This window comes from Coloeus monedula, assembly GCF_965178545.1.
Source record: "Coloeus monedula genome assembly, chromosome: 21".
In the NCBI taxonomy this organism is placed as follows: domain Eukaryota; kingdom Metazoa; phylum Chordata; class Aves; order Passeriformes; family Corvidae; genus Coloeus; species Coloeus monedula.
The window spans coordinates 3,321,697-3,463,284 of NC_138801.1; the positions used below are offsets into that span (position 1 = coordinate 3,321,697).

Consider the following 141,588-nt stretch of genomic DNA (forward strand, 5'->3'; position numbering starts at 1 on the left):
TTGCTCCCTCCGGCCCGTGACAAGGGGCACAGCCGTGTCACACCGCTGGGACTCTCCCCTGTGCCCAGCTCCGGGCTCCAAAGCCCTTGTGCTGTTTTCTGCTCACACAGGGAGCTGAAAACTCCTCTCTCTGCCCCATTCCCCCTCAGACCCTTGGTCCCAGCTCTCTGCTCAGCCCCTCCACCAGTCCTCGCCTTCGGGCGGCTGCCCAGGTGTCCTGGCTGGCCCCAGGGTCCCCAGGCTGAGCAGGGATGGAGAACTGCTCCAGTGGGACAGACACAGCAGGGCCTGCCCTGCCCAGGCTCAGGGACTCCCAGCCCTCTGAGCCAGGGCTTGCTGTGCTGATGCTCAGGCAGAAGGAGTCCCCAGCCTCTCGGTTCTCTCCTTAGGACCCAGATTTTGGCTCCTCAAAAACCACTTTTCTAAAACTCTATAAATAAATCCCATTCTGCGTGCTTGAGTTAACATTAGCCTGAAAAGCACCCTCCTTATAGCTCATGTCAGGCAAACAAGACAGGCTTGATAAGTGGAGAGAGTGATTTATAAAGGCACCATATGGGAGCTTGTCTAAGAATCATAATTGATTAGTGAGCTGCAGAAATACTGCCGTGGTGCAGACACCGAATCCCTCTGAGGTTGGGCTCCTCCGAGGGGCCTGGCACCCATTCCAACATGAAAAACACCCTCCATCCTCACCCTGGTGGTAGCAAAATTCCCTGAGGGGTTTCTCAGCCCTGTCACACCTTTCAGTGACTCTGGGAGCATCCTGAGAGCTCGAGGATGCACCCGAGGATAGCAGGGGTGGGTGTGAGTGCAGCCGTCCATCTGCCAAGTCCTTGGATTTTCCCGGTGCTCCAGGAGGAACTCCTGGCCTGGGATCTGTCTGGACACTGCAGGCAGGTCGCAAGCCATGGGGATTCTCATGGCAAGAGCTCCCAGCGCTGACAGACAGTCCCAGGCATGCAAGGAGGGGAGGAAAGCACCCTGGATTTCCTCTTCACTGGGGATTTGGGGCTCAGCGAGAGGCAAGAGGATCCCTCAGCACACGGAGTGCTCAGGACACGTTGGATTTGTTCCCCACCACGTTGCAGCTTGCCCAGGGCTGTTCTGAGTCCCAGCATGAAGCTTTGGGTGCTGTCTGTGCATAGAAAGGGTCCTTACAGGCTTGTGGCCTCACTGTGTCGCTGGGCAAGAAGGGAGACATAAAATACTCACATAAAATACTCAATTTAGAGCGCGTGCCAAAAATCCCTGTTTCTAGCAGCAGGCAGCACCCAGTGCCCATTAGCCGAGAGTTGTTGAGTTAATTAGAAATGTATATTTGATACCGGGGCCCCGCACGCCGCTAAGGTTTAATAATTGATTTGTAATTTATTTGCCCATTAATTCTTCCTGTTTCAGAGCCAAGCCAGCAGCTCGTGCAGGCTCGTCCATCATCCCGGGCAGTGGCAGCAGCACAGCAGCTCCTGCTCCCCCTGAGCTGTCGGGGGTGACAGACTGGAGCCTCGTGCAGGCTGTAATTAGTTACTGCCTGCAGAAGCTTTTTATAGGAGCTGCGTGTGCCTCCCGAGGAAGATTAACAAAGGGTTCCTTTCCCGGGGACTCGGGCCGCGTGTCAGCACGAGCAGGGCTCCAGGAGTTATTGATTCCCTTTCCATAAGGTTTGCATTTCCAAGGTAAGTGATTTGGCTCGTACAGGCGGCGGGTCCCAGGGCTCCATCCATCACGGCGCAGCAACGGGGCTGACCCAAGCACCGGCAGCAGGTTCAGCTTTAAACACAGCCTGCAACACTTTCCCTCATTGCCACCATTTATTATGACAGGGAGAAGGGTTTCCAAGGTGCCCGTTCCCTGTTAATCAGAGGGAAAACATAATTACAGCCCCCGAGACCCCCACTCGTTTCTGCTGTCACGGGATCCGGGGTTCATTCCTGTCTGCTCACTCCTTTTATTTGCTGTCTGTTTTCTGACATTTCAGGGCTGTGTCTGAGGTGGAGTTTTCAGAGCCCCCGTTACCTTCCAGAGGGAAACAGAGTTCCCCAGATGCCTGGGAGATCCCAAGGTCCTGGAAAGCAGGGACAGCCTGGATGGACCAGAGGACACCGAGACACCCACGGGCAGCAGGCCAAGCAGGCAAATCCCAGCAGGGTGGGAAAGGCCCTGACAATGATAGTTGGCAAGCAGGAAAACGCTGTGAATAGTCAAAAAGGACATTTCACAGAGGTGGAAATCCCGTTTTTAATGAGGAAAACACGGCCCACACTCTCACTAGGAAGGAGAGCCCTGGGCCTGCCCAGTGCTGACTCCCCTCTCATCCCAGCAATCCTCATCCTCTTCCACCTCAGGAAACCTCTGGCTGTCAGAATATGCCCTGATAGAGGAATAAGGATGGGGAAAGTGGGTTGGAATGGGGCAGGAATGGCAGTTCTCCACATGGGCATGGCAGAGACAAGACAAAGGCCTCCAGGAAGGTTGGGAGGCCCAGGGACAACTTTGGCAGGAGGGAGGCCACAGAACAAGCCAATCTTCATGTGTGAAATCCCACATGGAGCCGCTGCTATAAATAAGGTTGATGGATTGATGGTCATAAATCATAACCCCGCTGACACCCCAGAGCTCTCAGAGGCAGCAGGGATGCTCATGGGGCTGGTTCTGGTCCCTTGGCAGCAGCAGGAGAGAGATTAGTCATTCCCTGTGTTTCCCGAAACCACCTCCTCCCTCCCCCATGGGATGAGGGCTCGAAGAGAAGGATGGATTGAATCTCCTTGGGAAGGAGAGTTTTTAATCATGAGGGTCCCCAGATTTGCAGAATCAAGCCCTTGTAACCCCAGGAAAATGGTGCTTTCAGCTTGTTTTGGGTAGAAAAAAACAAGAATCCAAATCCTCTTCCTTTAAACCTCTTATTGACATGGAGCTGAGCTCTGGAGCAGATCAGAGGGGACAGAGCTCCCACCGCAGCCAGGATCGCCCTCAGCCTCAGTGAGAAACACTCCAGAATAAAAGCCAGGGAGCAGGATCAGCCCAGGATCAGCTCCCATCTTCCTGGGGATGATCCTCTGGGAGCACAGACCCCACCCAGGGCTCTCCGTACAACCTGGTTTAGGGGTGACAACCTGGGGCAGCACAAAAGCACCTGGTTCCTTTGTCTGATCTCTCTGTAACTTCCTTGACTCCAGAATTGCTCCTGATTTGCATCCCTGGGAAGATAGAAGAGTTTTCCCTAGATAAAGCCCCTCAGCAAAATCCAACACCCCCAGCACCACCCCCAGCCAGCACCAGTCTGGAGCTTGCCCCCGCTCCTTCAACCCCTTCAAAACCTTTTCCATAAACACACTTTCCTTAAAATTCCCACTCTTCTGGGCATAAATCCTTCCCCTCCCTTCCATGCTGCTGGAAGTTCGCTACCGGCCATATATTTTTAGATTTTAAAAATGTCACCCTCAAGTGCTCCGAGCGCACGTAAGGAACAAACCCACAGAGAGTTGCTGTCAATAACCAGCCTCAGATGGGCTCCCTGCAGCCCTGGCACGGTAAATTACAGCCTTTCCCCCCCCACAAATGATGGCTGGCTGCTTATTATGGGCTTTCATCTTTATTGCCTCGTCAGGTGGAATGGTTGGAGTGACAACAGCAAATAGCCAGCCACAAATTGTGTCTGCTGCCAGCCTTGCTGCTCGTCTGCAGGCTGAGGGGCTCAGAGAGCCTCCAGAATCCTGCAGGGACGCTGGGATGGGCTGTCCACAGTCCAGGCAGTCCAGGGGAAATTCCTAAATCCCAGTGTGAGGATGCCCTGGGCAGCTGGCCCTAATTCACCCTCTCACTTAACCCACTACAAATTGTTCTTCGCTGGGAGCGTCCCATATCAGATCCCAGTGAATCCACAGCTGGCTGGATGTACAGATGGCTCTGGAATTGGGGAATGTTTCCTGGGGATCCTTTCACTACCACAAATTGTCCCCCAAGCGTCTCTGCTGCCACCAGGACAGTCTGATCTGTGCCTGGACACGTGGGGCTGCGCCAGGTCAGAGTCAAAAACTGGCTGCACTGAGCTGTTGTGGCTTTGAAACTCGTGGTGAGCACTTCCATAGGGCTGGGAGGAACCTCCTGTCAACGATCCTGTTCCAAGGGGACCAGGCAGAGAGCTTGGGAAGGCAGAGGAGAGGTGGGAATTTCCAGCAGAGGAAGGTGGCACGGGCAGGTGGTGCCCTGGAAAGAAACAAGAAAATCGATCAGCACATAAAGACCAGAGCCTTCCAGGCAGGGGTTAATCCCGGGGGGATTTGGGGACCCACCCCACCCTGCAGCCAGCAGGAAATCGAGCCATAAGGAGGGAAACAATCCCGGAGCAGGAACAGACAGGCCGGAGCAAGCTTTTCTCATCCGACCGGAGTCCGACGGGAGGATCCGGTTTCAGGATTAGGAAACGTCCCGGGAGCGCCCAGGAGCCCACGGGCCGAGGTGGCTGCTCGGGCAGGAGCTGGGAGGGGTCACGGAGGGTGATGGACACACGGGAGCAGCCCTGGCACCCTGGCCCTGGCACCTCCCTCTCACCTGGAGAGCGTGGGACGGGGATGGGACAGGGATGGGGCAGGGATGGAGCAGAGTCGGGACAAGGACAAAGCAGGGTTGGGACAGGGCTGGGGCAGGAATGGGGCAGGGTTGGGACAGGGATGGGGCAACTTTGGGGCAAGGATCACGCAGGGGTGTGACAAGGATGGGACAGGGATGGAGCAGGGATCAGGCAGTGCTGGAGCAGGAGTGGGACACGGGTGAAGCAGGGCTGGGGCAGGGATGGAACGAGGACGGGACAGGGCTGGAATAGGTGGCGGGTGGCTGCACCTGGGGCAGCAGGACAGTGCTGTTCTCCTCCGCTCATCCTGTGGCATTTCGGGATCAGAATTCATTTCCCTGGCAGCCCGGGGCTGAGGAGAGGCTTTTCCCTCGCTCTGGGCTGGTGGTGCATTGCAGGGACAAGGTTTCCTCAGTGTGCACTGTGGTATCACCCCTTCCCAGGCTCTCCCAGGACACTGGAACCCCTTCCGTGCTACAGAGATGAAGCTGCAGCTCCTGCAGCCCCTCCTGGTGACACAGAGTCCTGAGGGCCACGCCACTGTCCAGGGATGTGCTCTATCCCTTCCCCTCTCCCTGGCAAGCAGGAAAATGTTTTGGATAGTCAAAAAGGACATTTCACAGAAGTGGAAATCCCGTTTTTAATAAAGAAATTATGGCCCAATATATTAGGAAGGAGAGCCCTGGGCCTGCCCAGTGCTGACTCCCCTCTCATCCCAGCAATCCTCATCCTCTTCCACCTCAGGAAACCTCTGGCTGTCAGAACATGCCCTGATAGAGGAATAAGGATGGGGAAAGTGGGTTGGAATGGGGCAGGAATGCCAATCACTCTCCGTCCACAACCAGGACGAGTGGGAAGCAGCCCCCTGAGTGGGCAGGAAGGAGCTGGGAGCCCCAGGAAGAGACTCCAGCCTGCAAAGTTCACCCAGCAGCACTCTCAGAGAGTCACAGAAGAACCCTCCAGGCTGGGGAAGAACTTTGAGATCCAACCAGGAAAGGTTTAACCTTTCCTTGCTCCAATCCTGACTTGCTGGCCAGCCTTGAGCCAGAAAATTCCCCGTCCATCCTTCGGCTCTCTCCAGCTCTCCAGTGAACTCCCACAAGAACGGGGCTGCTCTTCTTACAAGGCAGGAGGCTTTTATGTTATAAATTAAAAGGCCCAGACAAAATGAACCCTGAGAGCTGAGTCCTCAGGAACCACAATGACTCAAACTCCAGCTTTTCACAAGGAAACAAATCCAATGCCCTGGCTGCTTTAATCATCAGGCTCTCCTACCTTTACCATCATCCCAGCAAACACTTGTGTCTCCATTCAGTGCTCTCCAGCCTGATAACCCCCACAAAAGAAACCCAGCAGAAAGCCTGGCTGACAGCTCCAGCGAATTTCCATCTGACCCTCCCCTTGGGTTTTGGGGTGAGTGTTGAGTGAATGAGCTTTAAAAGCATCTTTTCATTTCGCAGAGACTCACCGAGCCAAGAATCATACCTCACTCTGTCGGAGGAAAAACAAGATGTGGGCTTAGAGCAGTTGGGCTGCGCTGGAGCCCGGTGTGGAAAATCTTCCCTCCAAAGCCAAACAAGGTTTCACTGCCAGTGTTGTAAGGCAGAGATGCAAAATTTTTGTGGCCGATATTTCTCACCCGCGCTTTGGGATCTGGGGCTCTTTGGAAATGAAAAACCCTCGGCTGAGGCGATGCTTTAAATGAGGATTTGTTAACCCTTGGTCAGGCTGCGAGGGAAGAGCAGGCACGGGTATCCAGTGAGGGGGAAATGAGTGAGTTAAAATGAGTTAAAATGAGTAAGGTACAAGGTTTGGGCTGTTGGTCTGCACAACTCGCCTCAGCAGGAAATTTCAGAGTCAGGACAGGAATTTTAGGGTCAGGACAGGAATTCCAGAGCCAAGGCAAGGAGGAAGGAAGGAGATGGAAGCGACTGAGAGCAAAGCATCTTTCAGGGCCAGAAAACCGCTCAGATTTTGGGCACTGTGGAGTGAGAGAGGCAGAGCTTCGCTTCCTCGTCTTCACAGCCTTGCAGGGTGAAGGCAAAAGAGAATAAACAAAAAACAAAACCCCTCAAAAGTCAAAAACAAACCCAATTTTTTTTTTTCTACAGATTTTTTTCATTCCAACCCCTGTTCTGGGCAGGCGAACGGGACCTGGGTAGAGGGAGAAGGAACTGGGCAGGGGAGTGGGCATCCCGGGAGGGGGACGGGAATCCCAGGAAGGGGAGAGGGATCCCGGGAAAAGGAGTGGGATCCCGGGCAGGGGAGCGGGATGCGGGGCCGGGGAAGGGCATCCCGGGCCGGGGAAGGGCATCCCGGGCCGGGGAAGGGCATCCCGGGCAGGGCTCGCTGCGGTCGGGAGATGGCAGCAGCACTTTGCTCTTCGCTCGGACGGGCCAGGCCGGCCCCCGGGGGCTCCCGAGGCGCTGCCCCCAGTCCCGGTGGGATCAGCCCCGCTCCGGGAGCCCTGGAGCTGCTCGGCCGCGCTCACCCACGCTGGCTTCCAGAACAAGAACCGCCCAGCACTTCCCAGCCCAAAATCCCACCTGGAAACGCCTGGAGCGCAATTCCCACCCCGCCCTGGGGAGCTGGGGATGGAGGGGGAAGCGCTGGGGCATGGGAGAGGATCAGCTGAACTCCCAAATTTTATTTGGAACAGAGTCTGAACCTGAAATCCAGGTCCTCTGAGCTCTCCCGGTGCTCCCGTCCGCTCCCATTTCCACCCACACAGGGCGAGCCCGGGACGTGCCTGGGGCTGGGTGTCTCTCGGGCTCGGTGGTGCCGTGGGGACATCCATGGAAACGTCACTCGGAAAATGCTGCAGGAGGCCAAGGTGCCCTCCGTGGCCCCGGGGCGGGGGGAGGCGGCCCCGAGGGGGCACGGCGGGACCCCGAGCCCGGCCCCGGGGCCAGCTGGGGTGAAAAGGCTGCTTGAGAGAGGTCAGGAGGAGAAAACCGACCTGCTTTTCTTTGGCAATTATGAAGTGACAAATTACCAGCGAAAGAGCTCATCTGCCTGTATTTGTTTGGAGAGTCCCCTGCTCGCCGCGGACCTGAGGCACGGAGAGGGCCGGGATCACAGCCCTTCTCTTAAGGGTTTCCAAACACTCTGCTGACACCCCACTCCATCTCTGTCAGCGCCGGGAATGCTCAGGAATTAAGCGGTGCCCTTCCAAAAGCAAACCCTGCACCCCCAACTCAGCATCTCCTACTCGCCATCCCCTCCAGCGGCCGGAGCCCCAGGAATGGCGTTTTGCAGGGGAAGCTGGAGTCCCCCTCCTGATCCCACGTCTCCAAGAGCTCAGGATTTAAGGAATTGTGGTGTTCCTGATAAAGCAGAGAGCCCCGGAGCCCTTTGTGTGCCGATGTCTACACGCTGCTCCCAGGGCAAGGGTGAATCCCGCGCACGCCCAGCCCGGAGACACAACAAAAGCCCGGAGCCATGGCATGGGTGAGAGGTTTAATTGCATTACAATCATCGGCTGGTATCAAGGAATCAGGAGGAGAGTCAAAACAGGCACTTTGATCCCTGCAGAAGCTGGAAAAACAGCAACGGCTTGGCCAAGGTGCAAAATTCCTCCTCCTCCCTCGCCGGCAGCAGAGGAGGGAGAGCAGAGCCCTTCCCCAGGTTTTGGGGTCTGGGGGTGCCCCCCAAGTAGAAAACACAGCAGGAACCAAACACAAGATAAAAAAACCCCACCAAAAATCAGCGGCCAGCCCGGCTTTGTTTTCCTTTCTGTTATTGGCACCGGTAAAAATAGAAGCAAACCCGATTTTCAAAGCGAAATGCGGTTTTGCAGCCAGCGGGCAGCAGTGACCCGGGCAGCCCACGGAGCATCCCGGCGCTGCCCCACAGCTCCCAGCCCGCTCCGCCCGGGAGAAGGGGGACAAAAACGCTCGGGAAGGAGGTAAATATTTACTCTCCAAACACCAAGTGCCGCCTGGAGGTTAACGAGACACACAAGCGCCCTGCGCAGCTGGAGATGGGAGCGTGGCCGGGCCGGTGCTCCCGGCTCCCTGCGGGCTCCCGAAGTGGGGCAGGAAGTGGGAATGGGCAGATTTGGGAAGCAGCAGGTAGATAACCCCTTCCCCTGCCCTCCACAAGCCTCCTGCCGGCACTTCCCGAATGAAAAAAAGATTTCATCTTTCCCGAATGAGCAAACCTGGAAGCGCGCACGGATCGGCGCTGCCCGAATGGAGCCTCTGATCTTCCATCTCCATCCGCCCGGCCCCGCAGCCGCCGGGGGAGGATTTATCCCGGCTGTAAACCCAGCAGCGAGTTCAGTCGCGTTTGTACCTGGCACCAAACCCAGGTTAAGCGCAGGCCAGAGCTAAAGGCTCCCGTTCTCCCACCCCTGCTCCCAGCGCCGCTCCTGCTCCAGGAGGGCTTGGGGCTGGAAAACATCGCCCTCATCTCAAGCTGGGATGGCTGCCCAGCCCCCAAACCCCTCTGTCCCCCCAAAACTGAGCCCCCACGCTGCTCTGGTACGGGGAGAGTCCCCACCCGCAGCCCGGTGCCACCCAGGCAGGGACAGGCGGGCACTGGAGCGGCATCGCCGGGCATCCCTGCGCCACACCGGGACCTTGTCTGCTGCAAGGGGGACCCCAGCAGGTGCGAAGGGATGGGGAAATCTCTCATGGAAAGCACCTGAGGCAAAGGGGGAAGTCCTGGGGAGAGTTGGGGTTCGGCCGCTGCTCCTTCCTCCCAGCCAGGCTGGATTTCCTTGGATTTGCAGTGCCCTGGAATGGGGACCCTGATGGGGACAGCTCCCCAAGTGAATAACTCAAGACACACCAATAAGAACAAACGAGGACTTGGACTGGGTTATATTTTAAAATGCTCATATATTTTCTTTTTTTTTTTTCTCCTTTTTTTCTTTTTCTCTTTTTTTTTTTTCTTCTCATTTTTTTCCCACAATTCTAATACAATTGTTCTCAAAATACTGGCGTTTCCAGCAGCAGTTCTTTCTTTTTTTTTTTTTCCTTTTATTTTCTTTTTTTTTTTTTTTTTAACCTTTTTCGTTGTTTTCGAAGTGAATAATAATATACGGTAGTGATTTCACAGTAAAACAGACCTGCGGGAACGCCAGAGATACGTGACAAAAGACACCCCCAGACCAGCCCTCCCCCTCCCTCCCCCTCCCCCTCCCATCCCCAAAAAAGATTTTGGAAGTGGGGGGAAAGAAAAAAAAATAAAAAGTTCATTCAAAAAAATTATTTCAAAAGAGATTTCATATAAAGCCTTTAAAACACGGTCAGAAGTTTCTCCCTCTTCTCCAGATCCCTGTGGCTGAACACTTACAGAGAGAAAGAGAGAAAAAATAGAGAGAGTTTATAACAATCTCTGTAGAAGCAACAAAACAATCCAGGAAAGAAAATATCCAAGGATACGGTAAGGGATAAAATTACATTTGTACAAAAATAGATTTTAACTTTATTGATGCTTTAGATATTTTTTTCCTTATCTTTTCTCTTTTTTTTTTTTTTTTTTGTCATTCTAAATGTTAACGTCCTTTTTTTTTTTTTTTATCTGTGTATCCCATAGCCAAGGCATCCATCACTAAGTATTGGGAATTGCTAAAGCTATTCTTTACTCCAAACCGCCTGCTTCAAAGAAAAAAAAACAAAACAAAACAAGAAAACAAACAAACAAAAAAGAAGAAAAACCAAACAAAAGAAGAAAAACAAAACAAAAAGGCATCTTAAAATAGATGCAGTTCCTTTGTCTCGAGGAATAAAAATCCAGATTTGGCATCTGCCAATTTGGAAAGGGATTCGGATACAATAGAAGCAAAACAAGGGGAAAATAAACCAAAACAAAAAACGAGGGGGGAAAAAAAAACCAACCAAAACCAAACAAACAAACCAGGAAAAAGAATTGACTTAAAACACAAAAAGCCAGGAAAAGTCTGTAATTGCTACAGTTCTCTATGTGTATAGGTGAGTGGGTATTATACAGTGTAGATATCTACAGTACATACATGGATACACACACTCATCGGCACTCATGGGGCAGCACCAGCTCCTGAGCCACGCTCCAGCCTTTTTTTTTTTGGGATCAGGAGCCCAAGCCTGTTTTTTTTGGGATCAGCAGCCCAGCCCAGGGCTCTCCCCGCTGCAGTGGAGGGGTCGGCAAGGCCAGTGGTCAGCGTTTCCCACATCCACCCGCCCCTAACACCGCTCCTGGTCAGCATTCCAGTGCCAAGGGAAGCTTGGCATTCCCATGGAGGGGTTTGGGATGTGCTGGATTGGCTCAGGGTGGGATGGAACACGCACAGGCAGCGAGGGACGCCGCGGTGGCTGAAAAGCTGATGTTTGTGCTATCTTTAGAAAATTAAAGATTGTCCCACCAACAAAAAGGAATTCAAATAATAATTACAAACAGATCACCGCGAATCAAAGCAGATTTTTGCAGGAGTACTGGGAGCTGGTTCAATCCAAGTCCAAGCTCCCTAGGGAATAATGTGCCTTCTGTTTTCCTTCAGCTACGGCTCACCTCTCCACACTCAGCGTTATCACGATGAGAACAACAACGACAAAAGAAGCCCGAAGTGAAAAGAATAAAATAAAGACTCAAACTCATGCAAAGCTCGTTGCTTTAAGGCTGCTCTGGCGGATGTTCCCGGCGCACAAAAGCTTCTCCTTCCCAAGGGAAGGGCTGGGGTGAGGATGGAGGGGCTGGGCCGGGCTTTGGGGCTCAGGGAATCCCGACTCCCTTTCACCAGCTGCAAACTGAAATCCCAGGGCAAGGCGCAGCCTTTCCCAAAATCCCCTCCACCACGGGCATGGATTGGGGGCTGTGCTGCTCCAGCAGGGAAACTGAGGCACAGGGATGCACGTCCTGATTGGGAGCTTGGGGCCTGTGGAGCCTCTCCCTTGGTGTTGTAAGGTCAAACACTAACGGGGATGGGATGGGATGAAATTGGACAGGATGGAATGAAATGGGATGGGGACAGATGGGAAGAAATGGGATGGAACGTGACAGGATGAGATGATGGGATGGGATGGGACGAAATGAGACAGGATAAGATTGGGATGGGATGGGATGGGATGGGATGGGATGGGATGGGATGGGATGGGATGGGATGGGATGGGATGGGATCTCCCACTGTGCCACCTTCCAGCCACAGCACCCAAGAGCCCTTTCTGACCCATCCGCCAGGGACAAAGTTGTCACCCACCAGTGACCAGCAGGTTGATCCCAGGGCAATATCCACCTACTTTCCCGAAGTTTTTCCTCTCTGGCAAGCAAATGCCAGGCTCCTTTCTGCTAGGAGAGCCGGGCTGGGGGCCGGGGGCTGCCTGGGGGCTGGGTGGGCTCGGGGCTCTGGGAACTGACACCTCCCCTGGGGCTGCGCCAGCCTCCCGCTGGCAGGGAACAGCCTGCTCGTGTTTCCTGGCACCCCTGCCAGATCTCATTCCTCCTGCCTCGTTTTCTTGGCAAATTCTTGCAGGGTGAAGCTGTTTAATAATATTTTCAGCGGCTTGCAGGCTGCTGGGGAAACAGAGCCAAGGCACTGTGCCCGCCTCTGCCGATGCGCCACGTCGGGCCAGCCCCAGGGGAAGGTATCCCCTGAAATCCTGAGGGATTCTTAATTTTGGAGCTGCAGGGGATGGAGCTGGGCACTCCAGCTGCCAGCTGGGATTGACACCAGGCGGGTGGCAACGGTGTCCCCTCCAGAACAGGGGTGTGAAGGAGGTGGTGGGCGCTGCTCCATCCCTCTCCAGGAACAAAGGAGGAGTTTTCAACCAGTTGCAAAAAATGGGGAGCAAGAAGAGGATCCTGGAAGGATCTCAACCTTTGCTCTTTAAAGCACGGGATGTGGAAGCGGTGGGGAAGCCCTCAGCCACAGGCACCTTATTCTGGGTTCCCAGCACGGTGTATTTAGGACCATCCATCCTGCCAAGGGGGGAAAACCCTCCCCAGCATCCCTCTCCACTCCCTCTGCTCTGTTCTTCCTCCCACTCGTGTTTTTGGTGGGGCACTGGAGACACCTGATGAGGGTGAAACAGGGAGGGGAAGGGGAATCGCTCCCTGGCTGGCCTCTGGCCACACGCTCCCTGGGGAATCCCATCCCATCCCATCCCATCCCATCCCATCCCATCCCATCCCATCCCATCCCATCCCATCCCATTCCACAGGGTGTGGACACATTCCTGGGACCCTAATCCCCCAAAAACCTGCCCAGCTCCCCGCTGTCACACCGAGACTCAAGGAAAGGGTTGTGCAAGAGCCAAGGTGCTTTTGGTGCTCCCAGGATCCCGGGCAGGACAGGGATGGTGCTGCCACATCCCCCACCCAGCTGGGCCCTCCCGGGCCAGCATCCAGGGGAGGGGGAGCCCTGTTCTTGCTTCACCACTAATTAACAGCTGCAATTAACCAGCCTGGCCGAGCACTCCCACTAATTGTTGCCTTGCAGTGTTGTGCAGGGCTGAAACAACAGGAGCGGCCTTGTGGGTGAGGCGAAACCCCGGAGTGGGGTCACGCTGGGATACACTGGGATATACTCGGGCAGTGCTGGGATATACTGGGATGCTGTGCTGAGAGCAGAGGTCCCAGCAAGCCCCCAGGAGCTGGGCAAGGGCAATGGGGAGTCCCTGGCAGCCTTAAAGCAAGTGCTGCAGCTGGCTCATGTCCACACGGGCACCTCTGGGGTGGGCAGCGATGCCCGGCCGCCCTCCGGGATGGCCACAAGGGCATTTCCTGTGCCACGGCCACCACGTTGTTCGGAGGGGATTCAGCTCAATCCCAAATCCTCAGCTCTGAAGGGGAAGGAGAAGGCTCTGTGCAGCCACGGGTGACTCACTCACGGGGCACAGCCGGGCCGCCTCTCCCTCCGCAGAGTAACTACCGACACTACTAAGAATAGTTAGAAACCAAAAATAGAATTTTTTTCTTTTTTTTTTTCTTTTTTTTGTTTTTTTGTTTTTTTTTTTCTTCTTCTTCTCTTCTTCAAAAACTCCATCCTCTGAAAATAGCCCAGCTGCAATCCGAGTCCAACCACTCCCCTCGGCTCGGCCAAACCCCACTGCCCCGAGGGCCGGCACCGTCCTTATCCCCAGGGAAGCAGCGGGGACAGAGGGGGTGACGCCGTGGCTCATCCCAAACCTCATGGCACGGCGGGGGCAGGGGTTGGCAAAGCTCTCTCCGCTCCCACTTCTCTACAAGTAGCACAGGGAACCAGCGAGCAGGTCTGGAGATGCAGCAGTGACAGCGAACGGACAGGGGGTCAGGCGACGAGGAGGCCAGGACGGCGGGGTGTCCCCCGGATCAGACGGTGCCTCCGGCGCTGGGGGCAGCAGGGAGGGACGGGCTGGGGCGGAGGAAAGCAGAGGAAGGGCCCCGAGGGAGCCCGGCCGGGCGAGGGACTGACCCAGCAGAGTTCTCTCTAAGTCATTTGGTGCGGCGCTTCCAGCATTTCCATCAAGAAGGTGTCGATGGGCGTGTCGCCTATTAGCTTGAAGAAGAAGAGGTGCTCCAGGCATTTCAGGCCGATGGACCGAAGGGCTGGGAGGCGGAGCAGGAGCTTGGCAAACCTGGGGGATAAGAGAGGCGACAAGGTCAGACAGCCCCGGCTGCAGCCCTGCCTCTGTCCCCAGGGCTGGGGAGGGGTGGGAGGCAGACACAGCCTCTGCTACCAGCGAACCGTGGGGCTGCAGCCGCAGCTGCACAGGGAAATCACTGATGATGGCCCAGCAAGAACGAGCTGGGAACTGAGCTGCAAGAGTGAAACGAGAAACCAAAGGTCAGCCCCGGACTGGGGGACACCCCGAGATGCTGGAGGGGTCCCCACACTGCAGCCATCGAGAGGAGGCACCACGGGATCAGCCTTGGCACTGGCAGTGCTGCAAGCAGCTCCAGCAGCTCAAGCTTTGGTCAGGGAAAAGGGCGAACAGCCGGGAAGGGGCTGGAAGAGATGCTCAGTGGGGTGAGCTGGCACTCGGCTGGGCAATGCCCCTTTCCTGCAGGCTCTGTGCACCTCCTGAGCAGCTCCAGCAGCCCTCACTCGGGGTTCTGACCATCACCAGCTGAGTCCTGGGGCTGCTGGCGAGGCAGGAACCCGGCTGCCAGCCGGGGTGAAGCCGAGGAGTGTGACACAGGAGTTGGAAGGAGCACTCCAAACCACCTGGGACAGCGGGTGCTCCCTTTCCCCGGGCCCAGGGCTCTGAGGAGGGCAAACAAAACCCTTTCTCCACACCCTGCCCTGCCTGGAGTAGATGGTTTCAGGTCCTACAGGCAGGAGGACAGGCAGGAGGGCTGGGGAGAGCTGGCAGCTCTGCAGGAGCCAGCCAGGATGGAGACAAGCCATCCACAGCTGGGTGTTGGGCTCCGAGGCTGGCAAGAGGCTGTGGAGCCAGGAGAAAGCCACCAGCTCCTGCAAGGCTGCTTTGGAGCACCCCAGGTGCCAGTGGATGTCACCTCCTTGTGTGAGTGCTGCCAGCACAGGGAAAGAGCCCTGTAACAGCCACAGCAGGGTTATCTGCTTTTCCTGCTGCAAAATCAGGGCTTGAACATCATGAAAAGGGCCAGGCAGAAGGGGACCCTGCAGAAAACACACACACAGGCAGGCACAAGCACACAGTACTCTCTACATGCACACACAGTTCTCTCTTCCGATTTTTTTTTTTATTTTTTTTTTTTTCTGCTGAGCTGGCGAGAACGGCGGGAGCAGAGCCAGGAAAAACAAATCAGTCCTACCATCCCATTCAGGAAGTTTCACTTTAAACCGAACCAGATGATGGCTCCAGCCCTTGGATATGTTTAACTGTGAGATAACCAGCCTGGAGCACGCCATGCCAGGGCTGGGAGGGGGGGAAAAGAGCCCTGATCCCTGATTCCCTGTGGCTGCTGGGTGTCACGTAGGCACCCAGCCCTCCCTGTGGAGCAGCAGGGGCTGCACGGGGGGAGCAGGGCTGGGTTTTTCCTGGGAATACCTCTCTGTGTGGAGAAATTCCCTTTTGGTGTTTGCAGGGTGCTCCCAAGCTCCTGCTGGATGGGGACTCAGAGGAAGCCCCGCACCCAAGGGCACCTGAAAAGGTGGGAATTCCAGAAATCCCACAGCACGGAGCAGGAAAAGGCACCAGGCTCCAGCAGGGCTTTGCTCAACCACAGGAAGAACTTGTTTGCAGCCCCAGCTGGTGATCACATCGTGCCACGAGGCCAGGGGGATGCAGAGAGTTTGGGAGAAGTTCGGGGAGCTCTTGTGCAACTCCCAGCCCAGGAGTTCACCCTCCCGAGCCACCTGGGGTGGTGCCACCGCTGCCCTGCACCACTGAGGGACGGAGGGAGGGCAGCAGGGCCCAGCCACGGCTCTCAGGACATCCCTGAGATGTCACCGAGTCACTCAGGTCACCAGGGATGGGTGTGAGCATCACACAAGAAGGTCCCCAGCCCACAGTCACTCAAAACCAGTGGGAGATTAAACTCCAGAGCCCCTGGCAGAGCTTTTGGACCTAAAACACTCCCTCAAACACCACTGAGCACTGAGGCAGAGCCCCGGGGAACTGGTGTGGACTGGTGGCTCAGACTGTGCTCAGGCATGGTGGTTTGGAGGGGGCTTGGGGCATGAAGAGAGGGAGGGACTGTCCCTGTGCCACCTCTTGCCCACTCCCAGTGTGTGCCAGGGCTGCAGATCCTGCACAATGTGCTCATCCCACCAAGGGAACAACCCAGGAGAGCTGCTGGTCATGATTCCCAAGGCAGCTCTCCTTGTGCCAGGAACAGCTCTGCTGCAACACCACGGCAGCCCAAATCCAGGCTCTGGCTCTGGATTTGCTCCAGAAATGCAATTTCTTAAAGCTTTCAGGAAGAGGAGGCAGCTTGAGAGCTGGCCTGGGGCGCACACAGACCCCCTGGGAGAGGAGAGGTGACAGGCCTGCTCCTTGCCCCGTGCTCATCCCTCAATTCCCCTGCTCCCCACAAACCAAGCACACCCCACGGCACCTCCACCCTCGCTCTCCCTGCCTCAAGCCAACCAGGAACATCCCGGGAACCCCTTAACAACACATCCTTCTTCATCTGCCAGCACTCTGGGACCCGAAGCGGGGGAAAAAACAAATCCAACATCACTTCTGAGGGCACGCTCTGCGCTCACTGCTGTGAAAGCATCCTTGCCATTTACCATCCGCACACACGAGGCTGGGAACGCAGGTGAGATGCAAATCCCAGTTGCCTGGGCTGTTTTTGCCCAACATTCATGCACCAGTAGCAGCTTCCAGTGCTTTGCCTGGTTTCTCAAGAAGCTGTCAGGAACTGAAGTGGCAGTTGCCAGCTCCAGGCTGTAACTGGGGAAATGCGCCCACTCAGCTCCGCAGCAGTCCAGGAACGCATTCCTAATTCCCCCTCCCATTCCCAGCTGGATTGGGGGAGGCAGGGAGGGGAGAAAAAAGAGTATCAATTGAGGCTTTCACTTCCCAGCAGTGATGCTCCTCTGCCACCGAAAATTAACTCCATGTGAGTCCTGGTTTTGCTGCGGTTTCGCTCGCCGCGGTTTCCAAAAGGGAAATGATACCCCCTTCCCACATGGGCTCATCCCACTGCTGGGGCTGTGGGAGCTGGGCCTCCTCAGGTCTGCCCACCTGGCTGCATTTACTGGCAAGGGAATATCAAGCTCTGTGTGCTTCACAGGGGGGTGTTTTTAGGGATGCTCACAGCTGGGGCGGGTGGAAACGAGGGGTTTATCTGCAGGGAATGTCTGTGGGGACGGAGAGCCCAGAACAGAGGGACCCAAGGACACCCTGGGAGCTGCAGCACCCATTGCAGGGGGCTTGCAGGGGGTGAGGGTACAGGAGGAGGGGCACAGGGAGCTCACCTGCCGGGCTGGTCGGGGTATTTGTGTTTGCAGTAAGCCTCTAGGGACGCGTACACCTTCTCCCTCAGCGCCTCCACCTCCGCCGGGTTCGAGAGGCCCTTCGAGTCTGAAAGGTGACACAAAAGCCATCAGCCAAGCACCTCCAGGCTTTCCAGGCTGGCCAGAACCCCTCTGTGTGCTCCCTGCATCCCTCCCAGCCCCACCAAAGTGGGGATGCAGGCTCTGAGCTCTGGGGATTTGGGGAGCACTCAAAAGTTTGCCCTGTGACTACAGATTTTTCCCCACCTCACACCCCAACCCCAAATGTTTTGGCTCATTCCAGTGGTGCCAAACCCTCATTTAAAGGGTTTAATTCCTCCTCCAGCCCTGGGCTTGTGGGATTTCTCCCTCCAGCACTGTGGTGGGGCTGAGTAAGAAGCCCCTGCTCTGGCACAGCCCCCGGGACACAGCGAGGATCTGTTTTTAGTAGGGTGAAAGGGACAGTGCAGAAATCGATATCCCCAAGCACATGTGCCATGGGAACCTCTCCAGATTCCCCTTCTTTGACCATATACGGCTAATCCCAAATTACAGACAATAAATTACTGCTGATTACAAGGAGGGGGGGACTAAAAAAGAAGAAAAACAAACCCAAGAAAATGTAATAAACCCTGCTGGAACAGCCTGGCCTGGCTTTGGTGGGAAAACCCAGGGAAGGAGCTGTGCTTGGGCACAAACAGTGCTCTCTGAGGGCAGGGAGGGAAGGGGTTGGTGGTGGATGTGGAGGTTTGTTCTTGGCTGCCATCTGGTTTTGCTCTGGGCTGATCCACTTTAAAATAGAGATCCCCTCCAGAGAGCTGTGCAGGTATGAGCAGGCTGCCTCCTGCTGCACAGGGATTTGCTCCCTGGAATGCTGGAGAAAAGCCCTGGCACTGACCCTTCTTCTTCCCTTGAGCAGCTGGGGCCGAGGGGGAAAAGGGAGCAGCGTGAAGCCTCCTGGAGTCTGTGAAACCACGGTCAAAACCTGAAGTTTCTGTGTATTTTATGAGCACATTTCATGTCTTTCAGCCTCTCCAGGTCTGCAAAGGGCTTTTCCAGAAATGCAGGTAATAAAAGCCCTCGGATGATGAGGTTGGGGAGCAGAGACAATCATGTCCATGCTCTGGTGCTGCTCTAATCTGTATTCTTCTCTTTAAGAAAGATCTAGATTCCATTTCGTTCCAATTCAGGGACAACTCCCTCAAGCACCAGAACTTTCTCTTCACAGTCACTCTGAAAGGGGGAGAGCTGACAGGACAAGGGGGAATGGCTGTAAACTGAAAGAGCAGAGCGCAGGGTTAGATGGAATTTTGGGAAGAAATTCTTCCCTGTGAGGGTAGGGAGGCCCTGCACAGGTTGCCCAGAGAAGCTGTGGATGCCTGGCAGTGTCCAAGGCCAGGCTGGACGGGGCTTGGAGCAACCTGGGATAGGGGAAGGTGTCCCTGCCCATGGCAGGAGGTTTGGAACAAGATCAACTTTAAGATCCTTTCCAAACCAAACCATCTTCCACCCCTGACTCTCTTCTTTCCTGCCCTGCCCTCGGCATCTGGGTGCCCTCTGCTACTTCCAATGGGGCTCTTTAGGGAAGAAAAGGAGCCCAAAGGACAGAACAGCAGCCAAGAGGGGCCAGGAGGGCAGAGCCAGGCACGTACCGGGGTTGAAGAGGACAATGGCTCGCAGGCAGCCCAGCTCTGTCTTGTCCATCAGCATGTCCCTCATTTTGGACACCAGTTCTGTCAGTACTCTGCAAAAGGAGACAGAAAGCACAGAGTCAGCATGAAAAAAACCCCAGGAATGAAAAGCCCCAGGTGTCAGAGCTGGAGTGAGAAGCTCCGGTCACGTTTAACGAAGTCGGGGATGGCGCTGGCTTGTACCAGCTGAGGATGTGGCCTCATTTTCCTCCTCCATCGAAAATAGCTCATTAGGAACATCAATAGTTCCTGTGAGATACAACAGGGACCATAAAAACCGCCTCCATCCATTCACTGAGAGGCTCTGGCACCTGAGAAAGCTGCCTAAAAATAAAAAATAACAATAAAAACCCACCCCAACAGGTATCTAAAAGTAATTTCCTCCGCCGGTAATTTTTATTGCTCCCTTTGCTCTTACTGCAGGTGTCGGTCTTGAAATATTTTCCACTGATTGCCCAGTTTTTCATGTTAGATCCTGCAGCAAAGTCATGATCTTGCACTTATGACCTCACAGGAACAAATGATGTCACCCAGGTCCGAAGAACAATTTCCTCACAGAGCAGAGCAGCAAAGGTGATTTGGTTTCGACTCAAGATGAGTCTCGGGGAGAGAAATCAGCATTTCAGCAGCGTCTGGAGTCACGCTGTGGGTCAAACACCCGGCAAGCCTGGCTTTAAAACACTTTCCCAAAGCCTGAGATTAAAGAGCCCCCGGGACACGCCTGTGGAACCCGCTGAGTACTGCTGGGGCCTTTCCATTGTGCAAATAAAATCGCGTCTTGGTCCAATTAAAGATGAAAAGGAGCGAAGGAGTGGCCTCCTCGTAACATTAGAAGGCATCTGGACCCCATGAAAGGGGCTTTGATTTGCACCGGGCAGCCTCCTCCCCGTTTGGGGCTGTTGGGTTTTGCAGGTTTGAGAGGAGGGATTTGACGCTGTGTTTTCAGGGACATCACGGGGTGGGACACCCTCATCCCGGGCTCCTCCAGCAGGAATGGAGGCAGCTTGAGGTGCAGACAGGGATGGGGATGTCCAGGCAAGGCGCTTTAGGATGCAATCCCATCCCTCCATCCCTCCAGCCCAGCCCACCTGTCGAAGATGGCCCCGACGCCGGCGCTGTGGGCGCTGTTCCGGTGCACGTGCAGCCCCGTGGCCAGGAGGATCCCGTCCTTCACGGCTATGGAGCGGTGGGAGAAGGAGGCAATGAGGAGCTCGTTCCAGCCTGGGGAGGAGAAAACGACCGAGGCTGCAGGTTAGAGCCATGGGATCCTCAGGAAGTTTGGGAATCGGCGACGGCACCGGAGGAGGAATCCGCCTCTGCTGAGGGAACGTGGCTGGATATGGGGAAGGAGGGGGGAGGCAGCTTTTCCTTGGCTGTCAGGGAAGGAAAAAACCATCTAGAACCCGATGCACTAAAAACAAAGCTAATAAGGGGAGCAGTTTCCTCTGTAAACCGCGCAGACACCGAGCACACAGCTCTGCCTGAACACCCCGGGGGTGTGGAGCCCTGAGCTCCCCTCTGCCCTCAGCTGCTGCCTCCCAGCACTTCCAGCCCTATCAGCACGGGCTATCAGTTCACCAGGCCCCTCCTCAGGCCACGGAAGTTCCTTCACCATCCCTGAGCCCTGTGAAAGGGCCCGTGGAATCTCTGGCTTTGTGGGTTTGTTGCTTCTGCCATGAAAATACTGGGAGAGGTTGGGTCTGCTCTCTGCACAGTCCCACGTCTGTGACTGCTTCCACAGCTGCTTGGAAAACAGATTTTAGTCTTGTTAGCTGGACTGCTTTGGGATGTAGGAGGGACATCCTCTGAGCCCAGACCTACAGGGAAGGGAAGGGAGAGGCGACCTCCACGTCCTCCAGCTCCCCTTCCCAATCCAGCACCTTTTCAATTCCTAAATCCATCAAGGATTCCTGAAACAAAGCCCCAACGAGAGGAAACGTTGCCAAGTTTGAAGGGTGGAAATTCGGGTCACTTTCAACCAGGAGCAGCATCTTCAGTCAGATAAGAAGGGTCTTCTGCAACACCCCTGTCCTGAACATGTTCTGGAGTTCTGCTCCAGAAACCTCAGGATATTTGGCTTTGGGGTTTTTTTCCCAGGCTGGAAAAGCAACACAACAATATCCTTCACCTCTCCTGCCACAGGAACACGTCTTGTCCCGCTGCCTGCAACAAACACAAGGCCCATGTGTGCTGTATTTACCTCCCGCTGCAGCCGTGGGCTGTGCCATTAGAAATGTTGACAAGGAATAAAGTTCACTCTTTCCTAAGTGGCCACAGGATGTTTCCACCCCAGCCACGGGAACATTTCTTTGGCTATTTACTGGGTGAGGCCTGGCACTTTCACAGGGATTGCAACACCATGAAACCCAAGGAGGATGGAGGAGAAGACGTGGGACTGCAGCAGGAGCCTGCAGAAACCCTGCTCCCAGCAGGAAGAGGAATTCCCAGAGCCAGATCCATGGGAAGCTGTCACACACAGCAGCTCCACCAACAGAAGCCTGAGCTGGCTCCCAACACCCACTCCAAGCTGGGCTTATTCCAGTGAAGGAGCGCTGGATCCATCAGCATCCTTCATCTGGATTATTTCCATGCAGAGCTGGGATGCTTCAGCTGAAATGGGGAAGATTTTCCTACCTTGGCTTTCACCAGAACATCCCCAAAGAGCCTCCAAGACAGAGGCAAGCAGGGAAAATTCAGTATAACCACAGGCAGCAAATGGGAATTAAGAGACCAAACAAGCCTGTCCCGAGAGTTCTGCATTTCAGCCCAAGCTCTGGGGTGGCAAAGCAGAATGCTGTGACTCCTGTGACTCCTTTCTCACCACACAGGGTGGCTCTGGCTCCTCTGGGATAGGGAAGGCACTCTGGCAGCACAGTGGCCCTCGTGTCAATCCAGCTCCCTGCCAACTTTCCCCAGCAGCCCTACAAAAGCAGCTGCAGGGATGTAACGCTCAGCATCCTCTGCCAAGCTGAGAAAACACCAGGTTATTCCTGTCTCAGCTTGGAAACAAGAAAACCCGTGGAAAACAGGCTTAAAAAGTCAGGTTTCCTTCCCTTCCAAACAGCTCAGAGAGGGAATATTTTTAAATGATTCAGGATTTGAGGAAAGCTGCGGCCAGCCCAGCCAGCACTGCTCCTCCAGAGCTGTGTGCTCCACTTGTTTTGCCTCCCAGGATGCCCGACTGAGGCTCTTAGCTGGATTTTAGTACTTCAATATTTCATGGGCAGCTGTTCTCAGCAGGCCACTCAATAATACATAGAGCCACTGGTTAGAGGACTTGGGGAAGGTTATCTGAGGCCCTGGCAGAGATGGTTGGAGCAGGGAGCTCCAGGGAGCTGCTCCAGGTGCTCAGCAGTCTCAGGGTTGGAGCCACCGCGAAATTTGGAGTCTGCAGCCCCCCTCCTGCTGTCCATGGAGTGAGTCACAAGCAGGGAACACAGGTCAGGAAATCTCCAGGCCCAGTTTTAATCAGCTGCCTGCTACATAGAGAGAGGAAAACCTGGAACTGCCGTGGTGGGTTTGGGTTCCACTTCCCGAAAGGAAAAGGCTTTGTCTGAATCCAGCTCTTTGCAGGAAGCCCTCAAAGATCCCTACAGAGAGGCTTCCCTGCTCATCCACTCTCACAAGAGGCTCTAGAAATCCTCTTCAAATCCACACTTTACATGCTCCAAAGGGCCCAGAGCCAGCTCTGGCAAAATCCACGGAAAAGGCAGAGGAGCCTCTTCACCAAAGCGCTGCAGGAAGGGCGCAGGACCTGGACAAAAGCGAATTTTGGGGAAACAAAAGGAACTTTACCAAGCACTTCAAAGTGCCTGGCTTACAAAGAGCTTCATGCCTCAAACACATCCTCCCCGAGCTCAGCTCTGATTTCTTGCCCTCCACGATCTTTGTACAGCAGCAGGAGCTTGAATTCACTCAACAGGGGAAGACCCTTCCTGCAGCCAACTGCTTTCACCTCCCAAACCCTGCTCCTGCAGCCCCCCTGCCGCACAAGAAAATTTAAAATAAGCCTTGAGAGTTCTATTTTCATCTTGGTGGGTGGGAGAAGAAGTGAGATGTGTTTTTCTCCCCTTTCTGCTTTCAATTATGATCAAACATTTCAGTTTGATGAAATTTCACAGGGGCCTGAGCCCGCTTGGTCTTTCACACCTCAGTTTGGGAGGAAGGCAGAGTTTAATTCCTTGGGTTTAAGTCACCCAGCACCCATCTCTGAGTTCCTCATGGATCAGAAACGAAGCTGGGCCATTTTTCAGCTGATTGGCCACATTCTGGATCCCATTCAGCAACACATCCCATGGGGCTTTTAAAATCCTATTTAAAAACTGAATGATCAGAGTCTGCTACTCAGAATCAAACATTTTCAAGCTGCCAGGACCTAAACCTGAGGGTACAACCCATCCCAGGGACTTGCAGATGGGGACAGATGCCACTCACCTGCTCTGAGCAAGATGACCTGGTCATCCAGGGGCAGCTCGGAGAAGTGGGGGATCCTCTTGGCCCACTCCACCAGGGTGAAGAGCTGTTTGTCTGCTGCCTGGCAGATGTTCGTCACCGGGTCATTGGGCTGCCAAAAAAAAGATGGAAAAGCTTGGAAAAGGCAAAGCAAGGGAAAGAGAGGCTGGAGGAGCAGCCTGCCTGCCACCCCCGAGGTGGATGTTATCAGTCAGAGGCAGAGGAAGTGATTTGGCTGCTCCACCACGAGGGTTGTAATAGTTTTTAGCAAGCCCCAAAATGGAAACTGGGAGTTCTGAGACTCCAAATCCATCACCCTGACTGATGAATCCAAGCAGCTCCAGCCTGGGGAAGGGCAGACTCCAGCATCTCCCAGCTCGATAAACCAGCACGAGAGGGGGCATTACAGGAAAAAAAAAAAAAAGAGAAAACCCCTTTCCTTTGAAATATTATCCAGTAACAAAAACCATCTGCTCTCAAGGAGGACAGTCAGCCTAAACACACCAAATCCCTGTTTAAAGGACCTGCTCACAGCTCAAGTGGATTTGTGATTAGGAACTGGAAGAGCCAGTCTAAGCCTGGTCCAAGTGTGTTTGTAGGGTTTACCTCCCTGGACAGGGATGTAGGGGCCCTTCCCATCTCCTGCTGTAATCCCTGCTGATATCCAGCAGCTTGGATTGTACAATCAGCTTCTTTCCATGTCCTTAAAAGAGCAGTTTCCAAACCGGAGCAGGAGTGTTTACTTCACCCCTGGCTGGCAGGAGGAAGGGGGTTGAATTCAGAGGAAGAGCAGACACGAATGTCACTGTAACCTGTGGCAAAGCCCCCTCCCAGGCTGGGCACACCAGGACCACGCTGCCAAGTCACCCTCGTGCCCCTCAGAGCCGTGCCCCACACCCCTGCCCAGTCCCCTGGCAGCAAACCCAAGGCTCTGTGCCTCAGTGGCCAACATCTCCCATTCTCCAGGCTTAAAATAACCGGGATTTGGCAAGCTCAGGGCACCTGCCTCACAAGTATTTCCACCTGTCGCGTGCAGAGATGGATGGACATGGGCTGGCACCGGGCACCGCCACAGGGATGTGCCCCCCTTGCCCAGCCCCTCTCCAGCAGCTCCCCCAGGGGTGCAAGGGCAGCTTGCACCTCACTCCCAGGGAGCTGGGGCTCTTCCCTAAGGAGACGTGAGCAGGGACTGGGCTTTTCTCCTGGGAGAAGCAGAACAGACGGGATTTCCCCCAGACAACGGGAAAGCCCCAAACCGTGTGTGAGGAGGAGCTTTGCAGAGTTCAGTGTTTCACTGGAAGCACAGGGAATGCTGGCACTCAGAGGCAGGAAGGGGGAGAAGGGACACCAGAGGCCCTGAACATCCCCATCCTCGAGTTATCCCAGTCTGCTCGGCCAGGTGGAGAATCCTGCCATCCCAGTGAGGTGGGATAGGGATGGAGCCCTCCAGGCCCCACCATGACTTATGGGAGACCCCCTGCTCCAGCAGAACCCAACCCTTGCAGCAACAAGAGCCTGCAGAGCCCCACAAAAGGGGTATTTTAGGTAAATTAGATGTTTTTGGCAAAGCTTTCCTCAGGGCTGGCTCCTGGGAAGGTTGTCACCACGTGCTGGGCTCCAGGCGCCCCAGCCCTGGCTGTCCCTGCATGGGCAGCACAAGCTGTACCCAGCCTCTAGTTCTCCAAAGCCTCAGCTTCAGTTCCACCTCAGATGGCAATTCCTGGAACCACCACGGCTCTTCCTGGCAGAACCTGATCACCAGAGCGTGAGAAGCAGCTGGAAGTGTCCAGAGGGCCCTGCCTGGCTGCAGGAGGGGGGTGGCAGGGCTGGAAACCCTCCCTGTGCAAGGAAAGCAAATCCCCTCCTGCAGTAAACAGCAAGGGCACGGTGCCGGGGTGTGACAGAGCCAAAGGGCACCTGATCCCCCTGGAAAAGGGGAGCTTGGAGGCATCTTCCAGAAAATGGTGACTTGAAACCAGACGTTCAAAGGCCAATTAAGAGCTACTGGGGAGGACAGCTCTCAGTTACAGGCGCTGCCTTTCAGGGGCCAGGAGCCCATCCCAGGTGGTGCTTACAGGGCAGGAGCCCGAATTCCCAAGGCATGGGGCAGAGGCAAAGCCACCCCACTGCCCAGGGACAGGGACATGGCACAAGGTGACAGCCACAGACACGAGAGAGTGTGACAGGACAAGGAGGAATGGATTTGAGCTAAAAGACAGTGGGGTTAGATCAGGTACTAGGGAGGGTGGGGAGGCCCCGGCACAGGGTGCCCAGAGAAGCTGTGGCTGCTCCTGGGTTTCTGGAAGTGTCCAAGGCCAGGTTGGATGGGGCTTGGAGCAACCTGGGACAGTGGAAAGTGCCCATGGAAGAGAGTTGGAATTCAATAATCTTTGGAGATCCCTTCCAAGCCAAACCATTCTGTGAGTCTCTGAATGTATGACTCTATTTCTCCACCCAGGCTGGGCCTGGAATGCCACCCCTTGGATCTTCTGAGCAACCTGGGCTAGTGGAAGGTGTCCCTGCCTGTGGAAGTAGATGGTTTTAAGGTCCCTCCCAACCCAACCCATTCTATGTGGGAGACAAGGGTGTTTATTCCTGAATCACCCTGCCACCTCCACCCCAGCCTGCCAAGGCCAGCTGGAAATGTCCCTGCAGGTCACCAGCAGTGCTCAGTGCAGCTGGACTGAGGTGCAGAGGCACAAATCAAAGCACACAGCACACGAGGCCAACAGCAAACAGCTCCTGTTATCCCCCCGTGTTTATCAGGGCCTCAATTTGCTGCCTTTCCATCACCTGGGCTCTGAGGGAGGGCCAGGAGGGCCGCAGCTCCTCCGTCTCCCCTCTCCTCATCCGGTGGCCTCGTCACTGGGAGCTGCTGATCTCATCCATCTGCTAAACCTGCTACAAATGTCACCTCATTGGCGGCAGAAACCGCTTGACAATAACAGGGCATTCCAACAAGCCTCCTGCTTCTATTTAGATGCAACACACATCCTTGTTCACAGTAATGCGTGCTGAATTATGCAGGAACCGGCTTTCAATTTGCTACAAGAGGCTGAGGAGACACGGTGCCAGACGAAGCCATTTATTTCAGCTCGCTCTCTGGGGTTTGTTTTCAAGTCAGCACAACGCTGGCTCCAGCTCCCCTGAAGGATTTTTAATCCTGAGAGCAGGCAGAGCCTCTCTGAGCCCCTCACTAACTCCTCCAGAAAAACCCTCACGGTGATGGGATCCTCCTCTCAAATGCAGGTGAGCATCTGTACCTGTTTCTGTACCTGATTCTGGAGAGTTTCACTGAGGGATTGGCTCTGCCCATACCAGGAAGCCTTGAATGCCCCAGACCCACCTAAGGAATCCTAGGAAAAGCTGGTAAAGGCCAAAAAGAGCATCCGAAACCACCACTTAGACTTGTCCTGACACCCAGATCGCTCACAGAACTTTGTTGGAAGTGACCCTAAAGATGATCTATTTCCAACCCCCTGACATGGGAAGGCACTTCTGACTCAAACCCTCCAAGGCTCATATAAAGACAGAGATAAAGCATTGTTGTAACAGGAAATAAATACTGCAGAGCCCTCTCACTTGCTCGGAGCAGCTGCATTTCATCAGCTCAGCCTCATAGCTGCCCAGCAGGAATTGCACAGGGATATTTCAGTGGATGAGCCTGCTCTCCTGGCGCAGCCAGCCCAAACCTGGCAGAGCTCAACCTCAGTGCCCCTCAAAGGACTGTGTGGCCACCAGGAGATGCTCCCCACTCCAGCCTCAGCTGCTGTTTTTCTGAGGAATTCCTCTATTCCCACTGATTTCACAGGAAAAGGGGCTATTGAGGAGTGGGGACAGCACCCTAAATACTGCCTGAACTGCACCCTGAATACTGCCTAGGCTGCAGAGGGCCTGTCCTAGAAATGGAATTGCAGAGGATGGTTTGGCTGTCACATTATCTGCTTTGCAGGGAGATTCCTCCCTGCTGGTAAGGGAATCTCATAGCAAAGGGCCTGAAACACTTTCCCTCACTCTCCACAGAATCCCAGACTGGTTTGGGTTGGAAGGGACCTCAAGACCACCTCAGTCCAACGCCCTGCCACGGGCAGGGACACCTTCCACCAGCCCAGGTTGCTCCAAGCCTCGTCCCATTTCCCTGTCATGCCTCTCTTGTACACACACCATCCTGGCACAGCCCAGATGCTCCAAGCAGGCCCAGTTATAACACAAGTTTCTAAGTGGGAAAAGAACTTGAAAGCCAACTTCTAGGTAAATTTCTCCAGGTCTTCTCTCCTCAGAGGCAAGCAGCTGCATAATTCTCCATCTGAGAAGTCACACCCTCACTGCACAGCTCTTATCCCTCTGCACTTCAGCCACACAGGTCTGTCTACTGCCTCAGCTGGACTCCGAGCTCTTAAGAGCATGGAGTGTCTTCCTTCCTTTCAGCACCCAGGGCTGTTAATTACAATAAAATCTTCTCTGTGAGCCCTTTTCATTATTCCTTACAGCATCCCCTCCTTCCCTGTGGCTGTGGGACAGAAGACACCAAGCGCTGGTGGGCTGCTGGCTCTGCTTTCCTGGTGCTGAGCTGACACACGGAGCCAACAGCAGAGCCAGGAATTGCATTTCTGAACCGGTTTTAATCACATAGAACAACCCCTCTCTGCCCCAGCTGTCCTCATGGTCACTCCTGATGTCTCACAGCCACCCCTTCTGTCCCAAACGCAGGGCTGGGGATGGGACAGAGCTGCCTCACCGAGCTGGGTGTCAGGCCCATGTTTGCCTCGATGTACGTCTCTGTCTTTGGCTCCACAGCGAGTTCAGCTTCCAGGATCTTTTCCACAGGCATGTCCTCGTTGGCGCTGCTTGTGGACTCCACCTCGTTCTCGTTGCGGTCCTTCCCCCGCTGCCTCTCCTCCTGCACGGCTGCGAGTGACACAGAAGGGACAGTGTCAGTGTCAGTGCCACCCCCAGGCTCCACAGGTGGCCACAAAACCCCAAGGCATCCTGCAGGATCAGCCTGCTCCGGTGTCTGCTGTGGTCAGACTGGGATATCCCAGGGAATGGGAGGTCTGGGGAAGGCACCGAGCAGCCCCAGCCTGGGAGATGGGCTCTGTGTGTGCTCCCTCAGGAGCAGGGAGAGGGATGATCCTGCCTGGACAGGGCCTCTGCTGGGAAAGGCCCTTCTCTGCAGAGGCACAGATCCTGGAAACAAAAAGGTTACAGACAAATGATGAAAGGAAGCAACACTTTGGGTCACTGCGGGCGAGGGAAAGCGACGGGTGAAGTAAAAGAAATCAGGGAATCGCAAAGAAAGAGAAACAGCTCAGTTTAAAGCAGAAATCCAGAGTTCAGCCACCTTTGAGGTTGGCAGGGCTGAATTTCCCTGGAGGCCATGTCATGCCCCTCTCCAGCTCCCTGGCCCAGCTCCCGTGGGACAGCAGCTCCATGCAAACCTCCATCCTGCCTCGGGCTCGGGGCAAGCCCCAAACAGACAGGAGAGACCTGTCCCAAATCCTGTGGGGTGGGGATGATCTTGCCAGCAGCCTGTCACATGCTGCTGAGTTATGTCTGAGCAGCTCAGAGATGAAAAACACTTATTAGATGCTAATAACATTACTATTATTATTATTATTATTATTATTATTAACCTCCCTTGGAAACCTGCACACGCTTTTCCTACACCTGGAAAGCAGCTTTGTGCAGCTGCAGTAGGAACTCTCCCCATCACCTTGTCACACACCCTAAATCCCACACTTTTCCACACACCACTGTTTCCCCACAGCACATTTTAGCCCACTCTGCTTGAGAACAGCCCCAAGCATCTCTGGCCATGAGCGACAACGCTCTGAACTCACCCAGCTCTTTGCTGAGGACTGAATGAGGCACTCCAGTACTGTAAAAACCCTGCCACTTATTGCCAATTACCCCAGCGCTCCCTCCCTGCTGCATTTGAAGCTGGTTATGGGATGTTCAGGCAGAGCAGCAGGGGCACAGGTTTGGGAGCTGCCTGTGGCACAAGGAGGCTTTTCAGACCATCAGTGGGACCAGCTCTATGCCAAGTGCAAAACCAAACCCTACAACATGAAACTCCAGGTAAACTCAGATTTGTGTCGTGGCTTTTGTCCATCTGGTGTGGATTCTTCCTCTTTTTCAAGCCATCATAAAAACCCCTGCTTTAATTTCACCCCCTAACCCCACTGCTGCTTTTCCAATCATCAGAAAAGGAGAAGTTTTTGCTTAATGCCAACCCTTCTTCAGCAGCACAGATGCACCAGGATTCCTCTGGGCACACTAGGAGAGATGAAACACCTACTAAATAACACGAAAGCCTGAGAGAAAGGCAAACCCTCAACGAATAGGATCTTATAAAAAGACTTAAATGCCAAAGTGCTGATGCAGAGCTGCAGCAGCTCTCGAGGATGAAGGCGTAAAGTTGGGATCACTGGGGTCACTCCACCAGGGTGTCAGCCCCAAAAACACATCCCCATGCTGGACACTGGGATTCGTGGAAAAGCACTGCAGAGGTCTGGGCAGGCAGGGGCTACTTAAAGCCTTCAATCTGCACATCTCAACCTCATCAGTGCCACACTCCTGGCCTGAAGAATCCGACACACTCCAGAGGTTGTAGGAGAGAGGATCCTACAGGGCACCTCGACAGCCCCTGCCTGTGATCAGGCTGAACCCAGCTGACACAAACCATACAAAAAGAGACAGCTGGCCAGAGATTACACACGTAAGGAGTTATTTCTATTGATCCGAGCCCGGAGCTGCAGCACCAGAAAATCGGTGCTGCAGCTCCCTGCAGAGCTGGTCAGGGGACAGCTGACTCATCCCAGCTCAGCCCCACGCACGCCCGGCCCTCGGCCCGGCCCAGCTGCTGCCGGCAGCAGTGACACCCCGGGCAGAGCAGATGGCACAGTCCCACCCAGCAGCCAAAGATAAACCAGCCCTCTCTGGGGAGTGTTATCTGCTCTGCTACACCCGTGCTCCCAAGCCCAGGCAACCTGCTCCAATGGCAGGACAAGCATGGAATCCCTTTGCCATCCATCCATCCATCCATCCATCCATCCATCCATCCATCCATCCATCCATCCATCCATCCATCCCTCCATCCATCCCTCCCATTCCCTGCAGGAAAGCAGTTTCCCAGTGCTGAGCTGGAGACCCCATTATCCTCCCTTCCCTCTGGGATGATGCCTCATGCACAGGTCTTCCCCCCAAGGAGTGCACCTGCAGGAGCAGGTGAAGCTCAGCTGCTCCTTGCTCTCTCCACACCACCAGGAGTTTGTGAACACAACCCGTCCCTCCCTTGGGATGATGCAGGACACCTGCCCAGCCCTGGTGGATGGATGCAGCTTTTGGGGATGCCTGCCAGGCTGTTGACTCAGTTGCTGATCCTATTTTCTCTCCCTCCAGGCAGCTCCAGGAATGAGGTGGGAACAGCTTCACTCCTCATATGCGCAACAGAACTGCTCCTGCAGCAGCTCTGGGCCTGGCCTGGGGCACACAAGAAATCCCCTCCCAAAATCCTCTCAATGTCACCTCCTTCTTCCAGGTGTGGCACTCCCTAAGCCCCTCTTCAGGATCCAGAGGTTGAGTTCCAACCTTGTCTCTCCACTTTCCTAATTCCAGGTTCACCCTGAGAGCCCCAGGGCTGGAGAGCCCCACACGTTGTCCTGAAAGCTGCAGGGATTTGCAGCCAGCACTCCAGACTCATGGATCCTGTGGGCTCCAAGATTTGGACTTCCCTGCAGGTGCTGCCATCCTGGCTTCAGAAGCTCAGCAGAGCTGAGAGGACATCCAAGGGGCAGCTGAAAGTGTCTCAGAGCTGTGACCCACAGTCACACGTTTTTAGGAGAATCCTCCATGTCCCCAATCTCCACAGGCACAAGCCCAGTGGAAAATGTCTGGATTTCCTGCCACCAGCATATCCTTGGAGCTGCTGAGGACCAGCCAAGCTGCTGCTCCTTCTTAGCAGAGATGCTGAGGGACACATCACCATCCCAGGAAAAGAATGCGCACTGTGTTCCTTGAGATGTAGGAAAAAACAGCACGTGGGATAGAGGGAAGGAAAGAAGGACAAGTGGGTTTTTACCCATGAAATCTGGCCAAGTCTCCAGCAGTGAGCAGACCCCTCACCACACAGACCTAGGACCTCATCTCTGGAGTCCACTCCCCACTCCCACTGGGGATTAGTCAAATAAACCATGGTGGAGATGACAAAAATACATTTTTCAAGTGGATCTGGTCCAGGAACTGGGTTTCCTTTACAGGTTTGGTTTTTATTTATGTTTTTAAGAAGAGGAACACAAAGGTGGCAGCTGCACAGCAGCTCGTCTGGTGACACCAAAATGGGAATAACCTTGTTCTTCTCAGCTTCCCAATGACGCCAGTATTTCTGGTCCTGAGGGTGGCACAGCTTTTGATCAACCACGTGGGTCCATCCACCTCAAACACAGCAGCTGAGCCAGGAATTCAGCTTGCTGCATCCCAGAAAAGCCTCTCCTGCCAGGCAGAGCACTCCCAAGCCGTGGCCACCCCGTGTTTCCAGAGCTGAGCTTCCCAGCCCTCTCCTCCGTGCTGACAGCTGTGCCAATGCTTTTATTTTTCATCAAGGAGCCTTGGACGGCTGAGAGCTCTTCCAGGCTGATTTTTCTAAACGTAAGGGAAGCATTTGAACCTTGCAGTCCACTTGAGGAGAAAAAAAGATGCAGTCAGGGAGCTTGGAGAGGCAGCCCCACCTCCTCCAGCTATGTCTGAGCCGAGCCAAGGACAGAAGCCTGTGTTTTCCATGGCACCTGATGAAGAGCCTCTCCTGTTATTCTGCCTGATTTGGTCTGTGCTTGCCTCAGGCCAGTTGCTGTCATGTTTCATCTTGAGCTTCTCCAGCCCATCTGCACTTCCCCAGGCCATGGTACAGCAAGACATGGAGCCCCATGTGTCCAAACCACTCCTTGGTGACCTCTCGCATCTTTAAAACCCAAAACATCTCGTCCTGTGGGCTGCAGATGAGCCTCAGCTACCCAAGTCCGAGGGCTGATGAGCCAAAATGCCGGATCCGTCCTCTGCAGGTGTCCATGTCACACTGGACACCTTGGCTGTGCTCGTGGGGCAGCATCTGATGGCTAAAAAAGCAGCTTTGAGTCCATTGCAAAGTGCCACCCAAGCCAGTTCAGGTGCCCAAACCAACGCCTGTGGGAGGCCACGCTCACGGGCACTGCACTTCTGTGCCAAAGGAATGCCAGGGAAGGGAGGGAGAGGCCCAAAGGAAAAGATTTTCCACAGGGAAACGGTGCTTCTGAGAGGGCAGGAGCAGCACAGGTTTGTTTATTCGCTGGGAGAGACCTGGAGGCTCCAGGAGCTCCAGTGACACTCACCTGGTGTCAATACAGAGCTTTTTGGGATGAAAATCCATCCCTCCAGGAGCAACAGGGTGGGGTTGTGACTTTTCACGGGGAAAGGATAATTCACTGCCCCCAAAAATGGGGTTTTCTCAGAGGGACAGACCATGTGCCCTGCAAGCACAGGGGGAAGGCACCAAGAGAGCCCCAAACCCGCTCAGTTTTGGTTTTCCCCCAACCTGCAGGTGGGTGGCTCGTTATTTATGAGGTGCTGGGTGGGGGTTATTGGGGATTTCCGTTTCTCTCAGGCTGGAATTTACTGGGCTCTGCTGCCTTTCATGAAGCCAAGTCTTTGCTGTGTATCACCAGCATCTTGAAGCGTTTATGCCCCAGGTACCTGTTTATATCCAAAATGCCAAGACAGCTGAGGAAATGAATTCAGACAGTGTTTCTTCTGCTTTGCTTTCGTGTGTCACCTTTTTATTTCCTCTTTCAGAGGTGCAGCTTTCTGCTACTGTAAACAACCTCAAAAGCTGTGACACATGAAATAAATGGTGGGGTGGTTTTTTTTTCCCTCCAACATTTTCAACCGAACGCCGTAATTTGTTTAAGGAATGCAAAATACCACCGTGGTAATTAAAAAGTGCAACTTCAGAGTGTTAAAAAGTGGATTGAAACCTTGGAACAGCTCCAGAAAACAACAGCAAAAAACCCCTGGCTCACTTCACTCTCTGGACACTGAAGTATAAGCAAACAGCAGCTAAAGGAGAGAAAACCAGAAGCCAAACCTATTTTCTCAACCTAAGAGCATCCTTAAAAACAAAAAAAAACCCCAAACCCAGCATCATTTAACCAGCTGGTTTAAAGAGCAGCACTTTAAAAGGATATAAGAAACAAGCTCATTAAGCTGGGAGACATTTTCCATTCCAAAATCACTCCTAAAAATAACTGTGCTCTTGACCTCTGCCCCTTCACGAGGCTGTGGCCACTTGCCTGCTTTCACATTCACTTGGACGCTGGGTTGGAAACCTGAATTCCTGCTCTTTCTCCCCAAACTCCTCATGCTCCTGAGGGATGGTGTGGGAGCAGGGATGGCTCCAGCTCCAGGGGCATGCACAGCCATGGCAGGGGATCAGGCACAAGTCACTCCATGTGGGAATCTTCAGTCCCTCTGGACTAAGTGATGGAGCAGCTCCCCAGAGCAGCTCCCTGGAGACACAGGAAGGTCTCTGGGCCGTGCAGATGCTGCAAGTCCAACCCTTCCTAGGTTAAACCCCTCAGCTCGGCAAGTGAGAGGGGGAAAACCAACCCACAAATATGGGAGGAGGAAGAATTAACTCAGGCTGTGAAGTTTAACGAAGTTCTGAAATCAGAGACCAGGCATGCAGCTGGACAGATGTCCTGGATGCTCCGAGCAGGGCTCTGGATCTCGGCACAGCAGCTGCAGCCACGCCGTACCTGCACCTGGATTTAGGAACAACTTTGGGATCAGCTCCGCAGCCTGAGCTGCAGGTGCTGCAGGAGAGCAGCTCTCTGCTCTCCAGATGGGCTCTGAGATGCACCAACACCCGTCTCACCCAGCTGGCACCAAACCCCAGCCTGCAGCCCGAAACGTGAAGCGCTGCTCCCAACCTGGGCAGCCCAGCAGGTCCTGCGGAGCCAGCCTGGCTCTCCCCAGGAGCCCCTCACATCCGGGGGAAGGCTCCAGGAGCCGGTTCCCAACGGCTGCTCCCTGTGAGGCGGCCAAGGGAGCATGAGAAAGGGCTCCTCGCTGGTATTTCCTGCTCCCTGTGCGATCCCGAGGCGCTGCCAGCACTGCCGGAGCCGGCACCTCGTCACACGGGACAGCCGGCGCTGCACCGCGCCCCCGCCCGCCCTGTCACCTCTGCTGTCACCCCTCTGGCACACAAGAGCCCCCCATCCCAAGTCCCCTGGTGTTTACTCCCACCTCTTCACAAGACCTCTGCCTCCCTCGAGGCAGTTTCCACTTTTTCCCTTCCAAACACGAGGCTGCTGATGCACAGACACCTCAGACCCTAACGAGGAACAGATCGAGCAGGGAGAGCTCAGCTCCTGCACGCAAAGAGCCACCCCCACAACAATAATCCTTGCATTAGTCAAGATCCCTGATGGTAATCTTAATTTTGTTGACTATCCGGTATTTAGTGGGAGACAGAGTACAAAAAACCAAAGCCTTACACAGCTGGCAGAAATTCACAGAGGGAAAAACATTCCCAGTTGCTTGTTTATTATCCCAGAGAGCGTGAGGCTCATTCACCGTGAACATCGGCATCTCTCGGACGTGTTTTTAACAAGAACAGCCAGAAGAGATGCACACAGCAGGAGGAACCCTCTGCTCCTGCAGGCTTTCCCCACTTTAAGCCAAGGTTTGTGGCCCTGAAGGATCCCTGGCCCCCAGCAGGGCCAGCCTGGGTACGCTGCTGCTTCTGCCCTGGCTGGGCACAAGGTCCATCCCTCCAGGTCTGCTCTTGGCATCTCCATCTCCACCTGGAGACCCCTCAGCTGTGAGGATCAAAGCCTTCCAGACCTCCATCAGCTGCCCTGCTGATTTTCCTTCTCTAATCCAACTTCTCAGCTAAGTAAGAACCCCTTCCCTCTTACCCTCTGGCCCAGGTCTTTGGATACGATGGTGGCTCTCACTCCTCCTCCTCCCAGCAGCACTCCCCACCCCAGCCCTGCCTCTCACCACAGCTCCAGCGCTCACTTTAGAGCTTTTTGCTGTACTTCCACCACATCCCAGTACCTCTGGGCTACAGGAGAGATGCTTCCCAGCAGGAATCTGCTGTGCCTTCACGCAGCTATAAATTAGGTCTCCAGAGCAAGATGTTTTTTAGGGAAATGAGGCTCATTACCCTGGCTCTGTTACTTAAAAGATACAAGAGTTTATGCTAGAGGATAAAAAGGCAGCTAGGTTGTGAGTATTTAGGCAAAAGGAATTAGCAATGCAGGATTTGGCCCAAAACTCTTCCCCAAAATAGAGGTGGGAGCAGGAGTGGTGTAAGGACAACTCCTGGCAGCAGTCAGCTGGGACGGGTGCAGCAGGAAGAGACCTTTTTTTCTGACAAATCAGGTGGATATCCCACGTGAAACTCCAGAGCTGCTCAAAACCAGAGCTCGGCAAGATCCAACTTCTGACTTTCAGCTTTAGGACAACTGAGACATTTCTGTGAGACCCTGAATTTTTAGATTTATAACAAGACAGGGGAGTTATTCCAGCTTTCTGTGCATGGGGATTAGGCCCAAATCATCTCATGATGAGTGTCAAATCACCAGTTCCTGCCCTTCCCCAGCACTGCCCTCACCAGATCCATCAGCACTGCCTGAGCGCACTCCTGAAGTTACCAAGATCCCATCTGTCACACTTTTAAATAATTGTCTGATCATTATGAATTCATTTGCTATTCATTGTGATAATGTTAATCAAGACGAATTAATAGAGTCCTCACACTGTACGTGCTCCCTGGGGACTTCCACCACCATTTAGAAATTAATTAATGGACCTGTAATTTTTAGCGGCGCTGCCCATGCAATCACCACTAATGGCAGGCACGGAGCAGGTACCTGCTCACAGGGTGGCAGGGCAGAGTTCCAGCATTCCTGCTGCTCCTCCCAGCCCTACACACCTTGTTCTGGGGGGCTGAAAGGTAAAGGGGGCTCCAGCTGCGTGGGGAAGGCTCTGGAGGCAGTGCCAGGGGAAGGGGATGCTCTGTACTTCTCCTGCTGGACACATAGGAGAGTTCTTGGCTTCTTTTTAGTCACCCATGGCTCAAGTTTTGGCTCAGATTTTCCCCATCCCGCTGCACATCGCCCATGGGATCCAGTATTCCCCACTGCTCTGCATCCAAGGCAATGCCAGCCCCCACTCCTGCACTGCCCTGAATGCCTCAGTCTCTCCAATTAACGCTACAGCTCTGCTGGGGCAGGAAGATTTGTTTTGAGCACCAAAGGGTTAAGCTCAGCAGGGCTAAGGAGGTCCCCTGGGTGCCCCGGCAGTCTCCCCACACCTCCAGCACAGACAGCTGTGACACTTGGTGACTTTGGTCCTTGGGTAACCCCCTAAACCGAGCGTGGCAGCGTTTGCCCAACACTCAGAGCAGCTCCAGCGCTGCCCCGTTTAATCAACGCTCCAGACAGGGCTGAGTGCTCTTCAAAGGGTCCCAGGCTGGAGCTGCGGGCCAGGGCCAGAGCTGGGGTGGCTTTATCAGCCTGTCAGGGAGGCAAGTGTGGCTCTGAAGATGTAAGGGGAGAAAGCAGCACGGAGCCGGGGTCACTCTCACGTCATGTCTGCTAAAAGCCTGCTCTGCTGGCAGATCAGAGCAGACGCAGTCAGCGTTTAGAAAGATCATTTAAAAGAGGCACAGCCGGGGAAGTTTAGATCCTAAATTTAAATTCCACTAAGGGAAGAGCTATCTTAAGAGCCTGAATTTCTTTCTTCTTCCCAACGAGAAAAAAAATGCAGGATTGGATGAGGTGCTGAAGCCGTGGCACAGGATGCCCAGAGAAGCTGTGGCTGCCTCATCCCTTGAAGTGTCCAAGGCCAGGTTGGAGTGGAAAGTGTCCCTACCCACGGCCCATCCATCATCTGAGCACTGCTCTGGGACTCAGCGCTGCTCCAGAGCCCACGAGAGGCTCTGACTGTGACGCAGAAACAAAATACAAACGAGATTTTTGTCACCGCCACGCAGACACCGCCTCTGGTGCCCACCACGCTTCCTCCTAGGGAAGAAAAGACCCCTGCAGCACCCATGGGTGCTCTGGCCAGGCCGGGCCTTACCTTCTCTCTTCATGCCCATGGCCAGACACTTCTGGTAGCGGCAGTACTGGCAGCGGTTGCGCTGGCGCTTGTCGATCAGGCAGTCCTTGTTGTCCCGGCACGTGTAGGTCAGGTCCTTCCGCACCGTGCGCTTGAAGAAGCCTTTGCAGCCCTCGCAGCTGTAAACCCCGTAATGTTTACCTGGGGGGGGGGGATAAAACTCGGGTTTAAAGCTGGCCCCAGCTCCCCTCTCTGCCACCAGCTCTCCCAGGGCCTCTCCCAGCTGTGTTTGCGGGGAGCAGAGGTTTCCTGGAGCTGGAGCTCCATAGAATCAGGATGCCCTCCGTGGGCCATATCCTGCCTTACATCCAGGGAAAGGCCATTTCTTGGTCACACAGCAAGGCTGGGTTAGTGCAGCAGTGGAACAGGGTGACCCCCTGTACCCCTCTGAGCTCTCTGAACCCCCCACACCAGACACACGACCCCAGCCTGCTCTGTACACTGTTCCCACCCTCCATTTCCAGCCTGGAGCACAGAAGGGGTCCCGAAGGACTCACAAACCAGGCAACCAGAGCTCTGCTGGAGCAGGAAGCTTTTAGAAAAGTAGGAGAATAAAGGGAATTAGCACATCTTTATCTCCCAGGAGTGAAGACACTCCGTGTCAGGAGCATCTTTTTATGTGGCGCTGTGTGACAGCACCAGTGTGCATGAAAGGATGGGGAGAGGGAGGACACCCCCGATGCCTTGTTCGCCAATAGGGTCAGGATGCAACCCCACTGCTAAACAGGGACCTGGGGTCTCCTGGCTCAGCCAGACCAGGACTCTTCATCCCCTGCCACATCCCGTCCCAAAGGAGAGCTCCCACCAGCACTCCCCGTGCTGCCAGGAGCCAGGGAGCCAATGCCAACCCTCTGCCAGGGCACCCACACCCCGAGCCCGCTGCCCTGAGCCCCTCCTGGGGCGGGTGCCAGCCTCACCTGAAGATCTGTCCCCACAGATGGCACATATGTGCTTGGTGAAGGAGGCCATCGTTCCTGAGGGGTGTGCTGGCACTTTGAGGACTCCATTGAGCCCCAGGGGTGGCTTAATGTCTTCTGTGCTGGTGACGGAGTTCATGGGCGAGTTGAGCTGTGGAGGCACAAGCACAGGGCTCAGCTGGGACCAGCAACACGGGGACACGGGGGACAAGCTCCCAGTGGGGACCAGCACTGCTCCAAATACCCACCACAAAGCTGAACCAAGAGGATTTGAGCACAAGGAGCACAAGCACTCATCTGCCCTGGCACAGGAGCCGGGGTGGCTCTGAGCTGGCAGCAGGGTGACAGAAGGACACGGCCGGTCCCCCAAGCACCACCAGCAGCCACGCAGGGCTGACCCTGCCCATCCAAGGAGGATGTTTTTCCACTATTTAAGTGGAAGGCAAGTTGCCCCAGCACAGCCCCCACAGCCAGAGATCAGCAGCCACCCCAGCTCCACCCCACCACAGGACACAGGGACAAAGATCTGCAGTGGTGGCTCGTGGGAGAGCTGCTGGCTGGGAGCGAGCCCCTGCATGGATGACGAAGGCCAGGACACTCTTGTTTAGCTCTGCAACTCACAGAGATCCTTTTAGTATTATCTGTCCAAAGGAAAGCTCCATGGCAAATAAACAGATTCCAGATGCAGCAGGGTCTGGCTTTCCAGAGCTGGTGTGGGTGGGACACGTCTCTGCCACTTCCAAATGCCTCTCCTTCCTTCCCTTGGCCCCCAACAAGCAGAGGATTGGGTGGAAGCTGGTGCTGGCACTGTGGCACTGGTGTGGAGTGAAGCACTCCTGGGCTGAAGCCTCCACTGGGCTGTTACACCCTTGTGTGCAAGGAGAAACTGAGGCCCAGAGCTGTAGGATCTGGGGACAAGCTCACCCCATCCAGGAGGGTCTGGGGGACCTGGATTTGGTCAGCTCTGGATGCAGAGCCAGCTGGGATCACTGTGGGTGTCCCCAAGGGAATCAGCCTGCCAGGGACTGTGACAGAGCCACCATCCCTGCCAACCTCCAAAGCCAGGCTGGACACACAGGACTGTGCCTCAGTTTGTTGCCTTCCTCTGCCCTAACAGAGATCCTCAGCGACTGCACTTGCCACAGATTAACCCAGGGAAGTCCCAGGGCTTGTGATCTGTCAATTAGAGCAGCGCAGCCGCTCCTCTGGCTTTCAAGTCCCCAGGCTGGTGGGGAGTATTTGGCAGGCAGATGACTGACAGCCCCACAACAGAGCTGGGTAAACCCACCCTGGAGAAAAGGGATGGATCTGCCTCCCTCTGCTGCCCTGACTGTGCCAGCTGATGAATCAAAGGCAGCTGGCACCTGGTGATGCACTCCTGGCTTTAGCTGCTATTGGATAGAGCAGAGGAGGGGGGGACGAGCAGGTCCCCAGGCAGGAGCATCTCTTTTTGAGTCCCACATGGTCTCTGCGAGCAGGGGCTGCCAGTCAGGGTGACCTGCCCCAGGAATTCCTCCCTGAGCACTTTCTGGGAAGCAGAGCCAGTTCCAGGTGCAGCTGGTGGCGATGGCTCATGTCACACTGCATCCCTGGCTGTGGGACTGAGGCCAGAGGCCACGGCTGCCTGATGAAGATAAAGCCTTTCACCATCACTTCCCCCAGCCCCAGCAGCCCACAGAGCCCACCCTGAGAGCATCAGGGGGGTGACAGGCAGAGCAAGACCCACCCAGGAGGGTGGGGGTCCCGCCAACCTCCGCAGCCCAGAGCATCAGCTGCTCAGAGCTGGGTCAGCCCAGGCTGGGAAGGGGAAAGTCTTCGGTTCCTCTCCCAGCGCCGGCCCCAAACCTCAGCACAGGCACCCCGGGGTTCCCACACAGCCCTGGCGCCTGCCCCAGCCCTTCCCCTCCAGGAGCACGTGCAGGGAGGGGACAGAGGAGGGGACAGCAGTCCCTGGCCGTGACACAGCACTTCTGCTGTGGGACAGCACGGCTCCAACTCAGCAGTGAGCCCAGGCACGAGGCAGGAAACCAGGGCTCTGCTCCCCCAGTGACGCTGGCACCTCTCGGCTCCTTCCCTTCCCTCTCCAGCTCATCGCACCCCGGACCGAATCCTGGCCCTTCTGGCAAGCAGAACTTTATTCCTCCTCCTCCCACCCCAAAAAACATCCCAGCCCTTCCCCAGTCCCCCAGGCGTCCTTACAAAGAGCACTGTGCCAAGGCAGGCGGCGGCTCTGCAAAAGCCTAATCCCACGTCTGATCTCTCCCCACTCGCCCCCGGGCGCCCCGAGCTGCTGCCAGCGATGCCTGGGGCTCCACACAGCCCTGCAAACTGCATGGAAAGTCCTTCCCTCGCAGCTCTCGCTGAAAATCCTGCACTTTTTTCCCTCTTTTCCCATCATTTTTAGGTAAGAGGGTTTAAGTAATCTGTTAAATCCCGGGGCTGCTGGGTGTAGCCCCCCCAGGCTGGCTGGGACCCTGCTCACCACTGCCTCGTACCCCTCATCCCTGGGCCAGCTCAGCACCAGCATCCCCTTCCCATGGATGCTGGGATGCCATGGCAGGATCCCTGCCACATTCCCTGATTTTGGGGCTGTGTTTGCAAACCACACAAGATCCTGGGAAGCTCCCAGAGCTTCAGACAGAGAGCTGGGAGCACCTCGAGCATCCTCCAGGACTATCACCGAGGGCTGCTGGGGTCCTCCCCTCTGCAGGACCACACGGGGTAGGGCCCCCCGTTTTTTGGGATCCTGGCAGCTCCTTCCCCCCCTGGCGGAGGGGACCCACCCTGGGGACCTCGCACACCGCGTGCTCTTCTGCTCTGCTGCCTCTCCGGAGGCGACGAGGCGTGGCCTGATGGCAAGTGGCATCTGCCATCTGATGCAAACCACCTTCCATCAGTGCCATCCCTGCCCGGCGACGGGGGCCACACGCCTCATTACCCCGGCGCTCTGCCAGCCGGGGCAGGGGGGCTGTGCTCCCCACCAAGCATTGGCCTTGCTGCGCCCCTCCTCCTCCTCCTCATCGTCCTCCTCGTCCTCCCCCCACGCTCTGCTGGCCCAGGTAGGCGCCTCTGCCCGCTGCAGGGATGGGAACAGGGACCTAATGTGGCCAGACAGGGAACAGATGGCAGGAGCCATTAGGCTGAAGCCCTCCCAAGTGTCACCTTGAGGAAAACCACTTAGGACAAGTCCCTGAACAAAGGACGGGCACTCTGAGGGCTGAAGCCACCAGGATGGAGCCATTGAGGGCTGGAACCACCAGGATGGAGCCACCAGGGATGGGGCCATCAGGGCAGGAGCCACCAGGGATGGAGCCACCAGGATGGAGCCACCAGGGATGGAGCCACCAGGGATGGAGCCACCAGGATGGAGCCACCAGGGATGGAGCCACTGAGAGCAGGAGCCACCAGGGCTGAAGCCAGCTCGCTCCCACCACCATGCCACCACACTCTCACTTCCCCTTCTGCCCTGGAGCTCTGCTTCGTTTCGGTTCCCCCGCTGGCCGCTCCCAAACTGCACCTTACAATCGCCCTTTCCCCTCCACCTCCCTGGCTTGTGGCTCCCCTCAAGGTTGCCTCATATCCCCCTTCCCACTCCTTCCCCACCATTTTGGCGCCGGGGCTGCTAATTTTGCTCCTGCTGCCCGTTCCCAGGCGCAGTTTCAGTTCCTCTTCCCTTGGCCCTGGGAGGGGAGGGGACGTGTCCCCCCCGCTGGTGTCCCGCAGAGGGGAGCGGGGTGTGCAGGTCCCTGCACATCTGAGGGGGTCACAGGTTGAATCCTGCACGGGATTCAAGCTCATCCAAAGGCAAATCTTCTTCCTCTCTGCCCAGCACAGGGATGCTGGATCTTGGGGGTCCCCAGGGCTGGCAGTCAGCACAGCCCCATGTAGTAAAAGGACCTGTTATCTCTGGGAATAAATCAGGCCAATATTTAAAAATAAAGGTGCTGGCAGGTGCTTGACTCCCAGAGAGGGCCTGGAATAAATAAACCCACAGCGAGTGGCAGGTGGTGGCCAATTCCTTAATCTGCCCTTTTACTAAACATATCCCGTGCGAGGAGCCAGCAACAGGTGGCAGGGGCTGGCCAGCACTCCGATCTGGCTATTTTTAAAAAGAGCTTATCTCGCCCTGCTTGGAGGGGTTTTTACATAATCTTCAGCCACTGAAGGCCAGGCCTTGCCCTGTGAGGAGAAAGGGGCAGCGGGCAGAGGACCCCTGGGGTTGTACGAGTGACGGGACAAGGGGAAAGGGCCTCGAGTTGAGACTGGCTGTTAGGGGTAATTTCTTCATGGAAAGGGTTGTCAAGCTTTGGAACAAGCTTCAGGGAGGTGGTGGAATCACCACTGGAAGTGTCAAAGGTGCGTGGATGTGGCATTTGGGGACATGGGTTTGTGGCGGGCTTGGACGATCCTAGAGGGCTTTTCCAACCAGAACAACTCCATGATCCTATGGGGACCACGTGCTGGCCCTGCAGGGGATGTGCTGCTTCCCAGGAAGGAGCAGAATCCCAGACAGTCCTAGGGTGGCTCTGGCTCCTGCCACAGCTACAGTAGCCCCCAGGTGACCCCGAGATGGTCACTACTCTCCTTCCACCCCATCCTGGGCACAACAGGCAATGGATGGCCAGGTTCCAGCTGCGCTGGTCCCTCCTAGCCCATCCTTCAGCCCCCAAAGGAGCAGGATGCCTCCAGCTTCGTTTCCCCGCCGAGTTCCTGCTTTGTGCCTCCCCTTGGCGCTTGTCTGGATGAGGAACCCCCCGAGGTGGCTCCTCCCTGCCCAAACAGGCAGCAGTGAGCCCTCACTGCCGTGCCCTTACCTGCGGGCTGCTGGTGCCGAATCCCAGGCTGGGCGTGGAGGGGACAGACATCGAGTGTGGGCCCATGGGGGAGCTGATGACGGAGAACGGGGGGCCCATGCCATTGATGGGCGAGCTCAGGGTGCTGATGGGCGAGTGCAGCTGGCCCGGCGAGCCCAGCGAGGAGCCGATGCCCGGCCCGATGGACGGGTGCAGGGAGGGGGTGGCCATGGGCCCCCGGCTCGTGGGGGAGTTCAGGGATGTGGAATTCACTTGGTTGGAGAAATCTGGAAGAGAAGGAGGAGAGGAAAGGCATTGAGTCACCCACGTGGGACAGAGCCCTGAGCTGCAGCCCCCCCTGCTACTCCCCCAAAATTCCCAGTGCAGCTCCATCTTTCCAAACCACCTTCTCCTGGAGTATCCAGGCAGGCATTAAGACACATGCTGAGAGCATTTCCACCTCGTTAACAGCATTTCCACCTCAAGCCAGGCATCAGTGCCCTCCTCCACCACCTCCCTGACACAGCTCTAAGCTCTGCCAGGGGCTCAGCGTGGCTGCTCCAGCTGATTCCCTCCATGCCACAGGATAATTTGGATTTATCACCAGGCCAGGCCATGCGTGGGGAACAGAGAGCAGCACCCACAGGCTGTGGAGGTGGCTCAGTCTGTGCATCACACATGTGGCGGGAGTGCATGTCCCTCCAAAGGGAATGGAGGTTCAGAGGTTGGATTTGAGGATTTTGGAGGTCTTTTCCAACCTGAATGACTCCGTGATTCTGGAACACTCTGCTCTAGAGCGGGAGCAGCTCTGCAGGCAGCAGGACAGGCTGTGTGTGCCTGTCCCTGGGGAGCAGAGGAGGGGGGTGGGAAGGGGGGCTTATAAATAGCCTCCGATTCTCCCAAGAGGAGACATGGAGCCATTCCTGGCACATTTCCTCCTCATCCTGTCACGCTGCTTGCAAAACAATCCCCAGCGAGGAAGGGGCTGGCTCTGGCCCCCGGGGAGGGGCGGGCGGAAGGCAGCGGGGACGGGGTGGGGGCCCCCCCAAAACCCACCCGGACCCCCCAGCTCACACCAGGGATCCAGAGAGGGGGAAGCACCAGCACGGCCACCTGGGTGCTCATGGTGGGTCTGCCTTTGGCTGCAGACCCCAAAGTGAAGTAAAGTCTGGAAAATTCCATCTTCGGTCGCCTGCATCCGTCAGGATCAGCTGTCTCTCCAGGATTTTGGAGCAATTAGCACACGAATGTCACACGGAGGGAAACGCTGAACCCACAGCAGCCCAGCCCCACAGCAGCCTTCCCTGGAGATCCCCGACCCTGGTGGGGAAACCCCAGCAGGAGGAAGAGAAGGTTCAGCAAGGCAGCGATGCTGCTCTCGCAAAGACGTGGAACCAGCACCCCACTGCTGCTTCCAGAGTCCCATCACTGCTCCCAGCATCCCATCCCTGCCTCCAGAATCCCACTGCTGCATGCAGAATCCCACTGCTGCATGCAGAATCCCACTGCTGCATCCAGAGTCCTACTGCTGCCTCCAGAATCCCACCTCTGCCCCCAGCATCCCCAGAATCCCACCACTGCCCCCAGCATCCCCAGAATCCCACCTCTGCCCCCAGCATCCCCAGAATCCCACCTCTGCCCCCAGCATCCCTCAGGCAGCCCTGGGCTGTGGCAGAGAGGAGCCCCCCTGTCCCTGGGGCCAGGCCTGGCCGGGCTCTCACAGGATGTTGACACAAACCAAGCGCCGGCCACCCCGTTGTCACCCACGGCTGAGTGACGTGAGGGAGGCACAACAGGAACGCCAGGAAATTCCTTGAGGATTCCAGGGCTGCTCCTGGCGTTTGGCACAGAGCTTCCCAAGGCTGGTTTTGGGGTCTTTATAGAGCAGCAGGGCTTTGGAGAGCCCCCAGTGCTGTCCAGGAGCTCGTTCTGGAGCAGGACCCCACAAACACCCAGGAGGTGATGGAGGGACACCTGCAAAGGATGCAGAGGGTCCCTGGCCAGGGGAAACAGGCCCTTGAGCTGTGCAAAGGGAAGGCAGCAGAGCACAGTCCTTCCTTTGAAAAACCCAGAATATTTAAGGCAGGAGAGGTCACAGGCGGGTCACTGGCGACCGGCCCGCACCAGAAAGCAACGCACGTGTGGGGCCGGCACCTCTCCCGAAATAATCCCAATCCCTGAGCACCTCAGGAGCTCCCTGCACATCCCACATCACCACATCAGCTCCCCTCAGCCTATTCCCACACTGATGTGTTCCTCAGCACCCAGCAAGGAGCTGGGAGGGAATAATTCAGGCAATGACAAAAAGGAAAAGAGAGGAGAGGGATAATCACAGAATAGGGAAATATGGGCAGGCATGGCCACATTTGGGTGGGTTTGCACCCAAACCCCTCAGCCACACACTCAGAAATCTGAACCAGATCCGGATTTTTCAGGGCATCACAACTCAAAGCCTGGTTCAAAGCAACTTCTTGGACACTGGGAGGTTTCCACTCCTCATCCAAACACTCCCTGCTCCAAAACCCCGCTGGAAGAGTGGCAGCAATGGGAAACATTTACATCCAGCAAGCAAATGTGGGTTTTTAAACTTAGCAAAATCCAGAGTCCACTTGAGGCAACTCAGCCTGGATGCTGCCAGTCCCTGGCTCGAGGGAAGAGGAGTCTGGGGAAAATATAACTCGAAGTGGAGAGATGGGCATCAAGAGTGGGATGTGAGGAGTCTGCCCTCTTCCCCCACTGCAAGTATCCTAAAGGACCTTGACTGCGAAAAGAATGCCACCAAAAAAAGAAAATTTAAAAAAGAAAAAGGCCTAGATTGAGGAAATATCCTTAACAGAAACAAATAAATTCCCAAACTGATGAGCACCACTTGGACTGCAGCAAACAGAGGAGGCATTTTCCCAACGGCATTTTCAGCTCAAGCAGTGTGAGAGTGTTCCTTCTCCTCGAGGAGTTTTGCCATTTAAAGCTGCTGTGTGTGTGACTATCTCTTGACCAAAATAAACTCCGTGCCTGTTTCTAAATTAAAAAAAATGTGAAAAAATAAAAGTTCTGAAAGCATTTCCCCTCTGTCACACCCATCAAGTGCAGCTATTTTCTCTGTGTGTCCTTTGTTTAAGCACAACGACCTCTGTCTATCCCCGAAGATGCCCCATGGCAGTTGGGAGATCAGAAACCAGAGCTCGTCAGCAGCTGAAGAATTTGCAGTGAAGCTCTTTTTCTTCCTCCAAACTATGAGCCCGCCAGCCACAGAGTTTGGACAGGGATTTTTCCCAAGGAATATGACATTTAGGGCAGGGCCACATGATCCATGTGCAAGGGATGTGCCCTGTGAGCGCTCCCAGCTCTGCTCCACGGCACAGAATCATCCCATGGACGCCAGAGCCAGCAGGGCAGCCTGACTTTTGTTTTTCTGGTGCTCATCCCTGCCTTTCCAAGATCTCTTTGGGATGGATTCCCACCTCACAGAGCAGCAGCAGCCTCAAAACCAGACACTGATGGCACAGGGAGGGCACAGACTGATGTCACCTCCACCGAAGTCACACAAGACATTGAAAGCAAGGCTGGGAACAGATCCTGGCAATTCCACAATGCAGGGTAGCATCTCAACTGCTGGATCACCCTTCCCTCAGACAGAACTCTCCTGGCATTATCATCATTATAATAACAATTCGAACAAGAATATTATCAAAAACCTTCTATAATGGGGAAAAAAACCCACCTTCAGAAAACATTTGTACCCAACATCCCTGGGCAGCTCCACTGCTATTTTCCATCCCCTTGGCATTCAGCACAAACCTCCAGCTCGGACCAGCCAACATCCACGGCTGGATGCCTCCCAGACGGGCAGGTCAGACCCTCCAGGAACACCCAGAATGCCACCAGCCCTGGCCACTCTTGCCTGTGGCATTTTGTCACCCAGTGCCACTCCAAGTGCTGCTGCCTGGCCAGGGCACGTCTGCAGCAGCTGCAGCAGCTTTTGCTGATCCGGCACTATCACAGAGGGCTGTGATTTTAACATTTCTAGACCACAAAATGTCCCAGAGCAGAAACAATTCCAACAGTGCAGAGGCGCTTTTTTTTCCCAGGATAGCTCATTTGTACCGGAATAAAGTGTACCAGCAAAAGCTTTCGCCAGAATAATCTTCATTTATGCCTAAGAGGCTTTGCCAGTAAAACTACATTGACCCAGCTCTGCTGGAAAACCTTTTCTGGCGTATCCTGGGAGTTTACTCAGCAGCTCGGTGACTCCGCACTCGGCTTCTGAGAGAGGGGAAGTTAAAAAAAAAAACCAAGTTATTTCAAGGCACAAACAGACTCTCTGAGCTGTGTTTTTCTGCAGCTGAGGAGAGCTGCACACACAGCTCATTTCAGGATCCACAGGATACAATTCACTGGGATCAGAGGGGTTTGCAGCACGCCAGGGCTCGAGGAGCTGTCACTGTAGGACCACCCCAAGAGCCTGCCCCTGACACCGGCTGAGATTTGGAAAGTCACTCACAACCCCCTGCTTCCGCTTTCCTTTTTCTCCCCTCAGCACCTCTTCCTCCTTAATCAGAAAGCAAATCAATTCTGGGTATTAAACAGCAGGAAATTCTAAATTTGGGTTGCCACACCCTTCCTTAAGTCAGCCCTTGGCGTTGGGGCTTTGCAGTGCTGTGGGGCCACGCCAGGAGGGGATCAGGACCAGCAGCACACACCAGGATTCTGCAAACATCCTCCTCCTCCTCCTCTGCTCTCCAGCATCCCTTTGGTGGTGCCCAGGTTCCAAACCCTCACCCCCGAATGCACGTGGATCAGGTAAAGGCAGCACCCCACGTTCCTGCGTCGGTGACTCTACACCAAAATGAACTCGGCTGTGAGAACCAGCGTCCTTTTGCTTTCACTCCTCAAAAGCACTTCAGGAATCTCACGTGCTTTCCAGACAAGGAACCCCAAATGATGCAGGTTTCCATTTCCCTTCCTCTCACCTTCCTCACAGCAAACCAGGGCATGAGTGGCGAACAGCAGGAGAACGCCAGGATCCGGGCGGGACACGAGGGCTTGCCCGTGGTTTTCATGTGAGAATTGCCACAGTAATGCTGTGACCACAAGAGGTCAGGTCCTCGCTTTTGTCCTGATCACAAACTCGGGGACGGATTTAAATAGCCCCTGGCCTAGAATCTTGAGTAAGTTTGCTCTCAATTTACAGCAGCACAGCTGAGAACCGAAGGGAGGATGGAGCAAGAGCTGCCTCTTCCCCCTCCAGTGGTGGCTGCTGCCATGGACCCAGCAGTGCCCGACCTGGGCACACTCAGGGGGGTGACCTGAGTGTGCAGTGTGGTTGTTATCCCAAAAACTCATCCATGGATCCAAGGAATAAACAGCATCCTGTGGCAAATCCAAGCATATTAAGCTGCATTTAAAGCACTTTGCCCAGCGAGGACAGGCAACTGATCCTCTCAAACCACCTGGGTTCCAAGCACACAGTCAGGGAATCCCTGGGAATGGGCACCCCAAGCTGTCAGAAGAAGCTGTCCATTATCCATAATTCCCTTCTGAGTATCTTTTCCACAGCCACAGGCAAAGGGATGTAGGACCATGGGAATGCAGCATGGACAAGTGTGCTGAGTAGTTCTGATTTCACCAAAAAGTAATTGGAGTTGTTTTTTCTTTTCACATTTCTGGACTCAAGTACAAAGACAAACCCAAGAACATCCCTCTGAGACCCCCCCCAAACCCTGCACAAGGGGCAGCACACAGAAATCTGTCTTTTTGCAGGCATTCCAAAACCACCACAGGCAGTTTCTCTTCAGGAACCTGCTCCGAGATTTGGGAGAGTTTCTCCAGCCGCACTCAGAACCTTCCCCAGGTGACACCGTGGTGGTTCAAGCTGCTCGAGGACAGTGAGAAACTCAGTTTCAGCTGCCATCTGCACAGGGTGGGTTCCTCCTCCCAGCAGCTTTCACTTTGACCAAACTAAAACCTCAAAGCCACAGAGCTTCTCACCTCTGGCTCCGCGCTCCCCCCAAAACCTTCCCGCAGCACCACTCGGCACCTCCACCAAACCCAGCCAGCAGCAGAGGTGCTTTTTCGGTTTTCATTGCAGCAGCAGGGGTTTTCCTTGGCTGGAGGAATTCCACAGCATCCCTCTGCGTGCTGCCAGGTGTTGGTGCTGCCTCCTGCCAGCATTTCACCTGACAGGTTGATGGGCCCTGGCGTGAGATTAAGGCACCCTCGAGCAGCTTTCTGCCCGCACTCCGCACGCCAGCCTCTCCCTCCCCAACCAGAATTCCCGCTGCACCACTCAGGAAACCTCTGCTCTCTTCCCACAAGGTGAAGTGCAAAAGCATCCCATTGCTGAGCCATGGGGGCTCCCCAAAGCGGGACCCACCCCAAACCTTGCAGCAGCACTCTGAGGAGGTGGCAGCATCCCTGTCCCACAGCTGGCTCACCTCTGTCCCTGCAGCTCCAACAGCTGTTCTCCCTCCCTATCCTATTTTCTCCTCTGGATTTTTCTGGAGAAAACCCCACTTTTTGGCAATCTGGCTCAAAGCACCACAGGGACACTTTTGGGAGACACTCACCCCTAACTCACCCCATCACCTGCTGGACCCAGTGTGCCCAGCGGTCTGGAGACCCCCCAGCACAGGATCCACACCAAAACTGGGATACCTGCTCCTGATGCTTCAGAGCTGCCATGGAGCAGGGGGCACACAGACCCCACTCCAGGGCTGACCAAGTGCGCTCAGCACCAGCACAGGGGCTTATTCTGGACTTCTTTCCCTTAAAAACCCCATTCCACCCTCTCAGGAGGCCGCTAAAATCACACCCAGCTCCTGGAGCAGTGGCAGAACTGGAAGCCTGCAGGGGCTACCCCATCCCCAAGGGGGAAGGACTGAAAAGGGGAATTTTCCAGAAGCTGCTGTCCCTGCAAGCTGCCCTGTCACTGGAGGAAACGCCTCTTCCTCCTGCACTCCCGGCTTCCTGCCCCGCATGGACCCCATCCCAAACCATCTCCCCATCCCAAACCACCTCCCCATCCCATGGAGGACCCCCACCCATGTCCCAAGCAGACAGAAGAGCCTCCAAAGCGCTCCAGCAGGACCTGGAGGGGCAGGCAGAGAAGGGCAAAGCAGGAAGGGTGAGGAGCAGGACATATGGGAAGTGTGAGGAGAGCAGGGAAGCCCAGGGGGAGGGGAGAGGGCAGCTCTCCCCCACCCTGGCAGCGCTGGGCGGAGGGGGAGGGTGCACCCAGGCAAACAAGGATTCTGCTGATAAAGCAAATGTGACTCAATCACACGCTTGTGCAAAGATGTCACAACAGTGCTGAGAAATTACAGGCTCCTATTTCATCCCTCGAGGGCCGGCGCTGGCCCCGCTCTCACAATGCTCTCTGTTCTGCTGTCAGTGGCGCAGCGAGTGCCCCTAATTTACTGGCTGGGAACCCGCTGCAGGGCCAGCCCATAATAGGGGTAGTGTAGTGCTGCTGCCAGGGCTCCTGGGCTGCCAGGGGATGGCTGATAAAGGGCTCGACGTGGCAGCTCTGTCAGCAGCAGCAGAAGAGGCTCAGAGCAGGGCTGTCCCCTCCCGGCACTTACAGGGTGTGGGAGAGGGGATTGATGGCCCCAGCCCCAAATCTGGCAGAGCTGGGATTTCCCAGGCAAACCTTGCTTGGGGTTGTATCTCTCCAACTTCTTGGGTGTGCTCATGCACCCTAAAAGGGAGGTTTGGGGGACCCCAGTGCCAAGGAACAAGGGCTCAGCCACCACCCCTGCCGCCGACCTTCCCCAAGCACAGCCTGGAGCAGGCCGTGCTGAGAGGGGACTGGACCTGCTGGCCCCTTTCCAGCTTCTGAACAGCACCAGTGAAGCCAAAAGCAGCAGGAAAAGATGCCAGCAGAGGGGAAGATGCTTCCTCTGCTCCGCAAAAACAGAGGGCTGCTCACAGGGGTCCTTCCCTGATGGGCGTCACCAGCGTGGGGATGTGGTGAAGGTGGCATCCAGGCACTTCCCAAAGTCTGTCCATGCTGCCCAGGGAGGTCTGCTCGGAGCTGCTCATCCTCCCTGCAGCTGCTGACCTTCGCAGCCTCTGGCTCCCTCCCGTTCCCCGAAAAGAGCACGGTGAGAGCTGAAGCACAGTGGTCCCGCAGGTTGCTGGAGCTCATTATGGCCTTTTAATTACATTCAATTGCAGTTTTATGGGCTTACGGGCAAATTGGAAGTGATCTAATTGCCCTTGAGGGGGTGCTGGGCTCTGAGCTATGAAAATTCAAGCAGGATCCAGCGAGATGCAGGGGGAGCTCAGAAGCCTTAGGCTCATTCCAGCAGAAAGAGAAGCTTCCACTCATGCTGGAGATCCCCCAGGACATCCCAGTAAGAAGCCACACACATGGCACGTGCCAGGCCCACTGGAGAACCTGGATCAGGTGCTGCCCCACTGCCCCAGCTCATCCCAACCACTGTCCCCAACACCTGGGGACATCCCCACGCTGGGCTCCAGGGAGGAGGGATGTGGAGAGGAGATGGAGCTCAGACCTGCAGCCAAGCTCTCTGCTCCTGGGGATCCTGCTCCCTTGAGCCCCAAAATGTCCCTCTGCAAAGCAGGCAGGGCAAGAAGCAGCCAAAAGGATGCTGAGTGCTCTGGGAAACAGGAGCTCCAAACCCCCAGCTTCCCATATTCTCCCTCCAGCAGATCCGGGATGAGCCAAATCCTAAAGACCACGAGCAGGAGCAGCCCAGCAGCTCTCCCAGCCACTGGCTTTGAGATCCATGAGCTAAAACATGTTCCTCATTCATTAATGAGTCCTGGAGGTGCAGGATGTGCTGCATCCACCCTTGTTCTGCTGATCTGGGGATGGGCAGGAGGGACAGCACCTCCCCATTGCCTCCTGCTCCCATCTGTGGTCAGCACGGAGAGCAACCATCGGCCCATATGACTTGTAGAGATCCTACAGGATGGGCCAAGCTCCATGCTCGGGGGCTGAGACAGCAGCAGGAGGTGAGAGGAGGAGGAGGAAGACACAGCCGTGAATTTCCTCCGTCTGGCTCCCAGAAACAACGGCCCACAAAGCACCGGGCAGACGGATTATATTACGGTGCTGTGCGTGCACATTAATCCAGATTTGAGATAATTACAGTCATTCACTTGGCATAATGGGCTTTAATTGATCCAACGGGGCCGGGGCTGGTGCTCGCCGCCACTGTGCAGCTGGCAGCCCAAGACGCCAAAGCTGCGCCACCACTGACCAGCAAAACCAACGCCGCTTCCTGGTTTCCCAGAAAACCAGTTTCCCAGAAAATCAGTTGTGGTGGCTCGCCTTAGGGGATGCTGGAGGATCCATGAGGCAAGGCCACATGGACTTTTCCTTCTCTCAGTTGACACCCAGCAAGGCTGGCATGGGCACCGAGGTGTCACCTGGTCAGGAGACATCTCGTGAGCATCCAAGTGGGATGAGCCACCCCTCCAGACGGCTTCGCTGCTGGGAACTGGGTAAGGGCAGCCCATGGGAATGCTGGTTTCCAAGTCTCCTTGGAGAAACGCCCACCTCTCAGAACCATGCCTGGTGGGAAGTTGGTCAACAGATCCCTGAAGGCCCCTTCCCAGCAGTTTTTTTGTGCTTTAATGGTCACAGAGCTGGAAACACAGATGGGCAAAGGAACTCAAGAGTCCCAAAACAGCCACCCCTTCCCACCTCAGCTCCTCTTCCACGTCTCCACCGATGCCTGGAGAACGCTCCGGAGCGAGCCAGTTCCCCCAGGGACAAACCCCCCACTTTGTGCCCCTCAGCTGCAGGTCCAGGAGGAAGGAGCCTGAGGACTGGGTGCCTACACAGCAAGGTGTGTGACGAGACAGGGAAGGCAGAGCCAGGTTCCCTTCCATAAAAGCAAGTTCCCTCTGGAAAGCAGATGCCATGCACTTTTATCCAAGAGAAAGAAACTCTCCTCAAGTCTTACATGACGTGTTGGGGTTCAGTGTCCCACTCAGGGCAGGAGGGGAGGTTTAAGCCCCCTCAACTCTGGCTGTGTGGCTGGAGGGATGGGCAGGCAGGCTGGGTGGGTTGCTCTCCCTTCCCAGGCCAGAGAGGAGGCTTGGCAAAGCTTTTCCCTCCCTCAGGAAGGCAGCAGCAAGGGATGGGCTGCCTGAAAGCTGCCTTTGAGTTTAAGTTTCTGGTTCGAGTCCAAAGCTAATTAGGCTGCGCCAAGTCCAATCAGATAGCCTCGGCTAATTGAGCTCGGCACGGACGGGTCAATGTCCAGCGGGGCTCGGCGTTCCAGGAGTTCTGGCAGCCCACAGATAACTGCCCGGGCCTGGGAAGGGGAAGGACCCCTCACAAAAATGTTCCCTTCATGTACAGGCAGCGTTCTCTGCCAGAGCTGAGCACAGCCTGGGTTAACCCCTCAGACACCGCCAGCGTTGTCTCCCAACCCCAATGGATGAGGAGGCCCCAAAGGCAACGCTGGGCAGGGATAAAAGGGAGCGAGTGAGGCATGAAATTGGGTGACTTCACCATGCTCTGGTGTCACCTCTCCTGGTGTCACCCCAAGAACAGGCTTGGTGAGCCATGGCACAGACCACACACTACAGAGCAGAACCCCCACAGCACCCAGCAAGGGCAAACCATGTCAACTCCAGCCACACAACTCCTGGAAATGTGACACTAAGGACCCTGGAGCTGGCTGCTCCATGCTCTCCACACAGCTCCTCCAAAGCTGGGGTAGATGTGTCTGCAGCAGACTGCAGCCTCCAGGCTAGGAGAGAGGGGTTTGTCCGAGCTCTGGGAGCCAGCAGGGCTGTGGGACGGGGTCAGCAGCACTTCCCAGATGTGCCTGGGCATTGCAGCCAAGCACTGGGACCAGGGAGAGCATAAGGAAGATGAGGGGCTCTGAGGAAGGCTCTGAGGAAGCCCTTCCGCGGGTGGTTCTCAGCCCCGCTGAGCAGCTCCCCCAGCTCCTGACTTCTAGATTCCAGCCAGGAAAACGAAAACATCCAGCTTCCCAGAAACCACAAACTTCCTTTTTGCCTCTAATCCTGCCCGTACTTCCAGGCTGAGCACCATCCAGCCGGGCAGAGAGATGGCAGCCTCGATCCCTGCACCGGGAACACCGAGAGAATCCCCACATCCGCTCCCTCCACCCCCGGCTGCTGGGAAAGGCTGCTCCTCTTCAGCTGACAAATGGATGAGACGTTTCATTAATAAACCCCAGCTTCTCCTCACACTTCTGATTACAATCTCTCTGTTTGGATCTGTGCTCATGTTACACGTTCGTCTCAATTATATATTCCCTTCTCCTTAAATCCCCACTTATCTCCTTTACCACGTAAATCACGGAGTGGGCTCTGGTTTGGGGCTTTTTTTTTTGTTGTTGTTGTTGTTTTTTTTTTCCTTTGCATAACTTTCCCTGCTCCAGCAGCACTTAGAAAATAAACAGGAATTTAAACTGCAGCATGTCCTGGTAGACTCTGAGCTCATCTTCCAGCAAGGAGGGTGACACTGGTCCTGCTCACCACCACTTGCTTCCAGCCCCACCGTGTTCACAAAGCACTTTTATTTATTTTTTACTCAGCCATATCCTTACTGGGGCATCCCTGGGAATATCTTCCCCCCACAAATCCCTCGTTCCAGCTGGAGCAGAACGTGAGACATCGACCAAAGCAGCAGCGCAGGGCCAGCCCAGCCTGGCTCCCCCCGCACTGCCCCACATCCCTCTGGCAATTAAGGCAATTGCTTGCATGGAAACCTAATTATATTAGGGAAGTATTTAGTAATTTTTAACTGTTGGGCTGGTGGCTTGGCTCCCTCCCCCTCCCACATTCCAGCAGCGCCGGGCAGGAGTTGCAGCACTGGATTCTCCCCTTCTGCCACCGCTGCTTTGAAGAACAAGAGTGAGGAAGAGGAGCAAGGTGGTGTGATGGGCTCAGGTGGTGGATGAGCTGGAGAGTCCCCAGCAGTTTGCCTGCAAGGTTTGCATGGGATGGCTGGGAATGCCCAGCCCTGGCACGTGGTGGCCTCTTGATGCCACCACGAGAAAGATGCTCCAAGGTCCCCTCACAGGGCTCAGCCCTGTGTGCGATGCCCATCTCTGCTGAAAATTCAACACTCCAGCCACAAGGTTTTGGGTGCCCTGGTTGTGTCTCCATCCTCCTCCACTCTTGTACACAAAACTTGGGTGGGTGAGAGCAGAGCAGAGGCACCACTGCACCGAGCCCCACCAGGCACCCAAAAATAACACTCCTGGCCCTGTTTGTCCACAGGCAGCAGAGCAGGAGCCCACCATGGATTGAGCTCCACCACGGATTGAGTGCACCATGGGGAGCTGTGCACCATGGAGAGCATCACAGGGGCCTCATGCTGGATCATCTCCATGGGCCACCCACTCTCAGTCCCAGCAGGACCACGAGGCTCGCCCAGCCCTGCCCTGACTCTCCCAATTCCCCATTCCCAGCCCTGGAAAGGCCGGCGGTGCCTTTAAGAGGCCGGAGGGGAACGTGATGGCCGCTTTTCCGAAGGCCCATTAATTTGCCAGCGTCACATGCTCCACAGCTGCAGCCTGGCAGTGATTTATCCTCTTCTGAAGTTCATCAGAGGGAAAAGTACTTCCCAGGCTCAGCCTATCCCCCTTCCCCTCTCTCTGCTCCTCTCTCCGGTGCAAGCTGCCCGTATCCAGAGCCCGGCGAAAATCCCGCTGCCCCATCCATCACCCCGAGTGTCACCCCCTGCCCTCGCCACCCAGCCCAGGCACTCTCCTTCTCCCCGGCATCTGCCAGCAAAAGAAAACTTCCTCTGCCTTCCTCGCCTCAGTGACCCACCGACGAGAAAGTCATTAATTAATAAGGGGCAGCACTGCTCTGGCTCCTCTGCGGCCTGCAGAGCCCCCTCCTCCCCATCCGCAGGCCCTGTAGCCAAAATAAACGTCAGGGAGGAGGCGGGCGTCCCCTCCTCCTGCCGCCACCCCCCTGCACGCCGCCGTCCTCCGGGGAGGTTCAAAAGTTCAAGATTTTCACATTTCCCTAACGTTATTTCAGGAAATTGCTGGAGAAAGGAAAGCCGGCGCTGCCGAAAAAGCGATCCGCGGGTGGATCCAATAACACACAGCATCCAGAGGCAGGGCCGGCTGTGCGCCAGGCGTGGCTCTGAGGGAGCCCCAGCCCCAGCCCGCTGTTTGTTTTTTGGAGCATCTTTGCACACCGCTGGCTTCCACCGAGTTTTTCCTAAAGCAAACCCACAGCCACTCCAAAGCAGCCCCGGAGGTGGCAGACACCAGGATAAGCTGCCACAAAGTCCTTGGGTCACTCCCCAGAGCTCAGAGCACCAGCACTTACCAAATTCTAGCAGCTGGTTTGGGGGTGATGCTGCCCAGTTGGTTCAGAGCATTCCCAAGAACATCCCTCGGAGCAGAGAATGTGGGTGCCACGGTCCTGCGTGCCCAAGGAACGATGGCTTGGCCCCAGATGTGTGCAGGGCTCCCTGCAAACACCGCCCTGACGCGTGTTTGGGTTCCCTCCTTCCTTCCTTCCTCTCGAAACCCTTCAGATTTCACATTTGCACAAACCTCAAAAGCGACCCGAGCCGCGCCTGGGTTTGCATTAAACCAGGCTCAGCGACAGCCTTCGCTGCAGGTTCGTGGGAAAGGTTCGTGAAACTACTGAAACTCCTGGCAAACCTGAATTTGGGGTTACAATGAAACATGAAACTCGGCTGCTTTCATGTGGTTTGGGGTTTTTTGTTGCAAAACATTCGGCGCAGCAGCTCCGGGCTAGAGCGTGACAGCCGAGCGCACGGCAGCGTGTCCATAGGAGCGAGGAATTGGGATACACCCCAGCAGCAGCGTTCCCTGGCAAATGATTAACCGGGATTGGGAGCCACCTCATCAGCCTGGGGGCTGGATCAGCACCACCAGCACGGGGCAGAGCTCTTGGCACTGGCAGGGACCCAAGCTCCGATGGATCCGTGGTCATGGAGGAGCCTGGACGTGCCATAGCACGTGGAATTGTGCCCCAGGCAGGTGCTGGCAGCTCCCTGTGGGAGCAAGAGATTCCAACCACGGTGCTCCTGAGGGCCTCTCATCCCAGCAGGGCACTGCACACCTTCTCCTTGCCCAGGGCAAGCCCAGCTGATGGCAAAGAGGGGGTGGGAATCCTTCATTCCCCAGTGTTGCTTCACTCCATCCAGGCAGTGAGGGGGTGGGATTGGTTTGCTCCAGGGTTTTTTAAGTTTGAGGAGCTCTTGGGGTGTTTGGAGTTGGATCTTCTGCTTTGAGCCCACTTTCTCCACGCTGGCCCCACTAATTCCAACTGGAAAGTGGTGATGGAGACAACGCCTTGAAAATGAGCAGTGTGAGTATCCCAGATCACTAATTTCCTTGGAGGAACAGGAGTTCTTCCCAAGTATCCATCACTCTCAGCCTCCATTAACCTCTTGCTCTCCAAAAGCTCCTCAAGGTCTGGGTGTCACCCAGGCCACCACAGGCAGGGAAGAACCACATTGGATCAAGATCTGCATTTTCCCACCCATCCCTGAGGCTCTCCATGGCCCTGTAGCCAGCAGGGAGCTGGGACAGGGCAGGCACAGAGCCAGGCTGTGACAGAGCTCCAGGCACTGGGCACTGCCTCCGAGAGAAACCACATCCCAAAGGAGAGAACAGGACACCCAGCCAGGTCAACCGGAATCCAGGGCTGATTAAGGAAGTTTATATTAATTAGAGAAATGTGTTAACACCCTGGGAAAGCCACCAAGCCTGAAACGCTGCGCAGACACCTCCTGTTCCCCTGGAACAGCTCAGTATCACCCCCCCTCACTCCTGCCTCTTATTTACACCCCTGGGCCACTTCTCCCCCTCTCTCACACATTTTAAAGCAAATTCCCAAGACATCCCAAATTAGGTTTATGGCTGCACAGAACCCAGGTGACACCAGGGCCAAGAAGCGGCGCTGGGATGTTGGGCCACTTTCCGAACCCAGCCCAGGCTAGGAAGGGATTAAGCTCATTCATGTCTCCACTATAAATAATAATAATCATACTAATGTCATTTTTGCAGTGTGGTTCTTTCAATAGGGGATGATGAATGGATTTGTAACGAGCGGCGGTAAAGATTTTCAAGCCATCGAATTAGGCGGCCGTTTCCTGTCCAGACATGCCCAAGTCCCTTTGGAAAAGGAAATGTGGCCTCCAATGCTCTCCCTCTTTGCTGTGGGAATGCCACTCTGGATCCTGAAGATTAACCAGAAACTCAATTTCCCCGGGGGGCACCCTTTGGAATTCCCGATTTCCGATATCCCGGAGCTGCCTCGAGCTGGAGGAGCACCCAGAGGGAGCGGGAATCCCACAAGCTCTGCTCCAAGAAGAACCAAAAACCCCAGGGAGGTGCTGGTGTGCAGAGCCATCCTGGCTGCCCACTGTGGATGGTGCCAGGGAGACTCAAACACGATGGGGTGGAGAAAGGGGCAGTGCAAGGGACGGGAAAGCTCATCCCAGCGCCTGCCACCCGTGCTGATGTATTTTTCCGTTCGTGCCCGGCATTCCCAGAAAACACTAACTTCATTATTGATTTCTGCTCGTTTGTCATTTTTATAACCTGGCCAGCACTTCTCCTGAGGGCTGTGACTAATTCCACTTCCCCAGGCTGCAAGGGGCGAGAGCCTTTAACTCTTTCGGGATGGGCTCCGGCAGGGCACCCACAGAAATCCCGAATGTTCAGTACTTCATCCATGGCAGTGGGGACACCTGCCCTCCCCAGCTGAGCCACCAGCCTGGGAAAACCCCCAGTGCTGGGAAGGTTGATGGAATCAGCAAGCCTTCCCTCCTTCCAGGCACTTCCCAGCAAAGCCTCGGGATGGAACTCCCAGAGGAGAAGGTCCATCGAGTTAAATGCAGCAGATGCCGCTTCCAAGGGGTGGGATACAGGGAGCACCGACCACGACATCTGCAATTATGGAAAGCCAGATAAAGAAAATCAAATCTCATGCTTCAGGGCATGGGCTGATGAGTCCAAGGGTCAGGAAGGAATTTCTCTCCCCTTACACAGCAGCGCACAATTGGGTCAGTGCATTAGCGGGTGCCACAAGTCCGGGATTGTTTTTCCCTCTCCTTTTGGAAGCCCTTGGCACAGGAGCTGTGTCTGAGGGAGACGATGCCTCTCCCATCACCCACATTCCTACAGCTCAGAATTCCTATTCCCAGGTGAAAGATGCACAAGGACCTTGTTCCAGGCCATCCCTCTGCTCTGTGGTGCTCCCTGCCCCTCTCAGCGTTAATTATTTCTACCCTGATCACCTAAATTAGCACAAAACCCCACCCCCGAGAAAGGTCTTTTCTTCCCCGGTGTGTGAAAAACGCTGTGTACACCTCCGGTGCTATTCAAACAATGAGAAGGAATAATAAAAGCAGCAATGTTGGCTTAGGAAATAATGCACTGGAAAAGGGGATGAATGGAGAGGATGGAGCAAAAATCCCCGGATGGTTTTGTTCCCAGGGGTTGGGAAGTGTTTGTGGTAACAGTGGTTGCTCTCACTTCACGCCTCATCCAGCATCCTTTCCCTTCCTTGAGCAACTTCCCTGTGCTAAAACTCGCTCGGCTGGGAGGATCTAACCACAGGGAAGAGGGTTCAGTTTCAAATTAAAACAAAGCGAGCAAACAAACACAAATCTGGTCTGGAGCACGAGTCCATCTGCATCGGCCCTTGCTAAGCCAGGCTTTGCCAAGCCACACGCTTCCTAATCCTGACGAACAGTTGTTGGCCTTTCCCACTGCCAAGCAGCTCTCCAGCAGCCATTCCCTGTCACACAGGGTGGCATTTCCCAACGTGATCCGCACTGGGCACACTCCACACCTGCCAGAGCCAGCAGCTCTCCCCAGACCCCGTGAAATCACCCTTCACAAATCCTGTCCAAGGGGGTTGCTTGGGATTTTATCAAACAAGACCTGTGATCAGTGCAATCTGAAGCGTGAAATTAATGCACCCAACTGCCCTCACTGTGACCAGCTACCCAGCAGGGAATTTGGGGGGTCTGCAGCTCCAGGCTGGGGCATGGCATTCCTGCCCTCCTGCTGGCAGGAACCCACAGATGAGCCCGAGCCCCCTGGCCAGCATCACCTGCCTGACTCTGCTGCCTCGCTGTCAAGCTCACTTTGGAATTCAGTGCAAGATGAGCCATGCCAGAAAGGTGTAAATCAGCCAGAGGGTGGGTGTCGAGCTCCAAACCCACCCCAACTCACAAACCTCACAGCACCACGTGGGCACATCCACGGGCAGCGAGTCACGTCTGCACAGGAAAGGTTGGAAAGCTGGAATTAAAGGTATGAAATGGGACTGAACGGGATTTGGCGTGCCCAGACTTGGTCCCTACAACCCAGAGACACGAAAGCAGGAGCAGAAGGTTGGGATGGGGCAATGGGAGTGGAAGAACAGTTTGCAAGGGAATGTCTGAAGGAGCCTGTGGTAGCTTGCTTGGGGAAAGGGAAAAAAAATAAAAAGAGGAATGAAACAAAAGAAAGAAAAGGAGAGAAAAGCAGCTGTGGAAGGGGCTGGGGCCAGGCTCTGTGAGGGCTGCGTGTGGCAGCATCTCCAGCAGCACGGAGAGCGTTCCCTCCCCGCTGGGCAGGGCTGGGAAACCAAACCAAAGGAAGCAGTGGACGGTGCCAGGAGCCAGCAGCAGGGAAGGATCAGTGCAGAACGACAGCACAGAGCTGGGGACAGCCCTGCAGCCAAGGGGAGAGGAGGGGGCTGCGCTGGGAGCTGGGCTCTGTCCTTGGCATCATCTGGTGCCCTCAGGTCTGGTATTTCAGTGCCCAGTGGGTTTTCCGAGGTGATGGAGACATGAAGCCTCACCTGCCTGCATCCACCTCCCCATCCCGTGACTCGGCAAAGCTCCAGGAATGCCCAAAACCCCCAACTCACAGCAAGCCAGGAAATTTTGGCCACCATGGAGACATCCTCCCCCAAAACCATCGTGTTCCAGAGCCCCTGTGAGAGCAGGGAGGAGGAAACATCCCTTCCCCTCCAGCCCCATCCAGCAGAACAGCTTGGAGCAAGCTGAGAACATCACCCGTGCTGGGAACAAAGCAGTGCTTGTGTCCTGGGCACTGGGAGAGCTGGGAGGGGAGTTTCTTTTTTTAAGTAGAAAGGCTTGGGGGGGTTGTTTTTTCCTTTTTTTTTTTTCTTTGTGGGTTTGGTTTTTTTCCCATGTTAACCAAAAATGTCAATGAAATCAGGACTGTTCCCAGAAAAAGGACTAACACAGACGAATTAATTTCATGTTTGGGGGAAGTAACAATGGAGATGCTCAAAAGATCCCATGTTGACAGCTGTTTTTTTTTTTAAAAAAAAACCCCAAGTTTTGTATTGAAACAATTTCTTGTTTCTGCTCCTTTGCAGAGATGTGAAATTCTGCAAAGGCTGAAATCAAACCAAACAGAAAGATCGGGAACGAATCCTGAGAGAACTTCACTAAACCCACACAACATCTTCCCAAACACTCTCAGGCCTGGGTTCCCAAGAAGGGTTTGTTCAATAGGACAGGAATTGGACAGGGATGAGGTGACACTTCCCCGTGTCCCAGCAAGGCCACCCCAGGGCAGGACCCGGCTCTAGGACCCCAAATCCAAGTGAGCCCAAAGCACCAAAAGGTAACACTGGATTTCTGAGCTCCAGAACATTAAAAACATCCCCCAAAAGAGAAGGAAGAAGCAGAGGCTGAGCCATGAGTCAGGGCTGCAGCACCGTGAGGAGGTGCCCAGGGTCAGCCTGGAAGGACTGGGCTCCGGGGCTCCACCCAGCATCGCAGGAATGGTGTTTTCCTTCATTCCCCAGCACCTCTCCTCCTCCATCCCGGGTCCTGCAGGAACCCTCAGCTCTGCCATTTGCCTCAATCTGCTTCAAATTACTCACAACAATGCTGGGCCCCGAGTGGACACGTAAAGTGTCTCAAATTTATTGTAATTTTAAGCTGTCCCTAAAACTGCCCAGACATTGCTGGAATATTTCCTCCTCCTTTAAGACCCTCCAACGACTCTGCAAGCAGCGAGAGGGACCCGAGGACAGGCAGCAGGAGATGAGTGGAGCCAGCTGGCCGTGCTGGGGGCATGGGAAGGGAGCACTGGGGGTCCCCGAGGTGATGCTGAGCCCGGGGCAATGTCCCCTGGGCCGGGCAGGGACAGACGGGGCCGAGCGGCCGCTGAACCCACACTCGGCTCCTGCTCCGGCGAGGGAACAGCCCAGGCCAGAGGGGCTTTGGCTGGGGCAGGACCACCCTGCATGGCTGAAAGCCCACCAAGGGCAGCCCCTCGCTGTCCCTGAGCTCCCTACACGGAGCTGGCTTTTCCCAGGGCAGGAACTGGGATGTGTGGGGTGGCTGTGCCGGCAGGGTGACATCGCCGCCACCAGCATCTGCTGCCTTCCACATCACAGAATCTGGTTTGGGTTGGGAGGGAACCTTAAGTTTATCCAGTTCCACCTCCTCCATGGGTAAGGAACATCTTCCACTATCCCAGGTTGCTCCAAGCCTCATCCAACCTGGCCTTGGACATTTCCAGGGATGGGGCAGCCACAGCTTCTCTGGACACCCTGTGCCCATCCTCTGAATAAAGAATTCCTTCCCAATATCTCCTCTAAATCTCTTCTCCTCCAGCTTCGAGCCATCCCTGCCAGCATCCCTGCTGGCAGCACCCGCTGCTCACTGCATCCCTGCTGGCATTCCTGCAGCCAGGCAGGCACTGAGCCTCTGCCTGCAGCCAGCCTAATGTTGTCACACAAATTGCACCTGGGAAACTGTTACAAGAATTAATTGATCATATAAGTACAGTAATTGGAACTTGCAAAGCATAGATAATTACCTTTTATTAGTTCCTGTAGATAATCCATTATGCACTGATTAGGCCTAAGTAAGGATCTCACAGCCCTGGTTTGATTAATGGCAGATTATGGATATTAAACTCAAGCAGGAACAGATAACTTACTGTTTTCCTTCTTGCCTTAGGAGTACATCACCCTAGAAGTTATGGCCAGGAGTTTTTTGAGGTGCTGGGGAAGTCAGGCATGTCTGAAATTCCCACCTGACCTGACCGTGGTCCCTCTCCTATGGTGGGTACCCAGTGCCTCAAGATCCCCCAGCCCACATTTATCAGCCTGCTTCCCTCTAACAGCCACGTGTCCTGCAAGGCCTGACCAGCTCCAAACCTGGAGAAACAACTGCCATCATTTTTTAACCCAAACCTCTCCCCTCATCTCAGATGCTCTCATTTCCATGGATGCTTCAGCCATATATTTATTTTCCACAATCCTCTGCCCAGGACAATATTGATCTGCATTTCCTGCCTACAACTGCTGCCTAAGGTCCTTCCTGCCCCACTGCCACATTCAGTGGGGCTGTCCCCACATTGAAACCACCGTTTTCCCTGAGAGGGATCCTCAGTGGGATCTCCTGTAGGACTGGGGTTCTGCTGCGAGGACCATCACTCCCTGTTTGCAGAGTGAAGAGCACAGGATGGGGGAGAAACTGGACAAAATCTGCCTGCAGGCTACAGGAGGCTTTATTTAAGAAGAATAAATAAAAAATAAGGCTGTGATTATCTCAGGCCACTCTCCAGCTGCCACCCAGAGACAGAACGGGGAGGGGGGGGGAGCGTTTTTCAAATGAATAAACAAACGCGAGCGGATGTGACATGCCGAGGCACAGGGACGGATTCCTCCTCTCTTCCTGGCCAGATAACCCCGCTATCAGCACGGTGGAGGGGATTAGGAGAGAGGAGGAAGGGAGGAAAACAGCAAATCTGGGCAAAAAGGGGGAAAAAACACCCCTTGGAGAAGCCACAGGAGCGAGGAGGCTGCGTCCAGCGCCAGCCTATTCATCCCACACGCTCCGTGCTGCCAGGGCTGGGGATGAATGGGATTTACTGCCCATTAAAATAAAGCCCTTTCTGTAGTTTATAAACAATGTCGCTGCTCGGTGGGAGGTTGGACATTTTAGTTCATTAAGCAGCAAATAATCTCTGTCACTTTTATTTTTAAGTTTATTTACATGGAGGGTTGGGCTTTTTTATCCCTTCCTCCTCCTCCTCCTTCTCTTCCCCTCAGCCGGGAGCCAAAATCTTCTCCAGACCCTGAGCTTGCTCCTCCTGCGGCCGCTGGCCAAGCCACAGAAATAATCCTGCTTATGTATCAAAAATGTTCCTTACAGGAAAAAGAAATTTATATCTACCTAAACCCCAGGCATGGGTGAGCGGGGTGCCGGGGCAGCACTGCTGGGCACAGAGGGAGGCTCAGCAGCCATCCCGGGAATAGAACTGAGCCCTGGGGGAAAGCCAGAGACATCAGCAGCGACTGCCAGGTCCCAGCGTGGCCTGGGACACCGGCAGGGACAGGGACACTGTGATCAGAGCCCATTGTGCCAGGCAGGAGAGCGAGCAGCCCCTTGCCTTGGCATTACAGTAACACTGCATGTCTGCCTGGAAATGCCACCCTGTCTGGGAGCCTTCCCTTGTGCAGGGGGACACCTTGCAGGGAGGGGAGGGTGACAGGGTGACACAGCTCCAGCGAATCCCTCGTGGCACCTCCAGCTGCGTGTGCCTGTGAGCACTGGCCCTGTTCCAGGGGCTGGTGGAGGCAGCAGGAGCTGCTCTCGGCCAGGACTCCCCAGCCCCTGGCTCCACACCAAGGCTCTGCCAGCAAATTCCTCCAGCAGCAGAGGGAAACCTGCAGGACGCTGAGGATGCTGCCACCAACTGTTCCTCGAGCCTACGGATGTCCTACCCTAAAAACAGCCCTGGCATGGCACCGTGGTGCAGCCAGGAGCTGGCTGAGGGTCCGTGGTGCCCTCTCCACCTCCAGCACAAGGCACAACTCCGAGGGAACAGGGATCCAGGAGGGGCAACACCCGGTTTAGCCTCCAGCGGCCGTAAGGATGCTCTGATGGATTTTTGCACGGGGTGTGAGCTCCCTGCCCAGCCTGGGTCAGGGATGCCCTCCTGAACCGTGTTCCCACCACGCTGCTAAGCGCCTCTCGCATCCTTCCCTGCTTCCTCTGTCGGGTACCGCCGTGCTCGGCTGATCCCCCCCAGCGACTCAGCCCCGCTCCCTGACGGGCAGAAGGAATCCCTGCTCGTGTTATCTCGGTCCTAAAGCACTTGAGCAGACGGCAACCGTGCGAGCCATTATATCATTCACGCGCTATCAAAAGCTCACACAGTGGCACTTAATTACAGCCCCGGAAGCACAGGCTTCCTTAATAAATCAAAGAAATAAAGTCAGAGATGATGCGCTGAACAGAGGGGGTGGGGTGGGGGGAATAAAGAGCTTACAGTTTCCCACTGTGTGTCCCCTTTAGATAACAGATGCTCTCTTCTTAACCTCTCACTTCATCAGATCAGCTCCAGCTGTGTTTGGATCAAGTGCGCGGCCTGGCCCGCGTCCAGCCTGCCTGCTTCCCTGCTCCAATGCCAGCTCCATCCCTCCGGCTCCAGGGCTGGCTGCACCGGGGTGGCAGAAGGAGGGGAGCCCCGCCGAGCCAGGCCCTGTTTCATTAAGCACATTTGACTCCGTTCCTGCTTTCAGCCACCCAACTCCTTCACCAGAGCATCCCTGGGACTCAGGGAGGGCCGAACGCCAGCCCCAGCAGCATCCTGAGGGTGTCCCTGGCCGGACTCCCGGGAAGGGTGTGGGCAGCCTGGGAGCCGCTCGTGTCACCGCAGCGACGCTCGGGGGATGTTTGTCCTTGCAGCCCCCACGCCGGTGTGACAGCCAGCGGGCAGCAGTGTCAGCAAACAGCTCCCAGAGGCCATAAATCATGGGAGAAGCCCCCTGGGATGCCCTCTGCTCCTGCCCCAGAGCGCACCACCCACCTCCCTGTTTATTTGGAAGCGTCACCTCCTCGCTCCGCTGGCGCGCAGCCGGGAGCGCCGTGATGGATGGGGCTGCCCTGGCACTCGCAGGAGATCCCTCCCGGCACAGCCTCTGCACCAGAAGCCCCCCCGTGCCGGGCTCCCCATGCCTGTAGCCCTGGGAATGGGAATACCTCAGTGCCGGGAATGCCCGGGTGCTCTTACCCCGCCTGCAAACGTGCGGTGCAGCCCAGGAGCCGAGCGGAGATAAAGCCGCTGAGAAATCCCGCTGCTCCTAATCCCCCAATAGCACAAAAATAACAGAGAATTATCTCATCAGGCTTTAACCCACTAATTACCCTGGGGATGGCTTAATAAGGAAGGGACACCCACCTGCCAGAGGCAGCCTGAGCTTTCCTGCTGGCCAGTTACACAACAGCATGCTGGGCATCCTTCAGCCCTCCTGGACCAACTCACACAGGGACAGGGAAGCAGGAACAGCCCTGTTCCCAACCTGGGGGATGTCTGAGGGAGCTCAAATTCCCAAATGACACCACTGCTTCCCCAGAGCACAACATGTCACTGCCCCGAACATCCTTGTGGACCTAGAGGGGAGGAGGCAAGGAAAAGCTGTCTGCTCCCAAACTCCCCGAAACAGCCCCAAAATCTCAGTGGCTTGGTGGAGGGAAGGACCTGCTCGCAGGCTCTCCACCCCACCCTCCCCTCTCCAGCTCAGCTGATGAGAGATCATCCCACATTCTCCTTGCCAGCCCTCCGGGGCACATCCCGATGCTTCAAAGGACAGTGTGGGAGCAGGCTCTGAGATGGGTTTAAACCCTGTCAAGCTGCCAGCTTGACCTGCAGGTGCCAGGGGCTGTTCCCAACCCCCCCTGCAAGAGCAACATCTCCTCACCACAAGAGCCCAAATCACAAGCAGCTTCAGCAAATCTTAGCCAGGGCTCCCCATGAGCCCACGTGTCCCGCTCGGTGAGCGGAGCTGGAGTGTGAAAAGCGAGCTGGGTGGAGGGGAGCGCTTGGGTTACAGCCGGGAGCAGCCACGGCGGGGCTGGAGAGGGCTCTGACAGCTCCTGGCTGCTCCCTGGGCAGCGATATCTCCAGATCTCTTACAAATAAATATCATTGCTCATTATCTCGGCATTAAAGTTACATGCTGGGCGAGATGGGCACTGAGCTTTCTCTCGCTAATCTAAAACGGATGCCAGCGCTTCCATTATTAATCTCCCAGGTCCCTGCTGCTCCACCGCTGCCAGCTCTGCCACGGCCACCCCAGCTCCCCACAGGACAGGGGACAGTGGAGCAGCTCGACAGCCTCTCTGTTCACACGTGGCCTGGCAGCTTCACACCCCGGCTCCTGGGAGGGGTAAAGCCTCCTCCAGTGCCAGGGCTGGGAGTTTTCTGAGGTTTGGCTTTGCTGAACCTGTTTCCATGTGCCAAAGATGAGCAAGGCACAGTGGGGACAGTGGAGGTTCCCCACTCCACGGCAGCATAGGGTGCAAGACCCACAAGAGCATCCAGGAGAGTTCTCCTCAAACCTTCACCTCGACAAGGCTGGTGGCTGCAGACCTGCTAAGCGAGGGCAGGGAAGATCCCTGCAAAAAAACCTCCTGGCACAAGCAAAACCAAGACCAAAACCCCTTGGTGGTTGTGTTCACCCCAAGAGCAGCACCCCGGTGAGCCACAGACCAGATCACGAGCTGGGAGCACATGCCTTGCAAGGCACCGAGCGGGTTTGACGCCCACATCCTGCCGCATCCTGGGCTCCTGCTCCAGCCTGGCATGGAGCTGAGCAGCTGCAGGATGTGGCAGGGCACTGCCCCGCTGCCCACACACATCAGAGTGGCAGCAGCCACTTCCTGCGACGCCAGAGGACCGTGAGTCACCGGCACGGAGCTGCACAACTCGTCCTGGCCCTCTCTGCAGCTGCAGGGGCACAGCTGCAGCACAGAGCCCAGCAGCAGCTCCGGGGCAGGTGTGGGTGGCACAGCCACAGGAGATGGGCTTGTCCCTGCTGCTGACAGCACACGGCAGCCCCCATGCCCAGAGAGATCACACCAGACTGCTAAATATTGGTCTTATATAGAGAGAATCACCCAAAGTCCCAATACAGAAAGTTTCCCTTCCCCTGACCACCCACAGGTGGACCAGGGGAGAACCAGAAGCAGCTTTTCCCATTTCCCTAGGGTTACTGCTCGAGGCATCCCCCCAGTCGCCGCTCCCAGCACCAAGAAATCACACACCAGAGCCCCGAGACACAGCGAGGTGACAGCACCCATCGCCCTGGCTGCTCCCTTCCCTCCATTTCTCCTTTTTAAGAGAACAATTAAACTTCAGCCCTTTTATTATTTATACCAGACTCTGACCTAGCATCCTCCTGGCTTCTCATCCTTCCCGTCACACCTCACCAGCCCCCAGCCCTGCTCCCACCATCCCCACGGGGTGAGGGTTCCTTGTGCCAAGCTCTCTCTTGCCAAGGGGGATGTTTCCTGCCTGCCCTGACGTCAGGCAGCCGCGTCAGGGAAATGCATGTGGATTTCAACATCCTTTGGTTCATCAGCTGCTCCTTTCGACATCCCTACGGTAAACCCCCAAAAAAAGCACACCCTGTCACTCCCCCGCATTCCTCCTTCTGCTCACTTGGCTTCATCCAGGAGAGTGCTTGTCACCTCCAAATAAATATTTATTAACCAAGCTGCAGGTGTCTGGGGCTTCCCACCTCCTTTGCTCTCAGCTGCGCTGACACCGGAGCTGTGCCGAGCTCCCAGATGTCAGCTGCGAGCAGCTCCGGGAGTGTTCCCGCCGCCTGCTCGAGCCCAGGATCCAAAGAGCTGCTCCAACCTTCCCACTAGGCCCAGCAGAAAACACTCTGGATACCTGGCAGCACCAGTGGATCCAGGGGATGATGGATGAAAAGGTGGTGGTGGCGAGAGGGAGCTTCCTCGGGCTTTTGCTCTTGGTAAAGCCATGGACAGCACAAAGGGACACAAAGTCCAACGCCAAGGGTCACTCCTGCAGGACTGACCCTCCCCAGCTCTGCTACTGCAAATGTGGGATAAAGACTTCCAGAGCAACAGAGGAATGGGAGGAAAAAGAGGGAAAAAGAGGAGAGAGTCCCAAGCAGACTGCCTGCAGCACAGCGTGGTTCTGCTGTGGGAATGGAAACCTTCCCAAACCACATCCCTGGGCACCCCTGATCCCCAGCCAAGGGACAGCAGGAGCCATGACAGAAAGGGAAAGCGGGAACCCGAGATTTAGTGGTCCACCACAACGGGGAAGATGCTTATGCCAAGGACGGCGTGTAGAAGGGACACAGGGGTCCCTGTCCCCTCTGGGGACAGCCCAAGGCCACCACGCCGCCCTTGACGCACAAAGCAAAGGGATTTGGGCACCTCCAATGCCCTTGGGGACACCGCTGGGCTCCTGTCCAGCACAGCCTCCCGCCCAGGGGGATGATAAATCCGAGATTGGGAAAGGCTCAGACGCTGCCACAGACACGGGGAGGGAGCATTTTCACAGTCTGGCCTCTCCCCCTCCATCCCCTGTCACCGCTGTCACCGCTGTCACCGCGTCCCCTTGCTCCCTCCCACCCCTTTCGAATTAGCAGCCATCGACCTCCTCTCCCTTTGGAGCTGACATTAATCCGGCGATGTTTGTTTAACAACAGTTCCCATTGATCTGTAGCCTGATCCTCCGAGTCAATACAGGCTTTTGCCAGGGTCTGGAGGGCAGGATCTGGCTCTGGAGTGGCCCGGCAAGAGCAAGGCTGTGCAGGCTGATAGGATCAGATGCTGTCAGTGCTGCTCTGGGACCCATTAGCTTTAATTAGCTGATGATGCTGTAGAGGCCACATAAAACAATGAAGGGGATTGATCCCTCGTGTAACACTATTGACAGTGGAGCTGCATCTGGGATCAGTTTGGTGCCGGATGCATCTGTAGGGTCTATAAAACCAAGGCCTGTTTTCTTTTTCTGGTTTTGGTTGGGGTTTGTTTTTTAGCTTTAAATTTAAAATCCCATCATGGTAGGGCTGCCAGGTTAAAAGCAAGAGAGGAGGAAAAAAAAAAAAGGGAAAAAAGCCAGGGAGCAGGGGAGCCCTGTCTGGTTAGGGCACATCTAAGCACTTCCACCTCCCTCCCTGCCAAAGACCCTCCTGTGGATTGCACGCGCCGGTCATTAGGTCATTAAGGCACTGCTTCCAGGTCACTGTCATTATCCCACTTGGAAAACAAGCCATCAGCTCTCCGTGTCCTTTGCTCTGGAGGGCACATGAGTCCCTGAACCACCTGCGTTCTGTAAAGCCCTTCCCTCTGTGCAGTGTCACCCATCACACCCGCAAAGCTCCAAAGCTCTCCAGTGTCACCCATCACACCTGCACTGCCCTTCCCAATCCAGTGTCACCCATCACACCTGCACTGCCCTTCCCAATCCAGTGTCACCCATCACACCCACACTGCCCTTCCCAATCCAGTGTCACCCATCACACCCACACTGCCCTTCCCAATCCAGTGTCACCCATCACACCTGCAAAGCTCCAAAGCTCTCCAGTGTCACCCATCACACCTGCACAGCCCTTCCCAATCCAGTGTTACCCACACCTGCAGCAAGGAACCAGGGTGCCCCAAGGAGCACAGAGGGAACCCCAAAACACCAGGATGTCGCAGGGAGCTCTTTCATTTTCAACGGCCCTGCTGTAGTCAGAGACACTGAGGTTGGAAAAGACCTGAAGATCATCCAGCTGGGCATCTCCACGTGCCCACACCACATGTGGATTTCTCCTGGGGGGCTGAGATGCTGGCAGGCAAATGTCTTTATGCCCCAGGTACTCCCTTACAAACGAAGAAATCCCAGTGGGATGAGCCCACAGGCACTACCAGCAAGCAGAGTGCAGCGAGAACCTCCCCAGACACCTCCCAGAGCACTGGGGAATCACAGAGGTTTCACCTCCCACAAACTCCATCCTTGAGCCTCCAGCATCGGGCAGATGCAGCAGCACATCCCTGCTGAGCTACACCTCAGGGATGCCAGTCCAGAAACAGAACACGAAAACTCCCCTGAGCAGGTGGTGAATTTTCCAAAAGGGTGCCAAGAGGATGATTTGCACAGGGAGCACAGGAGTACCACAGCAGAGCTGAGGACCACAGGAAAGCATCCCTGACCACAGCAGAGCATCCCTGATTGCAACAGAGCATCCCTGGCCACAGCAGAGCATCCCTGGCCACAGGAAAACATCCCTGATGACAGGAAAGCATCCCTAACCACAACACAGCATCCCTGCAGAGGTCAGTCCCTGAGGGTCCCTCTCCCCACAGCAGCTACAAAACTCCCTCAAAACTCTCCAAAAAGGGGAGGCAGAGAAAGCTCAGCCCCTCAGCCCCCTGGGGCAGGCAGTTTGAAGGCTGAGTGCAGTGTCAGGGCATGGGATATCCAGGCAGGCAAGGCACGGAGCGGGCAGGGAGGCGGGCAGGGTGTTGGGGCCAGCGTGCCGTGCCGGAGGGAGCACATGCCAGCCCTGCTGGCCCTGCCGGCTGACACCCCGGCCTAACACTTTCCAGATGTGGCTGCAGGAAGACAGAAGCAGAGCTGTTCCCTGCTGAGGAAGCTGGAAACGCTCGGAGATAATGTGGAATTCCTGAACGGGAGCCAGCGCCGGGCCGGGGCTGGGGCGCAGGGACAGCCAGGGAGAGGCAGCGCGCCGGGGCCGGCACAGAACTCCTCTCTCCTTTGTGTGTGTGTGTGTGTGTGTGTGTGTGTGTGTTTTATTTCGGGAACTGTGCATGTAAAAGCCCTTAATTTATACGCCGTGTGGGCTGCCGGCTGTACCCAACAAATGGAACATTTTCTCCATCCCCTTGTGAGTGTGATAAACAGCCGCTGCGCACAGAGGGAACAGAGCCTTTTTCTTCCCCGTGATAAATAGGCTCCCAGCTTCTTGGCTTGCAGATTATTATTTTTTCCTCTTCTCCAAAAGGGAGACCTCGGCCCCCTCGCCAGGTAGCCGGCCCAGCAGCAGGCAGGACAGCAGTGGGTGCAGCTGGGCCCTGCCTGGTTCACTCTGTGACCTCTTCCTCCCTGAGCAGGGATGGAGGTGGCACAATCCTGTGAGCAAACCCCACCACCAGACACCTACAGGGACCAGTCCCTGTCACACACCGGGCACAGATGGGCACCCAGCCACTCCTTTCCCACTGTAGTTCCCTCTCTAGGGTGCTAGAGACACTGAGGTTGGAAAAGACCTGAACAGCTGGGCATCTCCACATGCCCACACCACGTGGGGATTTCTCCTGGGGGACTGAGATGCTGGCACAGTGGCACCCACAGCCCCAGCAAGCACTTTCTTCAGGAGCACCCATTTTGTGCCCAAACTCTGCCCAGTTCCTGGCTGAAAGAAACTTCAGACAGCTGAAGCCCAGGATGAATAAACTTTCATCCAAAATCAGGGGTTTTTTCCCATTTCTGGCCTAGGCAGATATCTTGGACAAACAGCATTTCCTGTGGTATTTCAACACTTTTTTCACACCAATCTTTTCTTAGAGAGAGCAATCTCAAAAGGCTTCCAGGGACATGGATGGGCTTTGGAGCAGGCCCCAGAGGAGAACAACCACAGGGAACCAGGGAAGTCTCTTGGAGCATTACTCAGGTTCAGCTTAGCTGGCATGAGAGGCCAAAACGGGGCTGGCACAGGCACGGGTGACACGGGGCAGGGACAGGGACCATGCAGCAAAGCACTGATGAATTCAACCAGGAGCCCTACACATCTCCACGTTGGCAGCCCGTGGAAATTGGGGTACTCAAGTGGAGTGATGGCTCTTCTCATTTGTAATCCAGTGGACGGGGAGCTCAGCCCATCGTTCTGGCAGCTTGGTTTGTTAAATGTTTCCAAAAAAAGGGGGGATGTTGCTTGAGGTAACTTTGGGTGCAGCACTGGGGAGATCTTGGCACTGTGGTTTTGCCACCCCTTTCCTTATGGCATTCCCTGGGCATCAGTGGGAACAGGATGGCTCAAGGACCATGTAGAGGATGGGGCAAGGTCAGCTCAAGGGATGTGCCGGGGTCCTCCACACAGGCAGCTGGTGATGTCTTGGTCCGAAACTCCTCTTGTGACCTTGGGTGACAGCTCAGGGATCTCCTGTGCACGCTGAGAAAACATTTCTGAGTGCTTCCCCCAGCCTGTCCCCCAGTGTGGCAGGAAGTCATGACAGAATAGGCTAAAGAAGGCAATTTCCCCCAAACAGTCCCTTGATGATCATGAAGGGGCTTCAGTCAGTAACACCCAAACACCCCCAGGAGCCCTCTGGAGAGTTGGAGCCGAGCAGGGAGACCCTGAGAAGCAGTCTGGGAACAGGGACCATCCCTTGCCCTCCCCACCTGTGCATCCAGGGATCTTTACACCAACACCTACATGGATCCTGTCCCCATCACCCCAAGGCTGAGCAGCACCCAGTGCCCAGACCTCCCCAGCTTCTCCGGGAATGCCTATTCCATACAGATTTTCCCACCACTTACATCCTTATTTCCTCCAGGGACAGGCCATGGGGAACGGCTGCTCCTCAGCTGTGCCTCCCACCCTCCCCTTGGCCATGTGGGTGGGCAGGGGCGAGGGGAGGCCAACGAGCAGCACCACGGCAGAGGTTCCCATTAACGATTTTCCCGACAGATCCCATGGCTACCCTTTTAACCTCTGCTAGCGAGCCAAAGTCCTTGAATTATCCACCCGAGAGCACCCCCACCGCCCTGCAGCTCTGCCGAGCCCCCAGAGCCCCCACGGGAACGGCTGCACAGCCCCCCAGCCCAGCCCTGCCAGCATCCCTGGACGTGGACAGGCAGCAGAGCTGATGCTGATGGGCATGAAGGTCAGCAGACAGGGAAGGTCAGCTCCAGCAGCGCCCTGCGGGCAGCAGCGCCCGCTCCCTGCCCTGCCCGCACCGCCGTGGCCCTTCCCAGACCCATGCCGGGGGGCTGGCAGGGCACAGCTCAAATAAAACCCTTGGAAATGCATGGCTGGGGGAACGGGAGAGGAAAGCACAGCCCTGGCTGTGCTCACCCAGAGCAGCACTGCTGGTGCCTCGCTCCCTCCCCTGCTGTCACCGCCACCGCGAAAGCCAAACGGGTTGGTTGGCAGCTGCTCTCCCACCGCTCTCCAGAGATTGTCTGAGTCTCTGGAAAGCTCTGGGAGCAATGGGATGACCCAGGATCCTGTTTGCCACAGCAGGGCGTGATTCACAATGATTTGGTGCATCCAGCACGGGCGGTGACCTCCCAGCCAGCTACAGCTGTCCCATTCCGTACTTCCCCCATTCACTGCTGAGGGAAACCGAGGCACGGAATGACCCTACCAGGGCTAAAAACCAACTGGACAACAACCCACGTTACCACACTGCCCATAACCCCCACAGCAATCCCACCCCTGAGCGGCTGCACCCCCCTCAGCAGCATGAGCCCAGTGAGACGAGCCATGTCCCCAGTGCTGTCCCCAACCACTGCAGACCCCCAGAGCTGTGCCCAAGTGTCTCCTGTGCTCTCCCCTGTGTTCCTGCCAGTGCAGAGAGGGTGCCAGGCTCAGGAGTGCCACACAGTCCCCATCCCTGCCTGCCTGGCTGCACGTGGGCACGCACGCGTGCAAAAAAGCCGCCCGTAATCCCCCTCACATCTGCTCTTCCCCGCACAGGAGCCATCCCGGCATCTACCGAACACGGAAATCCCTCAGTTCCTCACACAGCAAAGGTTGGGATGGCATGAACTCCTTCCCAGCTCAGCTCCAGGATTCCCAGCACCCAAAGAAGGAGACACAACGGCACAGCTGGACTTGGCTGGATGGAGGAGAGGAAAGCCACATATCCACGGACACAGAGCTGGGAAGGAGCCTGCATCCAAGTGGGATGAAAATCCCCACCTTGCTGCTCTAGCCTTCCATCTCCCCACTTTTAAAGGTGGGTTCAGCCACTCCCCTGTCTCTGGAAGCAAAACATAGCCCTGAGGAGAAGCACAAAGCCACCACATGTCCCATCCCTGCTCTGACACCTCCTCCAGCCAGCGTGTGAGCGATGGGGGCTCCAGCCCAGGCTGTCGCTTGTGATTTGTGGCGTTAATATTCCAGGGGAGGGACACGAAGGGGTGACAACGGCAGGGGAGAGTCAGCTCTCGGAGGGTCATAGCTGAAGGCAAAGCAGTAACACTGATGGATCCCAGGATCCGGAGTGGCAGAAGGTGAAGGAGGAGGAGAGGAGAGAAGAAAGCAGGCGAGGCAGGGTGGCTAACAGCAGAAATGCAAAATTCTGCCTTTACACGAGCTTGTTACAGTTTAGGGATGAAGCATCAGCATCCCAGAGAGGAACCAGGATCCAGGATGGCAGGAGAGCTCCTGAAGGATTGCTTACAACGCTGGGAGCATCTCCCTGGCAGCAGCCACGAAAGCTGCACTGATCCAGCCACAGGCATCACCTGCTGAGCCTGTCCTGGCTGCCCCACTGCTCCCACCCCGTAATGCCCCGCCAGCCCAGCCCGAGCCGAGCCGACAGCCGGAACCCTTTTTAAGACCTGCAGCCCTTGAGAGGCTTAAGGACAAGAATATCTCGATTATCCGCGCCCACAGCTCTCGAGCAGCCCCAGCTTAAAGGCTGGGAATTACCGGCGGGGCCACCAAGGACCCCTCGGTGGCATCCCCCACCAGGGCCGGCTGGGCCTCTGCTTCCAGGGGATGACAAATCCCCACAAACCCCGCCACTAATCACCGCCCCATCTCCTCCCCGGCACTTTTCACACCTCCCATCAGCAGCCAGGCATGTGCGGCTGGCAGCGAGCCACAGCCCCGGCCCGCCGCGGAGCCGAGACGGGAACGTTTTGCTGGGAAAAGGGCAATTTAATTATCCTGTTCTTCTGTTTCATGACAACACAGGAACATGCTGCTCAGACACGGAAAGTGCCATGCAGGCAAACAGCAATCCTGCCTGGAGCTTCCCGGAGACGGCTCCTGGCTTCCCGCTGGAAAAGAATGACCAGCAAAGGCAAGCAATGGAGTTAAAATAAAGCCCCAAACCTCCAGGTTTTTCAAGAGTCCAAAGAAGCAGGGAAAAATGCTTTTGTTGTCCAGCTGCAGCGCTTCTTCCGAGCTCAAAGCGAGCTCTGAGTGTCATCTGGGGGCTGTTTGGCCACGCTGGTCTATTTTTACAGGGGAAAATGGTATTTTGAAGGGGAAGGTTGAGCAGAAGAGGAAGAGGTATTAAAAATACTGCAGCCCTCTGTGGGGAGATCAAACTTCACTGAATTCAGCCAGACTTCACAAACCATGTCTGACCTTCCAAAGCACCACTTAGCAGAAAATTTACTACTAAAATATATGAAATAATAGAAAATATATTCAAAACCACCCCTTAAACTCAGCCTTAGCCATGGACAAGGGGTGAAGGCAGGAGTCTGGTGTCTGTCCCGGTGGGGGGGTGCAGTTGGGGCCGTGCAGAGAGGCAGTGCTGGCCCTGCTCTGTCCCCCATGAGGCACACAGGGACAGAGAATGCTGCCAGGACCAGCTCCTGTCCCACGGTGTGGGCAGCAGAATCCCGGGATCCTGGCTGGGCTGGGTGAGGAGCAGCACTTGTGCCTGGTGTTTGTTGTGACAGCAGCTCCATTAGCACCCAGGAGCCAAGCAGCCTTCCCAAGGACACGGCACAGACACTCTAATTAGTACTTTAACCCTAATTAGTACGTTAATGAAACTCGTTGGCTGGGAGAGAGCAGGTGTGAGAGGATGGAGGGGGAGCTGCAGCATCCTCTGGCTGAGCCAGCTCTGTCCCAGCTCCCCAGGTGCCTCTGCCACAAGAGCTGCAGGGACAGCAAATCAGTGGGAGAAGGAATAAAGGGACTTCCCACGTGGAAAAGTCACATAAGGAGGGAGAAGGAGAAAACAAATTGGTGTGGGGCACATGAATGTGCCAGCTCAATCCCTACAGCCGCCCAAAAGCCTGGCACTAGGAAGTTCCCACGCCCCGGTGAAACTCGGTGACAATCCCAGCGATGAGCTGGCATGTCCTGGGCACAAGAAATTACCTGGCAGCCTGGCTCACAAACAGGTGACAAACAACGAGCTCTCTGCCCACCCAGGAGGGCTGGCAGTGGCACTTTGGGGACACCAGCCAGCGGGCTGTGCCGCAGAGCCGTAGCCCCGCAGGGGAGCCCCGGGAGCTTCCCCCCAGGGTCCCCTCAAGCAGCAATTTGCACCCTCACGGGTCCTCTGGTTTTATCTTCCCTCCCTTTCCCCCCTCCAGGAGCAGAAGGCTCAGAAGCTGCCAGCCCTGCAGGTCAGGAGCGATGTCAGACAGCGGAGCCGCTCCGGCAGCAGCCGATGTGACAGAGGACGCCCCGTGGCCAACGCCTGACACCAGGCTGGGTGACAAAAGGCATTTCTCTGCTCCGAGAAATCTGTCCCCCCACGCCTGTTGGGGAGCAGCCAGAGCTCTGCTGTTTGCAGGGCCAGCCAGCCGCGCTTCATCAGCTCCATCCACCCTCTCCTCTCTCTCCTCCTGCTGCCGGGGAAGGATGGGTTAAGCTGCCCCTGCGCTGCCCCGGCCCCAGGCAGGGGCTCATCGGGGCAGCCACGGTCAGCCCCTGGTGCCTCGAGGCCTGGGCCGGCTGGTGCACGGCTCAACCAGCTCTGATGGACGCTCAGGACAGCTCTGATGGACGCTCAGGACAGCCACAGCAGGGAATGCCCTGCCTGGGCACACCTGCCCTCGCTGTGACAGCGGGGTCCACATGGGGACAGGCCCTGTGACCGCCAGCTGACCCCGCTGCACTGGCTCGGGGTCAGAGTGACCCCACACCTGAGCTGGTGGCCAGGGGCGCCGCCAGTGCAGATCCACCTGCTCCCTGCCCTGCATCCACACGGGCCCTTCCCGACCCCAGCGTTATTGGGGCCACCCCCACGCACAGGCTGAAGCAAAACCACTCCAAAGTGCACCTCCCACCCCTCCACCTCCTCTCCCTCAGCGTTTGCAGATGGGCTTTAACCATCCCCCAGCCCGGAGCTGCCTCCAGCTCCGCTGTACGACCCACGGTCACGCTCGTCCCTACGAGTGTCTGAATGGGAAACGAGCAACAGGAGTCCAGACTTCAAGGCTGTCGGCTTTAGATGTCATTTGGGTTGTTTTTTCTTAATCAGATCCATTGTCAACCCACAAAAATGTGCCTCTGACACCCTGGGGATGCGTATTCCTGACGCTGTCTCGGGAGCAGCACAAATGCAGATGATTCAGCTCCAAAATTATCGGCAGTGGGATGCAAGCCTGCAAGCAGATCCCTGGCTATTCCTGGGCAAAAGCTCAAAGCCGCCCTTGCTTCTCTCTCCTCCTCCTGAAATCAGCAGAGAATATATTCCACAGTCCCTTATTTTTCGCTGTGAACACACTCTTGTCTCTCCCAACCCTGCGGGAAGGGAATGCAGCTGGAGCTCCTGGGGTGGCTGCCCCGCTCCTGGGCCATGGCTTTGCTGGCTGGCATCCTGGTGTGCCAGCAGTGTCAGGAAGGACAAACACGACCCCAGTGGCCTTTCCCATCTGCCAGGAGCGTTTGTCCCGACTCCTGCCGGGCTCGGGCGGCGGCGCGGTGCTGCCGCTGCTATTTTCTCCTTGTTTTCCTAGACATTGACACTTCCTCCCTGCACCCACAGGATGGTTTCCAGGCTTCAATTCTCTTCCCTATGGCAACAAAAACCCAGCCAGGAAACCTCAACCCACTCGCCCAACTCTCTGGCAGGGGAGGGAGGTGGGGGAAGCTCCAGCCCCTCTAGGCTGGTCACTCCAGCTCCACACAAAACCATTGGAAAGCAAAACTTTGGTGACAATTATAAAGCAAGCTCACTACAGGCGTGGCTCACCTGGGTGCAAGGTGCCCAGGAGTGTCACCAGACCCCAGGTGAGCAGTGGGACACCAGAAGGATGGGATTTGAAGAAATCTCTGTTGCATCTCCACCCCAGCCCAGCTGGGGCTGGATCCTCTTGGATACTGGGCTGGAGCACTGGACTGATCCAACCTGCAGCTCCCCTGCTCCAGCAGCATCCCAGGGATGCTGCTCCATGCACACAATGCTCCTAAAATACCCAATTTGTTCGTCAGGGAAAGGCCAGAGCAAGGAGTGGGTGTTGAAGAGGAAACAGGGAGGAAGGATGAGCGAGCAAACAAATCATATCAGCTCAAATCAAAGCAGGCCACGGAAATGATTACGCTTAAGCTTTTCACGCCTGGTTAATTTTTTTATTATTCAAACAAATTCCTGTTTTTGTTTTGCCTCCTTGAAGGAAGAAGCAGAAGGGAGAGAGCTCCTTCAGCAATCCCAGATAATAACTACTGGGAAAAAAAGGCTTCCTGATCAAACAGTGGGAGACAATTAGCACAAGCCAAGGTGCAGGAGCATCTTTAACCTACCCTGCTTTGTCAAAACAAGACCAGAAACACTTTGTGGGGAAGAGGGCTGAAATGAGGGATTTATATGGGGTGGGAAGGCTGCACACCCCGGCACTGCATCGTGCACTTAGCTGCCACAGCAAAAGACATTGTGGGATTCCCGGGGAAAACTGGGCCAGGGATGGGATCCAAGGATGCCCAGTGAGTCTGAGCAATGAGGACACCCTGCAGCAGGCAGGATGTGACCCTGAGGAGGCCACTGGGCTCACAACCCCGTTCCCATCTCTATTTTCAGTTGTGTCTCTGCTCAGGACTTTACTGTCTTTGCTTTTTCCCAGCGCTCACACAAAGCCACCCACCAGCCTTAGAAGGATTTTCTCCCTCCAGGACAATTCTCCAAGGCCAACAGAAGGATGAAGCCCTTCCAAACCCACCAAGCAGCAGCTAAGATGCTTCTCCAGCTGCTCAGCCCGAGGAGGAGAAGCCTCTCCCCCTCTCCAGCCGCTGCTCCTTTAACTGCGCCGTCAGAGAAAACACCCGCGCTGCAAATCCAACTGTGCGTCATTCAGCTCTCATTTTGATTGTTAAAAATTCATTAATGAGAGCAGATTGGTATTATATCGCTGCCTTAATTAAAGAGGGCTACGGAACAGCATTTTAAATAGCAATGTCATTTTCTAATTGACACAGCTACATTATAAAGAAAAATACTTAAACAGAACTTGAAACCGAGCCGGTTTCTTCTGATGGCAGAGCTCATTTTGGCTTCAATTTTTAATCTGCTCATAAAATATTTACGGGCAAGGGAAGGGATAATGTTTCTCCAGGTGTACAGTTCCCCTCCTCCGGCCCAGGCCCCCGCGAGGCAGGCAAGGGAGGAAGGCTCCGGCGTCCAGGGAAGCTGCTGCTCCATCCTCCTCATGCAGGATCCCATGGCTGCATCCCTTCCTAAGCCCCAAGAGATTGGGAGACCCCAAGCCCCGCTCAAGTCACTGTTCCACCTGCATCCTTGCAGCTAAATCCCACTGGATACGAGTGGAAAATGTGCTTTTTTTGCTGCTTTTCTTGGGCCGAGCATTTCTTCCCCACCAAGGGCAGAGGGATGACAGGGACAAGCACATCTGCGCCTGAGGCAGGTTCCAGAACTGGCTGGGTCCCTGTAGGCTTGGTGGGGAGGCACAGGGGTGTGGGATGGGGATGCAGGACAGCTCAGGCCAAAAGCATCCCGTGTCAGGCCACGTCCAGACACCGGATCTCCCCCTCTCCCACGCAGACACTCAACACCTTCCCCCCCTTTTTAATGTGTTTCATACACAAACTTCCTATGGCCAACAGCTAATTCCATGCATTTAGGAGCACAGATTCCTCCTGTTTTCCATTTAGGAAAAAATCTGGTCACCACTTCAAGCAAATCAGGGAAGAAAGCAGCTCCGTACGCCTGGACACGAATTCCTTCGCGAGGCGGTGCGCCCCCCTCTCCCCACCCCGCACACAGCAGTCTGGGAAAGCAGCCCCTGCTCACGCCAGCGGGAGATTTTTCCACCAGCATTAGTGGAAATTAGTGGCATTAGTCCACGCCTGCGTTTCGCCAGCCAGCCAGAGTGAACTCATCGCAAAGCCGCCCGCACGCCAAGTCCATTGAAACCGGTAGCACTGCGCTTTGGCCACCGCGCTCAGAACAAGCACGAGGGCAGGGTGAGCCAGAGGACAGGTTGCTCAGAGGCTTAAACTTTGGATCTAACTCTCACTAGCATTCCAGATGACCTTCCAGATCCTACAGCCACCCTCCGCCCTGCCTCAGTTTCCCTTCTTGCCCGCTCCCATTTTCCAGGCGCTTTTATGGCATCCCAGGCCTGAGGGGTGCAGGGACTGGGGGGATGCTCCACCCAGCCCCGGGGGTTTGGAGCATCCCTGACATTCTGCCTGTTCACAACAACTTCCAAAAGCAAAACATCAGCAGCCCACAGGGTGCCTTGGGCATGGCTGTGCTGTTTTTCAAAGGGGAAAAGATTTGGAAAATCAACGGAAACATCAACTTCTTGGTGCTTCCTTCTCGGAGGGCTGCTCACCTCCATACCCCATGCATGCCCATGGGGAAGCAAAAAGCAGGAGCTGGCACCACACAGGAGTTGCCCAGAGAGGTGGCAACACACCCACCCCGCTGCTGGAGGCCAGCCCAACCCTTTTCCCACCCAAGCATCCCACTGCCACCGTCCTTCCCACGTCCCCAGCTCCCGTGGCTTCCCCTCCTGTCGCGAGAGGGTGAGGCTGTCCAGCTGGCTCGTGGAGGATCTGGCCAGGCTGTTTAATCAGGGAGAGCGATTCGGCCGCAATTTCTTCTGATAAAGTATTACAGATGCTACATTTCGAGCCATCTGGCAGCAGCCCGCGCTTCCTGCCTCTGCTTCTCGCGCTCTCAGGAGGAGAGGGGAGAGAGGGATCAAGAATGAAAGGCAGGATGGCAGGGAGGGCTGTACAGGGGTGGGAAGGGGAGCAGGGCAGGAATTCCCAACTCCCATCCCTCCCAAAGCCACACTGCCCATCCCACAGGTCCTGCTCAGCAAAGGATGGGACAAGTGAGGAGCACATCAATGTCCCCAGAAAGAGCAGAGCAAGTGGGGCTGGAGCTGCTAAAAGCCAGGGCAAGGACAGAGCCCTCAGACCATCCTCCTCAGCTGGAAAACCCTCCTGGAAGGGTGAAACCCCCTTCTCCCTGCCTGCCCCACGCTTCAGCCCCAGCACAGGCAGCGATGAGGATCCCCAAACCCTTGACTCCAGTGACAACATCAGGAAAATCATCCACATCCGTGCTCACCAGAGCGAGGCAAGCCCAAATCCAAACAGATCCGAGTCCATCCAGCCTCACACCAGTGAGTAATTTACCCTGAGCCGAGCAATCCGGCGGCACAGGGGGAGGCTCTGCAAACAAGAGGCAGCTCCTTCGGATTTAGCCGAGCCTGAGCAGAACCGCATTAAAAATAACTGAAGGGAAGGGCTCGCACTTCATTACTCGCGACAGAACTGGGTCTTGGTCACACCAAGGATCTGCTGGAGAGCCCTCACAGCCCTGCCTGGCACTGCTCAGGTGTGAAGCCAAAGTGGTGGGAGCAGGGGGATGCAGGGGGCTTTATTTCCCACTTCTCCCCGAGCTGCTGTTGCAAACTGCACAAACCCCTTGTGCCCAGCATTCCCTGCATCCCTGCTCCCAGCAGCGCATCTCTCCACCCGCACCCCGGGGAGATGGGGATGGCGCTCCAGGAGGGCTGGGCAGCACCCGTGAGGCAGCAGAGATGCTCCTGGCTTGCAAAAACACAGGAGATGCTTTGGCAGAGGGCTCCTGGGATGTGTGGGATCAAACCCCTGAAGTTTCTTTGCGAACCACAGAGAGTTAAAGGCTGGCCAAGGCCCCGCAGCACGAGCTTTATGCATATGTAGCCAACGTAATACAATTATACATTAATCTATAACTAACAGCCACGGTAATACAACATTACAGTAGGTAGATTATCCCATCTCCTGTCATTTATTATTGTTATTTGTAATCCATTAGTGTCCAGAGCTGGACTGGGGTCAGAGTGCAGTGTCCTGGCACGCTTTCGCTCGCCCTGGCAGGAGCAGAAGGATGGAAGACCCTCTTGCTATGGGGCCAAATCCTGCCCCACAATGAGTCCTGGGCAGAAATCTGCCTCCCTGTTGGCACCAGGACAGTTTTCAGAGCTTGGGTTCCCAATGGGATACATCCACCAACACTGGATAAAGCCAGCATGGCTTTGCCCACCATTCCCTGCCCCGAAACACTGGGGCCAAACGGGATGAGGCGCTCAGCAGCTATCTGGGAGGGGAATCTAGCAGCCCTGGGGCCAGACCACTGCTACACCATCACCACAGAGCCACTCCAGTTGCCTATAAGGAGAGGGAACAAACCCCAACTGGTTCTGTGCAGCCACCAATTAATCTTGATCGACACCACCCTCCGGAGTGAGTCACCCACCCCAAGTCAATTTACATTTTTATTAAATCACACAGGGAAATTAGGAGCGTTACTACTTCGATCCAACACAGGTTCTGTGTTCCCCCACCACTCACCGTGTGGGAAAACATCCCAGCACCTCCTGTTCAACCGTTTCTTCCCGGCGCTCCCCATCCCAAAGCAGCCCTTTTTGCATAGCCTGGAACTAAATCAGGCTGGTCTTTGCGGGAGGGAAACCGGATCCTTCGAGGAAAACTGACAGCTGGAAATGCTGCTGCCCAGGGAGGGAGGACTGGGTGCATTGCTGGACACCCCATGCGTGCCACAGGCAGTGATCCAGACCCTTGAGGGACCTCCTGGATTTGACCAGCTCTGTTTGTGTCACTCGTGCCACCGCCACAGCCCCAGCACGGAGCTGGATCCACCCCAGGAAGTTCCCTGGGAGGGAAAGGCAGCTCCATGTGCACCACAGCAGCCGGGGGATCAATGCGCATTTCCATCCCTCCTTAAACCCACCCCATGCTGCCGTGTCTGCTGCGCACAGGATTATATCATCCTGCAACACAGGCAGCTAAATTCAACTGCCACTTATTTATGGTTCCCACATGATGCAAGCGGATCTGCGGGAGAGCAGGGAACGGCTCTTCGGAGAAGGGATAAAACCCAGCGTGCGCTCAAGCCAGACCAAAGGGCTTCCCCCGGAGCAGCACGTGAATGCTGTGGCTGCTCAGCGGGCTAAAACAAGAGGAAGGGTCTCCTGACACTGCCTGAATTAATATTTGCTTGAAGAGAAAGCCCAAAAGCTCCCACTGGGATCACGACTCCGTCCTGCTGGGGACTGGGATGGAGAGTGCTTGCTCAGAAGAGCACTTAAGGGGACTGCATCAGAAAATTATTTCCCAAGGATGAATGCTCCCACGATGGAAGTATTTCCCAAGGATGAATGCTGATCGTTTGCAAAGTCTGATCAATTTGGGCCGTATTTCCTGCAGAAGGAGCAAGAGGAAGGAGGTGAATTTCCATCTTGTGATTAAATTCCAAAAAATCCTGTCTTTTTCTCCCAAACCAGCACAAAAGCATGGTTTGAAATCTCTGCGCTTCCTGCCAGCAGGGAAGACTCCAAGTTTCAACCACACTCTATGCAATTCAATTAGCTGCATCCCAGTCAAGGGCTGAAATCCCAAAATCCGAGAAAAGTGCTCAGGGATGCTCATGGCACAGGGACGTCATGACACAGGGATGTGATGGCACAGGGATGTCACAGCACAGGGATGTGATGGCACAGGGATGTCACAGCACAGGGATCTCATGGCACAGGGATGTCACAGCACAGGGATCTCATGGCACAGGGATCTCATGGCACAGGGATGTCACGCCACAGGGATGTGATGGCACAGGGATGTCACAGCACAGGGATGTGACGGCACAGGGATCTCATGGCACAGGGATGTGATGGCACAGGGATGTGATGGCACAGGGATGTGATGGCACAGGGATGTCACAGCACAGGGATGTGACGGCACAGGGATGTGATGGCACAGGGATGTCACAGCACAGGGATGTGACGGCACAGGGATCTCATGGCACAGGGATCTCATGGCACAGGGATGTGATGGCACAGGGATGTCACAGCACAGGGATGTCACAGCACAGGGATGTCACAGCACAGGGATGTGACGGCACAGGGATCTCATGGCACAGGGATCTCATGGCACAGGGATGCTCACGACAGAGGGATGCTCGTGGCACAGGGATGCTCCGAGCCAGCAGAGCCCTCTGGGAGCCCGCTGCTGCCGAGCCCCAAACGCCCCGCACAGCCCATTCCGTCACCTCCGCAGGATCTGCTGGCTCAGCACGGCAGTGCCTGCCCCCACCCCACGGCTGAGGGAGCAGCCACGAGCAGAGAGAGACAGGAGAGGGAATCCCCTCTCCAGCGCCGTGCTGAGCCCGCCGCATCCCCCTCCCATTCCCGGCAGGCGCGCTCCTCCTCGGGGGGCAGCCACGATGCAACTTCGGATTTCCCAGGCTGCCTGCAAAGGGCCTTTCGCGCATTCCTGCCGTGCCTGCAGCGCCTCTGAAGTCCTGTTTTTCCACTCCAGCAGCCCCCCCTTCCTTGTTTTCCTTCTCCGGCTGCTGACCCAGATTTCATAATGAATGAATCCATGCAGCGCTCTTCAGACTTTAATTATTTTTTCACTTTTTCTCATCATACATTATGCATCAATAATAAAAAAAGAAAACCAACAAAAACCCCACAAAAACCAACCCACCCCAGCACAATTAATGTAAGGATGAATGGTTCACTCCTGCCTAATCGCAAACGGGCCTGGAAATTGCAGCGCTTATTTTAGACCTTGTGTTAATGTCAGAATGAAAACAAACAGGTTTTAGGAGGCTGCGGTGCCTCAGACAGCAATGCCAACTCATGGATTTCTTCAGAAAAGAACCAGCCATAAAAAACCAACCACAAAAGTTGGGGGTTTAGGGTATTTACAGTGAGAACTGGCCACGTAGTTGCCCCTTCTTCCCCTGCTCCTGCCCACAAGTGAGAACTGCACGGTTCAAGCATGAGGGCAGTGGATGCAGGAGGGAAATGGGAACCAGGAGGGCAGTGGGATGCAGGAGAGGAAAGAGATGCAAGATGCCAATGAGATGAACAATTGTCAATGGGATGAAGGATGGCAGTGGGATGCAGGACAGGAATGGGGGCCAGGATGGCAATGAGATGCAGGAGGGCAGTGGGATGCAGGATGGCAATGGGATGCAGGAGGGCAGTGGGATGCAGGAGGGCAATGGGATGCAGGAAAGCAATGGGATTTAACACACTGCCCAACAGGGCAGGCTCAGCCCCACAGCCGCAGCCCCACTAGGCCCAGCTCCCACAGGTGCCATTCCTATGGGCCATGCTCCCGGGGCAGGGAATGCCAGGCAGGGAATGCCCCCACACCACACCTGCCCCCCCCAGCCTGAGCACTCTGCAAACACCCGGAACAAACGCTGTGCTCCAGAGGCTGGGGAAGGTTTTATCCTTCCTAGGCAGGGCTGAGCAGCACAGAGACCTCTCCCTCTCCACTCTCAGCTCAGCCCTGGTGCTTCCCAAAGGGTGTCACGAAATGGAGCATCCCCCACAGCTGTGGGGATGCTCCTGTCCTGCAGACACAGAGCTGATTAACACCCCAATACCACAACAGCCACAACAGCCGATTTTTGGCACAAACACAGCGATCTCCTCTCAGCAAAGAGGTGCCAGTGGATGAGGTGCTTAAGCACAAACCTAATTCCTGCCCTCCTCCCTGCTCCTCATGCCTGCTGCCAGTGAAAGGCTGGATTTCCCTGTGCCTCCTCTCTGCTCCTGGCTGTTCCTGCCGGCCCAGAGCGCAGCCAGAGCGGTGCTGCCTCCAGTGAGCAGCTGCCATGGGGACCAGGAGCTGGAAATGACACCAAAGGCTGGAAAACCGAGGGGATGACACGAAACAGGACCTGCTGGAAGAGGCAGAGAGAAGCACAGATCAGGGCAGCCACAGCACAAGCAGGACCAAAGGAAGCTTCCATGGGATCCCACCTGGAGCTTGGGTGACACTGCGTGAGGGAGCACCCCACCAGCTCTTCCCAGCAGAGCTGGGCAATAGGGTGGCAGGAACAAAGCTCCCCCATTCCCCAGGACCTCAGGGACTTAGGTGGAAGCCTCCCAGCTCACAACCAGCAGGATGAAGTTGCTTTTTCCAAGGGATAAAATTTTAATCCCTCCACCTCCCAGGCCTCAGGGAAGTCCCTGAGCCAACCCCGGGGTGGGCTTGGGGGAAACACTCAAGAGGCTCTGCCAGCCGCACCCACACCTCTCCCTGGCTGAAGACCAACTCTGGACCAATTTTGACCTTTCCAGCTGAAATTCCAGCCCTGCCACAGGCACAGGCAGCGCTGTCCTGATTTACGGATGGTCGGGATCTGCCCATCTTATGTGCCAAGCTCTTCCTGCAGCCCTGCCTACGCAAGTCCCTTCAGAAAAAAAAAACAAAAAACAAAAAACAACACAGGCGAACACAAAAGGCCCTAATTTGATCATATTCCTCTGAACTAAAAGCACCTTTGACCTAAATTTCCACCGCGGGTTGGAATTCACCCTCAGCTGGCAGCGGATTATGGGAGAACAGAGCCCTGTGTGCACGCAGAGATCCAGGACCCTGCTGCCAGCCAGCCCCGGGGCTCTGCCTCCTTTCCCAGCAGAGGGGAAGGAGGGCAGGAACCTCCAGCGCACCCTACCCAGGCCTAAAAGGGCCTGGGTGTCTCAATTTATGTAAAGTGGAGCTAATTTCACATTATCATATGATATTAGAGCAGCCTACCTCTCTCCTGCAGCCCATGTGCAAAATTGCTATGAGGAGCATATGGAAAAACATCTCCAAGCACAAACATCCACCTACGGCATGAGCTGTAGAAAGTCACAGAGCCATCCAAGAGAGGGGGATCACAAAAGAGCTTTCAACCAAAAGCAAACAGTCTTGTGTATGTTTTTTTCCTCCCCAAAACACCCAGAGACTGAAGCTTTCCCTGAACACATGCCTTGCATTTTTGCTCCTTCTGGCAGTTTAAAGGCAGCTCACGGCGTTTGATGGTTTTGTTATCAAGGTAACAGCCAGAATTATTCCTGCTCTGTCATTAGGAGCAGCTTTCCATCCCCTCTGAGCCAGCCAGGCTCCCAGAGGCGAGGAGAGGCTCTGACAGAGGCAGGAGGGCTTGGTGGGTGCTCGGGGAGCCTGAGCTGACCACAAGCTGCCCCTGCATCCTCTGACTTTGTCAACACCTTTGCAAGAAATTTCCTGGAGAGGAGGGAGAAAGGAGATTACAGAGTGCTGACAAGCTCATGGGATGTTTCTGAGGTGCCCTGCAAGCTGTCAGGCTCTGATGAGCCTCCTCCAGAGGCTGCACGGAGAGCAGGGATCCCGTGGCACAGTCCCTGCTGGGCTGCGGGGATGAGACCGTCAGGTCACGCTGGACTGAGTCACCTGAACCTACCCGTTCTCATCAATCATTCTGGCATGAGGAACAAGTAATCCTCGGGGAAAGCTGGTTTTTGGAGGCTGCTGAATTGTTCTTGGCACTGCTTGGGAGAGCTTCAATTCACTAGAAAACCCCAAGCATTTTAGTATCACCAGAATATTTGCTCACAGGATGACGAGTCCCGCCACGAAATGGGATCCAGCCTCTGTGTCGCCCCTTCCCAGGAACACTTCCCCTCTGCCTTTGCCATGTCGAGGGGGAAGGATGCTGAGAGCAGCCAGGCCACCTCCTGCACAGGGTGACGTGGCCATGGGGGCTGGGGACACAAGACCCACCTCGCCTGGCCAGGAACTCCATCAGGAGCTGGACCAGCCCTGAGCCATCAGGGTGGGATGAGCAACCACGCTGTGGGTCCCCAGCCTGCCCAAGCACCACCATATCCAGGTGCCATCACACCAGGGGGTTAATCCTCACCTTGTCCCCATGCCACTCTGCTGTGCCCTTTCCAGGTGCCAGCCAGAAGCAGCTCCAGCCACCTCCCAAAGTGTTGGCCTTGGCTGTGGGCAGCCACATCTCTTCCTTGGGGCCACCTCAGAGCCTGTTTTTCCTTGGCCCAGGGAAAAACGCCTAATTATTGCTTTTTTTTTGCCTTTCCTTTCTTCTATTTTAAGATCACAGGCCTAAAATTAGCTCTGCTCGCACAATGGGGCTCTGAGATTTAATCCCTTCCCCAAAAGCTGACAAAATAAGTTGGTTTGAGTCATTCCTACAAACTCCTCAGCTGCCAAAAGAAGTAAAAAAACAAACAAACAGAAAGTGCATGGGGGCCAAACCACTGTGTCCAGAGGGATTTAAAAGCAGCTGCACCTGCACCAAACCATCTCCTGCACCCAGCCAGGAGCTGGAGCACTCAGAGGGCTCCTCTCCCTCTGCAAACCCTCCACTGTGCTGTGGGTGCCACAGACGCTGCTCAAACACTACTGCAGCTTCTGGGGAGCACAGTGAAGAGCCAGCAGACACAAAACTGCCTGCGTGGGTGGTGGTTACCAGGAACATCGTGGCTACGGCTGCCTCCCCCTAAAATGCTCATGGGGATGGAGCAGGCAGAGAGATGCTCAGGGCTCAAAGTCTGTGGGGTGCAGGGAGCTTACACAAAAAAACCAGAGAGGGATGTACAGTGGGATCTGACCCTGCTGTGCCTGAAGCCCCTGGTGAGTGTTCACCACGTCATCAGGAGCAGAATTAGCCCTGGCTCAAGTCACAGCCCTGGTACTGATGCACCTCAAGTGCGGGTGTGAGGCTCCTCCACACCTCAGGCTGTGAGGTGGGGTAATCGCACAGACCCCGCTCACAGCAAAACAATTAGTTAATATCTGTAAAGTGCCCTGGAGTTAATTAATTGCCATTAACTCATTAGCCAGATTTTGACCTCCTAAGCCCAGCTTTAAGCCCTGCCCCGCTAGGCAGGGGCTGGTGCGCTCAGCCAGCTCTGTGTGTGCCCAAGTGGCTGCCCCGGTGCCCAGGCAGCGCTACCTGTGCCCCTCGGGGTGCTCCTGCACGGCTGCACGAGGCCATCCAGCTGTGCCATCCTGCTCACCCTCCCAGGGGTGGCTTTGGGGCTGTCCCTGCAGGGATGCAGCCACCACGCTGAGCGCTGTGCGTGCCGGAGCTGCACCGGCCCACCGGGGGCTGGAGCAACAGAAGCAAATTCCCATCTGGCACTGGATTACCTGCCATATGCTTCCCATGGGAACGTGCCTGCCTGCAGCTCGGCACGAGGGGGGAGCTCACCTTCCCTTGCACCCCAGCCCTCCCTGCCCATCCCCGCTGTGCTGGTACCTGCCCGAAAGCAGCAGGGTAAAAAACACCACGGTGAGAGGGGACATCCATGTCCCCCCCCTGTGTGTGCAGACCCCTGGGCATGTCCCCCTCCCCAGTAAGTGATGTCCCTCCCAGCATCACCTGAGGCTGCACGAACGCTGCTGGGTGGATGCAACACCCGAGGGCTGCAGCTGCGTCCCTTCCACGTCCCCTTCTCCATCCTCAGGATGACATTGGATCAAAGCACTGCGTGGGAGTTGGGAGCCACAGCTGCTTCCCCAGAGCCCACAGCCCCTGCCCATTCTGCCAGATCCTGTGGCACTTCCAGGGCTCAGACCCCGAAGGTCTTTCAGGGATGCTGCAGGCAACAGCCAGCATGTGATGCTGGTCCCTGCTGGAAAATCACCTGCCAACCCTCTGCAGGAAACCTCACCATTTGATTTCACGCCAAAGAGATCCCTGCTGTGCCAGCAGCAAGTCCCACAAGCAGCAAAAACCCTTCCCTTCACAAAAACACCCCGCTCACTGTCACGCACAGCCACCCTTCCCAAGTGGCTTTCCAGGGACGATCCCAGATTGGCCATGGAGCAAAACCCACAGCAGCAAGGTGTGCAGAGCCCAGGCCTGACCACCCCACAACAACTCCCTGAGATGCCTACAGTGGGCAGAGCCCAGCTCTGGCCACCCCACGCCAACTCCCCAAGACACTCATGATAGACAGAGCCCAGCTCTGGCCACCCCACGCCAGCTCTCCAGGCCGCCCGCTGCGGGCCGGCAGCAGCCCCGGCACGCGAGACCGCGGCCTCGGGAGCAGCCAACAACAACAAACTCGGTTGTGAGCCACAAAGGGAAAAACTCGGCGAGGAAACAATATTCAGCTCGACTCTTCCCGAGCCCGTACTGTAAATAACGCCGCGCATGGGTTTGTTTTATTTGTTTTAATTATGAAAACACAGCCCGGATTGTCCTGCTGGCTTGGGCAGGCTCCGTCCCCGAGCAGGGGAAGCGAGTGACACCCCGCAGAGCCGCTGTGGCCGGCAACCCTACAATAAACAACGGGCCCACCACGCCTCGGCCCTGCCCTGCAGAGTTCTGAGCCGAGCAGAGCCTCAGCAGAACCTTATCACCCTGCCAGGCTGAGCCCAGCCTGTGGCCAGGGGCCAGCCCAGGTGGCACGCAGAGGCCAGTGGTGCCAGAGTCCTGCGACAGCTCCACAGCTGGGAGGGAGGGAAATGAGCCCCCAGAGAAAGGAATATTGCACAGTTCAATGGCTGTTTCCAAGGCAATGGTGTCTGGGTCAGTCCTGCATGTTGGGGTTACAGGCCTTCCCAAGATATTCATCCCTTCCTTATTTTCCACAACTATCTCAACAGCAGATTGTCTCGCCCGTGTTTCCACCACTGCTGCCATTGTCCTGACACACCGTTGCCATTGCCCCACACTCCTGCTGGGCGACTGGGCCAAGCAGGAGGCAGCTTCTGAAATGGTTTTCTTTGCGTCACAACAAACCTTTCCTTCTCTTGCTTCCTCCTCCTGGTCCAGTCTGGGATGGAGGGTCCAGCCCTCACCTCCCGTCACATCCATCTCAGTGCATGGCTGGGCCAGGAGAAAGCCAAGCAACCCGAAGCCGAGACAAGCTTCAGACACAACCAAGTTAAAAATACATATTTTTCAGACTAAAGTTCAGTCCCCAAATGGCAAGAGAATCCAGGAAAAATGCAGCAGGCCCGGCTGGTGGCCAGCTTCCAGCACGAGCACCTCCCTTCGGAGGAATCCAGCGAGGAGTCTCGACTAATCCACCCAGGACACACCAGCATTTCTTCCTCATATTATTGGGTTGGGTGGTTTTTTTTTTTTCCTCTTTTTCGTTTTTTCCGTCTGCTCAGCAGATTTGGCATTTGCTGGGAAGGCGCCACAGCCACAGGGAAGGAGCTGGGGTGCCGTGTTGAGGGGGATGGAGGGACCCTCTGGAACGCTGCGTGCTCCTGGCACCAGCCCAGGGACTGCAGGTAGGAGCGGCTGGAAAAGAAGGGACCAGTGCAAGAGTCGGGAGCACGGCGCAGGCGCTCGGCACTCACACTGAACAAACACGCAACGTTATCCCCGTGCCTCAGTTTCCCTGCCCTCACAGATGTGCTGGGGGGCAACACAGGCACTTGAGGGGAACGAGGCCATCGAGGTGACACTGCCAGCACACAGTAGGACGGGTGCCCAGGCACCTCCTCCAACCCCAGTGAGGACTCAGGTCTCCCCCCGAGACCATCCTACCCCACCGCTGCCTCCACAACCTGCTCTGCCCCCGCTCCCTTGCAATTCCCAAACTGCACCCCAAACCCCCCCTCACCTCACTCTCTACCCCTGCCTCTTCCCAGCTCTTCCCCTGATAAGGTCCCACATGTTTCCCAGGAGGATTTTTGCCCAGGGCAGATCCACCACCCCACTGAAGGCACATTCCCGCAGCTCCACCCGGGGGGTTCCCTTGTGCTGACTGCAGCAGCAGGATGGGGACAGGACACACAAGGCCTTGCCCTCCATATCAGTTCCTTACTGATAGGGAAGGAGAGGAGCTGGGGGCTTACACCTCATCCTCGGGGGCTCAGCACCAGCCTCTCCCCAGCCCCTGACCCAGGAGGAGCCGCCGCTTTCGGGTCAGCAGCAGGCGCTGCTCTCCCTCCCGGTGAGACGCCCCCTGAGGAATTTGCACCTCATTCCTTGACACCCGTTTTAATTATAGGTATCAATTTGGCTTGTCTTTCACAAGAGCCGTGAGCTAATTTCCTGCTCCCCTTTCTCTGCGAGGGGTTTGTGAGCCACTGGATCCCTCCCTGCACAAGCAGAGGGCGGTGGGCTCTGCCAAAGCCCTCCCCAAGGGCCGAGGCAGAAACTCCCAGCACTGAAACTGTCCACTGGGACATCCCAGGATGATCTTCAGAATTTCAGCCCTGGTTCCCTGCTGCCACCCAGAAGAGTCTACAGGCAGCAGTGACACTGAGATATGACAGGTGTTATCTCTAAAGCCATGTGGCTCGAGCTCCCTGCACACAAGGATGCTCCATGCTCGCCCACCAGCCAGCACAAGCTCCTCCAACAGCAAAATGCTGATGATGTCTCCAAAATCCTCCTCCAACAGCACATCCCAATGCTGCAGCATCCCGCCAGGCTCTGCAGGGAGCAGGTACACCCCAATGCCAGCTTGGTTTTCCTCCCCAGCTGCTCCATCACACCACTGCCCCATCCACCCATCCCTTCCCGATGGAGTTCCCTTTGCAGGGTTGTGGGTTTGAGTGTTGCTGTTGTTGTATTTTGAAACATAAACTCATTAATTTCAGCCTAATGAGGACTTCATTGGCTGGGGATTATCATTATTCAGCTCAAGGAGATACAAATAAACATTCACGAGCTCTGCAGTCTGTGAAAGGATCCTGATCCTACTGATGGCTCCCACCCCAGCACACACCTCTCCATCCCCTCCTGGCCAGACAGGTCATCCCACTGCCATCCACCTTTACCCTCCCATTCCTAGATTTCCCTGTCTCCAGCCCACAGGCTGGGAACCCCACAGGGCTCAGGGAAGGGACCCTGGGCTCACAGCAGCCACACCACACCACTCTGTTTGCTTTAATTTTTAATCAAGTCACGAGATGGGGCGGATGCTGCTGGAAATAAATCATCAACCACAACAGCAATAAAAGCAGCCCAGCAGCCTCAGCTCGGACATGGCGAGCACAGGACCAGCGGCCAAGCCACCACTGTCCCATCACTGACAGGGTGACAGAGCAGCTCCTGTGCCAAGCAGGTTGTCACCGAGGAAACAGTGACAGGGCTGCACCAGGAAAGGAAAGGCAGAAGCTGCTGCAGCCAGTCAGGCCAGCTGCTCAGCCCCGCATCACCGGGAAAAGGGATCCAGGATTGCGGCAGTCCCTGCGATCCCTGCCCTGGGGACACACATCCCTCCTCGCTCAGGGCTGCCATCTCCCCTTTCCAGCCTCCTCCCGTCCCAGAGCCAAGGGGAAAAGGGGAGAGCAAATCTGTGCAAGTCTCTCCCACGCAGGGTGCCAGCAGAGCTCCTCTGCAGGGATTGAGCAACGTGGGGATGAGCCAGCAGCATCTCCCCAGCCCTCACACCATTCACTGCCCTCACCCTGCACCACGGCACTCAGCCCCCAGCAGCTCCTGCAAGCCCACCCAAGTGGATCCCAGGAAATAAAACTCCTCCCTGCCCCTGCCCAGAGGATTCCTCTGCAGCAGGCAGGATCTTGCCAGGCTGGAGCCCCGAGTCATTGCCTCCACACCAGGGTCCCTCCAGCCCCCGCCCAGCTCGCAGCAGAGGGATGTTCTCCCTTTCTTCTCCAGCAGGATTAGACACACTTCTTTTCTCTCATTGCTTTTCAAAAGAGAGCCTTTTTATCACTGCTGATCCCTCGGGGAAATCTTTCTTTCTCTCTCTCTCTTTCTCTCTCTCATGCTTTTATAGCTGGGACAGTGGGAAAGGAAGTTTTCCTTCATCTCAATCTCCGTGCTGACAGGCACGGGCACAGCGCAGCCCCCCGGGACCCCGTGTGCCCCCAGTTAAAATCCCCGGCAGCTCCCAGCACCACAGGCCCGGAGAACACCCAGCAAAAACCCTCTCTGAGCCATTTCGAAACCCACACTTGCGAAATCCTCATAAAAACCCCAGGCAGAACCCGGGAGCAAACCCAGCTCAAGGCAGCTACAGGTGCTCTGCCCTCTCCTACCTGCTCCCAGCTCTCTGGAGGCTCCCATTACATTTTCCAGCGTTTCTTAAATGGATTTTTTTTCTTTTTTCCCCCTCCCTCCTCCCTCTTCCTGACTGCTGCAGAACAGATCGAGCCAAGGAGAGGAAACCAAAGCCGGGAGCTGGCAGGGCTTTAGACACGCACGGCACTTTTAATGGAGCGCTCGCATGCGGACGGGGAGAACATGCCCGAGTGTGCGTGGGATCACGGCATGAGCAGCTCGACACAGAAACAAGTAAAGCCAGCGATCCCTGAAGTGCTGTCAAAAGCTCCAAGAACCCAAAAAGTGAACTCGTGTTTTTTTCCACCCTCTGAGCTCTCTCCGTTACCGAAAGCAGGGCCCGGGCCGGTCGCAGATGGCGTGTTTTTTTAATTATTGACCATGTTGCAATGTTTTCTCTTTTATTTTTAGGAGGCCCTCTAAAACTATAGAGGAAATTATCCAAAAGAAGTTTGTTCAAACGGCCTGTCAGTTTGAGGAAGTGAAATTAAACCAGAAAAAAAAAAAAAAGAAACCCCAGCCCTGAATCCTAATAAATCACACATCCACACACACAAAATTGGAGAACTCTGGGCATGCCTCCAAAGCCAAGTAAATGGATGATAAACAAAACAAACCTAGTTCTGCCCGGTAATAAAGGCTTCCACAGTGGGAATTTCTCACCCGGGAATCACTTCCACCTAGGGCACAGCTGGTGGCACATGGGGAGCTTCCCCACTCTCCCACTGAGCTGCGCCTGCAGGGGCAGCCAGCGATGCCATCCCACGCTGAGCTGCTCTCCACGGACACAAATCCCACCCTGCATGAATTTCCCTCTGTAAATCCCTCTCCAGGGGAGCACGCCCTGGCCCCGTCCCCGCTGAGGATGGGTCGATCACCCTGTGACACAGAGAGGTGGCTGCTTGGTTGTGCTGCTGTCACCAGCACAGACACCACTCCAGCACTGGGCTGGCAGTGGGGACCTGCTCAGGGCTCACAGACCCACCCAGAGCAAACACAACGCACGCCTTGGAGGGGGGAAAAAATCTGCAAAGCAAAAGCAAGGGAAAGGGCAAATGGAAGAAGGATGAAGATGCTGAAATAAATCCCACCAGGCACTCAGGAGGCTAAAGCAAGAGGCAAAATCAGAGTGTGGGACAGCAAAAACAGCAGTGCCAAGGCCCCTTTCAACCTCCAGATGCAGCTTCCCATAGGTGAAGATGTTGCAGAGTGATGCCCATCCCTCCCCACCCACGGGGTTCATCCTTTGAGGCCACACACCATGAGAGACAGCAGGCCAGGGACACCAGCTGTGTCCTGAGGAGGACAGTCCAGGGACCCCAGCACAGCCCCTACATGCCCAAAGCAGCATTTTGGGGGGCCACAGCTGGACAAAGAGCCGAGGGTATGACAGCAAAGCCAGTGGAGGAGTGGGCACGTGCAGTGATGACCCCAGGACCAGCTGGCACGGTCCTCATGACCACCCTGGCATGGCCACCAGTGAGCCCTCGCTGCAGGGAGCTGACCCCAGGTGGGCAGCCCACGCTCTCCCCCATTCCCTCTTTACCTTCCAGCAGACATTGCCACGAAACAGTTAAAGGTTTCTAAGCTGGGCTCTCCAGAGGACTCCAGTTAAAAGTCCACCGGGCATTTTCCCATGGTGGACTTTACCCTGGCGCGCGGCCGCGATAACGCACCCGGAGGTGCCAGCCTGAGAGAGACCAGCCACCAGCCCTGGCACAGCAGGGCGGGGTGGCACCAAGGCTGGCGACCCCTGAGAAACCCTCAGGACCCTGCACAGGACAGAAATCTGCAAACCAGAGCAGCATTTTAGGGTTTGGCAGTGTGAGGAGCATTCCAGAAGCAGTGCTGTGCTATGGGGCTCCTGACACAAGGGCTCACACACCTCCTGCAGGAATGATGTGCCTGCCCCCAAGGAGCCCATTCCAGCATCTCCAGCCCAGAACATGCTCAAATTCCCCCCTGGCAGAGCCCAGGGATGTCTCTCCCCATTCCTGAGGGAGAGGCAGAGACAAGTGGCACTGCTGTCCCTGCTGGGAACAGCCACCTGGCTCTCCTCTCCAAGGTTGTCTGCAAATCCTCTCTCACCAGGACAGCATATACCATTTTTTAAAAGGTGGATGATGTAACCAACCCGTATTTATAATGCTGAAAACATCCCAAAGCTCCATCTCTTCCAGTTCCCAAGCACACAGTGTTCTCTTAATAAAATAATTGCAATGATGAATAGCTCCTTATAATGTTCTTCTTCTGCAGCTACTGACTGGGCCAAGAGCTGCGATGGAAAGTCCTTCTCCTCAATGAACCCTCAAGGTACATTCAGGATTTTACCTCCTCAAAGCAAAAAGGGCTGAAAAATTGGAGAAGTGCTGCCAGTGCTGTTCCATGCCATCCCACCAGGCAGAGAACATCGAAATCCCTCTCCTCCAGCTCAGCCCCATTACTGTCTTAATAATAAAGTCAGCAAATCACTGCAGGTCAATCCCAGCCCTTGGTTAAGCTGACGCAATCTTGAGCCCGCTCGATGCAATCAATGCCGAGCTCCAGATCCTGCCACAGGGTCCACAAAAACCCACCCTGACAAAAGCTCCTCTGCCCAAGGGTCCGTGGGAGCCCCAAAACCAGCGCTGGGAGCTCGTTCCCTGCGCTTTGGAAATCAGGCTGCGGATTTAATCCCTCGCTGCAAGTCCTCATGTGCCCGTGATTTCCACACTGACAATTACAGGGCAGCTCAATGCACTGGGGTTGGCTTTTTGGTTGGCTTTTTTTCTCTTTGGCAGAGTCACTTCTACCTTACTAATTTGTAAAGGTGCTTTGATTCAGGAGCGCACTGGCTCTGCCTTGCCTTCCCACGCAAAGCTGGCTTTTACTCCCAGCCAGGGCCAGGCTCTCTGGGTGTTTTCCCAGAGTTTGTGCTCCCAAAGACTCACAACTGAGCAGCCAAGGAAGAGCCCTGGGAGTCGGTGGCAGAGAGGGACCTGGGATCAGCCCTCATCCAGCAGCTCGGGGGACTTCCCATAGCCTGGGAGAACTGGCAGGACCGGCTGCTCCCACCCTGCAGGCACATCCCTACACCCAGCTCCAGGCTCACCCCTTCCTACCCAGCACTTTTCCGCCCCAATGTGCTCTGTCCTCCTCCCACAGGGCTGGTTTGGGGTCCCCACATTTTGGGCAGGACTAGAGCATCCCTCTGCTCTCAGGGATGAGCCAGCATAAGCTTCACCCCCCATGGTACTGCTTCCCAGGCTGTATCCTAAGGTTTGCCTGCTTGTACACCCCTGAGAAGAGCTTTGGGGCTCCCCCAACACCATTCCTGGGGTGCTGCTGAGCTCCAGCAAGCTGTCCCCAGGGCAGGCTGCACCTTCCTGCACCTTCCAGCATCCAGGGGCAAATACAACTGCTCCAGGAAAGAGACCTGGAGGATTCCTGGACCAGCCCCACATCCCCTGCACTGCCCCAGGTTCTGGGAAGGCGCCAGGAGAGGAGGAGCCTCCCCGTGTGTGCGTGGGTGGGGGCTCCAGATGGGCACCTTGCTGTTTGTTACCTGCCACCCAGGGCCTGCTGCAAGAAATCCCTGCCCTGCAACATTTCCTGCACACACCTAGAGGCCGTGAAACCTCGCCAGACGTGGTTTTCCTCGCCTGCCCAGCCTCACCTCCCACGGCCCAACACTGGGACAACCGGAGGAGTGCCTGGGTGCCCGCAGGGAGCGGCACCCAGCACCCCTCAGCCATCCCAAGCGGAAAAACACGGTGGGAAAAGCAAGCGCCCGAGCCCAGCAAAGCCCCATGGCCTCTGATTTCCACAGACCAAACCTGCCCCACGGGTGAGGCCCAAAAAGGGAGCAACCTGCCGGAAGGGAATTGCTGGTTTTCCCCCTCGGAGAGGAGGGTGACACCCCAAGGCAGAGCTACACCGGGGCTCCAAGGCACGGCAGCACCGCTACCAAAACACAGCTCCAAACACTGCCAAAAACCTCTTAGCCAACAACATCTGTGTCTCCCAACCCTACAAACAGCAGAGGAGCGCGCTGGCAGGGTGTAATTTGGGGTGCCAGCATCAGCCACCCCAAATTGCCATCTGGGGGCCTGCTCCCAGTAAGCCCCAGCTCAGAACCGCTGTTTGAAGTCTCCCACATTTGCACACTACAGGTACCCGCTGGCCTGGGGCCAGGCTATCTCCAGCTGGGATCAGCTAAGCCTTCCTAAGTGCTTAAATAGGGGCCTGCAGGTAATTGTCCCAGGAGCCTTAACTCTTCCTGGAGCCCCTCTGATGTTCTGGGCCCTGATGAGGAGCACAGAGTAGAAAACCAGCAAGGATAGCAACGGTAGAGGATGTGGATTTAGGGCAGCACAGGTCGCTGCATCCTGCCCTTCAAGTCCTATTCCCAACTGCTTCCCGGGATCTGCCAGAGTATCCTATAAATAAATACCACGGCAGGGGCTGGGGAGAGCAGGCTGTAAAGCACGAGGCATTAGCACCCAGGCTGGCACGGCTGGCTCACAGCGTGCCCAAGCAGCCAACCACGATTTGCTTAGGGGTGCAGAAAGTTTTGCATTGCCCCAGCAGGAAGGGAGCCTGGGTGGCCTCTGTAGGTACAGGAAACCCCTTTCTATCACACACATCACTCTGCTTCCTCTGGATTTCTTTAACCTTTCACTCTTGGCCTGATTTATGCTTTCACACTGATTTTTGCACACGTGCATTTCCCTCCTCTTCGCCGCTCTGGTGCTGTGGCTCCACACCAGCAAAAAAAGCTGGCAGGCCTTTGGCATCCGGCTGCCCAGAGCCAGAATAATCCCTGCAGGGAAACCTCCTGCTCTGCCTCACTCCAGAGGAGCTGGGGTTTTTGCAGGAGGAGGGGAAAATGCTGTGTCCTGTGTTGTTGTGCTCCGGGGCTGAGCAGCCAACACGCAGCTCCAGCCCACCCATGGGATCCATGCTGGGCTGCGTGTGATGGGGAGGCACTGGAGCAGCTAATCTGGGACCCCAGGGACACATCCCAGCAAAGCAGAGATGAAGATTCTGCTGCAGAGGCGTTGGGTGGTGAGCCCCAGGCTCCAGCACAGCCCAGGGCTGATTTTTCCTGGCAGACAAGGAAAAGAATCCACGAGCAGCTCAGTCCTGAGCCCTCCAAAGCATCCAGGCAGGACGCAGCAGGCAGCACCCCATCCACAAAGGGCATCCCCAGCACCACAAGCACGTGGAGCAGTGCCCAGTGATGCCATCAGAGGCAGGAGGACATGAGGACAACAGGGACACAGCCTTAATGTCACCTAAAGGGCCTCTTGGGTGGGAAGAGGAGCGGCTTGTTCCCAGTCTCCACGGGGATCCTGGCACAAAACGAGCAAAACATTGGACTGTGTTGGGAAATGCATCGGCTTCCTGGGAGTGGAGGGGGAAGCTGAGGCCAACAACTCCAAGGCACTGTCGGAGCAGGGACAGCAGCACAGAGCCCAGGGGAAAGCCTGGGGAGGAATCTCAGCTGAAGCCAATTCTCCAGGCCCAAACTGGGGGCATTTTAATCCATTCAGCTGGATAAATACGGAGTGTGGGAGCAGGTGGCTCTGGTGTCACCAGCCATCACCAGGGAGGAGGGATGATAGAGCCAGTGCACCAACCTGGCTTTCCATCCCTGCTGTGCTGTCCTAAACCCCACAAAACAGCCTGCTCAATTGCATCCTTACAGGAAAAATGGGAAAACTCCAAAGTGGGAGCAAGCCAGGAAAGCATCTCTTCACTCCATCTGCATGGGACAGAGGCCACCCTGAGAGCCACCAGCTCGCAGGGCTCCCCCAGCCTGGCACGGCCACCAAAAAGGAAATGAAGTCGCAAAGGTTATCGCTTTGGTGTTTGACTGAGCATAAAAATCCCGCTCTGAAAACAAAAACAAGGAAGAGGAGGACAAGGAGAGCAGCAAGGGAGGAGAGGGGCAGCGATGCACAGCCCCAGAAAAATGGGAGAGGCGGGTGCAGGGGCTCACCCCACACCAACACACATCTCCACGGCAGGAGAGTTTCCCAGGAAAATAAATGCAAAGTCTGTTATAAAAGTTTATCAGCGAGGAAAAGCGAGCGCGCCTGACTACAGGATAGAGATGTCATTATTTTCATGCATCTGCCTTACCCAATTTTATTTAGTTGCTTTCTGCACCATTTCATGCTCATTCTGCTGCTGAGCTAGACAATTGCTTTATAACTCTAGGGTGCAATTTCACTGTCTGTGAGCCACACGCATGCACGCGGGGGCTGCGCCGGGATGGAGCGGGGAGCTGCACCTCCCTCCCTCTCCCCACACCCTGAGGTTTGGGAGCTCGCCTGGAGAGGAGTTTTCTTCATAAATTTGAGGGAAAAAAAATTAAATTAAAATGCTAAGCTGCTATCTTTAATATATTCTGGGAGTGTGGGGGGGGGGAGCAGCCCCAGTAAGCAGCGGCTCCCCATTAAGGCTGAGCAGGATGAACTGGAGGGCAATCTGCTCTCTCACGCTACGTGAATGCAGAGAGACTGAGCCCGGCAGGCTGCAGGGCAGGAACGCTGTGAATCACACTGGATTTTTATGATCAATTGAAAGTCACACTTGAACAAGTGCAGGTCAGCAGGGAGGGTTGGTCACGCAGGTGCAGAGCTCCGAGACAGCGGCTTTCAACTCGCTCCAGTCACCTGGTCCCTCACAGGCCTTGGGTACCCTCCTTGGTACTCCTATTTCCTGATCCCCCACTAAACATCCCCCTCAGGGCTGCTGTAGGGTGTGAGGGGTCTCCAGAAGCAGCCCCAGCAGTGTTGGGAAGCAGTGTGGGATCATGGATTTCCCCACCACAACACGCACGAGCATCCCCAGCATGAGCCGGTACCTGCTCCACGCTGTCAGACACCACGGCTCCTCCACACCAGGCAGAGCCACGGCTCCCCAGGCCTGATAAAATCACTCATCTCACACAAATGGGGCAGTAAAAAGAAGGGGTGGGGGCAGAAGGGGAGTCCAGTTGAGTCTGGTAAGGATGACCAGTGCAGAAAGGGCGTTTCTTATTCTTTGATCTCCCTTTTCCCAGAGCTCCCACCTGCACACAGGTCTTTGGGAGCAGGGCAGGGAAGCTGCAGCACTGGCAAACCACCCTCACCCATCCCTCACATCCCCAGGAGCAGCCAAATAGCTCCTCCAGCTTGATCTGATGCCCCTGGCTCTGCTGCTGCCTCTCTGATCCAATTCTTCTCTGCCACCACTCACCCGCCCAGCTCCTGCATCCCATCCAGTGCCACCTCTGTGTCTCAAGGTGAATTTTGGCTGGAAGCTCACCCCCTCTCCTGCCACCTCCATGCCTCAGGCTGGGTTTTGGCTGGAAGCTCACCCCCTCTTGCACTTCTCCTTCCGCTCTTGCCTCACCACTGCCATTGCCTCACTGCGACTCTGGAATGGGCACGTAGGAGACGCGCTGCTCACAACAAAATCCTCTCGCAGCAGCCCACAGAGTTCACAGCAAATAAAAAAAAAAGAAAAGAAAAAGAAAAAAAAATAGAAAGAAAGAAAACAACTCTCCTCCAGCGCTCACTTGTCAGCCAGAAATGGAAAAACAATAATCTAATGTTTCTGCCTTCCCGCCCAGCTGAAATGAGACGGGGCATCCCTCCCTAATCCGCTCCTGGCAGCACAAAGGATCTGCTCCGGGAGCTGAGGGGGCTGTAAATCTCAGGGGGCTCCTTCAGCTCCCCCTCCCTGGATTTTTTTCCTTTCTTTCCCAGGTCTGTAAAGCTGAAGAAAGCCAAAACTCCACAAAAGAGGAGCCCATGAAAAGTAACAACCAGCTGGGAATCCCATTAACATTTTATTGGTCCCCAATACCGCTATTGCCCCTTTTATCTCTTGGCTCTGCAGTGATCCTGCAGCTGATGGGATCCAGGGAAAGGCTCAGGGCTCGGACAAGACCCAAACCCAACTACACCACCAACCTCCACTCATGGCCCATCCAAGATAACAAATCTTCGACCAAAAAATCAAATCCCCCAGGCTTTGGAAGAAGGAGCAATGACCACAGCGCGAGGGATTATCTCCTGATAGAGCAGAAGGGGATGCCAGCCCTCATCCTGCTGCTTAATTAACCGAATCTTTAGGATGTTTCTTCCTTGCCCTGTGCTTTGGGAGCACCTGGCTCGCCCACAAACCCCACCTGGGAGCTTTTCTTTGCTCTTGGGCCAAAAAGCAGCTTGTGGGGAGGGGGGTTTTGGACCCTGCAAAGCCCAGGAGAGCTCAGTGGAGCTGTGATCCCAGACAGATCAGCTCTGCGGGGCTGGAAGCCGCCGGCCCAGCCGAGGTTTCACAACCACCCCACGCCCTCGCTCCGGGCCCCGTTCCCAGCTCAGACGCTCCCGCGTGCCTCAGTTTCCCACCCTGTATCTGTCTCATCTGGGCAGACGAGGAGTTTTGAAGGCAAGATCCATCCCCTCCTGATGTGCAGAGGCAGGAGCTGGCACGGGCACGGCTGCAACCAGAATTACAGCCCCAAGGTGCAACCTTGGAACTTTTACTGTGGATCGCAGTAAGAGAAAAGGGAAACAAGAGGGGGGAGGAAAAAGAAGCCCAAGCGTTTCGTGCTTACAAATGGTCTGTTTGAACAGGATTATTTTTTAACTCCACGTTAAACAAAATTTCAAAGGAGAGGAGCTGCATTTGGGCTTAATTTGAGCCCTTTCTTCCCTTTCTCGCAAGGGAATTGTTCCCTGTTTATCTCGGAAAACACCCTCCATTTTGTAAAGCTCCCTCTCCTCTAAATAAAAACTCAGGTTGTTTCCTTGACTTTGCTTTGCTTTTTCGAAGCCAAACCTTGTCAGAAAAGGCAAGTCCTCACAGCCAGTTTCCATCTCAACAATAGAGCATTTTCCCAGGCTAAATTGCTTCTGTCTGAAAATCTTCTGGCAGTTTGAGCTGGCTGGCATGTGTGGGGATCCTTCTGTAGGGTTTTTTAAATCCTTATTTGCAATATTATTTCATCTGCTTTGCGCTGCCTTGATGTTCGAGCAGCCTTTGGAGAGACACAACCGCTCCTCCCTCCTCCTCCTCCTCTGTCCTCCCTCCAGGCACACGCTTCCCTTTGAGGAGGAGGAGAGGGGAGAAATAAAATAAAAGACAAGCAAAGAGGAAAATGTCAGAAAGCTGCTTTTTGTGCGCGTGTCAAACGTTCAAAGTTATTCCAGAGTCTAGTCTTTAAATGTAATAAAATACAGCAACTCCTGACAAAATCAATTGAAATAAAACCACCCAGGCTGCCTCCCCTATTGCTTTGTAGCTCGACTGACTTGGAGAGCCCACCTGGGCCTTTTAGGAAGCAATTAGGGAAGTGCTGGGATGGATCCCGCGCCGGCTGCGTGCGCGTTCCACCGAGCATCCCTGCACAGTGCTGGGCATCCCTGCACGGTGCTGGGCATCCCTGACACTTCTGAGCACCCCTCCACAGTGCCCAGATCCTTCCACACCCCCAGCACCCCTCCACACCACAGGTCAGAGCGAGGAGAGCCCCAGTTCCTTCCCCCACCACGAGAGGTGACGACGGCTTCGACACGGGGATCAAAGCCAGAGAAGGATTAATTAGAGCCCAATTAGGTTGCCCAGCTCGAAGGAAAGGTCCCTGCAGCACTTGGCCAGCAGGGGTTTGAGGGATCCCAGGTTTTGGCTCAGTGGAGGAGCCCAGCTGGGGCACAGGGATCCCTCCATGTCCCCACACCGTCACCCGTTAAGCCCCTTGCCAAGGGCCACCACCTCTTGCTGTCTCACTCCCAGGATATTTATAGCAGGAATGATTCGGGGATTTCAGGCAGCTTGGGAGCCTTAGGGAATACTCTGAGCACACACAACCCCTGGGAAAAGGCACCAGGATGCTCACAGGAACACGCAGCCTGTGAATGAGGCAGGACCAAAGCACACCCCAAAGCTCCTCTGTTTGTTTCTTTCCTTAATCATCCTGCAAAAAACCCTAAAAAATCCAAAATCCAGCCGGGTGCCATATGGCAACCGACCCCTGCTCCCAGAAAACAATACTCAACAAAAAGGTTTTTAACCCATTTCTTAATAAATATTTCTTTTCGCCTCAAAGATGTGGGTGGGACGAAGCCAGGGTGTATTTTCCAGTGAAATGTTTTGATTCCCCCCTTGTTGTTTTTTTTTTTCCCCTCAACAGGAGCAAAACGCCAATAACAATATTTGCAATGAATAACTCAAATTCTGCGGCTTTCTCCCCCACTCTCTTTTAAATAAATAAAATGCCCTAAATTTGAGAAACACAAACGCTCCTTCCAACACAGCAGGACGATGTGGAATAAACTCGGGGACACTCCGAGGATTTATTTCACTGTCACAGCCCGGATTCTGGAAAAGGCAAAAATTCCTTCCTGGCTTGTTTTGCATATGTCAGCGAGGAGAGGTCGAGCCCTCCACGAGGCTCCAGCAAGAGACACCAGGACACAACCAGACTTTACCTCCTGCTCCTACCAGCCCCTGCTCCAGCCCAGCAGCGCCACGGAGCCAACCAGATGTGGGGCAGAGGATTCCCCCTTCCCCACTGGGATGCTCCGATGCTTCCTACATCTCTCAGAAGTTCTCCTCCCTGCGGAATTTCACATCAGCTGTGAATTTCTGAGGGGATAAAGAGCAGAACTGAGCATCTCAACCCACACAGAGGCTCCCACCGAGGAGTTCTGTGCAGCATCCAGGCTCATCCCGGCCACACGCCCAGGGGATGCAGGATGGAGGTGCCTGATGGATGCTCACAGTCCCACACGGAGCAGCCCCCGAGGCCCTGGGCTGTCCCTGCTGGACACGGCGGGTTGTTTTGCTGTCTTCCTCGGAGGCGTTCCCGCTCCGGCCCCGGCAGGGCCGAGCACGGCACGGACAGTCCTCACCCCACATCCTGAGCAGCTGCAGCCGGCCCTGGCACGGCTGCAGGGTGGGAAGAGGGACTCGCCGAGGTTACAACCTGCTGGAGTGACCTCCGGAGGGAAGCGCCGGCCTCGGATGCCCATTAACTGTTTCTTCCCCCACAAAGCTGAGCCTCGAGGGAGAGCTCCCCGAGCCCACCACCCCTCTTTTCCTCCCCAGAGATACCCAGGGAATGGGCAAAGGGAAAACAAAGCACTAAGAGGATTGTTAAAGTCAGAGAACAAGCAGCCACCTGAAGAACCGAGTCCTTGGTTTGCACATCAGTGCCCCGTGAAAGCCTGACCTCGGCCCATGCACCCCACCAGAGGTGATCCCCACAGCCTCAAAAGCACTTGCAGCACAGATTTTTCTACATTTTTCCTCCTCTTGGAGACCCAACATAACAGAGAGGAACAAAAGCAGGACAGCCCTGAGCAAGCTAAGCCTAGTAAAGGCAGGACGCTAACTCCAGATGGCTCTAAGGCAGCATCTGCTGGACCCTGAGGTGTTTTAAGCCTCAGCAGGGCTGTGAAGGTACCCGTGCCCACAGCTCCCGTGCCAGGCTGCAGGTTGTCCTGGCAGTGGGATGGCAGACGGGTGACAGCAGCCAGCCTGGGAGATGCCCAGGGAGGTGCTGTCCTCACAGGGAGCCTCTGGCTGGCATCTGCCAGCAGCTCTCCAGAGAAGCAGGAAAATGAGATACTACTATTAAAAGTGCCCAGTGCTGGCCACGCTTCCAGCCATGACATCAGTGAGGTTATCTGAGTCTAACCATGGGCAGGACTTGGCCAGGAACCACCACCAGGTTGGCCTTGCTGGGCCAAACTGAGCTGAGATTCTGATGGGGATGCAGGAACGGAGTCGGATTTTGGCCGTGTTTCTGCTGTTCCCCAGCTCAGGCCTGTACTGGTGTGCAGGGAAACAAACCCCGCAAGCTGGGCTGTTTTTGTCCCCTTGGTTTGCCAACACCAGCTCCCAAAAATGACATGGAATAGGGTTGGTGAAACACCCTGGGACTCTGCAAAGTCAGGACCTGGTGGGCTTTGGACCATTCCACCTCTAAAGAGTGGCTCTTCAGCTCTGCTCTGGTTTCACTGGGAAGGTCTCAGTTCACATTCTCCTCAATCCTACAAACTCCTCACAAGCTTTTAGACACAACCTGCCTGCACTGCCCAGAGCAGGACCACAATCTATCCCTCCAAAACCTGCAGCACCCTTTGCAGCCAAAGGGATTTTTCCCAATAATCCATGACCAAAGACCAGCGGATAAAGTTTAGGAGTCTCTCCTGCAGCAGCACAATCCCAGACCACACACCCCAAACAGCTCCCACAAGCAGATGGACTTTCTCCTGAGACGAGGATGAGAAGTTTTAACCTCCCCCAGCGTGGCTGTCCTGGGGGCTGCCCTGTTTTCCCTGGGGATGCTCCTGGCGTGCTGCACACATTTCTAGATGAGCAGATAGATCAGTTGTTTTCCACTTGAACCAGCATGAAAACCCTTCCCCGAGCCAGCAGTGACACAGACTCTTCCCCTCCTACCCCCTCAAACCAACCTGACTAATAACACAATGGATTTTTTAGCATTTACAGCACAACAGGAGAGCTCAGGACTGACAGAAAATACAGTTAACATATGCAGAGGCCTGAGCCTGCCCAGATCAAGAGGCTTGGACTGTCTTCCACAGGAGCATCCAAGGAAATGTGAATCCCCCAAACAGCGGCCCCTAAGGTTAAACCACCCCAGTGTGGCCAGAGAGGCACCTTCTACTGGGATGAGCCCCAACAGCTGCACTGCATCCAACCAAAAGGAGCTGGTTTGATTCGGAATCAGGGCCTGCTCTGGGACACACTGCAGGTGAGATGCTTTTGGCCCCAGCAGCATCTCCCACCTCCCAGCCCAGCCACTGCGGGCACTGTGAAATTGTGATTTTTGAGGGCACAGAGATGCCACCTACTGCTCTGCCAGCCCACAGGGCCAGGGTCTCCCTGCCAAAGTCCCCAGACCACCACAGCCCTGGAAACCCTCTCAGCAGGCTGGGCTTGCTGGAGATCCTGGGATGGTTGTATTTATTCTGCTCGTTGAAAGGAACAACTGAAACTGCAATCCGTAAACAAAACAAGCAAAAAAACATACTAAAAAAAAAAAAAAAAGAGAGAGAAAGAATGAAACAAAACACACCACCGAAGGCTGGAGAGGCTGAGCAGAGATTTAAAGCCCTGAGAAGGGATGGTCTCGCTGGCCATGGCTCGCTCGGCCGGAGGCTGGGAGCCACGGGGCTGAGCGGGGACAGGGATAGCAGCATTCGCCCCTCTTCCCCCTCGCCCGGACTTGGCGCCAGGCGACTTCGCTCAAACTTTTCTTCCCCCCACCCCGAGCACTGAGCTCTGCAATATCACTTCTCCTGGAAGCGAGACGCAGGAGGCATTCGCCCTTACAAGCCAGGACTTGACTCAGTCACCGAAACGACGGCAAACTCCGGCTGGAAATAGGTTTTAAAACGCAGCTAAAAGGAGGGGGGTGGGGGGGGGGGGGGGGGGAAATAAGAACAAAAAGGCAGGAGGGTCCCAACCGCGGCGGGTCTGGGAGCCGGCGATGCGAGCGGAGAGGCCGGCGCGGGGTCCCCGCGGGCGCTGCCTCCCCGTGCCCGGCTGCGCGCCCCGGATGCCGCGGGGAGAGAGGGAAAAAAAGGAGAAAAGTCAAAAATTAAAGAACAAAATAAACCGAGGGGAAAGGCAAGAGGGGGAAGCACAGGCTGCGCGCTGCCGAGCCCCGAGCAGAGCCGGCCCCGGGCGGGGATGGGGCTCTCCCGGCTGCCGCTGCCCCGTTCGAAAGCGCCGCTGGGGCCGCTGCCCGACCAGCCCGGCGGGGCTCGGTCCGGCCCAGCTCGCCTCGGCTCGGCTCCCCGCCCGGGGCCCGCCGTTCCCCCGGCTGCGCCACGAAAAAAACAACAGCAAACCAAAACAAAAATACCAACTCAAAGGCAGGGGCCGGGGGCAGGGGCCGGGGCCGGCCCGCCCGCCCCGCGCTCGCCGCGGCGCTCCCCGGGGAAGGAGCGAGCGCATCCCCCGCCCGCCGCCCCCCGGTGCGCGCTGCTGGAAGGGGCAGCGGAGCCGGAGGGGGGGGCGGCAGGACAGGCGCTGATTTTATCGTCCTGAAGCACCCCCCACCCCCCGCGGTAGGAACGGAGAATCTCTCGGAACAGAACTCACCCAGCGGCAGGAAGTGTTTGGTGTCCATGGCTGGTGCTTAACTCATGCCAAGGGGCTCGGCGAGAGCGGCGGCGAAAACACACAGGCAGGGCGGGCGGAGGGGAGGGAAATCAGCGCGGGGGGAGAGGGGAGGAGGGAGGAAAAAAAAAAAAAAAAAAAAAACACCCACGGGGAGGAGGAGGAGGAGGAGGAGGAGGGAGGAAGGGAGAAGGAGGAGGAGGCAGCGGGGAGGCTGCAGCCCCGCAGCGGCCCCGCAGCGGCGGCCCCGCGCAGCCGAGGCCGCGGAGTTGTGGCAAACTCCAACAATGTAACTCCGCCGCTCGGCTCCGCCGGGCGCGCCCGGCTCCGCGCCGGGGCCCGCGCAGGGGGGAGCGGGAGCGCCGCGCCCGCCCCGCAGCGCCCGCCCGAGCCGTGCCGAGTGAGCCGAGCCGAGCCGAGCGGAGCCCGAGCGCAGCCCGAGCCGTACCGAGCCCGCCCGAGCCGAGCCGAGCCGAGCCGAGCAGCGCCGCCCCGCGCCCGCCCCGCCGGCCCGCGGAGAGCGCTGCGCTGGTGGTTGGTGGTGGGGTGGTGTTTGATGGTTTGTTGTGTGTTTTTTTTTTTTGGTGGTTTTTTTTCTTAAAGTGATGAGGAAAGGGGAGGAAAATAGAGTGGGGAGAGAGAAGGAAAAAGAAAAAAAAAAAAAAAAGGGAAAGCAAAAGGGAGGAGGAGAAGAGGAGAAAGAAAAGAGGGGGGGAAAAAAGAGGTGGCGAGGAGGGGAAATTGGAGATGGGGAGGAAGGGGAGAAGATGAGGAAAGGAGAGGGGGAAGAGGGAAAGGGGAAAAGGAGAGGGAAAAGAGAGAAGGAGAGGGGAAAGAGAAGGAAAAGGAGAGGCAAAAAGATGGGGAAAGAGGGGAAAAAGAGGAGGAAGGGGAAAGAGGTGAGGAAAGAAAGGGGGGGGGGGGTGGAAGGAGGCGCGTAGCGCTGCGGTGGCAGCCTCGGGAGGGGGAGAAGAGGGGGTTCCTCGAGTGATGCTGAGCAATGTCAGCTGTGCCCAGCCCCGGAGCAGCCAGCGAGCCCCTGAGCCCTGTTGCCTGTCCCCGCGGTGTGTCACACGGCGGGCAGCGCTCAAAGCACGATTTATTTCATTTCCCATCCGTGAGGCGCAACAAACAACTCTCTGTGAATTTGTGTGTGTGTGTGCGCGGCTCCTCTGCAAACTCTCACCTCCTCAGCACCGCCGGTACCACCCTGGCAGCACCACTGGCTGCCTCCCAGAGCCCCGGCCCCCCTTGCCAGGCAGGCCTCCAGTTTTAATAAATGATACTCAGCCCTGTAAGAATGTGTATTAGTGGCTTGATGGACCAGAGCGACTCCACTATGCATGAAGCATATTAAACATCGTATCGACCCTCGCTTTCCATGGCCGTAACATGCATAACAAACAGGCTGGGGCCACGCTGCAGCTGCTCACACATGCTGGGGAGCAACGCTGGGCACTGAGCGAGGCTGGAGTGACACCAGGGACAGCTGCTGGGGGGGTTCTGCTGGCACAGGTAGCTCCCAGCACAGAGCCCAGCTCTCCTGCAGTGAATGGGGTTGGGGGAAATTGTAGCTGGGACGATCAGGGTTGTCCCAGACACTCTGCCATCACCTCCCTGTGTGGCAGATCCGTGGAACGCTCCCCGGCCTTATCTGCCCTGATTTATTCTTTAATTGGCAAAGTGTCTCATGCCATAAATATTAGCGAGCGAGCGGCTCCTCCTATAAAAGTGAGGCCTCTTATCTGCCATCGCCGTATCCCTGCGTGCCCTTATCGCTCCATCTTGTGCCTGTCACTGTAGGATCTCAAGCCACACAAGAGAGGCTCTGCAAAGGCCCCAACCCCTGGATTTCTCCTACATCTCTTCTGTTGTAGGAGAACAGAGGACTCTGCCCTTCCTCTGGGGCAGACCCACATGGGGATGGTTGGATGAGGGGTACACAGCTGGCAACACCCCACAATCCCAGCATGGACCAGTTTGGGACCTTTTCACCACATGCACCACAGTCCATCTGCTTTAGAATAAAACATCCAAATCCATTGCAATCCAGCCGAAGAATAAAAGCACCAAAAGGACCCATCTTGTGTCAGGCAAGCGGCTGCAAACTGACACTCAGGTGGAGCTGCAGAAGGTAAAACAAAATAAAGCGTCTTGGATCCTTTTAATCCTCTGCTCCTGTAATTTCAGCATGTCCAAACAGATTTTGGTGTGTGTTTATAACTGGTAACTTCATTTGCTTGTGGGCTGGGACCTTAAATGCCAAGTTTCATCTCCAAGTCCGTTTTTAAGAGTGAGTTACATCAGCTCCTGGGAGAGAAGAGGAGAAAAGGAAATACGCAAGGATATAAAAGAAAGTTGGGGGTTGTCAGAAAAAGCAGGTTCAAAGTGTTCAAAGAGTGCAAAAATCACGGATTTTGTGGATACCTGTGTACAGACTGACAGCTCAAAGGTATAAATCAGCTTCCTGAAACACAAACTAAAGCTCATCTGTCTGATGAGGGCAAGCACAGCTTGGGGCAGAGCTGGGCTCTCACCTGCCTGTCACCCCCAGTGGGTTCCCGAACATCCCAAGGCCTTCAGGGCTTTGAGTGTGTCCATCACCAACACACAGGGTGGGGATGTGGCCCCAAACCCCCAACCCAAAGAGCACTCAGCTCCATGGCTGCAGCAGATCCCGGGGTTATGTGAGCCAGGGCTGCAAATCCACCTTTGCAGACTCCAACACGTGAAATTACCATAACCAAGACATTTCACGCTCCTCTCCCATCAAGCTGTTTAGAGCAAATTAAATTTCTCCCTAACCAGACTGTAACAGTTCATGTTAGATGTGGATCTAAATGTTAATTGCAGTGACAATAACAGGTCTGATCCTGCAATCCTTATTTGGGTAAAACCTCCCACAGAAGCCAAAGGAATTTTGCCCCAGAGAAGGCAGCTGGATGCAGTCCCACATTTCCAGTCTCTTGAAGATGCCAGAAGGTAAGCCAGGATATTCCTGTGATGTTACAAACCTTCTCTTTCCCCTCCCTTCCACCTCCCCTGAGTTCTTTAATGCACTATTAATTTAATAAGCTGCCTAATGCTGTGCTCACCTTCAGCCTCGCACTTCCCAGGAAGGACTTCAATCATCGTGGGGGGGCACAGTCAGATGATTTTGGCAGCTCATTGCCTGGTACATCTGGTTGGCACAGGGATGCTTGAAGGTCCTGTGCTGGCTGGGAGAGCTGCCTTGGGAAACTGCTGCTCTTGTCCTCGGCACCCTTGGGTGATGCAAACACCTTCTAGCCTGGGATCCTGAGGAAGGCAGGCTGATAAAACAGGGTAATTTGGGAGTGCCTGGCCCCATCCGGGCAGCTCTCAGTCGCAGCACTCGATTCTGGCAGAATTTGGCAGAGAGAGACGCTATGTTCATCAGATAAAGTCAATTAGGCAAAGGCTTCTCCTTCCATCTCCACACTGGCACCCCGTTGCCATCCCTTTGGGGCAAAGGGATCTAGGTGCACGTGGGCCTCAGCAGGAGACAGGCAATGAGAGGTTTTGGGAGCTGAGACTGCATTCAGAACTGGGCACTTGGGCCCAGTGAGTGGATTTGGAAATCACAAGCCTCTACGATTTTTTTCTAAAAAAAAATTAGAAATTCCAGTTTATCTTGTCCCTAACCCAGAATTATCTGACGGGACACAAAAGCAAAACCTGCTGTGCTTCCCCTACTGTTTAATGCCCTCCTGCACAGTTAGAAAAAAAACTTAAATCTATTTTTCCTGCCTGGCTGCATTTTGTTACAAATTAAAGAAAGAATAAATGCAAAATCTGAGTGAGAAAGAGCAGAAGAAGCTCGTGGGCTGTGGCTGGGCTCCATCTCCACCTGCACATTGAGGCTGTGACAGGCTCCCAGAAGTGCCATGATGTGGGAGCAAGGGTAGCTGTGGCCACTGGCCTGGGGCTTGTGGCCACAGACTCCCCCCTGAGCAGGCAATGTGGGACTCCAGGGATCCGAGAAGCAAATCCAGCCAAGGAAAGACACCTTCCACTCATGCAGAATTTGTGGGGCTTTCCCAGGCTTGTCCTCACCACCAGTAAGTAACCTGCTGTCCCCAAAGTCACTGCAGGTTCCAGCACCAGGATCTGTATTCCCCGTGTCTCCCAGCAGAATCACAGGAGAAAAGTCCCTCCACTGTGCAGCTTCCTGGCTGGGTCTGTAGGTCTTCAGGACAGCACCTACCTCATGTTCTGAGGGGCAAGAGGAGCTCACAGGTTGCTTTTCTTCCCGCTAGGAAGGTGAGGGAGATACAACAAGATTTTTGGGGACAGGTCAGAGACTCTGGAGCCTGAAAGTGGAGTTAGTTCCTGAACAGAGCCTTGCCAGGGCTCTCAGCATCCCTCAGACACATCCAAACCCATCCAGCTGCTGAGCAGGGTTCCTGCTCCTCAGCGAGACCCTGCACACACAAACCAGCCGAGCTCCAGGACAAGGCGTTTCTGTCAGTGCTGCAGATTCAGACAGCCTTGTTTTGTTTCCCAGCAGCATTTAACAGGCTGATGATGTTTGTTTATGAAGTGAGATGCACATGATTTATTTGATCTGCTGGAGAGCCTCATTCCCACGCCAAGGACAGGCAGGGATGCTGCACTCTCCCCTCTTTTGGGGACTGCTCGGATCAAATCCTCTCTTGCACAGGAAGAGCTGCACTCTCAGCTGCTTCAGAACCGGACATTAAACGCTTATTAGAGACCTCCAAACTCCCAGCCATGAAGCTGCATTTGTTCTTGTCTGTCTCTGCATATAGAACAAGCGTTAATAGAGCGTTCAGGCTCTTAAAACAGGTTTGGGGAAAAGGTCTCAGGGCACCTGGGCTCTGGTCTTGAATAATCCTAAGGGAGGTTTCATCCTCTCTTCGTGCTCTCCTGGTGGATTGGGTTTGGCATGTCTCACCTGGCTTGCAGGGACAGTGGTTTAATGAACTGCTTTGCAAAATGACTTTACAAATGGAGAGTCTACTCCTGCCTTTTTTAACACCTGGAGATCTCTTTATTCCAGCTCATCACCCAGACCAGGGCCCGGCTGCCAAAGAAGCCAGCAAAGAAAGCATTAAGGGATGGAAGATGAAACGCAGCACATGAGCCGTGAGATTTACAGCTCTTGGAGGAAAGCACGTGGAGCATCACCCATCCTGCCAGTGGGACAGGAGCCAAACCCTCACCTGATGGGAGCCAGCAGCAGCACAGGAAGCCGGGCAGTGCCTGGGCAGCAGCTGAAGCTCATCCCACACTGCTCAGACCCCACCTGATTTACACCAGGGCTCAAGGATGTGACTCAGTCACTCCGAGCCCCTCTGCTGGCCTTCCCCTGGTCCCTGCATACAAACCACTTTGCAAATGAAGTGTGAAGATAATATGCTTTATCATGGGCATTTATTACCCATGATTGTTGTATAAATCTCCCTCCATTCACATACATATACATAAGGTGTATATAAATATGCAGTATCCGGCAGTACCCAGAGCCTTTTTGATGATGTCAATGTAGCCCCCATAAAGATAGTGGGAAATGATTCATAATATTTATATGACAGACATGATATGAACTGTAATAGCCTGTTGGGATCGAGAATGTCCATAGGTCTCTGTCAGCCACAAATGTGATTTAAATATTATATATGTGGCAACTGTAGCATTAGTAATATGATAGCTGTTATTGATAGTGGTCATAAAATGCAGTAGTTTTGCACTGAAGAATGTGAAAAATAATCTAGTGGTTTTCCTAATGGTCTTCCCAGCAACGCACTGAAAGGAAGTGTACTTTCAATGCCTCCTTTTTTCAATGCCTCCTCCTCTCCTCCCCCCACCCCAAATTACCATCACATTCTCTCAGATTACTGCCAGGGCCATATTTTACTCTGCTGATGTCAGGTTGTGGCATCTCATCCCCCTGGGGCTGTCTGGGGAGGGCAAAGGGTCCCTGCAGAGCCCCGGGGCTGTTGTCGAGGCTGCGTGTGCTGGTGCTTCCTCTGAGAACACGGAGCAGGAGGAGGGCAAGGAGCAGCAGGAGAGGGGCTCAGGGGAGTGGTGCCACTCTGGGTGTGAAGTCTGGACCATAGCAAAGGGTCCTCAGCCAGAATAAATCAGCGCAGCCCTGCAAAAACAATGCAGCCCCACTGATTTATGCTCACTGGGCTTCCCGAGGGGGGTTCTGGCCCTCAGAAGTGGGAGTGGAGTATCTGAATCTGCTTCCTTCCCCTTCCTGGCCTTCCACACCCAAAGCCTGCCCCAGCCAGGGGTCTGCTGGAGGACTGGAACAGCAGCAGGAGGGTGGATAGAGGCACCTTGAACCTTCCATGCATACCAGCATTTACTGGGCTGGAGCACAGGAAAGCTGGGACAACTGGGGGTGACACCACTGACCCCAAGGGATTCACTCTTCAGCCACCACACACCTCCTCAAAAGGCTCCTCAGGGCACAACACAGGGGCTGGTGTGAGCTGAGGGACCCCGGCCACAAAACCACCCCCAACATCCTTCCATTGCTTCCAAAGCAGCAAAGGTCCCTTCCCTGCTGGCTGCCAGGCTGCCTTTATCCCCCCAGTCTCTGTCCCAAGAGCAAATGAGAGGGGAAAACCCCTTAAATCCATGATAAACCAGTGGCTGCCACAGCCATAAATTACACCAGCCCCTGGATTTTCCCCATCAGCAGAACCAAGTGAGGGTGACACTTGCCAGGGTGGGCAGCTCAGCTCAGGGTCCCTTGGATGCCACAGCCTGGTCTCACCCAGTGGGGTTTTGGAGGAGGATTCAGAAACCCAAATCACATCCAGAAATGATGCCTGGTGTCCCTCCAGGGAGCTGCTTTTAAAGGAAGCCTCTAAGAGGGATCAGGTGTTGCTCAAAGGAGTGAACTCAGGGTGCTGCACCTGCTCGTGTCAAGGGGCAGGAGCAGCCTGGGAGGCAGGTATTGGGATGCTGGCTCCATCCTTCCACATCACAGGGAATAAATCAAGGCAGTGATATGTGCTCCAAACACAGCAGACCTGAGGGCGAAGCATTGATCAGCTCCCTCGTGTGTAGCCTTAAAAAATAAATTAATTAGAGTTCCGTTAGCAGGGCTTTGCAGAGGGCCCCGCGGGTGCTCGGCGCTGACGAGGGGTACAGAGCTGCAGGCTGCCCTCTCCCACCCCTCTCCAAAGGGATTTCATTCCCCAGGATTACATTTAAATATTTTAAAGCTAACAGGATGCACACATTTCCATTTAATCCAAAGCACTCCTCTCTCCACGGACAGAGCTGGGAGCAAGGGAGAGTTTGTGCACAAATGGGTGAAGCTGGGGCTGATTTTCCCCAAAAAAGTAGAGGGGAACAGCAACCCACCCTCACCATCAACCACATGTCCAGCCCTCCCTTCCAGATGATCTCTTCCCATACATTTATAACTCTGGCAACACATTTCATAAAAGAAAACAGAAGTTCTGTTTGAAAGTGAGTCCAGGTGGAATTTAATGACAATTTTCTCCATCATTTGCGTTGCAAGGGACCTGATCTTCCTCTTCCCCACCCTGGTGGGAGCCAGGCATTGCTCCAGGGAAAACCATGGGCCTATTTCTGCTGTCGTTTCCACGAACATAAATCAGGAGTTTACTCAGTTGAAATAAGTGGAGCTGCACCAGTGTAAAACCAGTGTGAGCTCAGAGTTACAGTGCTATAAAAGCAGTGTGAGGTTAGAATCAGCCTCGGTATTTATGGAGATGGTTTGAGGAAAGCCTGGGGAAATTAGTAAAATTGGGAACGAACAAAGAGAGAAAAAAAAAAAAAACAAAGGCATGTGATTTCCTGATGATTTGGAACATTAAATCCTCAAGGCCAGCACTCATATTCCTTCCTCCACTGCGATGCCTGTTCTGCTGAGCACTCCTGCCAGAAGAGTCTTTCTGTATTATTCCTCTTCTGGGTGACGCAGCTGCGAGATGCTCGCTATGGAAATGCCATATAAAAATAAATTGAATCGAATTAGGGAAACAACTAAAGTAATTTCTTCTCTGTCCTCACATTAATCCATTTAGGTTGATTCTCCGGGTGCTCCAAAGGGGATTTGCATTACTATCCTGTCAGCAGCCACAGTCCCTTCCTCTCCGCTCAAACAAGCCTCGGCACCTCCTAATTCGATGTCTTTTTATTATTCTCCCCCTGTGCCTGCCCCTGCATGGAGACTTCAAGGAGATTTTTTCCAGGGTGATTGGCTTCCCTGGCAGGTTGGATTAAGGCACGATTTGCTCTCAATTGCGGCGTTTTAATGAGATTCATTTTTTGGGGAGTGGAGGGGATGCGAATTAAGAGAAGGGCAAAAAAAACCCATCTTGTAAATGAAATAATGATGTGTGAGGCCTGAGATCTAATGAGAAGCATATCAGTGGCAATCAGAGTTGTTAATGGAGCCCGTGCATTGGTAGCTGCTCCGAGGCAGCCACGGCAATTCCGGTGTCACGGACACGGCGGAGGCTGGGACAACATTCCCATCCAGCACGGATTTCTGCTGCCCTAAAATTACACGTTGTGTTTCCGAGAGGATGGAATCCAGAAAGTCCCAGGGCCCGGGCTGTAAGTAGGTCAGGCGAGATGTTCATCGCCACGGTCTCATATGGCCTCTCAGTCTCCGTGCCCTGCGGCGAGGATGCAGAGCAAGCGGTAAATAGTACAGGGCCGGGGGAAAAGGGCTCCATGCTCCTGCCAGACTCGGCATGGGGACCTGGGAATGGCCATGGGGACACCCCAGGGCTCCTCCCTGTGCTGTCCCACACGCTGGTGTGGCACTCGCCCCGTATGTCCCACATGAGGGACATTCTGGAGGTGGCTCTGGTCCATCCCTGCTTCGTTCCCGCTGAGTCTGTCAAGATGCACTGGGGTATTCCCACAAGGAAGCGAAGGAGCTGCCTCTGCAAAATCTTCCCTGCATTATCCCAGGAGAATCACCGGCACTGCCACAAGGTGTAAGTAACTCACCCCTCGATGGTGGTGAGGAGCCCTGCTCGTCTGAGCTCAGGGACAGCCCCGCAGCACAGCCACCCCTCACCTCAGCTGCAGGGAGAGGCTGGGGGCAATGCTGGCTTTTTCCCGCTTCTCAGTCGATAAAAAAAACCCAGGATTTACCATGAAAAGATGGGAAACCCCAGAATCACCCTCAAACTGGGATAGTCCCTAAGGTAGGAGGTCTTGAACTTGGCTCTCTCCCACTGCCCCTAGCCCTGACCTCCGCAATGCACAATCCCCCATTTCCTCCTCCTCCAGAGCCCAGGAGGGTTTCTCCGCTCTGTTATTTCAGCCCTTTGGAATTTCCCTGCAAAAATGAAAGTCCACCAGAAAAATTCCCTCTTGGCTGTGTCACACACCAGGAGGTGCAGGCACGGGGGGCTGTGTTTGCCTGGGATGCTGTGGGCAGCTCTGGGGGCACAATCCCTGCTCCATTCTCCTCTCATCCTGCCTGGACAGCCCAAAATCCTGTAACACCTCCAAAAGCGCCACAATTTGCTTTGGAAAAGCAATGCCTGGATCATTCCTCTCCACAGCTCTCATGCCTCCCTCTCCCAGCACCAGGAATTAGGGGTCCTGCCAGGATGCATCCCAGAGTCCAGACTGCCAGCTGCTGACGCCGCATGTTTCGGGGAGAGAGAGACAGCGCAGGGATTTCCAGTGTAAATCATGGGACAATCCAACGTAAATATTTCGAAAGAGATGGCAGGAGGGGGGATGGAGAGCAGCTTTGGGGGGGGGGGGGGGAGGGGGCAGATTCTGCTGCCATTTACACGATGGGAAGCCGGACGTCACTTCCCAGCCTGGAGTGACCTTGGCTGATTCCCCCAGTTTTACTCAGATTTTGTGGCAGTGTCACTGAGAGCTGGATCTGACCCCTGAGGTCTTGCTTAGTGAGCAAGGTTGGAGAGCCTTTTCCTGAAATATCTTCAAATCTCTTGGTTTCCTCCCCCAGCCCCCAGCACCAAGCTCAGCTCCCAGGGGTTTGTCCCCCCTGGCACAACTCTGCTCCACAAACACCATAAATCCAAGCTCAGGCTCAGCCTCAGAGTGCTTGGCACAGCCTGGATCTGAAATGCCCTGGCCAGGGATGGGCAAGGCAGGTAACAATTCCTGTGGCTCTTTGGGAACATCCGGGTTTGCTGCTGCTCCAAGCAGTTTCTGATCCTGCTTTTGGGTGCTTCATCAAAACACAGTTTGTGGTCCACCATGCTGTAGGGAGGATTGTCATCCTAAAGGAATTCCAAAAATAAATCCCAGAGGTGCACAGAGGGTTCTTCTACCTGGCAGAACAGGAATCCCACTTCCAGACCCCAATTCAGCATCAGCCACAGGAGAGGGGCTCGAGGCAGGAACGATTGGCCTGTCCTGGCTTCTGCCACGGAGATTTTTCAGCATCGATGGAGAAAATGGAAGGCAAGGAGCAGGACAGTTTTATTTCCCGTGACTGCTTTTTCTCAAGGATCAATGGTTCCAGGGGTTTCTGCCAGATGAACCCTGGTTAAGTGTATCTTGGCTTTGAAAGGCTCACTCAAGGCTGAGGACTGGCTCACGCTCGGCGTCTCAGCAGGCGCTGAGTTTGAAGCTGGGTTAGATGTGGTTCTGGGCTTTGTATCCCTCTTGAGTGGGCTGGGCTTAAAAACTTAGTTTTGGCCTTCAGAGTGTGTGATCACTCCCTAACTCAGCTTAAATCCCTTCCCTGTGTGGAAAGCAAGGCTCAGCAAGGTGCCAGTCCCAGGGGCACCGGTCCCATGGGTGCCAGGCCCAGAGTGCTGCGTGCCCTGTTCTGGGCAGGGATCCATCCCCCAGCACTGCCAGATGTGCTGCCTTTGATGCCAGGCAAGCACAGTCCTGCTGCTCCCAAATAATCCCTGGTTCTGCACCCGCAGCTCAGTTTTATCCAGAATTTTGGTGGTGCTCAGTTTTCTCCATCGAGTGCTGCAGCATCAGCAGGGATGTGGCAGAAACCATCAAAGCCTGTGGAGAAAAATGTGGAGAAAGGTGTCCAGGCCTGTGTGGACAAGGGGTTGTCATGTCCCTGTCCCTGTCCCTGTCCCTGTCCTGCTGCCCACAACATCAGCCCTTGCAGACCCTCCCTGGAGCGATTAACAGAGCTCAGATCACCTCATTACAACAGTGGGTACCTTCCCTGTTATCACTGTGGTTCCACAACATTTAAACCTCTTCAGTTTTCAGTCCTGACAGGGGTTTTTAATAACCTGATGAGGAGGCAGCCGGACTTTGACATAGCCAAGGCACGGTAATCAGAGATTCTGGGTTTGCCATGGAAGCAAAATGCAAAATAAAACATTAATACAAATAATAAACAAACACAACAGTGTTTGTGAGCTGCACAATGCAGGAGCTCAGCCTTGGGGTTGTTGCTTCGTTCCAGAGCGCTCTCCCTGCTAAATCTTTTCTGATATTAAAGCTGGCTCGATAGGGTCCTGATCCCTGGTTGAAACATCAATATTCCTAATAAATAGAAATAACAAGTGAGGTAAAGGGCCAGACCAGCCTGACCTGCTTTATGAATTAATGCAGTGAAAATGGGCCCTTTTCCTCCAGCCTTTATATGCTGCAGGCACATACATGGACATTGGACATGAGAGCTTTGGAATACAGCTGGAGCCACACTGTAACCTAATTCCTGCCTCAACACAGTGTGCCAGGGAAAAAGTGGGAAAGGCCCATTGCACAGCCCCCTTTGGCTTTCAGGATGGCTGTGAATGAAATCACCTCCCCTGGCCAGGATTTCTTCTCCAGGGTGGATCCCCCCGAGGGGTTTCTGTGGCATCTGGGGCTCCTGGTTCGCAGCGATTTCAGCTGGAGCTTGTGGGCCTCGTGGCAAGGACATGTTTGGTTGGGAGCTGGGGCTTTTGGGGGATGGCTGCCAACAGGAGCTGGGCAACCTGACCCCTCCACCCCGTGCATGTGCTGGTGGCTATATATATCCATATACCCATGTATCCCTGGCTATATATATATCCATATACCCATGTATCCCTGGCTATATATGCATCCATATATCCATTTATCCCTGGCTATATATACCCCTATACACGGGGACAGAGGTGCTGGGCACTGCTCTGCTCCCCTGTAACTCTGCCCTGGGATTCCTGCACGCTGGGGGATGATTGTGGGGAGGTGTGAGGCAGACGTGACCGTGCTTTGGGGATGTGAGCTGATCCTATGGTCCCAGCAATGTTCTATCCCAGATCCGGCTCCCAGGAATGCCAGCACGGCTTTACACCACGGAGCAGCAATCTGGGGCCGGGCCTGGCTCCCAGACACAGACACCGCGTGGTGTCCATAATTTATAAGCTATTCAAAATTTATCGCCGAGAACAAACTCCGGCTGCGGAAGGGTTTTAAAGCCTTGTTAAGTATTAAAGTGGAAATATCCGTGCTGGTGGGGATGGGGATGGGGATGAGGAGCATCCTCCCTGCCTGCCCACCAGCTCAGCCTGCCCCATGCAGACCTGGGAGGGCTCAGGTTATCTCTCGACCCCTTTATTTGTCCTTTTCCTCCCCTGTTTCTCCCTTTGTGCTGCCCCTCCATCGCCACATTTCTCCAGCCACAGCAGCCCCCGGGTCAGGGGTAGGTCGGGGCTGGCCATGCCCCCCTCCACTGCCCCCAGCCCCCTCTCTGGGGGGACCCTTGGCTTTGCTGCAGGGGGCCCAGGCCACGCTGGCGAGGGGCTGACAGAGCCATACAAGCACTTGTCACCCCAGTGGTGACGAATCGGCCTCGGCTGACAAGAATGGATGGAGCTGCTCCCGGGGCTGATGGGGGGCGAGAGCGGGGCTGGGGATGCTCTGGGGGGATGCAGGAGAGGTGCTGGAGGTGGGAGGTGAGGTGGGACTCAGGTGGCTGAGCTGGGGCAGCCCCACGCTGGGGATGGGGTTTGGGGTCTGGGCTGGGGCAAATTTAATAAGTCCTACAGTGGCCTCCTCCCAGAGCCCAGCTTAATGGGATGCCAGAGACGACAGGGTTGCCTCGATCTGCTCATTCCCTGGGCCTGGGGAACCATCCATCTTGTTCTAACCCTATTTTAAAAAAATATAAAAGGAAAGAAAAGGAGGGGGTGGGGGAGAAAGAAAAATGATAAATCTGTTCAGGGCTTTTGTTTGCCTGCGATTCCTGTAAAGGACAAAAAAATGAAATAAAAGCCAGGCCCATTTTTTCCCTGCTTGGTGTTGCCATGGGATAGAAAAAAACCCCGTTCTCAAGAGTGCAGTGCCTTTGGGGAGGGGAAAACCCCTCGTTAACGTTATGAGTTGCATCTGTTCCCTGGGTCCAGGTCACTTCCAGCTCTCCAGCTCTCCCTTGCCTGCCTTCCCCACCCCCTCCCATTGCTAATTTATTTGGCTATCCATGCCCTCAGAAATCAAAGGGGAGATCCTGGCTCCCAGCTTGGGCTCTGAGACAATGACCACCACCATGCTGAGAGCATCCCGGCCCTGAGAGCATCCCAGATCTGAGAGCATCCCAGATCTAAGAGCATCCCAGCTCAGGGAGCATCCCAGCTCCAGTAGCTCTCAGCCAGACACAAGAGGCAGAGGACAGAGCAGGGTCTTGGAGCAGGATGCCTGCTCGTCCCTCTGGAAAACAGAAATAATAATCCTGCAGGAGGCAGGAGAGGGAATTCTGCCTTGGACAGTGCTGTGGGCAGGAAGGGTTTGGGGCAGCACTGCAGGATATTGATCCTCCACTCTTCCTTCTGCTGGAGCCTCTGACCTGCCAGGCCTGAGCCCTTGAGGAACCAAATGAACAAACCTCCTTTCCCTGCTCCTGCTCGGCTCTCCAGCTCCTTCCCTGCTCAGGGAATGCATGTGATCAGGACCCAGCGCTATTTACCACATCTAGGAGGGTGAGGAGGCGTAAAAAAAGATCTTTGATGTAACACACTGGCATAAAAACATGTCTGTACAGCAGAGCAGAGGCTCTGCAGGACTTTGCAGGATGAGGGAATGGGATGGATATTTCCAATGGCATGTGGTAAGGAAGGCACCCGTGGTGGAGCTCTGAGGTGAAGCACAGGAGCCGGCGCAGGGCTGGGAGCCATAAAGCAAAGAGCTTCACAGTGAGAGACAAAACAGCCAGAACCAGTGCAGGGAGAGGAGGATTTTCTTACCCAGCCGTGGCTCCTATCTGCTCAGATCCCATTTCCAGGCTATTTATAACCCAGGTGCCAGCAGAAGGCTGGTGGCTGTGAGCGCTGAGCCCCCAGCACCCTGCGCTTTCCTGCGCCACGTTGCCAAATGTGCCCGGCTCTCCGGAGATCTGGCTCCAAGAGCCGAGGGGATCGGCAGCCCTGGGTCTGCTCTGCAGCAGGGAACATCCAGAGGGAGTTTGGGTGGCTGCAGACAGCAGGGTGGGGCTGCAGAGAGGGAAGAAGTGGTGATTTCAGCTGGTGTAAAACAGGGGTTTGGTCAGGGCACCAAAATACGGCTGTGCAGGGGGCTCCAGGTGGGAACATGTCCTGAAAGGGATGAGCAGCAGGGCTGTGCCATGCCATGCCATGAGGAGCCATGCTGTGCCAACTGCACTGTGCCATGCCACGCCACACCACCCTGGCTGGGGATCCCATGCTCATGGATCCCAGGCTGGCATCACGGCTTGGCAGAGGCTCACAACCAGGCAGAGGCACCTTCACAGCGTTCCTGGCGCTGGCCAAAGCCTGGCATCGCTGGCAGGAAGCGTGGCAGTTGTGCCTGGAAGCCAAGGAGAAGCACAGAATCTGTCTGCACGCTCTCAGGATCCTCGGGTAACTCGCAGGTTTCACTTTGCTGGATTGTGTGTAAAAGGCTCCACAGTCCTTATTACAAACACCATAAATAGGTTTGTGGTTCTTCTTTGAGCTTAGGAACAAAAGGCTGTTTCATTATCATTAAACTTGCGTTTGAGGTGCTCTGTGACTGAGTGTCTGGCCTTTTATTGCAAGCCAGGGCTTTCAAAAGCTCCTTAAATGTTAATGTCACCTTTAAAACAACAGTGGCGAGGCCTTTGATCAGCAGCGCCGGTCACTTGGTGCAACTGAAGTCAGAACCAGCCACTGACTGATCTTGGGGTTTTAATATTTCCCTCTTCCCCCTGCCTGGCACCAGGAGAGCAGCCAGGCTTTGATCAGATGTGGTTTTTAGCCAGCTCAAAGACCTCCTGCTCAAAGGAGATGTTCAGCACTGGGTTTCCATGGCTCAGTGCAGTGGAGGAGAGCAGGGAATGGCCAGGTTGGTTCTGTAAGAGTGACCCAGCCACACTGCCCCTGCCTGGCTTTGGGGACAGGAGAGAGGCCTTTCTCCATGCTTTGCCATGGATCTATGGGATTGCCCATGTTTTGGGGTCACCAGCTGCACCCCCTTGTCTTTGCCACCGGTGCATCCTTGCAACTTGGAGGCTGGCAGGGAACAGGATCATCTCAAAGCCTTCCCCTTCTCCTGGCACCAGCTCTGCCCTTCACCAGAACCTCCCAGCAAGACCACACTCCCACAATTTCTGTCCATGCTCAGTCACTGTCCATCCCACACACATGCCCAAGCACACGGTGGACGGAGCAGGGACAGGGTGACACTCGCCCTCCCTGAGCAGGCAGCAGCCAAACGCCGCAGGAAAGCACATTTCAGGTCCAATTAATGCCATCCACGGCTGTGCCGGTGCTGGGCTGGGTACAAGGATATGTTTGCAGAGATAAGTGTGAGTGTAACCTGATGACACAAGTTGCCTGCTTCCAAATGTCAGGCAAAGTTCACCCAACCCATGTGAAACGAGTTAAAATTTAACAGAAATCTGCAAAGTGTTGCGTTGTAATTGAATCCATGATGTGGACGGGAAGCATGTTCAGACACATCCCAAATTTGCCTGAACCATAATATTCTTCTGGGGAAAAAAAAAAAAAGGTCGATTTAAAGGAGGCGGCTGCTGCTAAATATGCACGCGCCCCCTCCTTCCCCTGCTGCAGGGAGAAAGTTCTGTCTGAAAACTTCTGAGTCATCCTGCATCAGTTTTGATGTGTCAAAATTGGTTTAAAAATTCACAGCTGAAGCAGCAGTGGGGAGAGCTGAGCTCAAGCACAGGCAGATGAATGCAAAGTGCTGCAGAGCTGAACCGCATCGGCTCCGCATCCGCAACAGGAGTCGGTGAGGCCGGACCCCGGCATTAAGGAGGAAAAAGGCTTTTTGGCTTCTTGACACTGTGATGTGGCTTTGTGTTGTTTTTCTCTTTGCTGGCTGCTAATTCTCCCTTTGTCCTGGCATGGCAGGGTGCAAACCCCTTCAAGCTTTAGAAATGGAAAGTTGTTTTGTTGGTTTTGTGCTCCGTTTCTATAGCGAGTTCAGCCCCCAAGGCCTCCCTACCGTGGTCTTTGGGCAGCAGTGGCCAGATGTGACCAGCACAGCCCATCACAGCCCCACGTGGGCTGGGACAACCTCTCCAAAGAGCCACTCCAGTGCCCTTTTTCCTTCCCTTTCCACATTCTCCCGGCCGAATCCTGCCCCAGGTCCTGCATCCCAAGCCTCAGCTGCCAAAAGAGCCGTGTCACAGTAAGGAGGAGGAAGCAGGAGAAATGAGCTCTGTGCTCTGGCTCACTCAGAGGTTTTTGTCTCTATCTTTTCCATTTAGGGAATTTATTACACTAAGTGATGGATGGAATGGATTAAAAAAAGAAGAGGATGGCCATCGCAGTTTGGACTAACTGAAGACAGCCCCTGCGTGGGCCGGCTCTACACACAGCATCCGCACAGATGGGTCTGGGGCTTGGCTCTGGTTTACCCCCTGCTCCTTGCCAGCAGGTTAAACCTGTGATCCTAAAGGTCGGTGCTCCTGGCTGTCCCCCCAGGGCTGCTGCCCAGCCAGGCTCTCCCCTGGACACAGCAGGAGTGGAGGAAAACTGCGAGGGATGACTGAGACCCTTGTGTGCTTTTTACTCTGCAAGGGCTTTTCATAGGGGAGCTAAAAACAAATTTAGTACTTAATGCTCTGAAGAGTAAACACTTAAATACCCTATCATCTGCCCAAGTGCTTTGTTTATTATTCAGAGAAGCCAAACTGAAGCAGTTTTCCATGGAGATGTAGTACCTCCTTCAGATTAGCCAGCTTAATTAGATCCTGGTTGCAGTGCACACTGCTCTGTGCTGATGAGGGAAAGTCAAACAGCCACTTCCAGAGGCCAAACCTTGGCTCCAGCTCCACCAGGAACAGGGCAGGATTTTGGGAAGAGAGTGGCAAAGCTGGACATCTCAAGTTCTGGTTCAAGGCTGATCAGCACAGGTGACAGGGACAAACCCAACACTGGTGCTGGAAGTGGAGAGGAGCCACCATTCGCTCCCAGTCACACCAGTCTGTCCCAGCTTCCACCCCCAAATCCCAGCAGGGACAAACCTGACCTCTAGTAAGGACTGATAATCTTACACAATCTGATCTTAAAAGAAAGTTGGATGAAAATGCCAGTTTAGGTACAAAATACTGGCAAAGGCCACTCCTGGATAGTGGCTGCCACGAGTGGTACTCCCTGAAGCATAAAATCTCCAGTCTCCCATTTACAAGCTATTAAAGCTGTTACATCCCATAATGGAGTTCCTCAGGTGAAGAAGACAAACAAGGGAAAATGCTGAAACACCACCGCAAGGCCTGACACAATAACAGACACGGCACAAGAAGGATGTGACACGGGCAGACAAACAGGAGCAAAATTTATGTCACCGGAGATTACAAGGGCATCGTATATCAGCCGTGGAGACGGGCTCTGAGCGGGGCTGGCCTAACCTTCCGGGGAAAAACCTCAGAGCAACAACCCCAGACGAGAGAAAAAGCAGAGCTGGGGCTCTCTGGCAGCATCCTGTGCTTGGGGAGAGCCGGGTGGTTTGGTGGGAAGGAGAGGGAGAGGGCAAAAATGACACAGTGGCCACGTGGCCGATGTGAGAACTGAAGGTGTTGCTCAGTCACTAACGATAGGAGGCTGGAAAATGTTTGTGTGCAGAGATAAGAGACACCTGGGCCACGGTGTGAGGGGTTTTTCCTGGGCCCAATGGCAGCACTTTGGGCATCAATGGCTAATCCTGTTGTTTGAGCTGGTGGGGCTGCTCTGATCCCCTCCTGAGCCCTGCCCATCACACCCCACCACCCCCCAAAGCAGCTCTTTGGTCTCTGGGATAAAGCCGTGGGGAAGGGGAAGCCAAAAGCTGAGCAGAGCCCAAAACCCAAAATCCCACAGCGTGGAGGGGAATTCTGTCCTTCCTGAGGCCAGAGATCAGGAGCAACCTTCTATCATGGGGAAGCCCCATTGTGAATGGATTTAATAACATCACTGAACCAGTCTGCAGGGGAAGGTTTTACCCACAGCTTATGGGATTTGGCCATTCCTGGATCAACTTTCTCATGTTCATCCAAAAACCTGTAAATAGCCATGAAAACTCAGGAACAGGAGAAGGGTGTTGCCCTTCGGTTGGATTTGGTGTAATGTGAGTACTTTGGACTTTGTTTAGCACTCAGATGGATTATTGGCTTCTCGTCCTCCAGCACAGAACTTTCTTTTCTTGCTTTGAGTGACTGTTTGCAAACATGTGATGTCTGCCCTGTCAGCACACAGTCCTCACTCAGCACCTTGCAACCGCTCCTGGAAGTGTCAGGAATTATTAGGAGAGGCTGGATATGGCCACTGCTGTTTCACAGAGCATCTCAGGTTGGAAGGGATCCATAAAAATCATCCAGTCCAACTCCAGGACTGATCCATATGACCAAGAGCATCATCTGGATGCTCATTGAACTCTGACAGGCTTGGTGCTGTGACCACTTCCCTGTTCCAGTGACACATCATATGCTGGGAAAGGGAGAAATCCTAAACAATTTTTCCCATGGTGACAAAATCAACTTATGGTCACGCCGTGACCTGAATGTTGGGAATATTTGTGTCATTTCCAGCTGGTTTTGGTGTTGGAAATGCCACTGCCAGCCTGCCCCAGGTGCCAGGGTGCAAAGCAGAGATGCCTCCTGCTGCGCTGTGCCTGCCAGGCAGGATGAATCCAAGGTGGAAGAGGATTTAAGAATCCACCTAAGGGTGATGCTGCAGAAAGAGAGGATCCTGCAGGACCTGGCTGCTCAGCTGTGAGTCTCCTGCAACTCCCAGCCCTCATTATTTCACTCCAAGTCAGTGCAGCAGCAGTCAGACTTTGGAGTAAAAACTGTCCTACTTTCCAATCGCTGAATGCAGCCCGTGCCTCGGATCCCCGTTGCCGTGATCACGCTGCCAGTGGCATGGGCCTCTCAGATCTGGATGTTCCCTTCCATCCTTGGGTTATGTGAGCTGAAATCGGGGTTGATCTGGTGCAGTAAATCGCCCTGCTGCCTCAGCTGGCAGCGACGTCGGGGCAAGATGACTTCAGAGCCGGATGAACTCATCACAGGAGCATTCCAGCCGCTCGCTCAGCGCTCCCCTTCACGGAGCATGTCTGTCACAGGCTCTGCGGGGATCACACACCCTCGACCTCCGCCTCGCAAATAAAAAATGCCTTTTCTTCTCCAGCCTCACAAAGCAGCGGCTCTGCCTGGAGCCCGGAGGCAGCGGCAGAGCCCCCTTCCCTTCCCTTCCTCCTTCCTTCCCCCTCGCACACGGAGATATTGCATTCATTCATCTCGGGGGCCGCGCCGAGCTCGCAGCCTGACAATGCATTATGGTGATGTAGGTCTTCATTTCGTGCTGTCAGCGACTACAACAACTGTATCCATTAGCCACGAGGCCAAACAGGGCCGTTCCCCAGCTCTTCCACCTCTGGGGATGTCCCCTGCCCGTGTCCCACCCGTGAGGCTCCGGGAAGAGGGCAGTGCCCGGTGCTCCGGGTGTGGGATGGGGAAAGGGCGAGCTGGGAGATCGATGGCCCCGAGTGCTGCGAACACAATGAGATAATTCCACCCAGCAGAGCCTCATCAATCCCCCGGCTCCGGTGCGGCGTCCCCACGGCCACGGATTGCCGGGGCCATAGCCCAGGTGTGTGGCTGTCATGGAGATAAAAGAGGCTTAATTAAGACCCAATAAGCTAAGTGATTTGTTATCTCGGCACAATATATTACTCCAGCCTATCGATCCCAGGGAAGCACACGTGTCCGAGAGCTACCGACCAGGCTGGATCCCTCCCTGGCGAATATCCGCCGTGGAATTCCCACTGGAGCACCCCTTCCTGCTGCTGGCTGCTGGCAGAGGCCAGCAACCAGCCCCTAAGATCTCCCCACTGCTGGGCATACCCACAAAAACATCAGGACTTGCTTCCCGCAAGGGAAAAACACAGTGAAATCTGGGAAAAGGCAGTTTCCATAAACCTGCATGAGCTCAGCTGGGGAATGGGAAGCCCAGAGGCCTGTCCCTGTCCCAAGCAGGGCTGGACATTCCCGAGCAGGAGCCAGGTCCTGGACACACATGCCATGACCTTGGTGCTCCAGCCCAGCCAGCACCACGGATCCCCAAAGCTGCTGAAACATTCCCTTCCCAGCTAAGATCAAACCATTTATTTTTCAAAACTTGAAGGAGGGGTGAAGGGGAGAGGGAGGGGAACCCGATTCCTTTAACATTCGAAATGTTAAACTGTTCAAGAAGTTCTTTGATCTTTTGAGGTTTTGCTGCAAAGGGAACACCCTTTCCCCATTGGTTTACTGAGTCACGCTTATTACTTCAATGCAGAAATATCCTTTATGTCAAGTGTATAAATATCCAGCTCGAAGCTTCAGAAGCCTTTTCCTTTTTTCTTTTTTTTTTTTTTCTGTCTGCCTTTTTTTTAAAGTTTTTTTTTTTTTCCGGAGGAGCGTGTTTCACGCTCTCCCGGAGCCGCCTGCGTTCTCCCTCGCAATCACAGTGGCTTCCCAGCAGGAAAATCGGGTGCTCTGCATGGGTGCCTTGCAGGGAGCACCCAGGGCCACCCCTTCTGCATCCTCCCCACATTTTTTGTGGGGAATTCCACAAAAAGCAGGAGGGGGGAAGAGAGTAGAACACCCAGCCTGGAATTGCAGCTGCGTTAGGATCCCAGGACGCCCCCATTGCCAGGAGGCGCATCTCCAAAAAGAGCACGGGCTGGGGAGCGGCTGCGCGCCTGGCCGGCTCTCCCACGTTTTCCGCCGCATCTCTGGCATCTCCGGGCTGAGGCCGGAGTTCAAAGTGCCCGCAGGTGCGGAGGAAAGGCCCCGGGCTGGCCCCGGCTGGCAGAGAGCGGCTGGCACACGGTGCCGGCGGCACCCACGCGCCCGCCCGGACCTCCCGCAGCAGCGGCTGCAGCCGGGCCCGGCTGCTCCTTCCCGCCTGCCCCGCGACTTGGCCCCGAGCTACGTCTGCGATTGGGCTTGTTTGAACAGTATTGATGGCAGGCAAGCCGCAGCTTGAGCAGCGGGAGCCCCGGGAGCGTTCGCTTCCATGGGGAGGGAGGCGGAGATCCCCCTGCGCCCCGTCTCGGCTGCGGGATGCAGAGTCCGGGACCCCCCTGCTTTGTTTCAGCTTCCGAGCAGGATGTCACCTCCAGGACAGGCCAGCCGGGTGCCATGGGTGTGCCAGGTGATGCAAAGCATGTTTTAAACTATGGCACAGCTCACCAGCTCTGGATTTTCTTCTTCTTCAAGGAAAGACCCCGCAGTGTTCAGCAAGCCAGGAGCCTCGCCCAGACCTGGGCACGCTTAGCCAGGCAAAGGGAGGCATTCCCGACAGCCTCCCCAAAATGGGGCAGCTTCCCCACTCCTGCCAGCCTTGGCTGAGAGGGCTCGAAGCTTTTAAGACCCACATCCCCGTTCAATTCTTGCTGCGAGCTGAGATGGATGCTCAGAACTACGTCAGGTCATCACCTCTGATGGCCACCAAGCAGACTCTTGACCAGCTCTCTGTCCTGTGTCCCCAAATCAGGAATGACAGCCTGGCGAGCTGGGGCAACAACCAGAGACCTCATCTGACAGAGGGATCAGGGCTTGTGCTGTGTCAGAGCTTGCTCAGGGATCTGTGCCTGCTCTGTGTCCCCCCTTCCTCCGCAGCACAGCACAGCAGGGATGCACCAACATCACCCCTCATGTCCCTCAGGGTCTCAGAAGTGACACATCCAGGAATGCTGCCCTGGTACCCACTGTGCTGGGTGGACCCTGATCCATCCCTGGCCATCCCAGGAGCTGGGTGTGGGAGCCCCTCTGGCCCCAGCTGTGCCCAGGCTGATGGAGCTCCTGGCTAACACCAGTCGCTGTTCTCCCTCTTCATCCCAGCATGGAAGGGGGTCTGTGCGTTCTTTCTTCTTCCCTTTTTCTCCCTTGTTGGAGGTCACACCCCCCTGTTACATAACCAGCAGCCAGCTCTGGGCAGAGCAAGAAAACCCGACACTCACATAACCTGCCAGGCTCTCTCCAGCAGGGATTATTAAGTCATTAGAGTCTGTTAGCAAATTTTCCCGAATACTTTTTGCCTCTTCCCAGGGGCACCTTGATGGTTAATGACCCCAAACTACAGGCTGGGCTTAAATTCACCCACTCCGGTCAAACAACCTCCAGTGATCCTCAGGGTGTGGGAGAGATGTGGAGGGAGGGGTCAGGAGAAAATTCCCTGAAAAGGATGCTCCTGTTGAGTGGCAGAGGGGAAGGGGAGAGGTGCCCACCCCAGGGAGGGGTGAGGGGGTGATCCCCATCCTCCCTCAGTAACACACACCCGCTTTTCTCCTCGGCTGAGCTGGCAGCCCAGGGCGATATTTCTAACAGGCAACTGTATTGCCTAACTGGAGACAGAATAAAAAGTAATCATAAAAAAACCAGTCAGGCAGGCCAGTTGAGTCGAGAGGAGATCGGTTTCACCCACCTGCAGCTGACTTGTCCTCACGTTCTCAGGCTGAGCAGTGTGCACATCAACACCCGAGGATCTGAGGCTGGTGACAGGGGACACCCCCAGGCCCCAAACCCCCACCCAGGAGCAGCATCAATTCGAAATCCACCCTTTTATCAAGGTGCCCCTCACATTTTTGTTCTTGTTGAGAAGCAAAGTCTGGAGGAAGGGCTACAGCTGCCACCCAAGGCGTAGCTAAAGGGGAAACCCCACACAGACTCCTCTTATTTTAGACCCATGCCTTTTAAAAAGAAAATTATACACTTAAAAGGATTTCTGATCCATCTGGCATTTAGAGAAGCTGTCATAATTTTTATGGATATCAGAAAGACTAGCAATAATAATGAACTGATGGCTACCAAAGTGTGCCTCCAGGTAACTCTGAATAATTTCCACTCAGATAAGCAGTACAGCTCTCTGATCCCCATGACCCCACAGCCTTGAAAGCCCTTTAAAAGACCAGAGGAGGCCGTGATTTCCATCCCAAGCCCTTTTGGGTTAATATCTGCGAGGAAGTCACCTGGGTATATCCAACATGAGGTTCAGCACTGGCATGGGGCTGCAGAAAATGCCCTGATTTCCCAGGCAAGTGGTGTCAGCAGACACTGGAGCCCCCCAGGCATCCATCCCACAGCTCCCAGGACAGGGGATGGAGCCTTGCAATGGATCCCCTGGCAGGGACCAGAGATTCCTCAGTGTCACCAACCCCTTCCCCACTGGGCAGAGACCAGGGAACCAGCGAGTCAAAAATTCACCTTCCTTCCAAAGTTGCTCGTGGAAGGAGATTTGTCACAGGAGCCTGTTTGCTCCAGAAATAAATCTCCCTTTAAGGCAGGTAAATCTCAGGCAGAATCTGTAAGATACCCTAATGTGGCATTAAGCTGAAGTTAAGGTTATATTCCTCCAGGGATGCCAGATGGGATTTGCTTTCCTTGAAGACAGGACACATATTTTAACTTTAATGGGTTGATGGAGCCCCTTTTATCTTGTAAATATGAATGAAGAAGGGGGAGCTGTTAAATAAATGGAGGGATTTTACCTGAACCTTTTTCCCTGTCATTGGCTTGGACTATGCTAAAGACCTTTGTTTTCTCAGCGGGAAACTCACTCAATCATTCAGAAAGGGAACTAAATGCCTTTGGAGAACATAACCTTTATTTTCCAGATAAATGGTTCACTCAGAGCAATTTGCATGTGGGAAGCTGGTATATGGCACAGGGAAAAAAAATTATATTTAAAACCCAATAGCGATGTAGGTCATGATACAAACATCTACTGCTGGGATGACTTCTCTGGGGTTGGAGAGTTAGGGAGCTCAAGGCAATGTAAAAGGATGGGGAGGGTTTGTGCAGCAGCTGTGCTCAGGGCTGAGTGGGCAGATGGAGGAGTGAACTAATCCATAGTGGTCCAGATAAAAGGGGTTGGGCCCTGGGAAGATGCAGGCAACCAGATGAGGAACTCTGCAAATGGGTCCCACCACCCAAGGCCCGCTCCGCAGCCTTGTCCCCAAGGCTGGCTTTGCAAACCCATCCCAGCCCCTCTCTCTTTCCAGAGTTGATACCACCAGAGGTGTCCCAGTCTCCAGCAGCTGTCACACCAACCCCAGTGATACTTGGCTGAAGTGGGGACGCTGCCCAAGCACAATTCCCACAGCAAAGCCAACCGAGGGAGCTGCTGCTGCCACGCCAACAGGGAGGGACAAACCAGCATTCGAACCATTGAGTTCTGCTGGCTCACCTTGCTCCAGCAGCGGGTTTCCCTAAAGTTCTCCAAATCAGTGCACCCCAAAACTTCTCATGCCCCTGTCTAAGCTGCTGAGAATGGACCCACTGATCCAAATCACCTGATCCAGCCCAGAAACAGCCCCCAGACTTCCAGCCCTTAGGCTGGGAACCACAGCCATGCTCTCTAAAGTGACAAAGGACCCTACAAGGCATCGACCCCGCTCCAGGCTGTGCCCTGCGATGGCGTGGAGGAGGCAGAGCCTGGGAAAGGCGCCGGGAGCAGCTGCAGCGGAGCCTGGTGCCAAGCCCAGCTGCTCGTTAATTAGGGTAACATGTTGTCTCTTGTACACACCTCCAAAGACGCTGCATTAGCTTGATAAGTATTTAACACTTGGCACAGGGGGAAATTTCCACTTAGCATCCAGCAGCGCTAAGCGGCAGGGAGGGAAAGGTGGCACAGGCAGGGCAGGAGGCGGCACAGCCCTGGGCATCCAGCCTTGCCCTCTGGGACAACACCAGGCAGCAGCAGGGGGGTTTATGGGCTCTGCCATCACACTGGGAGTTTCCCAGAACAAAGCCCCGGCTCTGCTCTGCGTTTAATCCACCCTTCTCCTGGGGGTTGTGGCTGCTCGTGCCTCTCTTTGAGAGGCTTTTGGAGCGAGCTGGCCGTGACGGGCCCGCTGTGCCGCACTCATTGTGCCGGGGTGCAGGTACCGTGCAAACACACTGCCAGGGCCAATGTGCTGCTGCCTGCGAGACATCTTCATCCCCACAGCTGCCTTCCTGCATGGGGCTGCGGGAAAAAAGGGCCACACTCAGCTCCTGGGACAGTGGGATATCCCCAGAGCTGAGGGAAACCGAGCTGGGATCTACCGAGCCTGCAGGAAAATGGTCGTTGCTGCAAAACTCACCTTTTGCAAGCACAATTCCCTCCAGAGTGTGCAGAGATCAGGGTGATCAGGCTCTCTCCAGCTTTGGGGACTCATCCCAGCCACACATAAATTGGGGGAGCTGGTCCCAGTCCATCGGGCACTCCCCAAGCCTTACACAGGGCCAGGCAGCAGCCCAGCCTCTTTCCACCACCACATTACATTAGTATTTTCCATATGTTTCAATGCAGATAAATCTTTTGTCTGAATCGAAATCAGTAATTATGAGTCAGTGTTAACACACAGCGAGTGAGTCAGGCACAGAGGCATTTTTGCCTCGTACCCTCAAGGTCTAAGACACTTCACTCTCCTGAGCCTCCCGTGTGTGGTCTTTGTTCAGGGCTTTCACAAACTTCATGGGCAATCCATCAGCAAGTTCAGCAGCAACCCCCAGCCAAAGCTGCCACCTTCTCCTCAAATCCTCAGGGTGGGAAAGCACCTTCAGCACCTGGGAAATGCACAGGTGGTCCCTGCTCACTCCGTGCCCTGTTTGCTTGTCTTCAGCTCTGGCGGGACGTGGGTTGTTAGAGGGGATGTTTTATTGATGGGTGTGGCTGGTTGGAGATGTGTCTCCCCACTACCTTTGATCCCCCCAACTCATCTCCTTACCCCATCTCCTCTCCTTACACCCCCGTGGAGCTCAGCCCCATCCTTCCCCCCACTGTGGCACTTCATCCTCCCACATACCAGGCTCGGGCGACAGAAAAATGATCAAACCCTGAGAGGAATCGTGGGCTGGAGGTTGGTTTGGTCACCCAGGTGCAAGGAAGGAGCTCCAACCCCACAGCCACCCTGGAGAGCCCATCCCAACGTGGATCCGACTGCTGAGCCACGTCTTAAAGACATGTGGGCAGAGCAGTAATGGCCTAAATCCTGCATCTCTACAAGGGCCACGTTGTTAATGTCACCAGGGTGAGACTCTTACCACAGTTCTTCTGCTCCCTGGAAAATGTGAGTGGAGCTTCTTTAGGGGCTTTGTCCTAAAAAGACAGGAGGCTCATGGCTCCAAAGGTTATTAGCAGGGAGAACACAGTCCAAGATCTCCACACATCCAGCATGATCATCTAAACTCCATTTAATTCAGAAGTGCCACAAAAGAGTAGCAACACCCTGACGAGTGCCGCGAGCCAGCACAGCACACACACGGGAGGGAGAACATCCGAACATCCCCACGCTCCTTGTTTGAGCCACAGCAGAGATAAAAATCCCACTGCTGTGACCCAGGAAGGAGCTGTCAGCCCCCAGCTCTGAGCAGAGGAGATTAGCCCAGCGAGCCTGTGTTTGCTTTCTTTGCCTTAAAGCACGCAAAACCCAACAAAACAGACTTTGTTTACTGCCCGTCCTAAACCGCTTAGGCAGGGGGAGATGAGCTGAAAGCTTAGACACGCTGCAGAGCTCCAGCCAGATGTGGTTTCCAATGGCTGAGTTCGGCACCTCTGAAACCTGAGGTTTATTAATGAAGGTGCCTGCTGAACCATAACGAGCTGTTGTAATTACCTCGGCCACAGCATCCCCGCGGCCGGACAGCACCGCCACGAGTGCCCAGCCGAGTGACCACAGCATCCTGGGGAGGTGAGGAAATAGGTGAAGGTCATTCCCCACGCTGACAGGCTCTGGTGGATGGCTGAGGAGAGATAACAAACCATCGGGGTCACCCCCGATAAGGGATGAAAAAGCTCCAGAGGCGAGGAATAATTACGTGTGAAGGGCAATGTTTTCCTCCCAATGACAAGCTCCTCATCAGAGCCCTCCAGAGCCCAGGATGCTGCACTGAGGGACCAACCACAGCTGGGCAGCACTGGGTTGTGTCTCTGCGGGGTGAGAGCTGGGCGGGAGAATCCTTCCCTGCAGCCCAGATGGTCCCTTCCCAGTTCAAACCAGTGCAAGGAGCAGAAAGGAGGGGCGTTCTCCTTATGGCAATTCCATAGGTTGATCCCAGCCCCACTGGTCACCTGTGGATGAGCTCTGGGATGCTCAGGAGGCAATGCTGGGCTGTGCTCAGGTGGGAGCAGCTTGAAATGCAGTCAGCCCAGAGCCCCCAGCAGAGGAAATGGAAAAGCCACCGTGGCTCAGAACCAGAGAAGCGTCTACACCAAACCACCAGGTTGATGGAGACCAGAAAGACAAATCACGGTATCCAGGAGGTGACAAAGCAGGAGGACCAGGTGACCCTCCCCAGCGGGGGCACAGACCTGTCCCCCTCCTCTGTTCCCCAAAGCACAGCCCTGCTGACAGAAGTCAGCACCTCGCCGAGGAAACACTCGCTGGGAGCTTTTCACACCTGGTTTAGCCTTTTGAAGTTTCACACCAGTGAAGAGCTGTGACCTCAGGAGGGGAGGGTATCAGCTATATTTTCCAAATATCAGCAAATTGTGTGAGAGAAAGAGATATGCTAAGGGGGCAGGCTGCTCAAACCATTACCATCCTTCTTAGTACCACTTAGCTGAACCGTTAAAAAGATCCAGGGCTCCCAAAGACAATTAAGCTCAAGGGAAGCCATAAATCTCAATAAACATCAAGCCAAGTTTTCTTCACTGCTTGAAACAACAGATATAATTTCATTGGTTACTGAGCTCATGCTCCCAAAGGGATTTCAGATAAAAAGCCACTTATTCAAAACACCAAACCCAGGCTTCTCCTGTCTCTCAGGCTACCGAGGGGTCAGATTTCCCAGCATGGGAACAAGTGCCCCGCGGTCTGCAGAGGTGGAGCCTGGCTGCAGCAAACCTTTGCAGATTTATGATGTCTGTGGCACGGCGCTGTGACCTGCCACCAAGGTCAGGCACCTGCCTGGGGAGGTGGCCCATCCCAACGGGAGGCAGCCATGGGGCAGGAGGGGACCTGGATGCTGGACACAGCCCTCCATCCTCTGCTGAGCTTGGCAGAACACAGAGCTGGTGGAGTTGGACTCCTGCTCTAGGAGCCCAGGGACCAAGGTCACGCATGGCCAAGGTTGGGGGGAGCGTTTTCTGTATCTCCAAGCTGGCTGGCACCCCTGCCTCGTTATCTCTGGAGTACTTGGGGAGCCCAAATGGGCAGCACAGAGCACATCAGCTCTGCTGGCTGCCCCAGGAGCCTCCTGGCACTTTGCCCTTGTGCCGCTTATCCAGCTCACAACCAGCCTCTCTCATCCATGTGCTTTCCACTGCGGAGATCAGAGTGAAAGCCATGCCAAGGCAGCACATGCCAGCCTCAAGTCCTCACTCCAGGGTTTTTTCCTGGCAGGTTCTGTGCTCAACGGGGCTGGGGCCATGGTTTTGACAGCTCTCTGCAAGGTCGTTCCATTCGCCAAGCACTGCTTCCCTGCGCTTTGATTTAAGTTCTGGCATGCTTCTTGTATTGATTTCTCTCAGATGTATTTTATGGGGAATAAGCACTCAAACCAGGAGGCCAAGACCTCCTGCATTGTGCTCGGCATAGTAATGGATGAGCTCCTTCTCACACTCCCTCCCTCTCCTTGTCCCCAGTTCTCTTGCCTTTTATTTAATCCACTCGCAAATGCACCAGGGTGAAGAATGGCAAATGCACAAACACGTGAGGTGTCCCTGCTTTGGATGCTTCCCTGGGTGAGCCAAGCAGGGATGGCTTTGGGATGAGAGCAGAAAGACTTCTCCCAGTTTTTATCAGGAGTTTCAGCTGCAGAAGCATTTCCAGGGTTGAGACTGTCTGTAGGGTCTCTGTGACCACTGGGCAGTGGTCGAAAGCCTCAGGAAGAATAAAGAATTCAGCCTTGTCATTATTTAGCACCTAAAAGCTGCAGGTGGTAGAACCAACTCAAACCTCAACTTTTCTCCCCAGGAGAAACCATCTTTGAAAATGCCTTGAGCAAGCGTGTCCTCGTATCTGCTCTGTTGCCTGTGCAGTTTATCCAGGGCCAGACATATCCAAACTTCCCAGGCAAGGCTTTTCTGCCAGCTGAAAATCTCCTGACCTCAGCAGAGGTGGAGACACACGGGGTCCTGAGGGACAGCCTGAGCAATCCAGGTTTCCAGCCCAGTGGTTTATCAGCATCCAAGATGTGCGCTCTGGGTTTGCCGCATCCAGCGCTGCTGGAGGTGACCTTGGCAGTGCTGGTGTCCTGGTTAAACCCCAGCCTTAGGGGAGACCTAAAAATCACCACCAGAAACAGCAGAACATTTCAAGGGACAAACCCTCAGCAGACTCAAGGGATGGGTTTTCCCTGTTTTAGTACGCCAACTGTCTGTCATCCCTGTGGCCAGCATCAGGTTTCCCAAAATCCTGAATCCAGGCTGCTGAAATGACGACACTGCTGTAAAAATGAGGACTCCAAAACTCCCATTCAATATATTTTCCTCTGATAACACAAACCCAAGGAGTCAGGATTTGGAAGGCAGCCCTCATTCTGTCCACGGGAGGAATAAAAACATGGTTATTGTTTTTCTCAGTGAACTGCAAAGCCTGTTTTTAAGTGAAACCTGAGCTTCCCATCTCATCACGTGCTTCCAGGAGCTCGAGCTTTCGGAAGACCAAATACTTTGAAACTCTGGATAAGACCATTAGAGTTGCTTAATTTCCTTTATGCCCATCTGTTTCAGTTCAGCTCAGTTGCTTCTGTCCCAGACAAGACATTTGGCTCTTCTAAATAAATCTTATAGTCCATTTGGATTAAAGACTTTCTGATGCAGCCTCTGAATATAATCCCTCTGATTTGCATCTCAAAGAAATCGAGTTAAAACCGAGTAAGAACCATACACGGAGTGCTTGGAATTGCTGGAGTATGCAAAGCCTTCACGAGGTCCCATATGGATAATGGTGCTTTTGTTTAGAATTTATCATGAACTCCTGCGTTGCCCTGGCTGTGGTCGCACCAGGCACGCTCCAGGGCTTTCAAGGCAGACAGAGTGAAAACATAATTGCCTGGTTTTGCTGTTGTCCAAGGCTCGAAGTCTTACACCCCAGAAACCGAGAACGCTGCGGGGAAAGTGCGAGACGCACTCAGAGAGTCTGGGGCGGCAGACGGGGACGGCGGAGGATGAATGAATGAATGAATGAACGGCAAATCACACCCGAGCTCCAGCAGCTCCGGTGTTATCCCGCTCAGTAGCTCCTAAAAGGTGCTTTTCACATCGAGGGAGAGCTGAGAGCCTTTGCCCCGTGCTAGAGCACGTTGCTCACCCCAGAGGCAGCGCTCGCAGGGGTCCGTGCGCTGCTGTCCCGCTGTCCCCAGGCTGCTCAGCTGGCACTGGCAGCGTTATCTCATTTTTGAGCAGCAGAGCTGGGTCACGGGACGCCGGGGTGCTATTCCTGGCGGTGACGCAGCCGCCTTCCTGCCCAGGCAAATGCTTTTCCCCTTTCCATGTCCCAGGGTACCTGTCTGTGACACATGCCTTGCGAAACGGCTCCAGCGCGCTCCGAGATTGCCCAGATAAGAGGCTCCGTTCGAGGCTTGCTGCTGGCGTAATTTTGGCAGCAGCCCAAGCGCTCGCTCACTGCTGTCCCATTGATCCCTCTCAGGAGCGTTTTAAGGCTCGAGGTGTTTGTGCCGCTGAGGCGTGGGAACAGCTGCTTCCCTCTTTCTAACCTTCAGAGCGGTAAAATCCTGGGGGAAAAAAATTTAAAAAAAGGAAAACTTGCATAACCCTAAAAAAAATTAAGCAAAGCCCTGCTCCACCACCAGTGCTGCCCACGGCAAAGCCGTGCTCTAAATGGATTCAAGAGAGGGATTCAAGACCCTGACACAGTCTCCTTCAGGGACATAATTATAAGAGGAATGGACGTGGTTGCATTGACAAACTCCAACCCTCCTCCCAAAGATCCCAAGATTATCAACTCCTCTGTACAGTGGGGAACTGAGTCACAGAGCAGGGAGGTGGTTTGGGTATCAGCCCTCCAGGGTTACTGCAGAGGATCAGATCCACAGTGGGACACAGGCAGGAATCCCTTTGCCAGGGCAAAGCAGACGCCCACACTGCTAATAATGATAATAATTAATTACAAGGACACAGCAGAACTGCCCCAGCCTGAACCCTTACCCAGAAAAACCTCATTTTCTCTGGATGAGAAAAGCCTCAGTTGTTTACCACAGAAGAACAGGGGAGAGAGAGCCAAGCTAAACCCAGCACAGACCATCACCACCTCCCCTCTGCCACGACTCCAGAGCCATCACAGGGCCATTAAAAGCCAAATTCATTTCCACAGCTGAAACCAACTGCCCGTAATACAGAATCTGCTGCAGCTGTGGTTCAGCGTGGCACCTGAGAGCTGGGAGGTTAATGACACAGGGCTGTCAGCAGCCTTAATTATATTCCCATTTTTCCAGCCCCTGATTAGCTTTAGAGCTCATCTGGTGTCAGAAATTTGGTGCCTAAGCTTTGACAAAAGTGTTTCATTATTACTTAATAAACGGGCAGAGAGGGAGGGCACGTCTTTAAGCTCTGGCTTGTAAAAGCTTCCTCTTTTTTTCAGCTTTTTTTTTTTTATTTAACCTCCCAAAAGCTCCTTTACCTCAGCTATTTGGGCTGACCCTATTCTCAGTGCCCAGCCAAGAGCCCCCCACAATGCTGGGACCCCCAAACCTGTCTCAAATTCCCCAATAAATGTGCTCTGTTCAGCTGGGAGCCTGCTGCTCTCTGGCTGCTGATGGCCAATTAATAAGAATCATTTATTACTGTTCTATCACCCCTAAAATGAGCCAGGTGTTTGGAGGGAAAAATAATAAAATAAGAGGAGATTTAAAAACAATAATAATAAAAGCACAAGCTTCAAATCAAAAGATCCAAAGGGCTTAAAATCTAAAGCAGAGCTTAGGTTCTTCTTGAGATTCAATTTCCTCCAGCT

At 55.0% G+C, this 141,588-nt stretch overlaps 1 protein-coding gene across 2 annotated transcripts; it reads right to left on the minus strand.

Annotated features, from left to right (window-relative positions):
• Positions 1-12,716: 12,716 nt before the first annotated feature.
• Positions 12,717-109,676, minus strand: RXRA (retinoid X receptor alpha). 2 transcript variants are annotated; one of them, XM_082295340.1, is made up of 10 exons: positions 109,276-109,676; positions 43,434-43,699; positions 38,620-38,770; positions 37,664-37,843; positions 28,281-28,450; positions 23,525-23,654; positions 20,179-20,311; positions 19,052-19,143; positions 17,382-17,487; positions 12,717-14,106 (listed from the first exon to the last, which is right to left on the minus strand). In XM_082295340.1, exons 1-10 carry the CDS (start codon positions 109,301-109,303, stop codon positions 13,959-13,961), a joined length of 1,404 nt encoding a protein of 467 aa, XP_082151466.1. In that variant the 5' UTR covers positions 109,304-109,676; the 3' UTR covers positions 12,717-13,958. The 2 variants fall into 2 exon arrangements, with proteins under 2 accessions (XP_082151466.1, XP_082151467.1); XM_082295341.1 differs by lacking the exon at positions 109,276-109,676 and adding an exon at positions 44,171-44,231.
• Positions 109,677-141,588: the final 31,912 nt, after the last annotated feature.

Excerpts from the sequence above, each read along its gene's own strand:
- RXRA (XM_082295340.1), bottom strand. The coding sequence starts at position 109,303 with ATGGACACCAAACACTTCCTGCCGCTGG. Across the intron at positions 43,700-109,275 it reads CAAACACTTCCTGCCGCTGG|ATTTCTCCAACCAAGTGAAT; the intron begins GTGAGTTCTGTT and ends CTTCTCTTCCAG. Across the intron at positions 14,107-17,381 it reads TACCCCGACCAGCCCGGCAG|GTTTGCCAAGCTCCTGCTCC; the intron begins GTGAGCTCCCTG and ends CTTATCCCCCAG.